Consider the following 144179-nt stretch of genomic DNA (forward strand, 5'->3'; position numbering starts at 1 on the left):
TATTTCTAATATTCCTCTACCTCTCAGGTATAATCCTGTAGGGTTCTTTTTCAAAAACCTTAGGATGCTTCTGCCTTGAAAGTCTCAGTGCCTGATATTTCTCATGGGATAATTAATGATGGTGAAATGTGATGATCATTACTATCCAAAGTACATGTATGAAGACACAAATTAGTGTAAATATACTATGTATTCAACCAGAGATATGAAAAATTGTGCTCTATATGTGTAAAAAGAATTGTGATGCATTCTGCTGTCACCCTCATTGTTATACAAAATTACATATAAGAGGAAGTGAAGGGAAAGGGGAAAAAACAAGAGAGAGAAATGAATTACAGTAGATGAGGTAGAGAGAGAAGATGGGAGGGGAGGGAGGAGAGTAGAGGATAGGAAGGGCAGCAGAATACAACATACACTAGTATGGCAGTATGTAAAAAAGTGGATGTGTAACTGATGTGAATCTGCAATATGTATACCGGGTAAAAATGGGAGTTCATAATCCGCTTGAATCAAATGTATGAAATATGATATGTCAAGAGCTTTGTAATGTTTTGAACAACTAATAATAAAAAATTTTAAAAAATTATATAAACATTTTTAAAAAGAAATAAGAAAAATCCATTTTATGTGTAATAAATAAGGCCATATGAAAATATAAGTATTGCTGAAATTCCCATAAACTGAAGAGGTTAAAAAAGCAAAACAGCTATTGGGATGGGAAGTGGGGGAATAAATAAACAACAAGGATGAAAGGAATGAAAGTCAGGTGTCAATAAAGTGTTATTTTTTAACAACAACAAAAAAAAAAGAAAGAAAGAAAAAAAAAAGAAAACCATACTGTTTCATTCCAGAGGCTGTGATGCCTTTTTGAACAGGTGGAAGCTACCTAGTGTCATTCTCACGGTGTCCTCATAGGGTCTGTTCAGAACACTGGGGATTTGTAGTTCCTCCCCTTTAAGCTTAATCGAAGACCTGTGGGTCACTCCACGAAAGCAGATCCATCACATGGAGTTAATGACAAAGAAAAATGCTTCTGTCTTACCTCTTAACTATATGATAGAAGACTGCATTCATTATGCACCATATTTCAATAACACGGCAGTGAAGCTCTGGGGCACAGATTCTTGAACAGTTTTCAGTCTCTGCCCTTCTGTTAGCTCTGCTCTAATTCCTACATGTTGGGGCGACGGGGGGACCTGGGATAGAAGGTCTCCTGTGAATGTTCTTGATTGGTTTCAGGATTTCCAGGTCTGTACACATAAGCTAACTCTCTTCACTGCCTTCTCCATGGTCTACTTCAGTACCTGATGGCATGATACCAGCTCCATATAGTCCACTGCTGAGAAACCCCATCAGATAAAAATCCTACTGACAGTCCCAATTTCCAAGTCAATTACACATTATCTTCTTTCCCAGTCTAGTTTCTTCCTAATAATTTTTGGTTTTTTTGAACTTTATAGCCTTTCCAGAAAATTCTGAAAGTATGTCTGATAGGAAGATCCAAATCCATAGATGTTAAAATAGCAGCCGTAGGCAAACTCTTCAGCAGTAGAAATAGTGCTTTCTGAAGGTGAGAGGATGGGGAGACTGAGAGCCAGGATGTGAGGCACACAGATCCTGCCAAGCTAACTCTTGAGAGTCTAGATCATCACCCTGATTTATGCCACTTTACATTCCATATCCTCAGAGTGGTTGTGCCAGCTGTTTCTCAAGCAGACCAATAGCTCCAAATGAACCCTTATTTAGCTCTTTGTTTTCATCCTCACTTGAACATGTGACTCAGAGAAAAACTGATTTTACCTTAGCTCTCTCATAAGTGGCTGAGACCCGTCCTCCCCATTCATTGGAAACCACATTTTCCGTGAGCAGTCAATGAGAAACATAAATTCTCCATGAGGCATTGATGCCTCAACTTCTGGGATATTCAGAGAGAAATTCACCATTACACATGAACCACCCATCAAATTATATATATAGAATACATGAAGACACTCTAAGGAAAAAAAAAAAAAACTTGAGTACAGAATCAAGTGTAGTGAACTCAAAGGGAGCTAGAAATCTCAAATCTAAACTCCTGTGTTTGGTCCTTAGGCACTCTTCTTGAAAAAGGCTTGAATTGATTTATAAATATGTAAAAGAGTCAAGTAGAACCTATATGAAAAAGAAGAAAGAGACTAAAGGTCAAAGGCAAAAGCAAGAGTTACAAGTGTCACTGGAGGCTAATTTTCTGGCAGCTCAGCAAATTGGTAAGACACATGACATTAACTTTTTGCAGCCTTTGCTAAGAGAACCACACAAGTTCATCTGAAGACATAAACCGGGGTTGTTACTCAGTGGCAGAGCGCTTGCCTAGCATGTGTGAGGCACTGGGTTCGATTCTCAACACCATCTATCAATAAATTAAAAAATAAATAAAGGTCCACTGACAACTAAAAAAATTTTAAAAATTGTGCTCTATATGTGTAATATGAATTTTTTTATATTTATTTTTTAGTTGGACACAATATCTTTATTTATTTTTATGTGGTGCCGAGGATCGAACCCAGGGCCTCGCTTGTGCTAGGCGAGCGCTCTACCACTAAGCCACAACCCCAGCCCCTGTAATATGAATTATAATGCATTTTGCTGTCATATATAACAAAAAAACTCAAATAAATGCAAATTTTATCACATGGGCTATAGTTTCATCTTTAGTTGCAGTTTTAAAGAATGATGCTCGTGTGCATAATTCTTAAGCTGACAAATTACAAGAGCATTGATAAGCAATATACACCCCAGTTTAATTCCGTATATTAGGGCATAAAGCACTCACCTGTGATTTGCAGAAGAAAGGGAAGCCCTGAATTAATGCTGAACCTTAATAGCCTCATTCAAGCAATGATGTGAGCAAGACCAGGAGAGACCACCATGAGTGGATAAGTTGTTACAGTCATGGATGTGATTTTACTAGAGGAGCAAGCAAAATTGATGCAAGAAATAAAACACTAGTTTTTAGATATAAATGAAATGAACATGGCTGGGTTAAGTCAGCTCTAGTTTTACAGCTCAAAGAGAATACAAAGTTAAATCTCAGTGTCCTGTTTTCACAAAGAAATGACTTCAGGATGATTGTTTTAAATTCTTTAATCACCCTGGCATTCAGCATGAGCACATAATCAGGCTCAGTTTAATCTTTTATCCATTGGATACTCTGATAATCAAGCAGGCTACTTAAAAAGTGGAAAAGTGTGTATTTCCCAGAATATATTTGACAGAACACTCTTTGATAAGTAATGTTTACACAATCCACATCTCTGGATATATAATGTGAGACCGTTTTTGTTTGCTTGTTTGCTTTTTAGGGGTAAGATAGAATCCTTTCCATGCTGACAGACAGCAGTTGGTCTTGCAGAATGCTAATTCAGGAAGTTTTCAATGAGAATGAAAGGAGTTAATAGATCTATACTGTTTAGAACATCTCCACAGACATAGCAAACATCATACGTATATTGTACGCTATGATTCTTTAAGTGTAATTCAAATAATATTCTCCTCTCCTCCACAAGTCTCTCAAGTCTCTATTTCTATCTCTATCAAGTGTCTCTCTCTCTCTCTCTCTCTCTCTCTCTCTCTCTCTCTCTCTCTCTCTCTCTCTGGTAGTGGTGGTGGTAGGAAATTCTAGGATTGAACCTAGAGGCACTTAACTGCTGAGCCATATCCCCAGCACATTTTATTTTTTAGTTTGAGGTGGGGTCTTGCTAAGTTGCTTAGGTCCTCATTAAGGACCTAAGGCTGGCATTGAACTTTTAAGTCTACTGCCTCAGCCTCCCAAAATGCTAGGATTACAGGCATGCACGACGTGTGCATGGCACAAGTCTCACGTTTTTTGATTGTCCTTTTAACCTTTTGCTCCTTTACTTGCTAGGCTCATTTCCTTATCTGAGAGATCAAGATAGTAATACCTACCTCAATATCATTTTAGGACTGAAGTGATAAAAGAAACAGGAAATTCAGTCTAGGATTCGGATTAAACTGTTAATTATAATTTTAAAAAATTCCTAAATTTTTGTACAATTATTTTATTAACATATAAATTCAAAGTTAAAAGGGCATCATGTTCTGAACACACAGTAAGCAAATCCATTCTATATTTTAAATATAATATTATGTTTTGCTTTCCCCTGTACTGGCAAGCTACATGGGATATAACATTAACATTTTTTACTGAGCCAAGCTGTTACTCAATGTTGTCATGTGCTTATTTGTTTGTAGGAGAACAGCAAGTCAACTAGATTAAATATATGACCTAGGGAGCTGCCACTGAGTGTCTTGCTGGAAGGGAAAATACCATGCTTGGCCACGTTTCATACTGAAGTGAAGCTCTTTCAGCATTTCACATTGATGTGTTCAACTACAGCTATAAAGAGGAAATAAAAGTAAGGATATTTGAGGGCAATTCCAAGACAGAGAGTCACTTCCCAGGAAGTAACCACAAAGAGAGAAAGAAAATACCGGGATTCTTCTAGGGTATGCCTATGTCCATAGCTATTCATAGTAGCAGAGTGGAGGCTGTGAACCTTATTGTATTAAATCAGGAGTTCTACATCCCTGTCAAACTTGTGTCCTTCAACCATGGAAACCTGAGTTTGGGACCAGCAAGGGAGCCAGATTGGAACCATCACTCTTTTCTTCCTGGAGCTGAGGTCACAGCTGAGGGCCACAGGCTTCCTCCACCAGTGAGCATGACCAGGAGCAGAAGGGAGAATCAAGGGACAACTCAGCACATTAAATCTGGGTGAGGAGGGAGCACAGTGCACCTCCCTCTGAGTTAACAGGGAAAAATAAGGACCACTTGGAAAGGGTTGGACAAAGTCAAGACCCAACACCCAAGAAATAGGGTCCTGGCAACAACACTCCTCTGATTTACTAGAGCAGAAGTCTTATCATCTGCAAGGAACTGAATGGACTCCAAGGGAAGTTGGAATAAACCCTCTGGATACCATGCTGGGAGCTGATGGTGGCAACCATGCTGAGTGTGTAGAACAGTTCTTTCGAAAGGACAACAGGAATTTGTATATCATGGCACTGTCCCCAAAGCTTGCAAATAGTTATCTTACCAGCACTTTTGGCACCCCCATAACTGTAAGAGAAGTTTCCCATTATGCCACCACTATTATTCAATGAGGACAGGTACTTATCAGAAAGATAGTATCAAGGATTCAAAATGGCTAGGAGCAGGTAGCACATGGCCCCATGTGCTTCCTGGTGCAACTTGTGCACATACCTCAGGGTGAGCTTCACCTTCAACCCAGGCTAGAGGTTCCCTAGATTCTAACAGAAGACATCCCCAGAGTACCTGTCTTCATCCAATATGTAGGCATGGAGATCCAGGACATTGCTTCCTCACAGTTCTTTTGGGCCTAAAGATAATATGATGAGCAATGAAAAAAAGAAACTTAATATGAAGAGACTAGGAGCACAGAAAAAAAGACTGATGGAATGGCAGTACTATGGACTTTGGCATGTTCCCAGCTACAGTTAGAATGCCTCCAATTGATTTTTCCCAAAAACGACTTTAGAAACCAGCAGTTAGAAGCAAGAAACAGCATTCAAAACCAGCATGTTTTGTGAAGGTGCCACTTGTAGCAATTGTAAAGATTGTGCAGAAAGGAAAAAAAAAAAGAAGAGAGGAAATACAGTACTCATCTTTGTACCTCCAATTTGTCCTGTAATTCTGCCACAATATTCTTCCCATCTATCAAGGGATTGAAACTATAGACAGCAGAGACTTCATCCATGGGGAACACAAAGGAGGCCTCCAAAGGCATTTTCTCCTCATTCTCATAGTTTAAGATTGCAGACAGGACAGTCACAAACTCATAGACAAGGTCACAGAGATGCCCTTCAGTGCCATTGGGAATACATCAGTATCAAAAAGTTCAAGAAGCTTTAGTAGAAGGCCTCCTGCAGGCCAAGAATTGGGCTATGTTCTTGGCTCCTTTTGAAGACTGATTAGATCAGAGGGTGGCAATATGCTGACACAACATGGCTGTGGAAAACAGTTGGCCACAGAGGTATGGCATGCTTCTCTCTAGTGGGGGGAGAGAGGGAATCAGAGGGTTAGTGTTGCAGCTAGGATGTAGGTAGGTGGAGAGAAAGGCAGGATGATATGAATACTGAGGCTCCTTCTGAATGCTAACCACAGGTGGGGAGGCTGTAAGATTCACCAGTGCCCACTAAAAGGAAATCCCTGAAATACCCTGATGCTGCTTTAAATAGCAGTGCCCTATATTCAGAAGTGTGTTCCATACTCCACTCCTTAGGAATATAGCATAGGTGTCATAAACTTAACCCTCCTGAACCTTAGTACTCTCTTTCTAAAATGAAAATAATAGAATTTTCATATAACATATGAATTACATGTGACCTTTTTATACTACAGCACTTCAGAAAGGTGTCTTGCAATAGGGTAAAGAGTGGCCACAATGGCTGATCAAGGTCAAAGCCTTGAATGTTAGGCAGCTGGGAAGAGAGAGGGCTTCCTCTGAGCCAGGTAGCTTTGTCCGTGTTGGACACTAGACATGCAAGAGTCTGGCTTAACAGGTCAGAAGCAGGCAGGGAAGGGGAGGAGCAGGGAGGGGCACTGGGAACTTCAGGAGGAGGTAGGTGACCCTGCTGCTGCACTAGGGGAATCACAAACCTAAACCTCAGAACTGACAGCCTCCCATTCTGCTCCTCCCAGGGGAGGAGCCCAGTGGACCACCTGTTGCAGGCAGAAGTGGAGAACCTGGGCTTCAGCCAGGAGGAGATGTGGGCTGCACAGTGGGGCCTGCACAAAAACAGAGTGATTTATCTTTAATTTTTCAGTCCTAAATTTTAAGTGTTCAGACATTTACAAAATAGGCAGCAGCAGTCTCTTTAATTTTTACAAAGATGGTCTTACAGGCTGCAATGATTCAGTTGCATGGAAGCTTAAAGCCACATTTCCAAAACACAAACTTACATGAAATTGAGAAAACATCACTTATCCCAGAGAAAGAGAGAGGGAGGGAAGTCAAAAGTGATGGAGAGAAACAGAGAGGAAGTAAGAAAAGGGAAAGGGAGCCATGGGGGTTATCAGAAGATGGCTAAATGCCCCCTCCAGGCATCCCCCAAGGTTCCCCTAAACAGACAAACCTGCAGAAATCCCTGGGGACACACACCAGGGCTAAGTCCCACACCTCTGGCACTTGGGGCTACAGTAGACACCAACAGATCAGGGGCAGGGGAAAGGAAGGCAGAATGGGAGGCCCTCAGGCCTGAGGTGCAGTGCTGGGAGTCCCCCAGGGCAGGCAGCAGGGTCAGCTACCTCCTCCTGAAGTTCCCAGGGCTCTGAGCTGATACAAAGTGAAAGCAACTGTGGCTAAATTTCCCTGAAGCCCTGCCCCCTTCTAGAGACCAGTTATTAAGTGGGGACCATATCACTAAGGGATCAGTGGGAAATTCTTAAAGGTTTGAACTTCTTTCCTGTGGAACCAGAGGAAAGTCCGAGAATTGAGAATGTTGACTTGCCTCTGCCTGATCTCTCCAAAGGAACTATTAAAAGAAGACAGGCACAGGGCTGGGGATGTGGCTCAAGCGGTAGCGCGCTCAACTGGCATGCGTGCGGCCCGAGTTCGATCCTCAGCACCACATACCAACAAAGATGTTGTGTCCGCCGAGAACTAAAAAATAAATATTAAAAATTCTCTCTCTCTCTCTCTCTCTCTCTCCCCCCCTCACTCTCTCTTTAAAAAAAAAAAAAAAAGAAGAAGACAGGCACAGGGAAAGGGCTTTTTTTTAGGTTAAAATGCTGCAACAGTACATCAGTAATACCAAACAAATAACAAAAACAAGAAAAACAATATATATACATATATATATATAGATATATATATATATTCATATACATATATATATGTAAATATTTATATATATGTAAACATTTATATATACATACCTGTAAACAGACTTTACCAAGGGTTTGGTTATGCTGGCCCTGCTAATGTAACAGAGTTCGGAAATTGGGTTCTATGTCTCATGAATTTGAGGAGTGAAATCCACAAACACAAGGGTGACAGAAAAGTAATAGGATTTATCAGAGTAATAGAAAGAAAGCAGAGTTCCTGAAGGGGAGGGGTCCCAAGAGAAGGATGCTAATGGGTGACTATTGTCTAGGGGTTTTTAAAGGCATATCTGATGGCCCAGCAAAGGTGATTGGCGGGGTAAGGGTTACTAAGAGGGACCAGTCAAACTCTTCAAGCTCTGTGCTTAATATACCACTCAGAAGTGCATAATTTCAATGACTTAGTTACATAATTAAGAAGACAGGTCTCATGTGGTGTTTTTTGACACCTCAATTAAGAAGTGGAAGCAGTTCAGATAGTGGTATGCTTGTGGTCCGTCATTGCTAGGGGTGAGGGCAAGGAGTGCTATGGTTGAAGCTTTGAGGAACAGAAACAGGTGTTTTAATCCAGAAGTCACTGTGGTAAACACAGGGTAGCAAGTCATGGAATGTCTTTCAGAACCAATGTCTTCTTTTGGTTTGATGATGTCTCCCTCCCCAACTGCCCTTCTTCAAGGCCCTTATCTTGGCTGCCTATGGGGGATCTATCTTCCTGTACCACTTCTAGGAATATTAGGGGCTTTTTATCATTGATTACTCATCTTTAATGTGAATTCTCTGTTCCTATATTCTACCTAGAGGTAGGGCCAGCAACATACTTTGTTGAGATAGCATCCATTTTCTAGGGACCCTGCCTTCCAGGTATGGTGACTTGTTTGTCTCATCGGGATGGTAAATCAAGTATTTGATATAATAATTTAAGTAGAATAAGAATATCTTCTTAAGTCAAGAATATCATTGCTCATTTTCTTGGTGTGGGGTGGTCCTAAGATGGCTAGAGTTAGGCTACCTCACTGGTACTTCCAGCCAGCTCTGTTTTGTATGTAGTCAAGGTCATAAGCACCCTGATGCAGCATATGTACTCAAGGTCAAAAATATCTGCTGGTGAGCGTGCACTTATGAAGGTATTTATATAAACTGTTGGCACTGGGCCTCCTTTGTTTGGCCTGAATATAGAAAAGGTCTATGGAAAGATGCATGAGTCTGCTGCCACCTTCAAATAAAGCATGTCCACAATTCCATCACCTCACATCTTCTTGCACCTGCAGGATCCTGAATATGGTCCCCAGGTCTGAGCCCTGCAGGACATCTGGCTAAAGGACAGTACACATGATCAAATTCCCTGTATCCTCTGTATTTCAAAAGAGCCCACTTAATCTGAAACTTAAATAAAGTCATATAAATGTAGAGAATCTGTGTTAAGTATATACCATGTGTGTGGATGGCCAGCTTTGATTTGGGTCTCTGTCATGTATTTGTTGTGGCATTTTCTTTCTCCAAGTATTCATTCTTGCATCTGTGAAATGAAGATAGTGGTGCAGCTAACTCCCTGGGTGGTTTTTACAATCTAATGGATCTTAATGGATAGGAAAGTAAATACACACACATACACACACACACACACATCCATATACATATATAGAAAGCACTATATAAGAACAAATTTTATTTCATAGCTTCTAAATTCTGGTGCAGATATTTATTAGTACTACATATGCCAAATTAATTTGTGAGAAGAGATGATTTACTTATCTGGGTAAAGAGCATAATTTTTCTTTCTCTTAGCTGAAGATTCTGGAAAGCAACAGAGAGAAGCTAGAAAAGTGAGAAGAGTTCATCATCTGATCTTGCTGGGATAAAAGCACAGAACTAAAATTTTACCACAGACCAGACATGACAATCTAGGTGGAAATAACTGAATCAGGAAACACACTTATGAAGCTGGTTATGAGAAAGAAAATATTTTAAAAAGTCCCTACACCTGGCACAATGAACAAGTAAACAGAACTTTAATGAAGTTCTGTTTGCATTATATTTTGTGTTTGTTTATTTACTTTGTGTTTATTCATATTCATTTAAACACACTGGACAATTTTATTTTTTCACATAAAATATTTAATGAGTCCTATGATCAAATTTCTGGAAGAAAAACACATAATTCAATCTTTGAGTCCCATGTTTTTACCGGGCTTCTATACACAAGGCACTGTTCTGCACATTGACATTATGGCCAACAACAGGACAGACAGAAATCTCTCAACTGGAGTTCACACTGTAAAAGGGAGGGGGTAAAATTCAATAAATAAGCAAATAAACAAAGAGGAAAATATCCAGTAATAAAGCACTTAAAACAAAATATCATGTGTGTTTAAACATGAGATATGTTCTGAGAAATGTGTCATTATGAGACCACAGAGTGTACTCACACAGACCTAGATGGTCTCTGTTAATCAGCAGACATGGCCCCTTGATGAAACCATGATATTCATTGAACAGACAAGATATTAGACTAGAGCTAGCATAACACAGAACATTGTTTTATTTAAGGGTCTTTTAAAACAAATAGTGGGAATATCCTCTGAAAAGAAAAAAAATATATAGTATAGTAAATATATAGTCAATCTAATTCATCTGTAGTTACTATCAACTACTGTGTACCCCCCATAATTGTATGTGCTGTACAGTGCATGACTGGCAGTGCATGACTGGCAGTGCATGCAGTAGTAGGCTTGTTTCTACCAGAATCACCCCTCCTGAGTTAGACATTGATACATTGTGCTATGATGCTATGATGGTTTGAACATCTTTTCACTGAGAAATGGGAATTTTCATCTCCATGACTGTGATTTGTCCAGTTGTGGAAGGAAACATCATTATGCAATTATATGAGTTTAGTTCGACCAAAAAAAAAAAAACAGAGGCTACTTTAGTGAAGTATCTACACACAAAAGTCTGATCTTATGCTTTGGTCTTGCTGGATATACTTTAATATTGATGATCAATTTTTTTGTAGATTAGTAACCATACCAAGTGGAGCCAATTCCACAGCTGTTCAGAATAAAGGCATTTCCCAGCAGCCTTAAAGCAGGTGTCACCTTGCAATTGAGTTCTGGCCCATGGGAAATGAGAAACCACAAGAGACAAGGGATAGGGGAAAATAGGAAAAATGGAAGAATAGACAGCCAAATTCCCCCAGGCTTATAGAGAACAAAGCTTCAATGAGACATCTGCCCAAAACAGAGAAATGAGTGGTCAGGTGAGATTCACAAGCTATTGGTTCCTAATTCCTTGGAAGATTATCTTGATTACTGTGTATTAACTTGTAGATCTAGAACTATTTCATCATTCAGCACTTAATTGCTCCCTATGCTCACAGAGCTCTTGCTTGTGGAGTCTTGGGATATGTCACAGCAGAGGCATCAGAGGGACCATGAAACCATTTAAAATCCCTAAGATGTACAAGATAATTTTGTTTCCACTAACTTGGAGGAAATCACTCTTTAACCTAGCACATAGAGAATTCACTTTCTGTTTGCAAATGAAAAGGACCACTTGAGGTCATCACCTAGAAAATTCAAGCTCAATTCCATCATGTCTAGGAAAGAGACACATTCAGAATGGACATCCCCACTGTCCTATCAAAAAAAAAAAAAAGTAAGATAAAAGGAGGGGAAATTTTGTTTCTATTTGTTGAGCCAGTATGACCTTCTTGATAATGTAAGCACTCAGAAATTCTCATGTTTCTCAACCTCATTCTGAATACTTGGGGTGCAGGATTCATGACTCAGCGCATCGGTTTCTGATGTGATGGCCAGGGTCCATTCCCCAATCCCTCTCTCCAGCAAATAGCATGTGGGAATATATTTGTTTATTAGGTTTTTGCTCTCTCCTAATCAATTCAACATCTGTCACATTCCAAGCACCACAAAATTGCTGAGGATTAAGTATTAGTTGAATAAGTTCCCTGATGTGGTGCAAATAGTAACTTAATGAAACAAAGATATTAAAAAACTTTTCCTACATAGTCAGGTAGGGAGGGGGAGCTTGGTTGGAATAGTCAAACTCTAGATAGGGCAGAGGGGTGGGAGAGGAAGGGAGAGGGTGGGGGATTAGAAATGATGGTGGGATATAATGGACATCATTATCAAAAGTACATATGAAAACATGAATTGATGTGAATATACTTTGTATACAACCAGAGATATGAAAAATGTGCTCTATATGTGTAATATGAATAGTAACGTACTCCACTGTCATATATAAAAAAATTAAAATTTTGCTTTTTTATTTTCTGAGGAATGAATACATTTCTTTTTAAATTCCTCCATTTTCATCTTATTTTCCTAAAATGTAGTGTGTTTCCCAAGGTTTGGCCTCCAGCCTTAGTTTGAGCTGGCCTTATCCTGTCTCCTCTAGTGATGTCACTGAGCTTACAACATACTCTCCTCTCAATGTAGATACTTTCCAAATCCATCAGCATGGGACTTCCATAATAAATGTAGTGATATGAACCATTTTATTTCATATCTTATGTATCAAAATGTTTTAAGAACATCTTCATATTTGTACTCCATGGGGAGGTAAATATTATCTTATTTTTTGAAAAACAAACATTTAGCCAGGCACTGTGGCGCACGCCTGTAATCCCAGCAGTTTGGGAGGCTGAGGCAGGAGGATTATTAGTTCAAAGCCAGTTTTAGCAGCTTAGCAAGGTACTTAGCAACTCAGCCAGAACCTGTCTCTAAATAAAATATAGAAAAGGGCTGGCGATGTAGCTCAGTGGTCGAATGTCCCTGGGTTCAACCTCAGTACCAAAAGAAAAAAAAAATAAAAAGGGCTGGGGATGTCGCTTAGTGTTTGTGCACCCCTGAGTTAAAATATTAGTACCAAAAAAAAAAAAAAAAAGAAAAGAAAAACAAACACTTAATGGGTGCCTACTGTGTGCAGAGTACAATTTTAGGAATATCCCACATGCTCAGGGAACAGCATTATAGTGGTGAATGTCAAAATACTGACTTGTAGGACACAAATGAGAAGCCAATAAAGAAAACATATTCAGTGGTTGGCCTGAACTTCCCCATTTTACCCTTATCATTCTGTTTAAGTTATTAATTTTATCTCCTCTTACTCTCAAAATATCCTGGATGGAATGATAAATTTTGACTGAGTAGTTAAGGGTGAGACTACCTGTGCATGGAAAGCTTTCTGCTTCATTACAGGGAGAAGCAGAATCGTAGAGATGATGAACTACTAGTCTAAAGTCACACCATCTAAAAAAGGATTTGAACTTGGGCCTTTAAACCTTTAATTCAAATTCTTTTGGCTATGCCATGTTGTACATCTCATAGAAAAATGATACAGTTTGAGTTCAATCTTCTATGAAAGTGGTCTTTTTATTATAGGTGTCCCGTAAATTACTATTTAAATTAATATACTTGATTCCATGTGTCTCTGAGGCCTATGAAACTCTCTAGTTGTGAGTGCAGAAATAGTAAGATGGAATATTTAGTGATTTAAAAATAATATTTGAAGTTATAAATATAAACATTGTTTTAATTGAAATTTCAGGTTGCAATAGTGTTATTTTCATGAGAAATTTCATGTAGGCTTTCTTTACTCTGAGTCTATAACTTAAAGAAATCATGTGAATTTTGCTTGAGCCTCAACAATATGACTCTTCTCTCCCCTTGTGCATCAGGATATAATTTTCCAACATAATTCATATTTCACTGTTTTAAATGAATTGGAGCAGGACTTGCATGTGGACTGTGGGGGACACAATAGGCACTTAAGCAGTGGTTCCCAGTCTTCTCCACCATATACATATTTTTGAGCCCCAGAAAATTAAGCAATCTCCGTGGGAAGCAAAGTGTATTTTTAAGAATTTCCCCAAATTGTGTTATCAATGCCAGTTTTGCTTATACCCATATTAACCCAGAGCAGCAAGAGTGTCTTTCCCTTGCTCAGAATGAAGGAGTAAATAGCACTCGCTGGGATAGCACTAAATAACACCTGCAAAATGCCAAACATTTTATTAAGTGCCTCACAAAACCTTACTGTGTTTAATACACTGAACAATCGTATTGATCCCTATTTTTGATATAAGCAAAATTAAGGGAAATCAATGTCACAGACTAATAAGAAAAATCTATTCTAGATTTACAACCAAATGTTCCCTCCCACCTTAAAAATCTTCTCTTTTCTAATCACCATTTCCTATTACTCCTCTCCTCCAGACAGCAGTAAAATTCTTTATCATTTCCAAAGTGTATCATGAATATCACCATATTTAATCTTTATAGCAATTCTTGGAGGAAAAATTATCTGGGTTAATCAATAACAAGTATTTATGGGGTTCCCACCATTCATCAAGCACCATTATAGGAACATCCCAGACTTTCAACACTATTTTCCCATTCACTTAATCTATCATAATTTCAGGCACCTGCCTACATCTCTACTTATCCCCTGCATTTTCGCAGCTGAAATATCACATATTATTTTGAAAATTTCTCTCTCTTGTTAAACATTTTTTCATAGGAATACGTTAAAACCTCTGCGTGACAGGTATCCTGTTCCTCCTTTCTATTAATTGAGCCTAACTCAATTGTTCAGAGACCTCCAACTAGGCCTGTGCAGAGATGGCTACTTCAGATCATGGGCGCCACCTAGTGGCCACATTCTCTCTTTGGTTTTGCACAAATGTAAACTGGTTTCAAGTTCAGATGATCCTCCACAGGGAAAAGACAACACTAATCTGGGGCAGATGGGGTGGGGGATTGGGGAGGGGGGTGGGTTTAAAGAATGCCAACTTTTTTCCAACAAGAAACACAAAAAGGTCCTAATACTCAAAGATCCCACCAATACAATACTCGTAGTCTCTAGAGACTCAATGCCATGACAGCAGGAAAGTAAATATGTTGCATTAACGTATTGTGACAATATTCTGTAATTTATTATCTCATGAACCAACATGCATGATCAAATGTATCTTAAACAGGCTATGGTGTGTGAATAGTTTTGTCCTATTTTAGGTATTTTTACATTCATTGCTTTTCATATTTTCTTCTTTGTGTCGCAGAACTTTATTCTTGACTCTCCGATGTTCCCTGTACTTGGGGCAGTTCATTATCTTCCCTTGACCTCTACCTCCATCTATCTTTTACATTTTTTCACTCCAGCAATAGACAATGAATGAGCAGTTGCCATTAATTATGAGGATGGTACTTCTCATTCTACTTATCCTAGATGAGGAATTAGGAAACATTGCACTTTAGTGAAAATCTGAATTCCTTTCATTGTGCATGGAATTTAGACAGAAATGCAGATTCACTGCAATGATTGCATTCTGGAATTATTAGAAAAGGCTGATAATTGTCTTAGGACAAAATATTAATTTTAGAGCATTTGAAAGTTTGATTCCAATAACACGTGATACTAGATATGGTATTCTAGAGATGCAATGATGAACATGTTCTACTATATTTGACAGTACTGTACAGTGTATTTACAAATCTGTTGAAGAAGGTTAATTAATGCTAAATATTCTTACCATAATTATTATTTTTAAATACAAATTTTTACATAAAAATCCCCAAGAGTTGTAGTAATTAAATATTTTAGTTTCATGACTCTAAGTTTTCAAAAAATTACACTATTAACAATGTTTAAATATCTCCTATTTAAATTTAAATTCTAAACAATTTAAGTCCCAAGGAAATATTTGAATATTCTATAGTAGATTATTTTCAGTAAAATAACATGGAATAACAAGTGGACATCTTGTCTTGTTTAATTATATTTAAGGTAAAGTCTTTCAGTAATTTGCCATTATGAGCAATATAGACTGAGGAGATTCATATAGGTGCTTTTTCTTTTTGTGTTACCCTATTAGTTACTTTATTCATTATAAGAACAGTTCTGTGGGAGATTAAGGACTGGGTACTATTAACAACAAATCATAAGGCATAGAACAAAAATATAAATAGTTCTATTTGATAATTATTTAAAATGAATTATTTAAAATACACATTACTGGTATCTCAAAGTCTTTGATGAGACAGATGAAGTACTGGTAGAAAACAAGAGACATGACTGAAAAGGCTTAAAATGTTTCAAAATTCACTATGAAATGGATTGATAATGTCTAATTACCAGAAAAAAAAAATATTCTTTATTTAGAATTCCCAGAAGAAAATGGCAGAAGAAAATCGTTCCACGGTGACTGAGTTCATCCTGGCTGGATTAACGACAAACCAGAGCTCCAGCTGCCCCTCTTCATTCTCTTCCTAGGAGTCTATGTGTTCACAGTGGTGGGGAACCTGGGCATGATCACACTGATTGGGGTCAGCTCTCACCTGCACACCCCCATGTACTATTTCCTCAGCAGTTTCTCCTTCATTGACCTCTGTCAATCCACTGTGATCACGCCCAAAATGCTGGTGAACTTTGTAACAGAGAAAAACACTATCTCCTATGCTGAATGCATGACTCAGCTCTACTTCTTTGCAACTTTTGCAATTGCAGAGTGTCACATGTTGGCTGCAATGGCATATGACCTCTATGTTGCTATCTGTAACCCTTTGCTTTACAAGGTAACCATGTCTATTCAAGTATGTTGTTGGATGGTAGTTGGGGTGTATACTGTGGGCTTGATTGATGCCACAGCTCACATAGTCTGCATGCTAAGAGTGCTTTTCTATGAAGCTATGATAAACCATTATGCCTGTGATCTTTATCCACTATTGGAGCTCTCCTGTTCCAGTACTTTTATAAATGAGATAGTAGGTTTGTGCATCAGTGCATTTAATATCTTTGTTCCAACCATGACAATCCTTAGCTCCTACATCTTCATCATAGCCAGCATCCTGCGCATTCGCTCCACTGAGGGCAGAGCCAAAGCCTTCAGCACCTGCAGCTCCCACATCTCTGCTGTTTGTCTCTTCTTTGGATCTGCTGCATTCATGTATCTTCAGCCATCATCAGTCAGCTCCATGGACCAAGGGAAAGTATCATCTGTGTTTTATACCATTATTGTGCCCATGCTGAATCCTCTGATCTACAGCCTGAGGAATAAAGATGTCAAAGTGGCCCTAAGTAAGCTCCTTGGAAAAATAAATTTTCTATAAAGAAAGAGTATTTTGTTTTAGAAAAAAATTTACAATTTCTGGGTGTTTGGTAATAAAATAGTCCAAAGGGCGTAATGAATATTCACAAGAAATAGAATTACTGATAGTTCTTTATTGTTTGGAAGAGCAGCGCCAAGGTTAAATTAGGTTCCCAGGAGTAGACTCATGCAGCACAATGCCCTTCCTGGAAACTCCAGATTCCATCTACTCCAAATAACCTGTATCACCTCTAAACATTTGTCAAAATTTCTTCAAATTCCTCTGGAGGATTAATAATGGTTGTTTATGTTTGTAACATAGATCTTTTCAGATAATACTCATTTAGCTTCACTCATCGAATATATATATTTGGCATATTCTTTAATATTATCAATAGTTTGTGTATTTTGCTTTTTACCTAAGTATATTGGCAAACATTTCTGAAAGTTTGAACCCTAAAATAAATAATGTATTTTATTTGGAATATAAAAGTATAATCCCTAATTCTGACAAGCATGTAGAAGTGTATTAGGGTATCTGAGTCAAATGATGGGTGATGAGATAATCCTGATCCAGAAGGAGATGGCTATGTCATGGAAGAGATAGCCAATGATAAACAAGACTGAATATAGTGTGTGTGTATACACTTATTTATTTATTTATTTTACAAAATTCCTTGCTGGAGTAGAGATCATGCCTTTTTTCTCCATCTGTGTTTTAGAATTTCTCATTTAGAAGTGTCGTTGTTTTACTATTGCATTCATATGGGGTATTTGTTCATATAAGAAAGTTAAAATTGTACAATTTGCATTCTGACTAATGAAAAGTAGTCTTCCTAACCCCCAAATCAGTACCCATTCTTGAAAAATAAATTGTGTGAGGGAGCCAAAAATGTGACTTAGTGTCAAAAAATTCCTTTATTCTCTCATGCCCAAGTAAGTTCCTACTGGTGCTCTTGAAAATAGCAGACAGAAAACTAGTTCTCCTGAGAGGTAATTGTCCCCATTTGTCAGCCTCGGTAGTCTTAACGGCACCCATCAGCTGCTCAGCATCCCTGCCTTCTCCTGATGGTGGTAGTAGCACAAAGGTGTTTTCTCCTACTCTCTCCCTAAAACAGTCTCAAAGATTCATGGAGACCAGATATATCTGTTTTATGTAAGAGCCGCTTCTAAATGAAATGTCAGGGTTATGTTCTCTCTTATACCGCTAAGCTTCAAAGCCTTGAAAAAATGTTGCATGAAGGAGACAAGCCTGATGCCTCCAAGTAACATCATGAGCCTCTCTCTTGCTCTCTGTTATGCTATGCCCACAGGCAGAGCACTTGCCACTGCTTCTTTACCCAATATGAGCATTTCAAGTCAGTTACGTTTGTTTCATTTTTAGAATCATTTGTCTTATCTAATGGGCATAAAACATTGTTTGCGTGTGTTTCTCTCTCTCTCTCTCTCTCTCTCTCTCTCTCTCTCTCTCTCTCTCTCTCTCTCTCTCTCACACACACACACACACACACACACAGAATGTTGCCTTAAACCAGAAGGTGAATCAGGAGTGGTTCTGTTGCTTATCACAGATATTGTTTCCTTTAAATTGTTGCTCTACTACACTACATGTGGCTTCCCTACAACTGTATCCAGATACTTCCTTCAGCTCCACCACCTGGCCAACAGACACACATCATATGGGAAGGGAAGGGAATGTCCCTGAGTTTAGAACAGTGACTGGAAAAAATGGACCTCCCCTCTACCTATATCGCTTTGATAAGGACTTAATCACACAGACAGACTTGGTAGCTGAAATAGGGCTGAGAAATGCTGTGAGTATCTGGCAACGTGACAAACTAAGACTCAGGGTGTTATTCTTTCAGGAACAAAGAAAGAATGACTATCAGGAATGAACCATTATTCAATGTTTGTATTAAACCAGAGATGACTCAATTTGGTTCTCTCTAGAGTTTTAAATTTTGTATTAGCATTTCATCTACAAGGAATATTAAATACTAACATGAAAATATTCTATTTCACATCTTTTAATATCTACTAGTAAGGTACAAGCCATATCAAACAACAAAGTCCCTATAATGCCTCAAAAACTCTGCTCATTTCTAAGAAGTTGGCTTCATTCTTACAGCTTTCCTACCCTGTCATAGCTTCCTGATTTCATTTTGTCTTTGGATATTTTTACACCTTTCAAACATAAACACAAGTATTTAATTTTCAGGCATTTCTTACCACCCCAGGCAATAAAATGGGCACATCTCTGGTTCATTCACATATTAAATAATGATGTCTCCACTGGTTTGACTTACCATTAATGATTGCTTATTGGTTCTACTCATAAAAATGTCTAATTTTGTGAAAAACTTGTGTACATATAAAAATTAATTTTAAATTAATACGTTTGTATCACAGAAATTAAAGACAAACTGTATTTGAGAATATAACACAAGCTTATCATATTGTGAAAGAATATTCTGTTGTGTTATCTTCAATTATTAAAACTTTTGGTTACATATATATCTTATTTCTGGTCCTAAGGTTTGATCATTATTGATGAACAACATATTTTATTGGACTATAAATTATTTTACTAAAGTTTTGCCCTTAAAAACTTAAATGATAGACTTTAACAATTCCTGAAATACCTTTGAACACCAAATTAAAGGTCCATATCTGGAAAAATATAATGAATTTCAGAGTAAATTTAATTATAAAAATAGTTCAACTTGTTGTTTCAAGATTATGTAACATTTAATGAACATTGGATAAAAATATTAAATAAATTTTACTCCATAATAGTTTACAAGAAAGTAATTTCTATAACCCATTTTAATTATTCCTCAAAATTTCTTTTATTTTTCATGAGGAAACAGTTAGGGCATTTTTTCATTCTAGTCTTGTTAGGCACTTCTTGCAGGTATGTATCAATATACAGAATTTTAGCAGAGAATTAAATGAAAGCTGTTTTTATTTCATGTGTAAGAAATACTGGTTTTTGGATCTATGACATTAATTGAATACAATTAGTACAGATGAATGAAAATAGAAACAGATCTTAGAAAGTTGGCTTATATGCTGTATTTTTATATTTTATTTCAAAGAAATAACTTTAGAGAATTCATTCACTGTTTCAAAATACTCCTGAAATTTTTAATTTTTAAATAACATCATAAAATTCACTAGAACTCCAACAATACCTTTCATATACTTTTTAAAATCCAGAGTCAAATAAGAATATTGAAAATACTAAATGCTTGAGAACCAAAGTGAGAAAAGAAAATCCTTATTGTTGATTATCCTCAGAGTAGGCACTTGTGGGATGAGGGTCCAGTGGGAGGTCATTATCATTGTTTGTTCCTAATCAGACTCTGATTATCTCTACACAGTACATAAAATCATCACATCAGCCAACTTTTGCCAAGTGGCAAGTGGCTTTGGGCAGGAACTTCAGCAGAGATCAGGATTAGTGATGCAAAGGATACCTTTGGTCTGTTACTTCCTCAGATCATCAAAATCCTTTTCCTCCAGAGCAACTGAGAAGAAAAATACACAACACTGGACACTCTGGGAAGAAGGAGGGGTATGTCTGAATCCCAGACCTTGACTATTAGAATCTTCTGTTGCGATTTCTGTCTCAAGTATGGGGACATGGTTGTTTATGTCTCTTCCTATTTTCGTTATAAGACTACATATCTGGTGACACATATTCCCATATTACCTTCCTGTCCTGTGCAGTGTGAAATCACGGCAAACCCTTTTTTGTTTAACTGTTTCAAATCAGGCAGGGTGAGGGCTTTGTTCATTCATTTTGAATCTGTACTAACTCATGTCTTTGCTTCTTACAATAAATTTATTGCTCATCTTTTATTGAGACTTGTGATATGCAAGGCACTGTGCCAGCACTGTAATGCATTTACAATTAAGTACGGAATAAAGGCTGTTAAATAAATCAGTGAATACAGAATTACTACATGCTACAGAGAATCAAAATAACATCTTATGGATACACAGAATTTGATCTTACTAACTGTGGTGTCACTATTAAAGATCTTAACCAAAGGGCCTTAACTATTAAGTAGGATTTCACAGGATAACGTGAAAGAAGAGAAACAGAAGAAATAATGAGTTAAAACTAAGGGCCTACCAAAAGGTCCTTGCATGTAATAGTCACTCCATGGAATACTTGTCGAAACACAGAAGAAGAAAACCATACATTTTCTTTGTTTACTACTTTTGCTGACTCTCATTCTGACCTAGAACCATAATAGCTTTGTCCCGTAGCATCTGCCCATTCAAGGTAGTCACCGCAGTGTCTAGCCAGTCTCTCTGACCTCATCTAGCACCCAACATTCTGAGAGCAGATACTCTTTACTAATCTCTTTATGCTGCACACCCACAACAAACATTTTGTTTATCACTATTTAATTTGCTTTAGTCCCCAAACTAATAGTAATCTTGAATTATTAATTCCATATAATTTTATTATTATTTTCTGTATCTTTTAAATTATTCCCTTTGTGGCATTATCCAAGTTATTGATATTTAAAACTATATTCTCCCTATCTTTCATATGTATGTGTATAGATAGATAGACAGATAGAGATAAATAAATAGATTTCTTCTGATTTTCAAAGCAATCTAAACATAATATTTCTGAATTTCTTTTTTTTTTTTTTGAGGCCAAAAGTTTTTATTTAAATTTAAATAAAATCCTTTCTTTGAAGTTCATAGACACTCTTATAATAATAATAGCGAATGGCAAAGAAATATTTGTTGTTTGATCATCAAAGAATAATGGTGTCTGTAATACATGTTTGTAATGGGAAGTTGTATTTGCTTACTTAATCCATCCAATAGTTTGGTTTATGAAAATTAGTTTTTAACTTAAATGTTAATTTAACAACTTTATATTAATAATAATATTCATGCCATAGAAGTTAAGATATCTCACCTTATGATTATTGTTCCCCAATTTCACCTAACTATGATATGTTGCTCTCTATGTTCATCTACACCACATCCATAATTTGTGTCCATAAGACCACTACAAAGAATTTATAAGAAAGTTTACAAAACTCAGGATAACTCAGGATTATCCCATATTTTCACTCTATTAATACAGTAAATGTCCAAAGAAACAAAATCTGCATATACTTTGTGTTTACAATGGTCAAAGTGAGAGGCAGAAAATAAAATAACAGGAAGCAGGCAGGAGTGGAAGGTAGGATAGGGAATATAGGGAGTATGTTCAATGGGAATAAACTTTTACTTATGCTAGACGAACAAGTTCTAAAGATGTTCTATTGAGTATGCTGCCTATGGTTAACAAGATGATATTGTGCATTTCCACCCTTTAAGAAGACAGATCTCATATTACATATTCTTAACAAATAAAAAACATAATCAAAACCAACAAAAGTTACAAAAGTACATATGGGAACTTTAGAAGGCAGGAGATATATCAATCATTTTGAACGTGATGCTAATATTATGAGATTTAGGTCCAAACTGAGCAAATGGTATCCACTAAATATGTACAGTTACTTGTATATCAATTCTACCTAAAGAAAAGTGTTAGGAAACAAAAAGAATCTTTTTGCCCATACACTGTTTTGGTATTTTGCATTTGGTCAAAGCTCTCCAAGAAAGATCTGACAAATAAAGCCAAAACCACGTATGACGAACAGGTTATTTGGTAATTCCCTCTGGAGTCTAAGACATTCACACACCCAGGTGTTTGTGTGTGCACATGCACACACACACACACACACACACACACACACTTTGGTAGAGCAGAACAGGAAGTGATAGGAATTAAGATCATGCATCAGAGTCACACTGATGCATTGGGGGGATCTCAATCCATGGAATGGGTTAGAACCCAAAACAGCTGTCAAAATTGAAACAGTCAGGCCAGAGATAATGTAGCTTATTTGTTGGGGACCAATATTAGTGGGACAGCCTTTTGAGATGCCAGAACACAGAAAAAGCAGTCGAGCACAAAATGTAGAGAATCAGAAATATGGAGGGGAGATTTCTTAGTCTGTTTTGTGCTGTAATAGTAGCATACCACAGACTGGCCAGGCATGGTGGCATACATCTGTTTTCCCAAAGGCTAGGAAGGCTGAGGCAGGAAGATTGCAATTCAAGATTAGCCTCAGCAACTTAGAGAGGCCCTAAGCAACTTAGTGAGATCCTGTCTCAAAATAAAACAAAAAAAGGCATAGGGATATTGCCCAGTGGTTAAACACCACTGAGTTTCAACCCTAGAACAAAAATCAATAAATAATTACCAAAGATGAGATAAAGTAGAATAGTCAGAAATACATATAGCTCAAGGTTAAGAAGACTGGAAAATCCAAGGTCAAAAGATCACATCTGGCAAGGGTCTCTTGCCACAAAATCACATAGTGGAATATTCAATAACTGGAGAGAGAGAAAGAGAGAGAGAGAGAGAGAGAGAGAGAGAGAGAGAGAGAGAGAGAGAGAGAGAGAGAGAGAGGGAGGTAGCTCATCTTATCCTTAAATTAAGAACCCACAACTATGATAACTAATCCACTCTCAAAACACCATTAATCCACTCATCTCATGACAAAATCTCCTCTTTAAAGTCCTAATTCTCAACACAACTGACATAGGGCATCAAGTTTACAATACATGGAATTTTGAGGGCATTCAAATTACCCTAGTATGGGAGCTCCACTTTGTTATTACAGGTATAATCAGAAAATGTAGTAAAATAAAAAAGTGACTTTTAAGAAAGATAACAAGAAAACTGTCAGCCTTGGGTTAACAAAATTAGCCACATTTTATCTCTATCATGAAATAACAATTTACTATTGTAGACATAATTCAGCTTTTCTGGTGAGGAATAGAATTGGCCCAGAATTAGAGAAAACTGTGATCTGAAGGCGATGACCAAATGGAAAGTCAAAGAGTTGATATCCTGATGAAAATTCATAGTACTTCACTTAAATCTGCTGTGTATTTCTGACAATTTTACAATTCTATTGTGATTCAATCTTGCTTAAGAAAATCTATTTTTAGTTTTTTTGATTTTTCTCTGATAAAGACATAGAAATAATATTTTTAATTAAGTGTGTTTCTACTTTTTGTCTGCAATTTCTTAATAGTCAATAACTAGAAAATGCTACACTTTTCATGTTTTGAGACTTCATAGCATAATGTGTGTGTAACATGAAAGATTTGTACATTGTTTGGAGGGACATAGTTGAAAAAATACAGAGGTGAATATCAAGGTTCACAGAACAGTAAAAAGTGAGTGATGAGTGATTTATAATGAAATACTCTTTGTGTTCAGGTTGATGTCATTATTATTTTGTAATCACTTTAATTTGTATAAAACATTTATTGAAATCAGTTGATGTTTACCTTTTTCAACTGTTCAATTCAGTGATTTTTGTATGTTCATGTAGTTACCCACACATCATTATTTTTTAATTATAGGACACCTTCATCACACCCCAAACAAAAACCTATGCCCATCAGCAGTCCCATTCAGCCCCTCAGTGCCCATAGTCCCTGGAAGACACTAAGCTACTCTCTGTCCCTATGAATTTTTCCATTGTGGATACTTTGCATCAATGGAATCATCATATGCTCATTTCTATATGCATTGTTTCACTTAAAGTGTTTCAGGTGTATTCATGATGTGCCATATCTCAGTGCCTTTTTATTGAAGAATAATGTTCCATTATAAGAATATGCTACATTTTGTTTGTCTATTCATTCCTGAATGAGAATTTGAGTGGCTTTCACTCCTTGGCTCTCATAAGCAGAGCTGTTCTGGACATTCACATATAACTTTTTGTTATGGATATATGTTTTCATTTCTTGAGAGTACTTTACACAGCAGTGAAATTTATGGGACAGAAGGTAACTCTACATTTCAGAATTTGAAGAACTGCCACAACTGTTTTCCTTACAGTTTGTTCCATTTTGCAGTCCCACCAGTAATGGATGAAGTGGATAAAGGTTCACAATTCTTCTCATTCTTGCCAACACCTGTGTTTAATCTCTAGTTTTGATTATTGCTTTCCTGGTGGATGTGTGTTATTTAGATTTAGATACCAGGTAACCTGCAAACCCTTATTTGTGAGACAATGCAAAAAGTTTAGAGGTTAAACATTTAGGTTATAAGTGCCTTAATATAATCAGTGCACTAGTCCCCTTATAGAGATAATTGGGTGGTAACTGTAGGCTGATAGGTTATGACTTGAGGAGGCAGGTCATTGGAAGCATGATATTGGAGTGTAAATTTTGACCCTAGTAAGTGGTTTCTCTCTCTCTCTCTCTCTCTCTCTCTCTCTCTCTCTCTCTCTCTCTCTCTCATTTCATGTCATGAGTCACTTCCCTCTATCATGCCTGTCTGCTCTGATGTTCTGCCTCACCTCAGGCCCAGAGCATTGGAGCTTCCATCTGTAGACTGAGACATCTGGAATCATGTGCCCAAAATAAACTTAACCTCCTCCAAAATAGTTCTTATCAGATCTTTTGGTCACAATAGTGAAAAGCTCATTAAAACAATATGAAATGTTTTATCACTGTGATTTCATTTGAATTTTCTTAACAATTAATGATGATGAACATATTTTAGGTGTTTATTACTCATTCATGTATTTTTCTTAGATTTTATGTCATTAAAATTCTCTGACTTTTAAAAATAGGTTCTTTGACCTTTTCATTATTAAATTGTTAAGTATTCATTATGGATCCTGACCACAAACTCTTCCTTGATATTAGTATTCAGGAAATTAAATATACATTGAAAATATATTCCCAACTTTATACACTGTCATAAAATCTCTTTGTTCATGGTGTTCTTTAAAGGCCTATCTTTAAACTTTATCATGATATTCACTTTATTTTTTCCTATGGTAGTCTCTGGTTTTGGTACTTATCTAAGAAATTACTATCAAGTCCAAAGCCACAATTATTTAGACTATTTTTTCTAAAATTTCTATTATGCCTTACATTTAGTCCTATAACCCATTTTGAGCTCATTTTTGTGGGTGATATGAGAAAGAGTTTCAAATTAATTCTGTTCATGTAGCTATTTTGTCCATAATAGTTGAGAAAAATACATTTTTTCCTGTTGCATCTTCATGAAACCCTTATAACAACTATATTGAAAATTTTTCAATTTTGAGTATGATAACTTTCATTGTTTTTATTTAGTTAATTCTTTAGCATTTTATTCTTCTTTATGGTATTATAAGTAGAGTTGTTTTTGTTAATAGCAAGTGTGTAAAATCAATTGAATTGCTATGCTGACTTTGTACTCTACAACTAGGCTCAAGAATAAGAAATATTTCCAATATTTTTTTATTACTCATAGGTTCATTATGCTTTTCTGTATACAAGATTTTGACATTTAAACATAGAGATAGTGTCACATTTTCTTTTCCAATCAGGATGTTTTGTAATTTTATTGCCTTGCCTTATTTTCCTAACTAGATCTACTAATACAAAGTTGAATAAAAGGGTAAGGAGTGGACATCTTATCTTGTTCAACAATTTGAAATTTTCAATCTTTCTTCATCAATTGTAATATTGGGGTAAGTGCTTTTTATGCTGTTGCTATTTTAACAGTATGAAAAAAATACATTTTCTTGCCCAGAATTTGAGAGGATTATTAAAAAGCCATGGGAAATTTTGGAGCACTCAATGTAAGTCATCAGAAGATTTCTTAGAGTGGTCAGAGACTGGGTATTACTAAAAATTATCATTACAGCATAGAACACAAATACAGATAGTTCTTTGACATTTATTTATAAGTCATATATTATTGGAATCATAAAGTCTTTGACTGGAGAGAGGGGAAAAACTTGCAGAAACCTGGAGATAGATGGTTGAAAAGACTTGAACTCTGTTTCATATCCCATTGTAAGATGGACCAATAATATCTATTACAAAATATTTTCTCTCTTCCTACTTAGAATTTTCAGAAGAAAATGACAGAGAAAAATCATTCCACAGTGACTGAGTTCATCCTGGTTGGATTAACAGACAAACCAGAGCTCCAGCTGCCCCTCTTCCTCCTCTTCCTGGGAATCTATGTGTTCACAGTGGTGGGGAACCTGGGTATGATCATACTGATTGGGCTCAGCTCTCACCTGCACACTCCCATGTACTATCTCCTCAGCAGTCTCTCCTTTATTGACCTCTGTCAATCTACTGTGATCACACCCAAAATGCTGGTGAACTTTGTAATGGAGAAAAACACCATCTCCTATGCTGAATGCATGACTCAGCTCTACTTCTTTGCAACTTTTGCAATTGCAGAGTGTCACATGTTGGCTGCAATGGCATATGACCGCTATGTTGCTATCTGTAACCCCTTGCTTTACAATGTTACCATGTGTAATCAAGTCTGTTTCTGGTTGCTAATTGGGGTTTGTAGCATGGGATTGATGGGTGCCACAGCCCACACAACGTGCATGCTAAGGGTGCTTTTCTGTAAGGATGATAAAATAAACCATTACTTTTGTGATGTTCTTCCACTACTAGAGCTTTCTTGCTCTAGTACTTTTGTCAATGAGGTAGTAGTTCTGTGCTCCAGTGCATTCAATATCTTTGCCCCAGTCCTGTCCATTGTTAGCTCCTACATCTTCGTCATAGCCAGCATCCTGCGCATTCACTCCACTGAGGGCAGGTACAAAGCCTTCAGTACTTGCAGCTCCCACATCTCAGCTGTTGGTCTCTTCTTTGGTTCTGTAACATTCATGTACCTGCAGCCATCGTCAGTCAACTCTATGGACTAAGGGAAAGTATCATCCGTATTTTACACCATCATTGTGCCCATGTTAAACCCTCTGATCTACAGCCTGAGGAATAAAGATGTCAAAGTTGCCCTAAATAATCTTGTCAAAAGAAGAAATTTCCTATGAAAAGTGTATTTTCCTTAGAAAAGTATAGAAAATATAACTCTGTTAAAGAAACAATTGAGAGAGCAATGTTTATCAATTAGTTATGAGATTCTTCTTAGTACTTAATTGATTGGAATAAAGGTGCTAAGAGTGGACTGAAATCACTGGTTCACTCATAGGAAAGGCACTGGGTGTTTCAGAATTCATCTACCTGGAGTAACCAATCTGCCAACTAAATATTTTCAAAAATGCTTTAAAATTCTCAACGTATTTTATTGGGGCAAAAACACATGAAACATGACTCTTTCTAAGCATAACTTATTTATCATAATTTAGAGAATAAATACGTTTGGTCATATCCTTTGATATTATTGTATAAAATATTCCTTGCTATATATATTTTTGGAATTATGCTGCCATCTCTATTTCCTGATAACTTCATACTTACTTTCCCATGTCCAAAAGAAATCATGCCTTTTTCCCCAACACATATATTATTTTTTTTATTTAGTGGTGTCATTTTTCACTCTTGTATTATGATATTTATATATGAGTTGTTTGTCCTCCAACCAAGAAAGATTAGGTCATGAAAGTCATAACTCAATCAGTGCATTAATACCCCAATAGGGAATAACTATACCTTACCCTGATAGGTAAGGTAGGCAGACAGGTGTTTGGAAGTGGTAGATCTTTGGGGATGTGTCTTTAGGGTCTATATTTTGTCTTTGGTGAACAGAGCTCTCAATCTCTTTCTGCTTCCTGGTGCTATGTCTTGAATCACTTTCCTTTGCCACACTTTTCTGCCATGATGTTTTGCCTTACCTTGGGCCCCAAAGAATAGAGTCCATGGAGTAACAACTCTAAGTCTGTGAGCCATAAAATCAATTTGTTAACCTCTGATTGTTTTTCTCCAGTCTTTTGGTTTTAGTAGCAGAAAATTTGACTATAACATGGATTCATTGGGATATTTATATACTTAGGAAAGTTATAATTGCAAAATTATTTTCATAATAATGATGAGTACCTCTCCTACCCCAAAACTCAATATCCGTTTTGAAGGAAAAATGATATCTTTGATGGTGCAAGGATGGTAGCTTGCTACCAAAATAATTCCTCCTTTTCCCTTTGTTCTATTAGTTTCCCAAAGGTACCCTTAAAAATGGCAACCAGAAAGCTTAAGCAAGTACTCCTGAGAGGTAATTCTCCTGACCAATAAGTGCCAGAAGTTCTTTGTGGCACCCACTCACTGATTGCTCAACTCCCCTTCCTTTTATTCTGCTGATAGTTCTACTCAGATGATTTCCCCACTCTCAGTACAAGGGTTTCTCAGAGTTATGGAAACCAGATCAGTTGCCCTTATGTGAAAACCACTTTTATATGACAGGCCATGGTTGTGTTCTGTGTTACGTGTCCAAGCTTTATAGCTTTAAGTAAAGAAACATGGATAACTTCAAGTAATACCATGATCTTCACTGCTCCTGTGTTCTCCTGTTCCCAGAAGCAGAGAATCAGATTTTATTCCTTTTTTCCCCAAATGAGCATGTAGATGTATAAATTTCACTTAAAAAATCATTTGCGTCATTTAACAGGTGTAAAACAGCATTTGCTTTGTCATTATTTTGCCTTCGAAAACATAGTAAACATTCCAATGCAGTGTCTTGTTTTTCTCATGCCATAAAAGCAAAATTGTCATGAGATATAGGAGGCTATACCCCATTGCAAATTAGAAGAAACTTTCTTTCTGATTTTCTGTGTCCTAGCTATTTGTTTACTTATTTATTTTTAACGAACAAGTGAATTTATTGTACAATTAACACAACATGAGAAATGTATTTAATATAGAACTGAATATTACTTAATTACTATTATTAATCCTGACAGAAAACATATTTTAAATAAAGTCCTTAAAAGAATAATCTCATTTAAATTTAAAGCAGCATACTATTCTTATTCTAAATGTCTGCCAGTGCACACTACATCATTAATCAACACACACTGAAGTAACACAGCATGGTGGTCTTCAGCAAGATGCTTTGACTAATGCTAACATTTTTATCTTCTTTTACTAAGCAAATCAAAAGTAGTGCTATAACAATAAACAAATTAAGTTTTAAGAAAAGTGCTACATTAATGCTATAAATAGATCAACAAAAATGAAGTTGACAATAGTATAAATTTTTTTTTATTGGTTGTTCACAACATTACAAAGCTCTTGACATATCATATTTCATACGTTAAATTGAAGTGGGTTATGAACCCCCAATTATACCCCAAATGCAGATTGCAGAATCACGTCGGATACACATCCACAATTTACAACAATTACTAATAGGGCATTATGTAAAATAGTATAAATTTGTTACTTTGTTATAAGGTATATAAAAAGGCAAAGAGACACAAAATTATTGGGCTATAGATTTAAAATAATTAGTGAGTATTTCCATCTATCTAAGCTGGTGACCTATGCTGGGTTCACAAAATCTGTAACTTAAAAAAACGATAAAGAAAACACGCAAAAAAGAAAAGAAAAAAAAAGAGGTACCTTTTCAAAATCCGGGGCCAGCTCTGTGACCTTAGGGGTCTGTGGAAAGAGAGCCACTGGAATTCTTTATTCTTATATAGGGGACACACAAAGGGAGGTTCCATAGAACATTCTATTCCAAAAAGGGAAAAGGGGTAGGATTACAAAGTAATAGGTGGGTCTAAATCAACCCCATGGGATGGCACCCACTCCTCAAGCCACACCTTCTTTATCCAAGCAGAGGTAAAGCCCAATGTATTGTGGGGTGCAATAACTGTTCATTACCCCTTTACTCAGGTCTTTCTTAAAGTGTGCAAATAGCTTCTGTCCAGAAAGGCTCCCAACAAGTGAGGTCTAAATTTCACTGATGACAAAAAAAAAAAAAAAAAATCACTCAACTCTCTATTTCTATCAAAACTGCTGAGAGCCATAGCCAAGTAGGAATGACGCATGGCATTTTGGTTTGAAAGGTGACCCTGCTCAGAGATTAGGGTGGCTCCGGGTTTAGGGTGGATCCTGCTGGGAATAGGACATATCCTGCTGCCTCAGGCACCCGCTCCTTTGGAGTTCCCATTGAGTTCTCACGGGGTTCTGAGAGAATTGGCGTGTGGAGCCTTGTGAAGGCAGTGTGTTCCCAGAAAGTGCGTGTAGAGTGTTGGTGAGAGTTTGGGAATAAAGAGTTGCTGTTTGAATCTACAAGGCTTTGTGGTGGCTCAGTTATTTTGTGCCCAGCCAGTCTGCGGCAAAAACAACACTTTATATAAGAAAGATTCCCTTTTAAATATTTTTTTTACACTGTATTCTTTTTTTATTTAATTGATTTCATTTTTTTAAATACACAACAGCAGTATTCATTACAATTCTTATTACATATATAGAGCACAATTTTTCATATCTTTATATATAAAGTATGTTCACGCTAATTCATGTCTTTATATATGTACTTTGGTATTTTTTGCATTACAATTCTTATTACACATATATAGCACAATTTTTTATATCTCTGTTTGTATATAAAGTATGTTGACACCCAATTCGTGTCTTTGTACATGTACTTTGGATAATGATGACCATCACATTCCACCATCTCTGCTAACCTCCTACCCCCTCCTTGTCCCTCCCACACCTCTTCCCTATCTAGAATTTATCTATTCCTCCCAAGCTCCCCCATCCTACCTCACTATGAGTCAGCCTCCTTATATCAGAGAAAACATTGAGCATTTTTTGGAGGCATATTAGCTAAATTCACTTCACATTATTTTCTTCAATGCCATCCATTTATTGGAAAAATGCCATGATTTTATTCTCTTTTATTGCTTAGTAAAATTCCATTGTGTATATACACCACATTTTTTAATTTATTCAGCCTCTGGAGGGCATCAATGTTGGCTCCACTGCTTAGCTATTATGAATTGTGCTGCTATAAACATTGATGTGGCTGTGTCCCTAAGTATGCTGTTTTTAAGTCCTTTGGGTATAGTCCAAGGAGAGGGATAGCTGGGCCAAATGGTGATTCCATTTGCAGATTTCCAAGGAATCTCCATACTTCTTTCCATATTGGCTGCACCAATTTTCAGTCCCACCAGAAATGTATGAGTGTGCCTTTTTTCCCACATCCTCGCCAACACTTATTATTGTTTGTCTTCATAATAACTGCCATTCTGACTGGAGTGAGATGATATCTTAGAGTAGTTTTGAATTGCGTTTCTCTGATTTCTAGAGATGATGGGCATTTTTTCATATATTTGTTGATTGATTGTATATTCTCTTCTAAGAGTGTCTGTTCAGGTCCTTCGTTAATTTGTTGATTGGGTTATTTGTTTTTTTGGTGCTTAGCTTTTTGAGTTCTTTATATACCCTAGAGATTAGTTTTGCTCTGTCTGATGTGTGAGGGATAAAAATTTGCTCCCAGGAAATTGATTCCATTCTATTTATTGATTCTTGGTTTTAATTCTTCTTTATAGGAGTCTTATTAAGGAAGTTGGGGCCTAGTCTCACATGATGAAGATTAGGGCTTAATTTTTCTTTTATTAGACACAGAATCTCTGATTTAATTCCTAGGTCCTTGATCTATTTTAAATTAAGTTTTGTGCATGGTGAGAGATAGGGGTTTAATTTCATTTTGGTGCAGATGGATTTGAAGTTTTCCCAGCACCATTTGTTGAAGATGCTATCTTTTCTCCTGTGCATGTTTTGACACCTTTGTCTAATATAAGTTAATTGTAATTTTGTGGGTTAATCTCTGTGTCTTCTATTCTGTACCATTGGTGTACATTGGTCTACCAGTCTGTTTTGGTGCCAATATCATACTGGTTTTTTACTATTGCTCTGTGGTATAGTTTAATGTCTGCTCTAGCAATATCACATGCTTCACTCTTCCTGTTAAGGATTGCTTTAGATATTCTGGGTCTCTTATTTTCCAGATGAATTTCATGGTTGCTTTTTCTATTTCTATGAGTATTGCCATTGGGATTTTGATTGGAATTGCATTGAATCTGTATAGTGTTTTTGCTAGTATGCTCATTTTGATAATATTAATTCTGCCTATCCAAGAACAAGGAAGAACTTTCCATCTTCTAAGGTCTTCTTTGATTTCTTTCTTTAGAGTTATGTCATTTTCATTGTATAGATCATTCACTTCTTTTGTTAAGTTGATTCCCAAGTGTCTTATTTTATTTTATGTTTTTAGGTTATTGTGAATGGGGTAGTTTTTCTCATTTCCTTCTTAGAGGCTTTGTCACTTATTTACAGAAATGCCTTTGATTTATGGGTGTTATTCTATATCCTGCTACTTTGCTGAATTCATTTACTTGTTCCAGATGTTTTCTGGTGGAGTTTTTTGGGTCTTCTAGGTATAGAATCATATCACTAACAAATAGTGCTAATTTAAGTTCTTCTTTTCCTATACATATCCCTTTGATTTCTTTCATCTAACAGCTCTGGCCAGTGTTTCAAGAACTATGTTGAATAGAAGTGGTGAAAGAGGGCATCTCTGTCTTATTCCAGAATTTAGAGGGAATTCTTTCAATTTTCTCCATTTAGAATGATGTTGGCCTGAGGTTTAGCATAGATAGCCTTTATGATATTGAGATATGTTCCTGTTATCCCTAGTTTTTCTAGTGTTTTGAACATAAAGGGGTGTTGTATTTTATCAAATGCTTTTTCTGCATCTATTGAGATGATTATATGATTCTTATCTTTAAGTCTATTGATATGATTAATTACATTTATTGATTTCTGTATGTTGAGCCAACCTTGCATCCCTGGGATGAATCCCCCTTGATCAAGGTGCATGATCTTTTTGATATGTTTTTGTATTTGATTTGCCAGAACTTTATTGAGAATGTTTGCATCTGTATTCATTAGAAATATTGGTCTGAAGTTTTCTTTCTTTGATGTGTCTTTGCCTGGTTTGGGGATCAGGGTGATACTGGCCTCATAGAATGAGTTTGGAATTACTGCCTCTTTTTCTATTTCCAGAAATAAATTGAAGAGTATTGATATTAGTTCTTCTTTAACGGTCGGTCTTGTAGAACTTGGCCATGTATCCATCCGGTCCTGGGCTTTTCTTGGTAAGCTTCTTATAGCATCTTCTATTTCCTCACTTGATATTGGTCTGTTTAAATTGTGTATATCTTCCTGACTCAATCTGGGAAAATAGTATGATTTAAGTAATTTGTTGTTGCCTTCAATGTCTTCTATTTTTTGGAGTATAAGATTTCAAATTAATTTCTAATTATCCTCTGTGTTTCAGTAATATCTGTTGTGATATTACCTTTTTCATCACATATGCTGGTAATTTGAGTTCTCTCTCTTCTTCTCTTTGTTAGTGTGGCTAAGGGTCTGTCAATTTTATTTATTTTCCAAAGAACCAAATTTTTGTTTTGTCAATTTTTTTAATCGTTTCTTTTGTTTTGATTTCATGATTTCTGCTCTAATTTTAATTATTTCTTTCCTTCTACTGCTTTTGCTGCTGATTTGTTCTTTTTTTCCTAGGCTTTGAGATGTAGTGTGAGGTCATTTATTTGTTGACTTTTTCCTCTTTTAAGAAGAAATGAACTTTCTTCAGGAAGAAATGCAATGAACTTTCCTCTTAGGACTGCTTTCATAGTGTCCTAGAGATTTCGATATGTTGTGTCAATGTTCTCATTTACCTCTAAGGATTTTTTAATCTCCTCCTTGATGTTATTCAGTAACATATTATTTAGTCTCCAGGTGATGGAGTAATTTCATTCTATTATGATCTGATTAAATGCTTGTTAGTATCTATACTTTTATGTATTTGCTAAGAGTTGCTTTGTGGTATAGTAAATGCTCTATTTTAGAGAAGGATCCATGTGCTGCTGAGAAGTCTTTATCTGCTTGATGCAGGTTGAAATATTCTATACATGTCAGTTAAGTCTAAGTTATTGATTGAGTAACTGAGTTCTATACTTTCATTATTCAACTTTTGTTTGGAAGATATACCCAGAGGTGACAGGGGTGTGTTAAAGTCACCCAAGTTTATTGTGTTGTGGTCAATTTGACTCTTGAATTTGAGAAGAGTTTGTTTGATGAACATAGCCACACCATTGTTTGGGGAATATATATTTATGAGTGTTATGTCTTGTTGGTGTATGGTTCCCTTGAGCAGTAGGTAATGTTCACCTTTATCCCTTTTGATTAACTTTGGCTTGATGTCTACTTTATTTGATATGAGTATGGAAACCCCTGCTTGCTTCCGCAGTCCATGTGAGTGACATGATTTTTTCCAACCTTTCACCTTCAGTCTGTGTATATCTTTTCCTTACAAATGAGTCTCTTGTAGGCAGCATATTGTTGGGTCTTTTTTTAAAATACAATTTGCTAGCCTATGTCTTTTGATTGGTGAGTTTAAGCCATTAACATTTAGGGTTACTATTGAGACATGGATTGTATTCTAGCCATATTTGTTTATTTTTGTTATTTAACTTGATTTGGTTTTCCTGTTTGATTAGTTTTTCCTTTAGGGTACTACCTCCCTCTGCTGATTTTCATTGTTGTTTTTTGTTTTCTCTTCATGGAATATTTTGCCAAGGATGTTCTGTATTTCCAGTTTTCTAGCTATAAATGCTTTTAACTTTTGTTTATCGTGGAAGATTTTTATTTGATCTTCAAATTTGAAGCTTGATTTTGCTGGATACAAGATTCTTGGTTGGCACCCGTTATCTTTCAGAGCTTGATATATGTTGTTCCAGGATCTTCTAACTTTCAGGGTCTATGTTGAAAAACCTGCTATTATCCTAATTGGTTTTCCCCTATATGTAATTTGATTCCTTTCTCTTGTGGCTTTTTGAATTTGGATTTCCAATTCATTTTTCATGTTTGGAAATTTTTCTGATATTATTTCATTGAATAGATTTTTCATTCCTTTGGTTTGGACCTCTGTGCCTTCCTCTATCCCAATGACTATTAAATTTGATCTTTTTATGCTATCCCATATTTCTTGAATATTCTGCTCATGGTTTATTATTGTTTTTGCTGTGTGGTCTGTGTTCTTTTTAAGATGATATATTTTATCTTCATTGTCTGATGTCCTATCTTCTAAGTGGTCTGCTCATTGTGATGTTTTCAGTTGAATTTTTAATTTGGTTTATTATTTCTTTGATTTCAAGGATTTCTGTTATTTTTTAAGAACCTATTATCTCCCTGTTGAGGTTATCTTTTTCTTCTTGGATTATTTATGTAGCTCATTGCAAAGTGATCTTTCCCTGCTTGTATTTGTTCTCTTAGGTCTTCTTTGAGCTCACAGAACATTGTAACCATGTATATCCTGAAATGTTTCTCTGCAATTTTTTCTGCTGTAGCTGCCAATTGTCTTGATTTGTTTGTGGTACTTTCTTCCCTTGTTTTTTCATGTTGCTCGTGTGGCTTCCTTTCTAGCTCTGTGGGACTTGTGTGTTATTGTTTTGACCCTATAGATTTTTAGTGCTTGTGTAGCGTTCCAAGATCCCTCCTTTGTGGGGAAGGACAATTTGAACAGATCCCAGTATCAAAAATGCATCACTTACGGACAAATTGTTGTTATTAAGACATTTACACTTTGATTCAATTAAGCTTTAAATAATAATTGGATTCAATTATTATCCAATTATTATTTAAAGTATGATCAGTAATTTCATAAAAAGATTTACAGTTTCTGGTGGTTGGCAGTGAACTGGGGGTTGAGCATAGGACGATATGCTGAGGGGGAAAGATGTGGGGGTATAGAGTCAATATATCTTAGAAAATGTGAAGGATAAATCTAATGAAGAGGGTTAGTAGCGGGGGAATAGATAGGAAGTAATTTAGGGTAGACAAGTATGTGGGAAGACAGTAGACTTCATAAAAAAACCACACATACATATTTAGAAAAATAGTAAAAATAGTAAAATTTGGAGAGTGAAAAAAGAAGAAAGAGAATAAAAGATAAAGAAAGAGAAAAGAAAGAAGAAAAAGAAGAAAAAGAATAAAAGGGCTTATGCAACTCTTCTGTATTATTCAGGTGACTCAGTCCTCAAAGTCCTATTTCATGCATAGTTCTTGGTTTCACATATGTTGGGGATGTGAGGGCCAGAGGATGGAAAGGTAGAAGAGAAAGAAGAAGAAAAAAAAAACACCCAAAAATTCTCTTAGAGATTCATCTTTCCTGCTTCTCTTATCATCCAATAGGTGGGGTTGACTGTTTTAAGCTTGTGTCTCTGCCCTCAGAATGGTATAGGTAACCAGGGTGAGAATACTGGACCTACTGTGGAGCATCTGGAAGCTGGGAGTGCTGCCCACCAGTCCCAGAAAGGAAATTGTACCTCATGGGTCTCTTTTTGTGACCACTCATCTGACTTGAGCCCCCAATATTGTCTGGACATTTCCCAGATCCTGGTCTCTCTGTTATACTCCAGACTTTATTCCCCTCCCTTCTCATACTTATCAGATCCCAACTGTAGGACCTCTCACACCCAGGCTCACATCAGGTGGGTGGCACCCTGGTTGCACTGCACACCTGCCCAACTTAGAGATGTTTTTATGTTGGGTGGTCATTGTGCCGAGTTATTGCTGCTGGGGAGGGGGGAGAGTTGGAAACCAGGTACCTGCTCAGATGGAGATCTGATCTGATAGCCATGCCCACCAAATATGGTGTGAAATGTTTTCCAAGATGGAGTCAGTCCACTTCCAGTGCCAGGGTGTCTGGTGAGGTGGGAGGAGCTGGGTAATGGCCTTGTACTGTGAATAGGTAGCAGCCGAGTGACCTGTGTGGGAGTGGAGTGCAATCTGGAGTTCTGCAGAGGTGCTGATAGGTGATTCTGCTAAGATGCTTGAAAGCCGTGCATGAGCTAGAACTGCGGGCTTTGGGTCTGGAGTCCTGAGTCCTACTCGAATGCAGAGGCTCTGATTTCTGCATAGTGGTCATAGTACTGGTGATTTCCACAAGAATCTGCTGTATAGGGGTCCTCTCACTCTCTGAGATGTTGCATTCTGACTAGGTGAGACCCGGGTCATGGAGCAACACAGTCGTCCAACAAATTCCTTGGGAAATGAAATCCTTTGGTCTTAATGACACTTAAGCAAATCTCTTAGGCTTATCTCACGAAGTTTTTTTGTTATGAAGGCACATTTTGCCTGGTGAAGAGTGCCATTACTATCAGATGCCCCAGACATATCTGAGCCTCAGTAGGTATCTCTGAGCACATGTCTGATGAGTGCACACAGTGTGTATGTTGGAATTTGGTCTATGAATGAGGACACCAACATGGTCAGCTCGTGGCCACTTAGTGGGAATATCCCCCAAACTCATTTGATGTTAGTTGGGGACCAGATAGAAAGGATTATAAAATATGGAATCATTTCGTGGTTGAGGATCACTGTCTTATCTTGGTGACTAGCCCTCATTGAGTTCAGAGATGGGAAGTCATGGACCTCTTGTGAGAAGCATTGGTATATTGAACCTTGGTTGTTTTCAGCAGTTGGGGAGAGAAAAAGAGGGGTTGAAACTGAAAAAGCTGGAGTAAACACAAGTTGATTTTAAGTTGTGGGGTGAGCTTTCTAGGACTGCTATAACAAATTACCAGGGGTGGGTTGCTTAAACCAAAGAATTTTATTCTCACAGTTCTGGAGGCTGTGAGCCCAAGTCAAGGTGTTTGCAGGCTGGTTTATCCTGGGATACTCTTCCTACTTTGTATGTGGCTGCCTCTTGGTGTCTCCCGAGTAGTCTTTCCTCTTTGCATGTCTGTATCCTAGTCACTGCTGCTTCTTAAAAGGACACCAGTCATACTGGATGCTGGCTCAATTCCCTTAACTTAATGTTTTAGAGATCCCATTTCTAAGTACAGCCACATTCTGAGTTACTAGAAGTTGGGAATCTCAACATGAGTTATAGAGGGACAGATTTCAGCCCGTAACCAGGGACATCAAATAGAGAAGGGGAGAGGGCTCAGGGCTACTTTGGAAGAGGCAAAAGCCTCTAGAGAAAGGCTGATCAAACAAACTGAACCTGAGGACAGTTTCTGCAGGTTTTCTCAGCCAGAGAAATGGGAGTTCAGCAGGCACAATAGTGAGAAGCTAAAGCACTGGAGAAATTGTCAAAGCAGGTTGTATCTACAAAACATATTTCAGACTCCTCTTTCCAGCATTTCAAATCCTGTACATAAAGCCGTTTCCCTCCATGGTCTCTCTTCATCATGACAAAGTTTCCCAAACTCTAAGCAACGTGACCAATACTGTAATATACAATTATCCTCACACACACACACACACACACACACACACACATATGCTATTATCTATGATTTTTATACATACTAATATTATTATATAGCATATATGACATACTAATATTGCATATTAACTAAATATATCATAATATAATTATTGATACATAGTATCATATATATGCAATACCAATACCATTTCTGTCTCCTTTTCTTTACCTCCCTCTGATATTGACCTCTTTTCTTCCTCTAGTCATCATTTCAAATGTGGTCAATGCACTCTCTCTTTCCCATTTCTGTCTTGATTAGCCATTATAAAGAAGCCCAAGAGACAAATCAACAAAGCACAGAGGGAAAGAATGAGACTTAAAACCTTCTACCCTTCTTCCCCTTATTGTAAGAGGCAGAGCAGATGTCATTCGTTATTATTGATAAACAACTTTTTCAATGACTGTTTGTGAATGTTTGTACTTGATGGTGACTTGGTTGATAAATCTTCCCTTGGGAGAGTCTTTCTCTGGATATAATCAAACTTATAACGACTGTCAACGATGTTCCCGTGTTCAAAGAAAAAACAGCTACACTCGCTCCTTACTTGACTTCTTAGAAGAGGAAAATCTTAACATTAAGTGAAAATAGTTTAAGGAGGAAAAGAATGCTTTGAGTTCCAACTATTGCTTTCTTTTAAAATTTTTATTAATGTACCAATTATTTTGTCACCAAATGTAAATGAAAGACTTTGAGTAATAGTTTCATCACCTTGCTCTGGCTCTCTCCAAAAACAAAAAAGAAACCACTCAAATTCTCAGTTTCCATGAACATTTAAAGATGTTTCCATTGGATGCTTTTCACTAAATTACCATCAGACTATCTAATTTTTATTTTGACACATCCATATTCCCTGAGAATATTTTCTGCTAAACCTTGTGTCTGGCACTTGATCATATTTTTTGAAAATGCCTTTTAAATTATCTTATAAAATCTTGGTTAAAAAAATGAGCTGAACTAAAAAAATTGACAATTGTTGGATCATCAATGGAGAATTTGTTTATTATAAATATTTTGATAGTCACTGAAAACATTCTATTTTATTGATGTGACTATTTCAAAATGTAATGTTTCTAAACAGTTACATGTAGGTTGTGTTTTAAAGTGAATACTTAAGTTTTGGGTTGTTCATGAATGAAGAAAATAATGAGTTTCTTATTAAACTGTAAACACATTTACTTGCACTAGCATTATTTTATACACAACCAGAAAAATACAAATAGTGGCATTTTGTAGGGAAATTTCTTTCTACCCCAGTGACATAAGTGTCCTTTTGGTTTATAGTATGTGGGTTTATTTTAATGTTCTTGAAGGGTTAGAGAAGCAAGAGAAAGAGCCCACTAATGCACCTGCCGTAACTGTGTTAAGGCTCAAGGACCCACTGAGATATTCTAATGGTACAAGCATGTCAGATGTGATAAATTAGAACAGTGAGTTCATGTGATGCTTTTAACTCTCTCCTGTTTAGCTTAGCTCTGTTTGCAATTCATTCACTTTTGCTTATGGTGTTCTATGGGCCTGAAATATAACTGGGCTCATTCTTCCCACCTTGCCCCAGTTTTAATCTGTCCAGTTTTCTTCAGTATTTTTTCACATTTCTTAAATCACTTCTTCATCTCTGCTATTCTTCAACACTCAAGTTTTTAGTCCAAAGGTTATTTTTCCTTTTTTTCATATTTTGATTTTAAGTTAATGGTTAAAAAAAAGTTAGTTGATAGATGATGCAAAGGCACATGCCCAGGAACCCTCCTTCTCCAGCCACATCCTACCTGTCTACAGTTACACCCAGTGAATCCCTGTCAGAGGATGAATGTATTGAGTAGGTTAAATTCATTTTTCCCATTCATTTTACCTTTAAACTTTTTTACACTGTCTCACACATAAATTTTGGGGACACCTAATATCTAATCCATACCAGAAATATTACCCTTTGCTGATGCCCAACAAATTGTTTTGATATTTGAGGTTCTTGTCAGATTCTTGGGATTCCTTGTTGTGTTGATGCAAAAAACTTAACTGTAAAACTATAAAAATCTATAGCAGAAATATATCCTTTGGATCAATTAGTTTGAAATAATTACTGAAAGTTCTTCATTGGGCAGTCAAAAATTATGCAGTTCCTACTTGCATAGCTTAGGAAAACATTACAAACAAACTTTAAAATATGAAGTTACAAAATGACTAATACAGATGGCGGTATGTTTTTCTGAGTGGGTATGTGTAAGGGTGGGGGTGTTGCTACAGACTCATCTGTCTTAAATGCAATGTTTATCCTATGTGTATGCCTTAGTATAAGACCTTAGAAACATCAAAAACGTTTCCCCGGGTGAAATCTCTTTTCCCATATGACAGTTCCAGACAAATCCAGAAAAACCATGGAGTCACACTGCAGTTTGACTATTTTTAAAGAGGATCAAAGAGCATATTTTTTGTAAAACATTTCTTTCTTATAAAAAGAAACAAAAAAGGAACCCCAACATTGTAGGAGCCCTTTAAAGACCTCCCACATGGCTGCTCTGATTGACAGGTCTGACATTCCTCAATATTACCACAGCATTCCAGCTAATTAGAAACAGATAAACCCACACAAGGCCAACCAGTAAGTAGGAACACATGTGAAGAGTGATCTCATCCTGGAACTCTCAAGGAGACACCACAGACAGGGAGGAGAGAGAAAGAGAGAAAAAGTAATTTATGTTTTTTTGTTCTCCTTGTTCCTTTTTTGCCCCTCTGTTTTGATCTTCAATATTTTATAGCAAACACACACTTTCTAAGAGACCATTAGTGCATGCTCAGTATATGGGTATTTGATTTTATTAAATCACTAAACTTTATCAGAAACCACAGCATTGTAATTTTAATAGGCGTTAACTTGGAATGACATATTATTGGGAACATGTCTAGATAATTAAAAAATTGTAGGTGATTGGTTAGGAAAATGTTTTTTGGAGTCAGTGGATGTCAAGACTTTCACATATAAATTTTTTAAAAAATTAACTTTTTTTCTCATGTTTTTGTGTCATAAGAAATTCCTTCCTATCTAGATATGTAATTTACCATGTCATGTAAATTCTTGATCTTTGCTTATTCACATTTATGTAGTGAAAATCTAGAATCTCTTTTTGAAAATGGGGTGAGATAGTTTTTTTTTTTCAGTTGCAAAGAATACTGTCTCATCAGCATCACTGCTGTAGTGAATTGTTATGCCACAGTTCTACATCATGAACAATGTCTTCATGTGTATTTGGTTCTGTTTCTGAGCTCCTCGGGTTGTTCTTTATATTCCCAAGACATGCAACTATTTGAGCTCTATCACTTATTCAGTGGTGTGTTCTGCTGAATTAAGATAGTTTTTAGGATTTTATAGTGGAAAAAATCATGTGTAGATTTACGAATTTTGGTCACATACTGGATGCTGCTTGTGAAACTGACAGGGGCTTCAGGTGTACCCTTTGAGTATCCACTAGGACCCTTGCTGATATTAACCCACAGAGACACTGCAAGGTATGTCTGCTATGAGAAGAAAATTTCTCAGGATGCTGATGTCTAGTTTGTACTCAATTACAAATACTCTTGACATCTTTACCAAGCATGTGTTTAGATTTCCCTACTTGTTCCCTGAACATCTTATACCTATAGCTGTTTACATATTACATTTTGCTTATGCATGTATATCTCTGTCTTTTAAAATAGAGAATGGTATTCCTTAGTTTTGAAGGTCCAAATGAATTCACTATGTTCTCACCTGTCACAGTTTACATTTTTAAAGTTGATAGGTCTCATTTAAATGTTGCCATCTGAAAATGGTATAAAATATGTATTTATACCACTGAAAACAAATACACTCTCATTAAAACAAAATTTCTCTCTAATCTACCTATGAGAGAAAAAAGAAAGCCCCCAAATACTCTAAGATTGAAATTTCATTAAAAAAAAATTCTTCAGAGAAGCTGGATATGGTGGCACATTGTAATCCCAGGGACTTGGAGGCCTGAGGTAGGATTGTAAGTTAGAGCACAGCCTGGACTATTTAGGGAAACCCTAACTCAAAATTTAAAAAATCCAAAGGGCTGGGGATGTAGCTCAGGGGTAGAGCAGTTGCTTATCAGTTTAAGGCTCTGGGGTTTCGTACCCCAGAAAGTGTATGCCTGTGTGTTTGTGTGTGTGTGTGTGCACACACGATTTTTCAGAGAGATGAGTATACTGATATTTCTGATCACTTTGCTCATTCAAATTTTATATTTGCACACTTCACACTTCTGTCAAAGTTTGAAAACTAGATAATTTTAAAGATTGTATATATTTTTTTCTTGTTCTACAGTGGAAAAGGATTGAGTGGCCCATTTGCTGATTATATTTGCCAATAGCCACATATGACAAAGCACAGAAAAACCTCAGAAAATAGTAATTTATTCAGTCATAGTTTGTGGTTATTTTTTTGTCTGTTTGCTAAACTTAAATGGTTTTGAAATAATTGGATATCTAGCATTATTTTGGGAATAGTTAATTATTTTCCATGAATGTCAGTTTCCTTGTTTCTACCATAGTGACTTTTCAGAGTCCCTATGATGTTTTAATGATTCATAAAAAATTTGGCAGAATCAGAATGGTCATATAATTGGTGGCTAAAATGAAAGACATAATTAGTGGGTGGTGTTATTATAATATTTTCTCATTTTGCTGAAAAATTAGAATTTGAAACATTTTATGTGTTATATTCTTATACAATTTTGCTATTTATTAATGAGAAATGTTTACAAATATTATGTATATTTCAATTTCTTAAATTACTAAACATTAAAAATTTAGTATTCCTTTAGTTACATGTTCTCTGCATTACATATTATTGTTGTTGCATTACTAATCTTACCTTTTTTTTTTTTGCTTTTGTTTTTGGTACTAAATATTGAACCCAGGGCTACTTTGTCACCCCAAACCCTTTTTATTTTTTATTCTGAGACAGGGTCCTGCTAAGTTGTTTAGGGCCTCACAAGTTGCTGAGGCTGGCCTTGAACTTGCAAGCCTCCTGTCTTGGCATGATAAGTTGGGGGAATTACAGACATGCTCTACTGCACCCACCAGGATATACTGACTTTTAAAGAAGAAGAAATTATTTTGTAAAATGTCTTGCCTTTTTAACGACCGAAATTAAAAGATTTCATATACTAGATTGGAATAGGGTGGGTTGAAAGGGGATGCTTGGAGAAGGAATAAAGTAGTGTTCTGTTGGCCACCTTCTGACTCCATTTCATTGAAAGAATTGAGCAAAATAATAGCCCACAAAATACTATTGGATTAGTTTCTGCAATATCTTAGCAAGGAATTATTCTTACATACCATCAAGAAGATATAGTCATCATTAACCCACACTTATCTTGAGGGCTTTCAGGTCTTTTGATCAATACATTTTTATGATAGATTCATTCAGATTATCAAACTATTAAAGTTTAATAATTTGAAGAAGAACTAGTAGATTTTGTCTGTGCACATAATTTTTCTCAGCTAAGTTATAAAGAGATCTACTTAGCACATCAAAAATTCTAGAGATTAATAAAAGGTAAACTGCTCAGGAATATATCACTTAATAAGCACATCACTTAGCTAGTACTTAATAAAGGAACTATTGCAATAACAAAAATTTTATTTTCTGGCCAGGAATATCAACAGGAATATAATCTAGTCATTTTTACATAAAATGATAACTAGGTAAGAATGACCCATTTAAAAAACATTTTTGTCCAATTCTTTCTCTTTACAAATGAAAAGATTAAATATCAAAGAGAATAAAATATTTACTTAAATTTACAAACTTTTTAACTTTTTGTTTTGCTATTGAGAATTGAACCCAGGGGTATTCTACCACTGAGTTTTATCCCAAGCCCTTTGCCCTTTTTAGTGAGACAGAGTCTCACTAAATTGCTGAGGCTGGCCTGAACTTTTGATTCTCCTACCTCAGCTCCCAAACTGCTGGGATTATATGTGTGTGCCGCCACACCTGGCTACAATGTAATTAGTGGGACCCTAAGATGGAACCTGAACACGAATTTTGCAGTTTTGACACCCTTAACCACTCCTCATCTTTATATCTTTTTCTTTCACTTCAGTAGATTTCTACCCTGGTAGGTCTGAACAGAGACTCTCATACAAATTTATTCTGTTCCTCAGAACCAAATTACCATCCTGAAAACTGAATTTTTATACCCCTACCCTACTGCTTAATCTCTAGTGACTCCCACTGCTCACTGAATATGAGTTACGTATTTTATTTTATATATAATGCCCATGAAGTCTGGTTCTAATTCTCTTTCTCTATGGGGTCCTTCCTCTCTCTCTTTCAATCTCTTTATCTCTCTCTCTCTCTCTCTTTCTCTCTCTTAGAATCTTAGGTAATGCGGGCCCTGAAGCTATGGTATCTCAGTTCTATAACACTAATGAGGTAGCTCAGAGGATTGTAAATAAATGGTATTGAACCATTTGCTCAAAAAATCCTATTTTATCTGAGTGACAAAATTCTAGTGTGATAAGGAAGGTGGAAGGAACCTTGGAAGGAAGTTTTCTGAGGTACTGAGGTACATGTCCTATAATTTCAGAAGTATCAATTCCTTTTGCAAAAGCTCATTAGGGTGGAATGATGGGATTTCCCACAACCATAAATTAGTTCACTAATGAGTTTTGAAGCAATAATTGCCTAGACCACTTGGTTCAAAGAGGTTACAAGAATATATTGTTTTGTTTAATTTGTTACACATAGAATTTTTACTCCATACGATTATAATGGAGCTAAAAAACTCCTACTGCCTGGTGTTTGTACTGTATCTCTTATGTTTAGATAGGTTTAGGTACTGACCATTGAGTTACAGTGGCATACAACATTCAGCACAGTAACATTCTGTACAAGGTTGTAGCCTAGGAGCAAAGGCTACCCTATGTTTTCCCAGCCTCTACCAGCTAGGTTTGCCCAAGTGTCTGCTGTGATGCCCATGCCATGCTTGAATCACCTAATGATGCGTTTCTCAGAATGTGCCTCACTAAATGACTCAGGTCTGTGTAAATGGAGTCACAAGCTGTGGTCTTGTGTAGATTGTTATCTTTTGTTTAGCACAATGTTTTCAAGGTTGATGCATGCCTTAGCTCATATTAGTACTTCATTCCTTTGAATTGACAAATAATATTTCTTTGTGAAGTTATGCATGTTTTGTTCCTCCGTTCATCATTTGATGGGCATTTGAGTTATGTATGACCTTGAGTATCACGAATAATGTCGTGTGTGTACATGCATTTTCACTTCTTGGTACACACCTGGAAGAATTGCTGGTTCACATAGTATCTCCACATTAGACATGAGAAACTGTCGAAAATAACCAAAGTGGTTGTACCCATGAGTTCTTATTTTCCAAGGTTAGTATTAGTCTTTTATGAGTCTTTCTATCATCGGCTGCCCTGTTCTATTTTGCACTGGTGACCTTATATTTTACTTACAACTTTCTCTTTCTTGGCTTTGTGATGCTTATTAACATTATGGACCCTTCCTCCTTTCTCTTTTCTATGACCCTTTCCCCTCTCTGCATACAATTTTTGTTTTTTTCTGCCTCAGCAATTTCATTTACCAGAATACATTTCACTTCTCAGTCTTGTGGAGACTGCTCTCAAATCAGGTTCCACCATGACTGAAAGGTTCTCCTGTGCTGCAGTCCCACAGATCTGATTGTCCTCTCAACTCCTGTATGTAGTGGCCCAGTTGCAAATGTCTGATTTTAAAAAGTACATTCATGAGAGGGCTCATCATCTGCTCTGCAAAGGTGGTCTATTCTTTCTCTCTCTCTCTCTCTCTCTCTCTCTCTCTCTCTCTCTCTCTCTCCTCTGCTCTCCTCTCAACTCAGACTTGAAATTTCAGTCATGTTTTGATTTTTTCCTCTCCCTTGCTGCTTGTGTCCAGTTTTTTAAAATACTATCTGATTTATGTGTCTGTTGTCCTCAACAGTCTTTCTTTTCTCTGCATTACCTTCCACCAGTCTAGATCACACTATTGCTCCTTTTATTTCAATATCTCTTCAGCTGTCCTACATGATCATCATATTTTCCTTTTCATCAAGGGTACATTTTGCACCTACACTTTTCTTAAGGGTTCAAGCACATTCCTGCCACTCCTCTCTTAACAGTCTCCAGAGGTTCCACGACTTCCTATAAATAAGTGGCAGATTCTGTGGCTGTGTATTCAAGTTTCCAGTGTGGTTGCCTAGTCTTGCCTCCTGCTGGGCTCCTAAGCACATGCAGGAGGGATGGCTATTCTCTTTGCTTATCAATCAAGTTTTGCACTTCCTGGCCTTGCCACTGAGTCTACATAAGCCAATCCCTCAGGGACTTAATAGAATGTGTCCTCCAAAATGATGCCCAAGAATGTATCACTCTTTCAACTCTTACCATGTCATTTCGCATTATGTATAAGAGTGACTCAGTGCCCATCTAATCAACCCTCCTCAATCTGTCGTTTCTGAGGGCAGAAGCCATGGTACATTTGTCACAATTAGAGCAGCTACCATTTACTGAATGTCTGCTTTGATTTAGGCATGGAGCCAAGTGTTTTATATACAAAACTATCTTTAATTATCAAAACTTCTGGCATAGGCTTTATTTGTAATTCTTATTTTATAGATGAGGCAGTTAATGCTTAGAGAGGATAAGTAACTTTACCAAGGCTAAAGAGCTCCTAAATGACAAAGGGAGGATTTTAGACTAGACCATCTGGCTCTAAAGCCCATGCAATTAACTAGGACTATGTCACTTTCTCCACAACACCTAACTTAATAAGTGCCAGTTAAATTAATAAAAATGTTTAGTGTGTGCTGCCGAGAGGAAATGGAAGGCTAAGAGCCCGCGTGGTCACCAGATGGAGTTCTGGACAAACATAAGGTCTCTCCAATACCGCCCCCCATCAAACACCTTAGGAGAAAAACGGATGGAACTCGTCTTGGAAAATCCCATCAACCCTTAAAACTCATTAACCGGTGGGCATGGCTACCAGCTGGGTTCTGCATCCAATCAGGTGCCTGGTTTACATCTCAGAGAATAAGAGTAGAGAGGCCACAGGTGGAAGCTCAAGTCCTCTCACACTGACTACCACCACCACCCTGAGCCCAGGGACTCAAGCTAGGAATAGACAATGCCACCAACTGGAAGAAAAGAAAACAGAGTTCTGAGAGACATTTTTTTCTTTCTTTCTCTTCTCTCTCTCTCTCTTCATCCATTCATCCAGTCTCCTCTACCCTTCCCCCTCTGGTCCTCACAACCTCAACATATGTGAAACCAAGAATTGTGCATGAAAATGGTCTTTAACAACTGACTCACCAGAATAATATAATATAGAGGAATTGCATATGCCCTATCTCCCTCCCCCCTTTATTTCTTTTCTTTTTTTCTCTTATTTTCTTTTTCCCGCTCTCATTTTTTCTCTTTCTTTCCTTGTTATTTGTTTTTCTCCTTCTTACTCCCTCTATCCCACTTGCAGCCCCCTAAATTTTACTATTTATAAGTAGGGTAATCTTATAAATACAAATAGGAGTTTGAATCTATACATTCTTCCATAAATTACCCATCTATTGGTTAGAGCTCTCCAAAGTTACTAAGTTAGATTAACCCCATACCCTCACTCCTTTCCCCCTAAACATAACATCCTACACCTGAAATTCAGTTTTCTTCATGAAACCAGAAATGGTATGCCTTTCATGAAACTAATGACTATATTTTTAAATGATAATTGAAACCAACATTTGTAGACATAGAGTCTAGCTATAAATGTAGTGATAAGGAAAACGTGTGTTTAGATGATGTACTATTGATATTGGGAACTGCTAACATTGTCTTTCTCCACAAAAGAAAGACTTTGGAACTATACAAGAGCAATATAAATATATAGGGGGGAAATCAATAACACAACAGTTTCACAAAGCTGGAAAGAAACGTGAGCAGTATGAAAAGAAAAGGAAAGAAAGGACCACAAGTAATGCAGGTCAACTCAACTTTAGAAGAGGTAATATCAGCAGCAGATGGAATGTCAGATAAGAAGTTCAGGATATACATGCTTCAGATGATCTGGAGTCTCAAGGAAGACATCACACAGCAAATTCAGACAATGAAAGATCACTTTAACAATGAATTACATAAACAAATCTAAGAAGCAGAAGATCAACTATACAGCGAGATAGAGGTTATTAAAAACAAACAAACAGAAATCCTGGAAATGCAGGAAGCAATAAACCAAATTAAAAATTCAAATGAGAGTATTACCAGCAGAGTAGAACACTTAGAAGATAGAACATCAGATAATGAAGACAAAGATTTTCAACTAGAAAAGAACATAGACAGCTCAGCAAAACTGTTAAGAAACCATGAACGGAACATCCAAGAAATATGGGAAAACATAAAGAGAGAAACTTAAAATTTATTGGGATACAGGAAGGTATAGAGGTCCAAATCAAAGGAATAAGCAATCTGTTCAATGAAATAATACAAGAAAACTTCCCAGACTTGAAGAATGAATCAGAATTCCAAATCCAAGAAGCCTACAGGACGCCAAATGTTCAAAATCATGAGATCCACACCGAAACACATGATAATGAAGATTCCCAACATACATAATAAGGAGAGAATTTTAAAAGCTACAAGAGAAAGGAAACAGATTACATTTAGGGGTAAACCAATCAGGTTAACGGCTGATCTTTCAACACAGACTCTGAAAGCTAGATCCTGGAACAACATATTTCAAGGGTTCCAACCAAGAATCCTGTATCCAGCGAAATTAAGCTTCAGGATGGAAGATAAAATTAAAACCTTCCATGATAAACAAAAGTTAAAAGAATTTGCAGCTAGAAAACCAGCACTTCAAAACATCCTTGGCAAAACATTACATGAAGAGGAAATGAAAAACAACAATTAAAACCAACAGTGGGAGGTAGTACAGTAAAGGAAAAACTATTCAAAGAGGAAAAACAAATCATATTAAGTAACAAAAATAAACAAATATGGCTGGAAGTACAAACCATATCTCAATAGTAACCCTAAATGTTAATGGCTTAAACTCACCAATCAAGAGACACAGGCTAGTAGAATGGATCAAAAAAAAAAAAAGATACAACAATATGCTGCCTGCAGGAGATGCATCTGATAGGAAAAGACATACATAGACTGAAGGTGAAAGGTTGGGAAAAATCATATCACTCATATGGACCTCGGAAGCAAACAGGAGTGTCCATACTCATATCAAATAAAATAGACTTCAAGACAAAGTTAATCAAAAGAGATAAGTAAGGACACTACATACTGCTCAAGGGAACCATACACCAACAAGACATAACAATCATAAATATATATTCCCCAAACAATGGTGTGGCTATGTTCATCAAACAAACTCTTCTCAAGTTCAAGAATCCAATAGACCACAATACAATAATTATGGAAGACTTCAACACACCTTTCTCACCACTGGACAGATCTCCCAGACAAAAGTTGAATAAAGAAACTATAGAACTCAATAATACAATTAATAACCTAGACTTAATTGACATATATAGAATATACCACCCAGCATCAAGCGGTTACACTTTTTTCTCAGCAGCACATGGATCCTTCTCAAAAATAGACCATATATTATGTCACAGTGCAACTCTTAGAAATTATAAAGGAGTAGAGATAATACCATGCATCTTATCTGATCATAATGGAATGAAACTGGAAATGAACAATAAAAGAAGGAAGGAAAAACCCTAAATCACTTGGAGAATGAACAAGATGTTACTGAATGATCAATGGGTTAAGAAGACATCAAGGAGGAAATTAAAAAATTCTTAGAGATAAATGAAAACACAGACACAACATATCAGAATCTATGGGACACAATGAAAGCAATTCTAAGAGGAAAATTCATTGCTTGGAGTTCATTCCTTAAAAAAAGAAAAACAACAACAACAAATAAATGATCTCACACTTCATCTCAAAACCCTAGAAAAAGAAGAGCAAAACAATAGCAAAAGTAGTAGAAGGCAAGAAATTATTAAAATCAGAGTGGAAATCAATGAAATTGAAACAAAAGAAACAATCAAAAAAATTGACAAAACTAAAAGTTGGTTCTTTGAAAAAATAAATAAGATCAACAGACCCTTAGCCATGCTAACGAAGAGAAGAAGAGCAAGAACTCAAATTACAAGCATACGGGATGAAAAAGCCAATATCACAACAGACACTACAGAAATACAAAAGATAATTAGAAATTATTTTGAATCCTTATACTCCAGTAAAATAGAAGATAGTGAAGTCATTGATAAATTTCTTAATTCATATGATCTGCCCAGATTGAGTCAGGAGGATATACACAACCTAAACAGACCAATATCAAGTGAGAAAATAGAAGAAGCCATCAAAAGACTACCAACCAAGAAAATCCCAGGACCAGATGGGTATACAGCAGAGTTTTACAAAACCTTTAAAGAAGAACTAATATCAATACTTTTCAAGCTATTTCAGGAAATAGAAAAAGAGGGAGAACTTCCAAATTCATTATACGAGTACAACATCACCCTGATTTCTAAACCAGACAAAGACACTTCAAAGAAAGAAAACTTCAGACCAATATCTCTAATGAACATAGATGCAAAAATCCTCAATAAAATTCTGGCAAATCGGATACAAAAACATATCAAAAAATCGTGCATAATGATCAAGTAGGATTCATCCCTGGGATGCAAGGCTGGTTCAATATACCAGAAATCAATCAATGTTATTCACCACATCAATAGACTTAAAGATAAGAACCATATGATCATCTCGATAGATGCAGAAAAAGCATTTGACAAAGTACAGCATCCCTTTATGTTCAAAACACTAGAAAAACTAGGGATAACATACCTCAACATTGTAAAAGCTATCTATGCTAAGCCTCAGGCTAGCATCATTCTGAACGGAGAAAAATTGAAGGTATTCCCTCTAAAATCTGGAACAAGACAGGGATGCCCTCTCTCGCCAATTCTGTTCAACATAGTTCTCGAAACACTGGTCAGAGCAATTAGATGAAAGAAATTAAAGGCATAAAGATAGGAAAAGAAGAAGTTAAATTATCACTATTTCCAGTTGACATGATCCTATACCTAGCAGACCCCAAAGGTTCTACCAAGAAACTTCTAGAGCTAGTAAATGAATTCAGCAAAGTGGCAGGATATAAAATCAACATGTATAAATAAAAGTCATTCCTGTATATCAGTGACAAATTCTCTGAAATGGTAATGAGAACAACCACCCCATTCACAATATCCTCAAAAAAAGTAAAATACTTGGGAATCAGCATAACAAAAGAGGTGGAAAAACTATACAACGAAAACTACAGAACCCTAAAGAGAACAATAGAAGAAGACCTTAGAAGGTGGAAACATATACCTTGTTCATGGTTAGGCAGAATTAATATCATTAAAATGGCAATATTACCAAAAGTACTCTATAGGTTTAATGCAATGCCAATCAAAATCCCAACAGCATTCCTCGCAGAAATAGAAAAAGCAATCATGAAATTCATATGGAAAAATAAAATACCCAGAATAGAAAAAGCAATTCTAAACAGGAAGAGTGAAACTGGCAGTATAGTGATACCAGATTTTAAACTATACTACAGAGCAATAGTAACAAAAACAGCATGGTACTGGTACCAAAACAGGCAAGTAGACCAATGGTACAGAATAAAGGACACAGAGACCAATCCACAAAATTACAACTACCTTATATTAGACAAAGGTGCCAAAAGCATGCAATGGAGAAAGGATAGCATCTTCAACAAATGGTGCTGGGAGAACTGGAAATCCATATGCAACAAAATGAAATTGAATCCCTCTCTCTCACCTTGCACAAAAGTTAACTCAAAATGGATCAAGGAGCTAGGAATCAAACCAGAAACTCTGCGTCTAATAGAAGAAAAAGTTGGCCCTAATCTCCATCTCGTGGGGTTGGGCTCCAAATTCCTTAATAGGACACCCATAGCACAAGAGTTAAAATCAAGAATCAACAAATGGGACGTATGCAAACTAAAAAGTGTTTTTCTCAGCAAGAGAAACAACAAGAGAGGTAAATAGGGACCCTACATCCTGGGAACAAATATTTACCTCTCACACTTCAGATAAAGCTCTAATCTCCAGAGTATACAAAGAACTCAAAAAATCAAAGAACAAGAAAACAAATAATCCAATCAACAAATGGGCCAAGGATCTGAACAGACACTTCTCAGAGGAGGATATACAATCAATCAACAAATACACGAAAAAATGCTCACCATCTCTAGCAATCAGAGAAATGTAAATTAAAACCACTCTAAGATACCATCTCACTCCAGTAAGAATGGCAGCCATTATGAAGTCAAACAATAACAAGTGCTGGTGAGGATGTGGGGAAAAGGTACACTTTTACATTGCTGGTGGGACTGCAAATTGGTTCAGCCAATTTGGAAAGCAGTAGGGAGATTCCTTGGAAAGCTGGGAATGGTACCACCATTTGACCCAGCTATTCCCCTTATTGGACTATACCCAGAAGACCTAAAAAGAGCATACAACAGGGACACAGCTACATCGATGTTCATAGCAGCACAATTCACAATAGCTAGACTGTGGAACCAACCCAGATGCCCTTCAATAGTTGAATGGATAAAAAAAATGTGGCATTTATACACAATGGAATATTACTAAGCAATAAAAAATAACAAAATCATGGCATTTGTAGGGAAATGGATGGCATTAGAGCAGATTATGCTAAGTGAAGCTAGCCAATCCCTAAAAAACAAATGCAGAATGTCTTCTTTGATATAAGGGGGCAACTCAAAACAGAGCAGGGAGGAAGAGCATGAGATGAAGATTACCATTAAATAAGGATGAGAGGTGTGTGGGAATGGGAGAGAGAAGGGGAATTGCACGGAAGATGGTAGGAGACCCTCATGGTTATGCAAAATTACATATAAGATGGTGTGAGGGTAAGAAAAAAGAGAGAGAAACGTGTCACAGTAGATTGGGTAGAAAGAGGTGATGGGAGAGGAGGGGAGGGGGGATAGGTAGGGTAGCACAATACAATAGACACTAGTATGGCCCTATGTATAAACGTGGCTGTATAACCAATATGATCCTGCAGTCTGTACACGTGGAAAAATAAGATTACGTACCCCATTTGAATCAAATGTATGATGTGTCAAGATCATTGTAATGTTTTGAGCAACTAATAAAAAATTTTTAAAAAATAAGTAAATAAATAAAATGAAACATTGCTCATGACAGCATCTACGAGTAGACTCTTGGTAAATATTAGTTGATAATAATAGAAATAAAATTCCATTTTTATCATTCCTCCTTGCAGATAGCAAGATCAATGTCTTGTATCTGTCTGACATCTATCATCTATCTATGTACTTAATTATAATATCATTAAAATTACCAATAACCCTGTCCCTGGGTTTCTAGGAGAGATGTGGGCATCATTTAGTCTTTATCAGGATATTGACCTTGACTGGAATTCAACTCTATTATTGCTATATCCATCAAATGACTTCAAACATTCAAGCAAACTATGGTCCTCTTGCTTCTCATTCTGTTTTTCTATGTCAGTTCTTCTTTATCTTTCTGACCTTGGTGATTCACCATGGCATTTCAAATATTTGCAAACATTGGTGTCCACAAGAAAGTGTCCTGTCTAGTAAGACATTTTATCAAATGAAAATTTTAAAACATTATAGTATGTGGACATTCACACTTTCATTGAATTGTCCTACTCTTTATTGTATTCTTATTTTCATAAAATAAATGTCATTTGACATTCTATAATATCTTATCACTAATCCTGAATCTTAGATTAACTTATCATGTACAGTAGGTGCTATTCTTAATACCTTTTTCTCAATAAAAACAAAGTAAAAAACTTGTTTAGAGACTTGAGTGAAAATAGACAGCTCTTAAGCAGGGGTTGAAGATAAGGGAAAAATTGTGACATGGATAAACAAAAAGTTAATTTTCTGCTTGCTCCAGACCATCCAAATATGAATAAGGTACATTAAGATGCCATAATAAAAGTGGATTTTATCAATATGTTCCCACATCCATGGTTGGGGAATTGTAGATGGAGGATTTTTAATGCAACTCCCATTCTGTTAACATTCAGGAAAAGAGTTGAACATCTATCTTTATAAATCACGCTGGGGGATTAAATTCTTTTGTGCCACCTTGATTTATTTGGGGCTTCATGTATTCTAATGGGAAGTCCAAAATTCAATCTTCTTGTCCTGGAGGGATCTCATAAATTCAGGGTGCAATTTATAAAATTGAATAATTTTTTAAAAGCTTTGTGCTCTAAGTGCCTTAGACAAAATCTATAGTAAACATTCCAATTCCCAATTATGGCTATTTCTATACTGGTAGCTAAAGCATGTAAAAATCAGACCTCATTTAATATAAAATGAAGAAAGTCTTTGCCACCACAGAGGACCCTTTTCTGTTTTTGTGATTGCCTGTAGAAACATGCTTCACTGACCTGGGAGAAGAACTTTCTGTAAGCATGAGCCATGTGAGTTGCTTGCTAGGCCTTCCTTGTCTTTGTGAGGAACCGGTGAAATGTCCTCTGTGCTGATCATGGGGGGAAGGCGTGACAGGGATCACCAGCAGCGCTGCAGTTCCAGGGTCTTTTAACTTGTTAACTTCCTGCAGACCCTCAAAGGAATCGGTCAGCTCCAAGAGCACTCACCAAAATGACATCACCTAGGCAGGGACTCAGGAGAACTCCATGACCCATGACTGAATGTCACTGAAGTCAACCATTGTAAAGTTCCTGTCTCATCCAATGTCTGCTCATGCAGAATAATTTCTCTCCATGTCATGGATTGATAAAATTCTGTGAAAAGTTCATGAATGTGGGAACTTCTTCTAAGGTTTGAGATGAAACAAGTTTCATTTGCATATATTTTTATTTTCCTTTGAAATACCGAAATGAAGACTGATACTGATGTTAGAATGAGAGATGCCATGCAAATAAAATATGGCTTAATAGCAATAACTAGGACCAATCCAGTATTTAGCAGCTGGCTCCACACTTTTATAAGCACTGCTCAGTTGATTTACACTCTTGCCAGGAAGTCAACTGAGCAGCCATTATCCATGTCTTTTTATATTATAAAAGAAAAAAAAAGAAAAAAGGAGAGGTTTATACACATTCATTTATTGGGATCTGAAAGCAAATCTTCTGATCATAGGTCATTTTTCTCTTTTTTTTTAAATACCCTATTCTTCAGCAGGGAGACATATCTTTCATGGACAGACATAGCAGGCTAAAGAAAGAGAATTTCTGCCTTCTGATAGGCAGAATCTTTGCCCAGGAGCACAGCTCCAATGGTTTGTCACCTCTAGGGATACTAGATAGGGCCACAAAGAAAAGTAGAATAAAGAAGCTTCTACAAAAGTAATTTCAAGAAAAACTTGAGTTTCACTAAAAATGACTTTATATTTAGGTTGTTGTGACTCTATTAAACATTTGAATTATTGACTTATTGAGTAAAAGCAATGAACATCTTTTGTTTTCTTTTTCTTTCTTTTCTTTTTTTGGGCAGAGAATTGAACCCAGGGTCTCTTAACTACTGAACCACATCCCTATCCCTTATTTATTTATTTATTTTTATTTTGAGACAGGGTCTTCCTAAGTTGCTTAGAGCCTCCCTAAGTTCTGACGCTGGCTTTGAACTTGGGATCCTCCTGCCTCAGCCTCTAGAGCAGCTGGGATTATAATTGTGTGTCACTGTGCCCAGCTGGACATATCTTCTTTAAAGTGCTATGTATGCTTCTGTTGGTATAGAATTTAGCAGGCTGTGTTAATTATAATTTGTTTGTGGTAATGGGAATTAAGTATATCAGAAATATTTGTTAGCTATATACCTAGTTTTAGATACTTAAGATGCTGAGATGAATGAAATGGTGATTTCCCTTAAGAGGGTCAATCTTAGAGGGACAGAGGTGTGTGATTTATAAGTTATTATGTGATTTAAATGTCACAATAAGGCAGCAATAGTTGGAGGAAGGAGATAGTAACAGTATGTTACTGTGTCACGGATGGATTTCCAAAAGAAATAACATCTCATTGGAATTTAAAGAAAAAAATATGACATTTGCCAGAAGGTCATGGTCTTCCCAGCCAAGAATAATGGAGCATGGGACATGTTGTTATTCTTCCTAGAGCTTTATATTGTAGCTCTTTTAAACTTGGCATGATGTTGAAAGATGGCCAGGCTAGGCATGGTTACATGTGATTTACTCCAAACTGCTCTTGACTTTAAGTCAATGGAAAAATACTTCCATGTGTCTGGGCCTAAGTGTGGACCAGATTAATCTGAAGTTTTCCTCTATATCTAATGCAGTAAACTTTACTTAATAAATCCTGGCATTGACAAACAATAGGCTCTAGAGTTAAGCTGGGTCTGTGTGGGAAACCAGTTTGAGCATTTTCTTGCCACTTTAACTTGGGGAGCTTCCTTAATCTGTCTGAGCTCTGTTACTCATCAATAAAAAGAAGATAATAGTAACTTTGGAGAGTAATCCTGAGGATTATATTAGGTGACGTATGTAAAGAGAAGTGAGAAAGACCCTGATTATTGTTTATTAGAGCCATGAAACTTTCAGCTGTAACATTTAGGGGAGAACTGGATATACTGGGAGCAGTCAATGAACAATTAAATATAGAATATAGGAATAAATTTGTGTTTCATCAGAGAGGTGCTATTCCAAGGCACAGATAGCCTTAGCATACCCATGAGGCTTGTTGGCACCTGTCCCTTGGGCATTCCTGGAAGGTGAGCTCCCTCAACCCATGGAACAGGTAAGGCCAAGGCTGTGTGCTTGACCCCTCCTGGGGTACATAAACTCAAGATGTTATAAGTGTTGGGCCATTGGCTTCTGGGGCTGCTAGCTCTCTGGGTGGTGAAGGTAACTATCAATTCCTATCTGGCAAATTCCAAATACCTCCTTCCTTCAGGTCTTCAGCTGCCCAAGTCAGATCTTCTGGCCACGCTACCTTTTTTGTCAGCGTTTTCACAGTTTGGACTAAAAGACCTAGACAGAATGAGGAGGAAAAGTTTATTTGAGGATCCACAGTTTCAGAGGTCTCAGTCCATTAATAGCTGGCTTTATTCCTCAGGTCTCCAGATAAGACAGAACAACATGGCGGAAGAATGTGGTGAAGTTACCACTCAGTAAATCCCATTGGGGGATTAGTTCACTGATTAGTTTAAGGCTCTGGTAACCCAATCATTTTTTCTCTGCACCTTCATTGTTTCATACACGAGCTTTTGGGGGACACCTCACATCCAAACTATAACACTACCTAAACTTTGACTCCCTTTGCGTGTTCCTTTCTTGCTTTTTGATTTCTTAGCACTTACTACTTTAGGCTCTAAAAGGCTCTCCCATTCTTTCACTCAAATTTTAGCACCATTTTCCCCCATTTCACTTTCTTGCATCAAGACACAAAGGAACCAGTGTCTAGAGTCAAGTGATATATGCCTTAAACTTGCTGCCATCCTTAGTTTCTTCATTCATATAAACTTTGCTTAAAAGACTAAAAATTCCAATTCCTTTATAAATAGATTCCTGCTCTCAGCCCCAATGGCCACTGGCAAGAACTTTTATTTCCCAATGGATGAGAGAGACTCTTTCATCTTCTTGGTCGTAGTTGGGATGAGTTGCATGTGGTCATCCACACACTTGGTCACACAAACTGTTCAGTTGCCGCTTCACCTGAAGCTCTTTATTCCCAGCATCTATTGAATCTTTGGCTTTGTCATTGCAATGCATGGTACACCGGGCCAGGTGGTCCTGGAACTTCTCCAATTCACTGGTTACCAAAGCCTGGGCTTGAGCCAGAAGTGCATGGCAGTGCTCAATGCACTGGTGTACTTGCTGCATGGAAGCCTGGCTGTCCTCACAGCAGCTGTCGTGTGCCGGAACATGAGGCCCTACATCTTCTGATGTTCTCCCTCTCCACACTCTTCACCATGGAGTCCACCGCCTCCTGCACCCGGAGCTGCTGCACCTCAGCCATGGCAACCCCGCCTAACTCTGTGCCGGTCCCCCTGTACTATGTTTATTGATTTCTGTATGCTGGACCAACCCTGCATCTCTGGTATGAACACCACTTGATCATGGTACACTCTTTCTAATATGTTTTGTATGCAATTTCCAGAATTTATTTTTTAATTTGTTTTAATTAATTACACATGACAGTAGAATGCATGTATGAACTTTGATATATCACACATAGATGGGATATAATTTCTCATTTTTCTGTATGTATATGTTGCAGAATCATATTAGTCATGTAGTCACATACATACAGTAATAATGTCTGTTTCATTCTACTATCTTTCCTATCCCCATATACCATCCTCTCCCCTCACATCACTTCCCTCCATCTAATCTAAGGTAATGTTATTCTTCCCTAGGTCCTGGCCCCCACCCCCACCCCCCACCTTATTGTGAATTACCATCTGCATATTAGAAAAAAACATTCAGCCTTGTTTTGGGGGGGGGATTGGCTTATTTCACTTAGCATGATATTTTCCAACTCCAACCATTTACTAACAAATGGCATAATTTCACTCTTCTTTTAAAGTAATATTCCACTGAGTATATACACCACATTTTTTATCCATTTATCTACTGAGGGACACCTGAGTTGGTTCCATAGTCTAGCTATTGTGAATTGAGCTGCTATAAACATTGATGTGCCTGTGTCTGTCACTATAGTATGCTGATTTAAGTCCTTTGGGTATAAACCAAGGAGTGGGATAGCTGGGTCAAATGGTTATTTGGAAAAATAAGAGATCCAGTATATCTAAAGCAATTCTTAGCAAGAAAAGTGAAACAGGAGGCACCACAACACTAGCTCTTAAACTATATTACAAATCAGTAGTAATAAAACCAACATGGTATTGGCACCAAAATAGACATGTATACCAATGGTACACAATAGAGGACATAGAGACAAACCCACATAAATATGGTTATGTCATAGTAGACAAAAGTGCCAGAAATATTCACTGGAGAAAAGATAGTCTATTCGATAAATGGTGCTAGCAAAACTGGAAATCCATATGTAGCAAAATCAAATTAAACCTCTATCTCTCACCCTGCACAAAAAAATCAACTCAAAGTGCATCAAAGATTAGGCACTAGAACAGAGACCCTGTGCCTAATAGAAAAAAAAAAAAAACATAGGCCCAAATCTTCACCATATCGGCCTAGCCTCAGTCTTCCTTAACAGACTCCTAAAGCTCAAGAAGTAACATCAAGAATTAATAAATAGGAAGAATTCAAATTAAAATACTTTTTCTCAGCAAAGAAAACAATTAATAAAGTGAGGAGAAAGCCTACAGATTCAGAGAAAATCTTTACCACATTCACCTCTGATAAAGCATTAATATCGAGGATATATAAAGAACTCAAAAACCTTAACACACACAAATAATAAATAACTCAATTGATAAGTGGGCTAAGGAACTGAACAGACACTTCACAGAAGAAGAAATAAAATTGATCAACAAATATATGAAAAAAAGTGTTCAACATCTCTAACAATTAGAGAAATACAAATCAAAACAACTCTAAGATTTCATCTGACTCCTATCAGAGTGGTAATCATCAAGAATACAAGGCAACAACAAATGTTGGCAAGGATGTGGTGGAAAAGGTACACTCATGCATTGCCAGTGGGACTGCAAATTGGTGCAACCACTATTGAAAGCAGTATGGAGATATACCAGAATTTTATTGAAAATTTTTGCCTCTATGTTTATCAAGGATATTGGTCTGAAATGTTCTTTCCTTGATGTGTCTTTGTCTGGTTTTGGTATCTGGGTGATATTAGCCCCATAGAATGAGTTTAGAAAGTTTTCTTTTTTTCTGTTTCATGGATTCATTTAAGGAGTATTGGTGTTAATTCTTCTTTGAAGGTCTTGTAGAAGTTGACTGAAAATGCCTCTGTTCCTGGGCTTTTCTTGATTGGTAGACTTTTGATGGCATTTGCTATTTCATTACTTGAAATTGATCTGTTTAAATGATGTATGACATCCTCATTCAATTCAGGTAGGTCATATTTTTCTAGAAATTTGTTGATGTCTTTGAGATTTTCTATTTTATTAGAGTATAAATTTTCAAAATAATTTCTAGTTATCTTCTATATTTCAGATATGTTCACTATATTCCCTTTTTATCACAAATTTTAGTAATTTGAGTTTTCTCTCTCCTTCTTTTCATTAGACTCATTGAAGTTTTATCAATTTCATTTAGTTTTTCACATAACCTGCTTTTTTTGTTAATTTTTTCAATTTTTTTTGTTTTAATTTCATTAAATTTAGCTTTAATTTTAATTATTTTCTGTCTTCTACTGCTTTCTGTGTTAATTTGTTCTTTTTCCAGGGATTTGAGATGTAATGTTAGGTCTTTTTATTTGTTGACTTTTTCTTCTTTTAATGAATGAGCTCAATGCAATAAAATTTCCTCCTAGTATTGCATTCATCCTTTCCCAGAGATTTTTATATGTTTTATTGATGTTCTCATCTACCTCTAGTTTTTTAAATTTTCTCCCTGATTTTTAAACTACCTATTCATCACTAAATAGCATATTATTTCATCATCAGGTGTTGAAGTAGCTTCTATTTTTTAAATTTTATCATTGATTTCTAATTTCACTCAATTAGCATCTTATAGAATGCATGCAGGTATTCCATTGATTTTGTTTGTTTGTTTGTTTTCTTTTTCTTTTTTTCTTTTTTGTTTTTCCTTTTGCATTTACTAAGATTTGCTTTGTGGCATAAGATACATTGTATTTCAGAGAAGAACTATGTGCTGCCATGAAGAAAATATATTCGCTCATTGATGGATGAAATATTCTTATATGTTGGTTAAGTCTAAATCATTGAATATATTATTTTGTTCTGTAGTTTTTGTTTAGTTTTTGTTTGGAAGACTCTAACCAGAAGTGAAAGAGGTGTGTTAAAGTCACCCGGTATTATCATGTTGTGGTCTATATGATTCTTGAATTTGAGAAGGGTTTGTTTGATGTTCGAAGATGCTCCATTGTTTAGGGCATAAATATTAACAATTGTTATATCTTGCTGATATATAATTCCATTAAGTAGTATCAAATGTCCTTCTTTGTCCCCTGTGATTAACTTTGGCTCCAAGTCCACCCTATCTGAATTGAGAATGGAAACCCCTGCTTGTTTACACAATCCATATATATTTGCATCCTTTAACTTCAGACTGTGGATGTCTTTACCTATGACATAAGTATTGAAGGCAACATATTGTTGGGTATCACTTTTTTTAATTTTTTCTTTTTTCTTTTTTTTAAATTTGTAGATGAACAAAATACCTTTATTTTATTTATTTATTTTTTTAATTTTTATTATTGGTTGTTCAAAACATTACATAGCTCTTGACATATCATATTTCATACATTTGATTCAAGTGGGTTATACACTCCCATTTTTACCCCTTATACAGATTGCAGAATCACATGGGTTACACATTTATTTATTTTTATGTGGTGCTGAGGATTGAACCCAGTGCCTCACTCATGCCAGGCAGGCACTCTAACACTGAGCCACAACCTCAGCCCAGGGCTTGTTTTTTAATCCTATCTGCCTGTCCATGTCTTTTAATTGTTGAATTTAGGCCATTAACATTCAAGGTTATTATTGAGATACATTTTAAATCCCTGTCATTTTAATTTATTTCTGCTTTTTAATTTGACTTAGTTTCTTCTTTTACTGACTATTCATTGAGTGGTAGTTCCTCCCTTTTCTAGTTTTCACTTTTTTTTCACTTTATCCTCTCAGAATATTTTGTTGGGAATGTTCTGTAGTACGCATTTTCTGGTTGTTATTTCTTTTAATTTTTGTTTATCATCAAAAATTTTTATTTCATCTTCAAATCTGAAACTTAATTTTGCTGGATATAAAATTCCTGGCTAGCATCCATTTTTCTTTTAGAGCTTCAAATATATTATTCCAGGACCTCCTAGCTTTGAGGGTTTGGGTTGAGAAAATAGTTGAGATCTGAATGGCTTGACCCTATATGTAACTTTTTTTTTCTCTCTCTCTCATGGCCCTTAAGATTTTATTCTGATTCTCTATTTTTGTCATTCTCGTTATAACATGTATTGGTGTGGATCTGCTGTAATTTTGTACATTTGGGGGTCCCCTAAGCCTCTTGTATTTGATTTTCCATTTCATTCTTTAGGTTTGGGAAATTTTGTGATATTATATCATTGAAAATATTGTGCATTTCTTTGGTTTGTATCTCTGTTTCTTAATCTATTCCAATAACTGTTAAGTTTTGTTAGAGTCTGTAAACAAGTCTGGATGGCGCCTGGCATTTTGCCAGAGGGAGTGGTTTGTGAAGTAACACCAGCGAGCCATTAAGTGTGGAGATTCCTTATTGGTTGACTGCTGTATCGAGTTTATGTTAATTAAGATAAGTTGTGTGGAATGTATAAATACCTCTGTTGTCCTATAATAAACGGCTCCCACTCCTGCTGTATCAATGTACACAAGTTGTTCGTCACCTCCCGGGTTATTTTGCTGCAGCTGGACTGTGGCAAAGTTTGGTCTTTTATGTTATCCCATAATTCTCAGAAGTTCTGTTTATGGTTTCTTACCATCATCTCTGCATGGTCAACTTATTTTCAAGATTAAATATTTTGTCTTCATTGCCTGAAGTTCTGTCTCCCAAGTGGTCTAGTCTGTTGGTGATGCTGTCCATTGAATTTATAATTTGGATTATTGATTCCTTCATTTCAAGAATTTCTGCTTGGCTTTTTTTTAATCTCTATTCAATGTATCTTTCACTTCCTATATTTTATCTTTGAGTTCACTCTTTATACCACCCTTTACTTCACAGATCAGTTTAACTATGCACAATCTAACCTTATTCTTGGACATTTCTTCTACTGTGTTGTCAGTGATTCTGTTATTAGTGCATCTTGGTTTGTTTGAGGTGCTATTTTCCCTTGTTTTTTTATGTTGTTTGTGTGTTTTCATCTAGCAGTATGGACCAGAAGCAGTATAGATTCTACTCTGTGGACTTAAATTATCCCTAAAGGTATCCAGTACCTTGCCTTTAAGGGTGAGAGCAATATCAACAACATCCAGTGTAAACAATATATAACCTTGATCCTAATATCTTACACTAAGGCATCTACTGCTTTCTCACAATAAACTAAAATGAGTTCAATAACTGATTACAGTATAAACAGAAAATTTGCTAAAATGGTTTACAAATTTCAAATGTATGAGAGAATGGATGCAGCATAGCACACAATATTCATGAGGGAGGAAGAGAGAAGCTAGAAGCAAAAATTCACAGGAAGAGAGAATAATAAGCTGACAGAGATTAACTGTTTGTTGGAGAAAAGGTTGAAAGAAGATCCATTAAAACAGACAAGTTAGAAGAAGATAAAAAGAAAATTTTATATATATATATATATATATATATATATATATATATATATATATATATAAACACAACAAACTGAAAAACATCATTCATATATCACCATCCTCCACATACTGATGCTTAAAAATCACCCTGTTCCCAATATGGTAAGATGTTAGAGAATAAATAAAATAAAATAAATCTCGATGGAAAATCAAACTGTCTTCACCAGCATTCAAAGGTTTCTCAGCCCTATCTCTGATATCTCATGGGACCACCAAGCCATGCAGACCCTGTGACTATCCCAAGGAAATGGGCTTCAGATATCTCAGGCTCACCCACACTGCAGTCCCAAGATCTGAACTCTGCTTCAACTTGCAGAGAGTCCACCAGGGATCTGCTCACACAAAGGAGCATCCCTGAGAAGCAGCAGCAAGATGGGGCCACCAGCAATCACTCCCAGCAGGAAGTCCCTTTTTTGACTTTAAGGGTGAAAGCAATATTAACAACAATATCAGAGCAATATGTCTTTTGAGTTCACTCTTTATACCATCCTTTGAGCACCACCCAGTTCAGCCAAACTTGCAAGAATCCCCATATTGGACCTCCAGTTTCAGGCTGGAGTCCCCAGGCAGGGGTAGCTGTGGAGGCAAACTTACTGGCACCCTAGCTCCCCAGGTCCTGGCCAGTGTCCCAAAATAGATGTGGCCATGTATAAGCAAACCTGGAGTCTTCCTGACAGCAGGCATCTGGGTGGTGTTGGCAGCAGTAGTGACAAGGGTTGGTGGCAGTGAGTGTCTGGTCAGTGGCAGATGTACTGAGACAGAGGCAGTGGCAGCTGCAGCTTCAGGGGTAGTGTCACCCACACAACCTCCTTGGGGAAGTAGCAGTCTCTGCAACAGCAGTGTAGGGGACAGTGGTGTCTGTGGCCTCAGCAGTAGTGTGGCCACGCCTACAGCAAAGACCTCTGAGATCAGCAGAAACATCTAAAGCAGCCCCTTCTGTGTTATTGGTGTCTGCAGCAGTTGCCTCTGCAGCCCAAACTACCATTTTTAAACAAAGCCTGAAGTGCATACAGCATTGTTCTCTATAGCCAAGGTCATACAGAAAACTTATAAGTCAATGTGGTACTGAACATTAATGGAGGAAGCAAGTCATTCTCTTTCTCTACTTGTACCAATTTATACCCAAAAAGTGGTGGATAAGAAAGCCAGGTCCCATGTTATAGGTCCTGCTGTCTCCTCTTCAGACAGCAAGGTAGAGTCCCTGCTTAGACTGAGTTTAAGCCACATTTTTAATTAACTCCTAGACTTCATTACAGGCAATAGTAAGAAATTGCTGATCCTTCTGCCCTCCATTTGCTGGTTCTTCCTGTGTTTTTTTCCTCTGTGATTTAAAACCTAGCATGTGAGCAGATGTCATGTTCCTGAATACCACATCAGTGGTCATTCTATTTGGGAATAAGAGGAATCCCACTAGAGAAAGGAGTAGAATTGTTGGCAAATGGATGAGGTAGGGGATATGAATTCACAATGTCACTAAACACCATGTTTTTTTTTTCTCTATAAAGACTTTCAGGATGAATACAGGAATGGGGCAGTCAATGGATATTATATTCTATATATTTTATGGAAACTAACACTCTATTTATTGTTTGACCACCCAGAAAAGCTTGTGGGTTTGTAATTTTAAAGACATCTTTACTCTCATCTGTTTAACAAATTTAAACGGTACTTTTCTTAAAAGTTTCAGTCATGTGAACAAAAAGGTATTTGGATCCATTCCTTTGTCCTAAATGTTAATTTATGAGCACTCATTTATGTATATGCCCATTTTGGTACTATAAAATAGATATATAGACAAAGACACACATATAGATACACAGGTATACAGAAATATACATTAAAAAAACAAGAAATAATGATTTTTTAGTTTTTCTTTGAGTGATTGATCTCTGAATAAAGACAGAGAACAAAAAACCTCTATAGTTAGATAAAGTAAGACAGATCAAGACAAAATATATTAATTTAGGTGCACTGAATTCAAATGTGAATTGATCCCAAAACCAGGAGCTCAATTTTAAAATACAGAAGTTCTGAAAATAAAATTGACATGTACCTAATTACTCTAAAGAGTATGCAAAACATCTTTGTGTTAGGGTGCATTTTTGGGTCAGATTAGAATCAGGCTAGATATTTAAAGAATGTGAGAGCCCTGAAATTCTCAGAGAAATGTTCTTAAGTAAAAAAAGATCTGTACATATGAGATCATTCCTCTCTCCCTCCCTGTACTGAAGGGTTTAGGGAGAAATTTGTTAGGAGAGCAGAGTCACAGAGTGTAAAACAGATAAGACAACTATTTAGGAACCACAGAGGCTTGGATTTACAAGTGACAATTTTTTTTCTGGTCTTGAATTGCTTTGGGCAATTGCTCATTCAAGTCTAGCTGTAAAATGAAGTTATACTTTATGTTTCTTTCAAGAGTTCTCTCTCCCTATCCTCCCATTAGTATTTGGGCCAAGCTTGTGAACAAAAAACATTAGGCATCTTTCCTCAGGGTTTGAAGGTCAAAGAAATTTCAGTGCAAGAGTACTTGTGCCAGATTGTGTGTTAATACATCTGAAAGACAAGAGAGAAGATAAAGGTGTCCCTTGGCATCCCTCCACTGTCCAAAACAGAACAAGGCATCTCTTTATACCCTGTGGTATCAAGTTGGTGTTCTTCAAACTGTAGTTTTCTGTAACAGTAGTCTCTTTCCAATTTATATATAAATAACAAATTTATGTGTGAAATTATTTATGTCATTTAACATTTTGTAATTGGATAAAAATAACCTGTCATCAATAAGATAAGCAGAACATTTTGTATTAATCTTCATACTGGGATGGGAATTTAAATGTATTTTGGAAGGTAATAGGGAAAGCCTGGTTTATATAAAGGTTAACAATGTGGAACATCAAAACATTTTGTCATTTTCCTCCATCTTGAGTCATCTTCATCACTATCTTCCAGGTACCTAGTTTCTAACTCCCCACTCTCCCCAGCAGTGGCTAACCTGGCACAGTGACACCTGGTTACCTTCACCATCCTGAGGGTGTATATACCAGCTAACAACATTTGCTTTTTTGATTCACGTTTCAAATGTAATGCTACACTATGTTAACTGATATTCATACAAACTCAGGAAACAATATATGAGAACTTTGTAAAATAATATTTAGGAAAAAGGAAAAGGTCCATTTTAGAAATAAAACACTTTACCTAAGATTTGTCAGGAGGCAACCACACCTAAGTTAGGACTCTGCCTCTTATTATTATTCCATGTTAGGATAACCACTTAAGTTCATTTAGACTTCAGTTCAAAACATAGATTTTTGTTATAAAGATTACTGTAATCTAAAACAGGTAATATAATGTATAATTAAGTAAAGGTTTAGGATTATAAGAATTATGTTTCTTGGTTTATAGCTTTAATACAAACTAAATGTTGTTGTTACTGATAATTCCATTTTTCTATTTTCCTTGTAAACTTTATAACTATTGTCTGTTAGTGCTTTGCAGAATAAAACATCTAATATTATAATCTGAGTTAATTTGAGATAATAGACCATCACTGTAGAACACAGAGAATATAAAGTTGACTTCCAGTACTAATACTGAACTCAATTAAAAGGCAATGGTTAGGGGGGTTCCAAGATGGCAGGCCATATGAAGGCAGCATTCTGCATTGCTCTGTGACCTGGGGTTCAAGTTGTGAGAATATGGCTTCTCTGCCAGGATATTCCTTCCCTCAGTGTAGGAAGCACCATGCTCATCCAGGCCTCAGTGTCATAGTAGGTCTCCCAACTGCTTGCAGGACTACTGGGTACCCAAGTGAGACTATTGGTGGCATCTGCTGCAGCAACCTCAAAGAACTTTTGGCCACCTGCTTGTGCAAGAAATCAGAGACAACGCTCCCAAGGAGGACACCAAGTAGCTTTCTGGGAGTAAAAACTCTGACCACCACTCCTGTGTGGACACCCATTTATCAACATGGGGCTCCCCCACTCACTGCCATCTTGGGACTCTGCAGTAGCGGACATAATCCCCTATGCTCAATGGCCTGCCTGCACCCCAGAACTTCACACAGGTTCTGAAGTCAGCTGACACTGCAAGCCACAGAGCTTGCCACTGAACTCATTGTTAAACACCATTGCCCAGCTCCCCTAACCCGACTCAACACCCTACCACTTAAAGCAGGAGCCTCCATCTTGGGTCACCTTCATCACTATCTTCTAGGTACCCAGTTTCTAACTCCCCACTCTCCCCAGCAGTGGCTAACCTGGCACAGTGACACCTGGTTACCTTCACCATCCTGAGGGTGTAGATACCAGCTAACAATAGAAAACCCCACCTATTGGATGAGACAGGAGGCAGGAAAGAGACTAATAGGAAAAAAAAATCCCTGTGTCTTCCTTCCTTCAAGATTTCTCTTCCCTTCCCTCTTCCCCCCTCTCTTTTATCCTGACCTCACATCTTTAACATATGTGAAACAAAGTACTTTGCATGAATTAGGATTTTGAGGTCTGGGATGTCTGAATAGTATATTACATTGTGTTTATTTTATTTTTATTCTTTTTAAATTTTTTTGTTTTTCTCATCAATTTCTGCTATTTTAACAATTTTTAAAAATTTTTCTTCATATATATGTATGGTTGTTTTCTTCGTACTTATTTGTCTACCCAAAGGTACTTCTCTCCTTTCTTCTGATATTAATCTTCCTCTTTTGATTTATTTCTCTTCCATACTTCCTAAGGCATAACAACTACATATTCTCACCTCCTACCTCCTCATCATATCGTCCAACTTCTCACCCCTGGTTCTTTATCTACCATCAGAAACTGTAAACCCTTTTACAAATCTACTAAGTATATCATAGATAATAACTGAATTCACCATTTCTGTACTTTGGGAACAAACTATAAATGTTATATTTGCAAACATTTGTTTTTAGGATGTATATTGTTTGTATTGGGATCTGGTAACACTGTTCTCTATCTCAAAAAAGAGGTATTGGTTTCCTATAGGTGTACAATAAGCCTATAGTTTAAAATTGGCAATGCCTAGGATCCACAATGCTAGAAGGAAAGACACACAAGCAATATAGAAAGACAAGAGAAGAAAATGTCCCAAACTAATCAAGATGCCACATCATTAGGTTCCAATGCCAGCACAGCAGAAGATATAACAGAGAAGGAGTTCAGGATGTACATAATTAAAATGTTCTATTAATTAATGTGTGATATAATAGAGCAAATATAGGTGCAAAGGATCGTTTTGACAAAGAGCAACATAAACACAGGATGCAAAAGATTACTTCAATATGGAGATAGAAATTAAAGAAAAACAGAAATCCTTGAAATGAAAGAAATAATAAACCAAATTAAAAGGTCAGTTGGAAGCATCACCAACAGATAGGCCACTTGGAAGACAGGACCTCAGACAATGAAGACAAAATATATAATCCAGAAAAGAATATAGACCACACAATGAAAATGTTAAGAAACCATGAGCAGAACATACAAGAAATATGAGATAGCATTAAAAGATCAAATTTAAGAGTTACTGGAATATAGAAAGACATAGAGTTCCAGACCAAAGGAATGAGTGATCTATTCAATGAAATAATATCACAAAATTTTACAAACATAAAGAATGAGTTGGAAAACCAAATTCAAGGGGCTCACAGAATGCCAAGTGTATAAAATCACAACAGATCCACACCCAGGAACATTATAATGGAAAAGCCTAAAATACAGAATAAGGAGAGAATATTAAAAGTGACACAAGAAAGGAATCAGATTACATATATGGGAAACTGATTGGAATATGTGCAGATTTTGCAAACCATACCCTGAAAGTTAGAAGGTCTTGGGGTAATATTTATCAAGCTCTGAAAGAAAATGGATACCAACCAAGAATCTTATATCCAACAAAATTAAGCTTTTGATTTGATGATGAGATTAAAACCTTCCATGATAAATAGAAGCAAAAAAATTTTACAACTGAAAACCCTGCACTTCAAAACATCCTCAGCAAAATATTCCATCAAGAGAAGTTGAAAAACAACAATGGAAGCCAGCAAAGGAAGGTATTACACTAAAGGAAAAATGAATCAAAGGACAAACCAAGTCAAGTTAAATACCAAAAATAAACAAAAATGGCTGGAAATACAAATCATGTCTCAATAATAACCCTGAATGTGAATGGCCTAAACTTATCAATCAAAAGACAGAGACTCGCAGATTGGATTTAAAAAACCCAAACACTGAACATTATGCTGCCTGCAAGAGACTCATCTCATAGGAAAAGACACCACAGATTGAAGGTAAAAGTCTGGGAAAAATCACACCACTAACATGGACTGCAGAAGCAAACAGGGGTTTCTATCCTCATATAAAATAAAGTAGACTTCAAGCCAAAGTTAATCAAAAGGTATAAAGAAGGATTTTTTGTACTGCTTAGTGGAACAATTCATCAACAAGACATAACAATAATAACTTTATATGCCCCAAACAATGGAGCATCTATGTTCATCAAACATACTCTTCTTAGGTTCAAGAGTCAAATAGACCACAATACAATAATTCTGGGTGACTATAACACATCTATTTCACCACTGGATAGATCAGCCAAACAAATGCTGAACAAAAAAACTATGGATTTCAATAATATAATGAATAACTGACATATATAGAATATTTTATCCTTCAATGAGAGAATACACTTTCTTCTCAGCAATACATGGATTCTTCTCTAAAATAGGTCATATATTATGCCACAAAAGTACTCTTAGAAAATACAAAAAATTAGAGATACTACCCTGAATTTTATGAGATCATAATATAATAAAATTGGAAATAAATGATAAAATAAAATATAAAAACTAATCAACACCTGGATATTAAATCATATTATGCTACTGAATAAAGAAGGGGTTGTAGAAGACATAAAGAAAAAGATTAAAAAATTTTTAGAGGTGAATGAGAACACAGACACAACTCATTGAATCTCTGGGAAACTAGGAAGGCAGTTCTAAGAGGAAAGTTTATTGAATGGAGTTAATTCATTGAAAAAAATAAAAAGTCAACAAATAAAAACAAATCAATACCAAAAGCAGCAGAAGACAGGATATTATTAAGAAAAGAGCTGAAATCAATGATAATGAAACAAAAGAAACAATTGAAAAAATTGACAAAATGAAAAAAATTGAAGAGAAGGAGAGAGAAAACTGAACTTACTAAAACGCATGATGGAAAAAGAAATATATCACAACAGACACAACGGAAAAACAAACAGAAAATAATTAGAAATTATTTTGAAAACTTGTACTTCAATGAAATAGAAAATATCAAAGGCATTGACAAGTTTCTAGAGTCAGATGATTTGTCCAAATTGAATCAGGATGATATACACAATTTAGACTGATTAATATCAAGTGACAAAATAAAAGACGCCATCAGAAGCCTACTAACCAAGAAAATCCAAGAGGGATACACAGCCGAGTTTTACAAGACCTTTAAAGAAGAACTAATACCAATACTTTTCAAATTGTTTTAGGAAATAGAAAAGGAGGAAGCAATTCCAAACTCAATCTAATGCAATGCCAATCAAAATCCCAATGGCATTTCTTGTAGAAATAGATAAAGCAATCATGAAATTCGTATGGAAAAATAAAAGACCCAGAATAGCAAAAGCAATTCTAAGCAGGAAGACTGAATCAGGCGGTATAGCGTTACCAGACTTCAAACTATACCACAGAGCAATAGTAACAAAAACAGCATGGTACTGGTACCAAAACAGGTGGGTGGACCAATGATACAGAATAGAGGACACAGAGACCAATCCACAAAATTACAAGTATCTTATTTTTGACAAAGGGGCTAAAAACCTGCAATGGAGGAAGGATAGCATCTTCAACAAATGGTGCTGGGAAAACTGGAAATCCATATGCAACAAAATAAATCTCAATCCCTTTCTCTCACCATGCAAAAAAGTTAACTCAAAATGGATCAAGGAGCTTGATATCAAAACAGAGACTCTGTGTCTGATAGAAGAAAAAGTTGGCTCTAATCTACATATTATGGGGTCGGGCTCCAAAATCCTTAGTAGGACACCCATAGCACAAGAGATAAAAACAAGAATCAACAAATGGGACTCATTCAAACTAAAAAAAGTTTTTTCTCAGCAAGAGAAACATTAAGAGAGGTAAATAGGGAGCCTACATCCTGGGAACAAATTTTTACTCCTCACACTTCAGATAGAGCCCTAATATCCAGAGTATACAAATAACTCAAAAAATTAAACAATAAGAAAACAAATAACCCAATCAATAAATGGGCCAAGGACCTGAAGAGAAAGTTCTCAGAGGAGGACATACAATCAATCAACAAGTACATGAAAAAATGCTCACCATCTCTAGCAGTCAGAGAAATGCAAATCAAAACCACCCTAAGATACCATCACAATCCAGTAAGATGGGCAGCCATTATGAAGTCAAACAACAACAAGTGCTGGCAAGGATGTGGGGAAAAGGGTAAACTCGTACATTTCTGGTGGGACTGCAAATTGGTGCAGCCAATTTGGAAAGCAGTATGGAGATTCCTTGGAAATCTGGGAATGAAACCACCATTTGACCCAGCTATTCCCCTTCTCTGACTATTCCCTAAAGACCTTAAAAGAGTGTACTATAGGGACACTGCTACATAGGTGTTCATAGCAGCACAATTCACAATAGCTAGTCTGTGGAAGCAACCTAGATGCCCTTCAATAGATGAATGGATAAAAAAAATGTGGCATTTATACACAATGGAGTATTAGTCAGCACTAAAAAATGACAAAATCATGGCATTTGCAGGGAAATGGATGGCACTAAAGCAGATTATGCTAAATAAAGCTAGCCAATCCCTAAAAAACAAATGCCAAATGTCTTCTTTGATATAAGGACAGCAACTAAGAACAGAGTAGGGAGGAAGAGCATGAGAAGAAGAATAACATTAAGCAGGGACAAGAGGTGGGAGGGAAAGGGAGAGAGAAGGGAAATTGCATGGAAATGGAAGGAGACCCTCATCATTATACAAAATTACATATAAGAGGAAGTGAGGGGAAAGGGAAAAAAATCAAGGGAGAGAAATGAATTACAGTAGGTGGGGTAGAGAAAAAGATGGGAGGGGAAGGGAGGGGAGGGGGGATAGTAGAGGATAGGAAAGGCAGCAGAATACAACAGACACTAGTATGGCAGTATGTAAAAACCTGGATGTGTAACCCATGTGATTCTGCAAACTGTATACAGGGGAAAAATGGGAGTTCATAACCCACTTGAATCAAATGTATGAAATATGATATGTCAAGAGCTTTGTAATGTTTTGAACAACCAATAATTAAAAAAAAGAAAGAAAATGTCCTTGGTTCTTCCAAGGGAAGCCACATGTGGTCAGGAAGACCTTGACCTATCCTGGCATATGGCACTAGAGAACCTAAGAAGCTGCTCCTACCTTACCAAGAGTAACACTTTGATGATTGTCAGCTGATTTTAATAGTTTATAGGAACAAGATCAATTTGAACAACTTGGTCTTAATCAACTGACAGGAGAACTATAACCAAAGCACAACCATATATAGACATTTTAAAAGGAAAGACATTAATTCTTTTAATGTAACTTGAGATGTACGTTTGTGTCAGCCACACAAAAAGTAAATAAAACTGGAGGGTATGAAGAAGGGTTCTTAGACAGGAGTGCCTGGTAACTCTCAAAAGACTATCAGAGTCAGAGAATTTTTGTTGTTGTTGCTTTGTTTGTTTCTTGAGTCAATTTAAGACCTACAAATATTCATAATTTCCTCTGTAGGCAGACTGAATCTGTGTTTGCTAGAATGATTATATAACCCTCAGTGACAGAAATAAAGGGATCCCTGCTCAACACAGAGGAAATGCCAATAGAAAGGTATTTTTTAAAAATCAGATGACATTAGTAGCTTAATTACATCTTATGGGGAAATTTGTGGCATTATAAGAACCAAATATTGTGTATATGTTTCTAACATCTCTGCTAATGTTTCTAAAGCCTTAACTGGCCTCCACTCACAAATCAGTGTCATATGGATCCCACCTGAGCATTAATGAGTTACCATCCTCATGGTTTCCAGAGACCAGCCAATAACACTAACTGTTTCATGCTAATTGTCTCTAAAAAGTATGCTTTGCTGTCTTATTGATTATTTTCTTACCAAACTCCTGCCTTGTGTACCCTTCATTCAGTCACACATGCAATACCACCATGGACACCTGGACTATCCTGATGCTAACTACCCTTAACTCTACATGCCCCTCCAGATGGATAATATAAACTTTGGGTTTCCTTCCTTTAGATGTCACCCCTTTTCAGCATTAAGTAGTCAGAATTAGTCAACATCCAAATACCCTAAAAGAATTTAGGGGCCCAAATTGCTTGATGGGGGATGTAAGGGTACAGATAAGCGAGGATGGTGGGAACAAGTGGTTAAAGAAGCCCAATGTACAGAATTCCTACATGTTTTCTTTTGCCAAAAAGCAGCCCCATCTTGCCTGAGGGGATAAGATACATCATATTCATCAACAAACTGAGGAAGGGGGTGAAGGTCTAGTAGTCAGTGTAGATGAAGAATAATGGGAGTTGAGAGAGGGTGGTGACTCATTATCACTGGTTATCAAACAGAGAAGACAATGGGTGGCAAACAGCTAACCTGTGGGATTACACTTCCCAGTTCTATGGGTTGCTAAAGATTACCCCTGTGCACTTGCTCCCTCCTTCCCTTAGGCTGGGATGCAGATAAAAAAGTGAAGGTGGGCTGGGCGCACGCCTGTAATCCCAGCAGCTCAGCTGGCTTTCTCGGGAGGGTGAGGCAAGAGGATCATGAGTTCAAAGCCAGCCTCAGCAAAAGTGAGGTGGTAAGCAACTCAGTGAGACTCTGACTCTAAATAAAATACAATCTAGAGCTGGGCATGTGGCTCAGTGGTTGAGTGACCTGAGTTCAATCCCTGCTACCAACCATGAAAAAAAGGGAAGGTGGGGGTTCTGATGTCTATTAAGGAGCAAGACATGTCCCCTACCATGGACACCCAGCTTTGGGACCCCTTCTGTTTGGAGAAATCTATTGCTATCTCCTTTCTCAAATAAAACGTGCTTTCTACACTTGTTTTGGCATTTCCCAAGTGTTCAATCTCCAAAACCAGTGGAATCTATTTCTGATATCCAAGACTGCTGTCACTATTATAATTTCCTTAATAGACATAATCTCATTACACTTTATATTACTCAGTACTCCTTAATAGAGTTTTATACACTGTGTAAAAATTAGAGGTCATATTTTGTATATTCCAAATTGTTGAAGCTATTTATTTATTTATTTATATTTATTTGTGGTTGGACACAAAACCTTTTACTTATTTATTTTTATGTGGTGCTGAGGATCAAACCCAGGACTCCACATGTGGAACGCATATACTCTACCTCTGAGCCACAGCCCCAGCCGTAAAGCCACTTACTTTAGATCACAAATTCAGAAATACTTGCCAAGACACTTAATTAAGAAGGACAGGTACATAAAATATTGATAATAACAAAGAATAATGATCATATGTATTTATTTCCTGATTTAATATAAATGAACTGTGCCTAAAAAGACTCATGTTTCAAACACATAAAATATGAGCAATATTTTACATTTGGAGGACTTTGAAGAACTTTTTCAAATATTTAGATGTTCTACAGGTTATTCATGGTAGATGGATTCTGGGGTTTCCCAGTGGAGTGCTGTCTTCAATGGGTCTGATGCTGTGAATCCAGTCCTGTCCTTGGCACCTTTCTTCTACATGATCAAGTTCAAGCAAACAATCTCATGCCTTCTGGACTTCCATTGTTATAGAATTACTTCCTTACTAAATCTGTACAAATTATAAATTTTTGCTAAACAATAATACTTTTTCAGAAACTTTTATTTCCAAGGAGTTTACTTAGGGCCACTTTGACATCCTTATTCCTCAGGCTGTAGATCAGAGGGTTTAACATAGGAACAATAATAGTGTAAAACACAGAGGACACTTTCCCTTGGTCCATGGAGCTGACTGATGATGGTTGTAAGTACATGAATGCTAGAGAACCAAAGAAGAGAGCAACAGCTGAGACGTGGGAGCTGCAGGTGCTGAAGGCTTTGTACCTGCCCTCGGTAGAGCGAATGTGCAGGATGCTTGCTATGATGAAGATGTAGGAGCTAAGGATTGTCATGGTTGGGAAAAAGATATTAAATGCACTTGAGGACAGACCTACCACCTCATTTATAAATGTACTGGAGCAGGAGAGCTCTAGTAGAGGGAAAAGATCACAGAAGTAATGGTTTATAATATCATCCTTACAGAAAAACACTCTTAGCATGCAGGTTGTGTGAACTGTGGCACAAATCAAGCCCATGCTATACACCCCAAGTACCATCCAGGAACAGACTTGATTAGACATGGTAACATTGTAAAGCAAGGGGTTACAGATGGCAACATAGCGGTCATATGCCATTACAGCCAACATGTGACACTCTGCAATTGCAAAAACAATGAAAAAGTAGAGTTGAGTCATGCATTCAGGGTAGGAAATTGTGTTTTTCTCCATCACAAAGTTGACCAGCATTTTGGGGACAATCACAGTGGATTGACAGAGATCAATGAAAGAGAGATTGCTGAGGAAATAGTACATGGGGGTGTGCAGGTGAGAGCTGAGTCCAATCAGTGTGATCATGCCCAGGTTCCCCACCACTGTGAACACATAGATTCCTACAAAGAAGAGAAGGAGGGGCAGCTGGAGCTCTGGTTTTTCTGTTAATCCAGCCAGGATGAACTCAGTTATGATAGAATAATTTCCTTCTGACATTTTCTTTTGAGAATTCTAATAGGAAGAGAAAAAAATAGTTATTATTGTATGGTCACACCTGATATATATAAGACAGAATTAAAGTAATTTTAGCCAGGTTTTTCCTTTTATTTTCATCTCTCATTTATGTCAGTTGTCAATGATGTTGGTATCACAGAAATAACTGACATGTTAATAAATATCACATATAACTATCCTTATGTGAGTTATGGGCTTTTAAATGTGTAATTGGTAGGACCCTGTCTCTGAACACACAAGGAACTGTTTTAGTAACTTTGCGTTTTCTGAGTATTTTCCATTCTTTCTGTAATCTTCTCCAGTCTTCTGAGAGCAAATTCTTAATATTTTTATGTGAAAAAAATAGTAACATTTAAAGAAAAACACACTGAGATCACACGTAATGACGGAAAACTGAAAGCCTTTTCTCCTAACGAAAAAGACAAGATGTTCACTACCTGCAATTTTATTCAACACCATACTACAGGTCAGGCTAGGGCAATCATGAAAAAAAAAATGTATAATAAATTTATATTGTAAAACAAGAAGTAACAGTATCATACTTATAAAATGCATAATTTTATGTATAGAAAATTCCACAAGAAATCTACCAAGATAACTGCCGGAACTGATTCAAAAGTGAAGCAAGGTGGTAGAATAGCCTATCAGACAAAAAACTCAGTTACATTTCTACACACTTGAACCAAGCAATCAAAAATACTTTTGAAATAGCATGAACAATAAAATAAAATAAATAAGAATAAACTAAAAATCAAAAGCAATACATTTCACTTAAAATAAAATAAAAATAATTTTGAATTCAAAAATATCCCCATAAATGGAAAGACATCCAATTTCATTAATCAAGTGACTCAGTCTGTGAAAATATCGGTACTACCCAGATGAATCTGAAAATTCAGTGTCATCCCTCTCCAATCCCCAGCACTGTTTTTTGTGGGCATTGGTAGGCTGTTGTACTCAGCTTTGTTACTACTGTGATTAAAAGACCTGACAAGAACATTTTCAGAGAAGGAAAAGTATCTGGGGGCTCACAGCTTTAGTCCATAGACAGCCAGCTCCGTTCTTCAGGGCTTGAGGTGAGGCTGAACATCATAATGCAAGAATGCGATGGAGAGAAGCAGCTCAAAACATGGAGATCCAGAAGCAGAGATATTCCACTCAAAAATACAAAATATATACACAAAGGCACACCCCCAAAACCCACCTCCTCTAGCCACACCTACCTGCCTTCACTTGCCACTCAGGGGATTAATTCACTTAATGGAGGCTCTCATAACCCAATCATTTCACTTCCAAATGTTATTGCATAATCTCAAACATGAAATTTCAGGGACACCTACTATCTAAACCATAACCAAGGCTGATAATAAAATCCTTACGAAAATGCAAGGATTCAGAATATCAAACAAAAAAAATGTTGAAAGGGAAGAACAAAATTGGAGGGCTCACATTTTGCAATTTGAACACTTATTACCAAGTTAGATGGTGTGATTTTTGTCTCAAGTATAGACATGGAGGTCCAGGGAATAGAATTGACAACCCAGAAATAAACACACATCTCTGATCAATTGAATTGTTATAGGGATTTCATGCCAATTCAGTGGGGAAAATATTCTTTTATATTCTTTTGAACAAATGGTACTAGAATAATAATTATACATAAAAGATATAATCTGGGCTGGGGAATGCAGCTTCTTGTTAAAACACAGGTCTAGCACCATAAAGCCCTGGGTTCAATCATCAGTATTGAACAAAATAAAAAAATAAAATAAAAATTAATTTGGACTATTTAAAAATCACACTATCCACAATAAATTAACTACAAAATGCTCTTAGAACATAAAAATAACTTTTGAAAAAGACTGAATCCTTGTGACCTAAATTTTAATGATGGTTTCTCAGAGAAAATACCCAAACCAGAGACCACCATAGAAAAAAGTTGGACACCATAAAAATGTAAAACAAAAGTATTTCAAAGAACAGTATCCACCTAACTTATACTGCAGGTATGTGTAATATAGCAAAATGTACCCTACTGTCATGTATATCTAAAAGGAGCAAATAAAGAAATTATAGTCCCAAAACATAATTCTAAGAGAAAAGGAGCCATTCATAAATAATGTATTTAATATTTATAAATGAAAAAGAGAGAAATAAACTTCATCTTCATATAAATTTTCAGTTATATGCTTAATGGAAGTCACAAGTTATTTTCCTTTAAAAAAATTTCTATAGTATTTCTATAATAACACACTATAATGGAAAGTAGTTTCAATTAATAGTAGTTTTGCTGGATACTAGTAACAGCAGGGAAGTATTTGTGGTCAGTATACATCTATGTATGATACTTCAAAGTGCATAAATGCATCCTACGGTCATGTATAACTAATTAAAACAAATTTTAATTAATTTTTAAAGAACTTTAACAATTTAACAATGAAAAGGACAAATGGCCCAGTTGGAAATATGTGAGAGGATTCCAATAAACATTCTTCTATTTGAGATATACAAATGATCAATAAGGCCCTGAAAATATCTTAGTCATCATTCATCATTTATTAAGGAAATTAAAATCATAACCATAGTGAGAAAACATTTTACATCTATCAGAAAGTCTATAACCAACAAGGAAGATAAGTATAAGGGTTGACAAGAATGTGACAGCATTGGAACCCTCATCAATTGCTGATGGAACTGTACAATATACAAACTTTTAGGCAAACAGTTTATCGGTTCTTCAAATTATGAAGCATAGGATTACCTCATAGCCCAGCAATTTCATGGCTGGTGGATACCAGAATTCAAAAGACATACACACAAAAGTTTGCATGTGTATGACCAGAGTAACTGTACTTTTAAGAGCCAAAAGATTAGAAGCACCCACATGTGCATCCAGTGAGGAATGAACAAGCAGAATGAGGGATGCCCATATGATAGAGTATTATTCTTCACTAAAATGGAATGAAGAACTGAGATATGTCAAATCATGAATGAACCTGAAACATGCTAAGTGAAAGAAACCAGACACCATACATTGTATTATTCTATTTATAGGATGGGTCCACAACCGAGAAATATATACAGAAAGCAAGCTTAGAGTCTGGTGGAGACTGTGGGAAGGGAGATATTAGGGTGGGACTGTTCATGGGGATAGGGCTTTATTTTGGGTGCTGATGAAAACATTCTACATTAGAACACAGTGATGGTTGTAGACTTCAAAAATATGCTAAAAAAACTGAAATTCATACATAAAAAATAAATTATACAATGTTACTTATATTTTATTATATTTTTATTATATTTTATATTTTAAAATGTTTTATAAAATTAAAACAAGAAAATAATAACACCATTTAGCTAGGTGCTTAGGCCTGTGATCCCAGCAGCTTGGGTAGCTAAGGCAGGGGGATGGCAAATTCAAAGTTTGCCTCAGCAACTTAGCAAGGTCTTAAGCAACTTAGCAAGACACTGTCTCTAAATTTAAAAAAAATAAAAATAAAAATGGGCCGGGGATGTGACTCAATGTTTAAATACCCCAGGGTTCCGTCCCTGGTAACAAATTAACATCATCATATTCACCACCACCATCATGGACACAAAACATTCCATCACAATGTCCTGATGAACATCACCCTATAAGTCTCCTCATCTACTTTAGGTCTGGTATATTCTGTAATTGAGTAAAATATGTTCATTATACTTTTCTCCAAAACAATATGGTAATTTTATTTTGCACATATGAAAAAATGTCCTAGTTGGCCTCAAAAACTATTGTAATCTTCTGCTATCATGGGAAATTTTCTCTCCAATACATCTTCAAGGAAAACTTAGGCATTTCTAATTGCTATTAAAAACTGATAGATATAATAATGCAGACATATACTTAATTTAAAATGTTCTTTCTATGTCTTCATCAGAGAAAAATATCATCAAATGGTAAAATAAATAAAAATAATTATAGGAGACTGAATTACAGCACCTAGAAGGATTGTCAGAAAATCTCCAACAGATTTGAGTAGGGACCTAGCAATTTGCTTCTGGACACCTGCTTTCTTCTGACTCTCCACAGGCCAACGCTTGCAGAGGACAACTATCCCTAATTCTGGACCAATTTTATACTTTACTAGAAAAGCTGAAGCATGTATCCAGTAGAATTGTTAACTCATGATCAAGCCAAAATGTTGCTGATATTGTACATGCAGACCTGGGAGATTCCTACTTACCTCTTATAAAAGCTGTTATTTATTTCAGCACATCTCTCTACGTCTATTCCTGAAGCTGAACTTCCATAGTGCTATGGTTTGAATGTGTCCTCCAGAGTTCATACATTGCAAACTTGATCCCCAGTGCAACAGTATTGAGAACTGGGACCTTAAGAAGAGATTAAGTCATGAGGTGACTGGATTAGTGGTGTTCTGAGAATAGGCTAATCATCAGAGGTGTGGGTTCCTAATATAAGAACTAGTTTGCCCCCTTTCCTCTGTCTCATGTGTGTCCTCTTTTGTCCTTGATTATTCTACCATAGGATGCAGCAAGAAGGCCCTCATCAGATGCATCCTTTGACCTTAAACTTACTATACTTACTAGTATAGTATAGTAAGACAGACAAATTTCTGTTCATTATACATAATACAGTGAGTGGTACTTTGCTACAAAAACACAAAACAAACAAAGAAACATATTCTCCCATAGTTCCCACTCTTTACAATTTTCTAGCTGATGGCTTTTTCTTTGTCCTTGGCCTCTCACGAGGCTGTCCCATGAAACACCAATCTCCATCACAGAAGCTCATTATTATCTATTGCTCAGTCATTGTAACTCTGCCAAAATGCTTGGGACTCTGGCCCATTCCATGTGACCAGCTCCCTCTGAAGTCTGACTCTGACACATGGTCTTCATTACTACTGCTTCCTGTTCTGATTTGCTAACAGTACCTCTGTGCTTCAATGTCTTGGAACTTGGATGATGCCATCAATAAATTATTATGAAATCATAGATAATAGTAATGAAGATTTATATTGGGGATAATGCTCCAAGAAGATACTTTTAAGGGGTAAATGTAGACTTACACTAAAGGAAGATTATCCTGGCACTGTGGAGCACGCCTGTAATCCCAGCAGCTTGGAAAGCTGAGACAGGAGGATCACAAGTTTAAAGCTAGCCTCAGCAACAGTGAGGTATCAGGCAACTCTGTGAGACCCTGTCTGTAAATAAAATACACAATAGGGCTGGGGATGTGACTCAGTGGTTGAGTGCCCTTGAGTTCAATTCCCAGTACCCCCCCAAAAAAATGATTAACATTGATAAGCAAAAAGTTGACTATGGGTGGGTGTTCAAGATAGATGAATAAAGAATATCCCCTGTTCTGAATAATAGAGATTAGAAGGGGACAGGGAGGCTGACTAGCAACTGTGGTAAAAACCTTGATCGGGCAAGTGATACTGGTCACTGCTAACATGGATCTAGACCATGATGGGTGTCTATGAAGGCTTCTGAATTAAACAAACAAAAATTTCCTTCTTCTATTTCCCAATATATGTCACATGACAGGCCTATTACATGAAAGGAACTATGTATGCCCTCAAATGTAATGCATAATTTCTTTTGTTTCTCTTTACTTCTATCACATTATTTTGTGTAATCCTATTTAATAGTTAAGGCCTTTTCTATAATAGTGACATCACAGAAATAAGACCAAATTCTGTGTGTCCATGAGCATGTTATTTTTGCCTTGATGTAGCATGTACTAGTTGGAATTATTTATCAGTAATTTACGAGTTTTTTATCTGCACCTAATTGTAAATTCATGACAAGGCTGGCACAGTGCCTTGTATATAGTGAGTCTCAATATAAATGTGATTTAATAAAATGGTTACAAGAAGCTTAGAGATGAGTTAATACAGGTTCAAAATGAAAGAACAAAGCCCATGTATTGCCTGAGTAGAAATGAGCAAACAAAATAAGTACCTGCCTTAATGTCATACTGCGAAGAACAGGGACATGATTAGGGAACCTGTGCTCACCAGGGAGTGTGGCTCTGAGAGTGAGGACAAGGAGAGACAGATAAATAGACACCTGCATCTCTATTAACACTTAGGGAAAGACTGCAGCAGAATGCTCTAAGATTTTAAAAGTCATGGTCTGGAATTCAGACATACCCCTCCTTCTTTTCAGCAGGCCAATGCTGTATAGTTTTTCTTCTCTGTTGCACTGGAGGAAAATGACTTTGATCATGTGAGGAGGTGACATACCAAAGGTGTCCTGTGAATCACTAACCTTGATCTCTGCTGAAGCTGATGCCCAAAGCCATTTGCCTCTGCAAAGCTGGGCTGATGTGATGATTTTTTATGCTACATATAAGGGTATAAATGGGAACAAACAATGATAATGACGTCCCACTGGAATCTCATCTCACAAGAATGAACTCTGGGGAAAACTGACAATTAGAATTTCTCTTTCCCCATCATATTTTCAAGATATTATCAATGCTCTATTTTATTTTATCTATTTAGATTTTTTTGCTTTTATTGGTATATTATTTATTTTGACATAATCATTCATGCATAGAGTTCAATTTACTCCATTTCAGTTTCTGATGCCCCCTTCTCCTCTCTTTCCTTTGGTTCTCTTTACTTTCTTCCCCTTTCCTCTACCCTCCTCTGATACCTTTCTTTTACTCTACTGGTCTTCATTTTCCTTATTTAATTTATTTATTTATATTGGCGCTTTACGAATATGCATAAGAGTTGAACTCACTGTGGTATGTTTATACATGCACATAACATAGACTTGTCAAATTCATTCCGCATTTCCTCCCCTTTGCCATCTCTCCTTCTTCCCTCTCAATTTTCTTCTTCTACTCCAGAGATATTCCCTTTTCCTTTTTGATATTCAACCCCTAACTTTTTCTATTACTTTTCTTTAGCTTCTGCATATGAGAGAAAATACTTGACCCTTAATTTTCTGAGATGAGCTTATCATGCAGCGTTATGTTCTCCATTTCCATCCAGTTACCAGAAAATGCCATAATTTTATTCTTTATGCTTGAATAATACTCTATTGTGTATATACGACATCTTAATCTATTCCTCTATTTATTGGCACCTGGAAAGATTACATATCTGAGCTATAGCTGCCTTGTTCAAAATATTTGTGTAGTTGTATCACTAGAGTGTGCTGATTTTAGTTCTTTGGGATAAATACAAAGAAATGGGATTGCTGAGCCATGTGGTGGTTTCCATTCCTAGTTAAATCTTCACACTGTTTTCAGAGTGTACTAATTTTTAGTCCCACCAATAATGTATGTATGAGTACACATTTCCCTCATATCATTTCCAGAATTTATTATTATTTATATTCTTGATCCAACTGGAGTGAAATAAAGTCTATGTGTTTTTTTAATTTTCATTGCCTTGATTGCTAGGGATGTTGAATATTCTTTCCATATAGGCGTTGGCCATTTGTTTCTTCTTTGAGAAATGTCTGTTTACCTATTTCTTGATTGGCTTCTTTGTGGATTTTTTTTTGGGGGGTGTTAATCTTGTGTTCTTTATATATTCTTAATATTCATTAAATGTCAGAAGAGTAGCTGGCAAACATTTTCTCCCATTCTGTAGTTCTCTCTTCATGCTCCTTATTATTTGCTGTGTAGCTTTTTAATTTGATGCCATCCTAATTATGTATTTTTCTTTTTTTTTTCTTCTTGAGCTTTGTGTCTTGTTAATGAAGTCAGTGCCTGTGCCAATATGGTGGTATGTTGACCCTATGTTTTCTTTTAGCAATTGTACTATTTCTGGTCACATTCTTAATTCAATTGCACTTTTGTGCAGGTTGAGAAGTACAGATCTAGTTTTCTTCTTCTGCATATAGATATTCAGCAGCATTTTTTAAAAGACAAACTTTTCTTCTACATATATTTTTGGTATGGATTAAAACGAAGGATGAATAAATTTTATTCCAAGACATTTCAAAATTTAAAATTTCAGAAAAATTTCCAGACATACACTGAAGGAATTTTTTAAAGAGATTTCTTGAAAAGAAAAATATATATAAGTAGGGAAGTAACCAATTATTGTAAGAGTTAAAATTTTTAATTTTTTATTGACCTTTTATATCTGTATTTAGTATATCATAATCACAAAACACTAGTTCTTGGAATTTTTTACTTGAGTCTTAATAAAAATTTGTTCTCATTAAATTTGTATGCTAAAGTATGTTTTATATTAACAAAGATCTCACTGAGTGTGGTGGTGCATGCCTGTAATCCTAGCATCTAGGAGGCTGAGGCAGGAGGAAAATGAATTTAAAGCCAGCCTCAACAACAATGAGGCTCTAAGCAATTCAGTGAGACCCTATCTCTAAAAAAAAAAAATACAAAATAGGTCTGGGGTTGTGGCTCAGGGATCAGGTGCCCCTGAGTTCAATCCCTGGTACCCCACACCTGGAAAAAAAAAGACAAAGACCAGTGAGGAATAATAACAAGACTAAAAAGAAGAGATGAGGACATTTTCTTTATAAATAAAAATTAAATTTTTAATAATAATGAAAATATATATTATAGTCACTCTTTTCATGGTAAAGATATTGGGAGTAAAATTACATTTAATGTTATTTATTAAATGTTATATAATTTTAAGACAATGATTGCAATCAATTTTTTTCATTAAAGTTAACTGGAATGCTTCAACTTTTGTTAGATATGGACCTTTAGTTGGATGTTTAAAGGTATTTTGGAAATTGCGATTCTCTACCATTTTTTTAATAGGGCAAAAACTTAATAACATAATTGAAAGTCCCATAAAAATATTGCTCATCAATAATGATCCAGCCTTAGAAATAAAAATAAGATGCAAAACAATATACAAGTTTTATTCTCAAGAATTTGGCTATTTCCAAGGCTGGAGATATGGCTTAGTGGTACAGGGATTATCTAGCAGGCATGAAGCCCTGGGTTTGATCCCCAGAAGTTAAAAAAAAAAAAAGAATTTGGCTATTGGCTATTTCTTTAAGTACAATCCACATGGAATCATTAATAGTAAACATCTTTACAGTAGATGTTTACTACGGATACATCTTTATAGTAGATGTGATGAACCAGAGGTACACCCAGTTATTACTTGGAGGGATGACAAATGCGTGAGAATTAAACTGTTATCTTTGTCATTGAAATGTGCATAAAATTGGACAAACAGATTAGAGTCCGGAAGCCATTCAGGATGGCTGTGAGAATGAATACAAGACAAGAGGAATAAGCACAGCATTGTAGAGATGGTATATAGACTATTCTGCCCAGCATGACATACACCTTTCTTGTAGATTTTAATAGATGTTAAAAATCTGTATTTTATACATGTATTACACATTTCATTTTTTCCATAGTTTTAATTGGTACATTATAATTATACATAATGATGAGATTTGTTGTTACATATTTATACATGCACATGATATAACAATATAATTTAATCAACATTTTTCAGCATTTTTACTTTCCTTAGTCTCCTTCCTCCCTATAGCCCCACTCCTTTATACTTTTGGTATCCTTACTATTTTCATGAGAGGCACTCCCACACTTTTTTTTCCCTCTCTAGCTCCCCCATATGAGAGAAAATATAATTCTTGACTTTCTGAGATTGACTTATTATGAGTATTATTTTCTCAAATTCTATGCATTTTTTCTGCATATCACATAATTTCATTTCTATGATTGAGTTAAGCTCTTTTGTGTACATATACATTATCCTTATCCATTAATCTGTTGATAGACTTTTAATTTGGTTCCATTATTTAACTATTGTGAAATGTGCTGCTATAAACATGATCATACATATATCACTATTGTATAATAACTTTAATACTTTAAGTAAATGTGGAGGTGTGGTCTAGCTGCATCATATAGTGATCACATTACTAGTTGTTTTAGTCAGCTTTTTCACTGCTGTAACCAAAAGACCTGACAAGAACAATTAAAGGAGTAAAAGTTTATTGGGGGCTGACAGTTTCAGAGGTCTCAGTCCATAGACAACAGGCTACATTCATTGGGGCTTGAGGTGAGGCAGAGCATCATGGTGAAAGTGTGTGGTGGGGAAAGCAGCTGGGACATTACCAGGAAGCAGAGAGAGAGAGACTAAGCTCAGCTCACAAAATATACACCTAAAAGGCATGCCCACAATGACCCACCTCCTGTAGCCACAGTTTACCTGGCTACAATCACTGATCATAAGCCCTATTGATGCACTAATTGTTTAAGGTTCTCATACCCTAATCATTTTATCTCTAAACTTTCTTTCATTGTTTTACACATAAACTTTGGGGGGACACCTATTACAAACCATATCCCTAGTATTTGGAGGAAGCCCATACTGATTTCCACAATGGTTGCACTAATTTAAAATCCCACTAACAATGTATAACTGATCCTTTCTCCCCATATTCACCAGCATGTTTTATTTTTATTTATTTAATTTTTGATTGATGATTGCCATTTTAACTGGAGTGATATGAAATCTCAGGGTAGTTTTGAATTGCAATTCCATAATAGTTAAAGATGTTAAAATTCTTTCATGCATTTATTAGCTATTTGTATTTCTTTGTAGAAATTTCTGCTTAGTTCAGTTGTCCACTTATTTATTGGTTTATTTGTTTTTTCCAGTGTTAAGTTTCTTGAGTTTTTAATATATTCTGGATATTAATCCTCTGGAAGAGAATAGCTAGCAAAGAGTTTCTCCCATTCTGTATATTGTCTTTTAATATTCATGATTGATTCCTTTTCCATGCAGAAGTTTTTGAATTTCATAGCATCACATTTATTAATTCTTGGCACCATTTCCTGATCTTTAGAGGTCCTATTAAGAAATTCATTGCCGGCACCTGTACTTTGGAGTGCTGACCCCATATTTTCTTCTAATAGTTACAAAGTTTCTGTTCTAATTTCTAGGTATTTTTGTTTGTTTGTCTGTTTGTTTGTTTACCATTTTGAGTTGATTTTTGTGTAGGGTGAAAGATGGATATTTAGTTTCTTCCTTCTACATATGAATATCCAATTTTTTCAACACTCATTATTAAAAATACTGTCTTTTCTCCATGGGCATGTGTTTTGCCCCTTTATCCAGGATTGATGCTTACATCTGTGAGGGTCTGTCTCTGTGTCTTCTGTTCTGTTCCATTTATCTATGTGTCTGTTCTTAGGTCAGTGCCATGCCGCTTCTCTTGCTCTAGTGCTGCAGTACAATTTGAAGTCATTTATTCTGATACCTTCAACAGTTTTTGTTTTTGCTTAGAATTGCTTTCACTATTTGGGATCTTTTATTCTTCTGAATAAATTTCAGTATTGTTGTTTCTAGTTCTATTTTTACAAAAGTGTCATTGGTATTTTGATGAAGATTGCATTGAATCTATATGTAGTTTTTGGTAGTATGGTCATCTTAACAATATTAATTCTGCTTATTCATGAACATTGAAGGAAAGTCTTTCATTTTCTGAGGTTTTATTCAATTTCTTTCTTCAGTGCTCTATCATTTTCCTTGTAGAATTCTTTTACTCCTTTGTACATTGCATTTGAATCACAAGTAATACCATTATTCCTGTTAGATGCAATGCTATATCCAAATGTTAAACCCTTGAAAGAACAAAAGTGAGTCATTTATGTCTTGATACAAGTATTGGATAACACAGATGACATAGTTATTTCTGGTGTTCATTCTTCTTTTTTTCCTTAATAATAAACATCCCGAGTTTTAAGTTTGACACACTGCAATCTACATATTCATGATGTTTTTGTCACTATATTTATCTATGTCAGTTCATTTCAAAGAGATTCAGATTGAGGAATCTGTCAGTGCTCTACAGATCAGGAGACATTCCCTTCTCTGTCCATATGTTTCTGTCTGATGGTCAGTTGGTGAATATGAAGGATGGATCTGGAGGCATTGAGAACACAGATGGATACTACAAGAAATGGTATAGAACAATATTTTCAAATAAGCTTACATCTATGATGAGTCATGGAACTAACCCTGAATCATTTACTGGCTTAAAGCAACCGTGTGTGTGTGTGTGTGTGTGTGTGTGTGTGTGTGTGTGCATGTTTGTATAATGCACAACCAAAGGTAATCCAAACTAATACAGAAGTTAATGCATGATTTTACCTAACATTTGTTTCTGTGACATCCCAAATAACTCTGAAAAAACTCATTGTGAGAAGAATTCTTTTGTTTTGGAAATAATGTGTGTTTGTGTCAGAGCAATGAAAGACAAACTACTTTTTGTATGTGTGGCAGATCTTCCATGGAATCTATCAGATAGTAATGTTACTATTTTAAATGCATGATATTCAGCAAAATTACTATAGTAATTTCAGTTATTTTTATTCTTTTAAACATGTTTAACAGTATAAGTGCATACATAAATGATGGGAAAGGTAAAATTTAATAAAGTTAAATTTATCAGTTACTCAACAGTATGTAAAATATACTATTTGTTGATTGTTTAATATCTACATCAATAGAATCAAAATTACATACACATAAACCTTGTAAAACATAGCTAAACAAGATATATGCAATATACACATAAATACATGCAGTACACAATAGCATATACACAATAGAAACCACATATATATACACTTATGTATAGATATATGTGCATACATAAGGATATGTTGGTAGGAAAATAACAGGGCATGAAGTACATGGAAACTGATTAGTACATGGAAAATGCAGGATTTTCTCCTAGTTTTCAATAAGTGCATAACCTCCTCTCTCATTGTACTTTTGGCTTTATAGGGTGACTTAAATTGAAATGACATTGAAGTGTTTATGTCACACCTGTGAAGGAAAAATATGCAGTGTTTTTATAAGTTAGATGAGACAAATAATCAGAAATTATATAATAATAGTGGAATAAAACATGATATGGGGGATTACTAAAAACAAGTATGGAATTATCATGAAAAAGAAGAGGTAGCACAGTCCTGATACTGTGCAGTAAAGAAAGCTGCATAAATATATGTCAAAATAACCATGATATTTCCAATCTTGTATATTTTTGGCAATATCTTGCCCTGTGATATCTTTTTCTAGGTCGAAATTATTTTATTACCAATTATATGCCTCCATATTCCTTAATGTAGTTCTACAAACTTCATAAGTATTAGGAATTATATTTTTAATAATTCAAATATTAGAATGATTTATTTTAAAGATCAAAATTTCAAAAATATTTACTAATAGTTTAAAAGGCCAGGTACACAAATCAATGGAAATACCAAAGGTTAATGATGAAATATATTTATTCTCTGAATTAAGAAAGTGAATATTGCCCATAAAGACTCATCTTCCAAACATGTAAAATATAATCAACCATCTGGATGATGTTGAAGAACTTCAAAAGTATTTAGATATAATCCAGGTCATGCTAGGTAAATAGACTCTGGGCATCCTAGCATGGTGCTGCACTTCATGTTCAAATCTTGTGAATCCAGTCTTACCATTGGTACCTTTCTTACAAATAATCATCTACTAGAAGCAATCTGATGACTTGTGGATATTTATTGTTCCCAATGCACTATTTCCTTACCAAACTTCCTTATTTCCTAAGCAAAATCCTGTCTTTATGGGAAATTTCTTTTTCCAAAGAGCTTATATAGAGCATTTTTGACATCTTTATTCCTTAGGCTATATATAAGAGGGTTCAGCATGGGCACAATAATAGTGTAAAACACGGAGGACACTTTCCCTTGGTCCATGGAGTTGACTGATGATGGTTGTAAGTACATGAATGCTAGAGAACCAAAGAAGAGAGCAACAGCTGAGACGTGGGAGCTGCAGGTGCTGAAGGCTTTGTACCTGCCCTCAGTAGAGTGAATGTGCAGGATGCTTGCTATGATGAAGATGTGGGAGCTAAGGATTGTCAGGGTTGGAACAAAGATATTAAATGCACTTAAGCACAGACCTATTACTTCATTTATAAATGTACTGGAGCAGGAGAGCTCCAGTAGTGGAAAAAGATCACAGAAATAATGGTTTATTATATTATCCTTACAGAAAAGCACCCTTAGCATGCAAACAGTGTGAGCTGAGGCACCAATCAAGCCCATGCTATACACCCCAACTACCATCCAGGAACAGATTTGATTAGACATGGTAACATTGTAAAGCAAGGGGTTACAGATAGCAACATAGCGGTCATATGCCATTACAGACAACATGTGACACTCTGCAATTGCAAAAATAGTGAAGAAGTAGAGCTGAGTCATGCATTCAGCATAGGAGATGGTGTTTTTCTCTATCACAAAGTTCACCAGCATTTTAGGGGTAATGACAGTGGATTGGCAGAGGTCAATGAAGGAGAGACTGCTAAGGAGATAGTACATGGGGGTGTGCAGGTGAGAGCTGAGCCCAATCAGTGTGATCATGCCCAGGTTCCCCACCACTGTGAACACATAGACTCCTAGGAAAAGGAGGAAGAGGGGCAGCTGGAGCTCTGGTTTGTCTGTTAATCCAACCAGGATGAACTCAGTCACTGTAGAATGATTTCCCTCTGCCATTTTCTCCTGAGAATCCTAAGTATGAAGAGAAGAAAAATTATGAACAAGGCATCTGTTATACAATCACTTTGTGAGAAACAAAGTTCAAGTCTTTGCAGACAGTTGTCTCCATTTCTTTCCTGATCCTGCACTTTTAGCAGTCAAGGACAGTAGGATCACAGGAATATGTGACATGTAAATTAATATCAGAACTGTCCCTATTTGTAGTCCTTGCTTTAAGATTTGATATTAGTATTACCCAGTCCCTGAACTCCCACAAAACTACTCTGATAAATAACAAAATAAAATAATAAGGTATACGAAGCATTCACAAGAAACGCATAGTCATGTTGGTGTAAGACAAAAAGTCTTTGCCTCTAAGATAATGAACAAGACAAGATGTCCACTCTGCACTGCTAGAATTTCTTGCCAGAGAAATTAGGGAAAAAATAAAATAAAATTAAAGGACACCCAGATTGTAAAACAAGAAGTATTACTCTCTCCATTTGCACATTTGTAAGTGGCATAATATTCAAGGTGAAAAATTGCATAGATTTTGCATAAAGGACCTTTAAAATAATGAAAATTCTAACATGGTGGTAGCATATAAGACCAATATAAAAAGTCAATTGTATTTCTACAAACTTTCATTGAACAATAAAATATGGATTTGTAATAACATAAAAAATAAAATATATATATTTTATGGAAGACATTGCACACAAAATTACTATGTAATGTCAAATGGAATTGAAGCCATTCATAAAAGGAAAAATTCCATGTTCATGAATCAAAAGACACAAACTAGCTAGTATTTGTGGCATATGCCTGTAATCCCAGGGACTCAGGAGACTGAGGCAGGAGGATCACAAGTTCAAAGCCAGCTCCAGCAACTTAGTGAGGCCCTAAGCAACTTAACAAGACCTTATCTCACAATAAAAAGTAAAAAGGTCTGGGATGTAGTTCAGTGGTTAAGTGCCCTTGGATTCAATCCCACGGTACAAAAGCAAAACAAAACAAAAACCCTCATCCTAGGGTAAATGGTAAAAATACCCAAATTTATCTACAAATGTAGTACAATTCTTATCAAATTCCAGGATTGTTTTTCTCAGATGTAGACAGGCTGATTAAAAAAATCTTTATGTAAATGCAAGGAATGAGATAATCAAAGCAGTTAAGGTTGGAGTTGGAGAATATCATGCTAAATGAAATAAGCCAATCCCACAAAACCAAAGTCTGAATGTTTTTTATAATATAGAGATGCTAATTCACAATAATGTTGGGTCCACTAGGGAAGAATAGCATTACATTAGATTAGGTAGAGAAAAGTGATGTGAGGCAAGGGGAGGGCATGTGGGGATACAAAAGATAGTAGAATAAAACAGACATTATTACTGTATGTACATATGTGACTTCATGACCAATATGATTTGACAACATGTACACTCAAAAATATGAGAAATTATATTCCATGTATGTATATCAAAATCCATAAATGCATTCTACTGTCATGTATAACTAATTAAAACAAATTAAATTTTAAAAAAATAAAAATAAAAGAGAGTGAGTTATCACAGTTGTGAGTTTCTACATTCAGCTTCTTCTCTCTCTTTCCTGTGTGTGTTCCTTTGTCCTTGATCATTCCACCATAAGAGAATACAACATAAAAACACTCACCAATGTGATCCCTCAATCTTGGACTTACCAGACCTTTGATCATTATCCATTTCTCAGTCCCTTGTATTCTGCTACAGTAGCATGAAATGAAGAAAGATATATCTTTCTATAATCCAACTTTTTTCTGTGTTCCTGTTTTCTCACAAAGCATCCCACTGTATGCTAACCACCAACACAGCAAGCAGTTCCATTACCTGTTTCCCAATCATTATAATTTTGACTGCAGGTTTTGGTCTCTGGTTCCAGGGCAACAGTTTGCCCCTGATGTCTGACTTGGACACATGCTCTTTATTCCTACTGCTTCCTGTCCTGCTCTGCTAATACCTTGGGTGGTTTAAAGCCTTGGACCTTTGTGGGACATTCCCAGGTAAACTGTGTTGCATGAGTAGTCTTAGCCTCCATTTGCCTGAACCATCTTAGAAATGAATGAACCAAAAGCAAAAAAAACAAAACAGCTTAAGGGAGAAAAGATTTCTCTGTTTCTTAACAGTTAATTGAGGTAGAATTGATACGAAAGTAACTGTCTATATTTAATGAATGTAATTTGATCTGTATGGACATAGCCATGTACTAATACCACTATCACCATAATCATGGTAATGATCATATCTATCACCTTGCCAAATATCCTGTGTCACTTTGTATTTTTTTGTTGGTTTGTTCTTGTTTTTTTTTTTTGTTGTTGTTGTTGTTGCTGTTATTGTTGTTGTTTGTGGTAAAAATACTTATGAGGTTTAACATCCTTTAATTTGGAAATACAAAATACCATAATTTTAGCTATAGATACCATACTCTGTTGAACATCTTTAGGTCTTGCTCATCTAACATAACTGATGATTATTAATTATTGAATAACTAGTCCCCGTTTCACCCACCTCTGAGTCTCTGGTTACCATTATTATACCTCTGCTTCCATAAGTTTTACTGTTATGAATACCTGATATAAGTGAAATCACTCAATATTTGTTCTTTTGTAACTGACATTTCATTTGGCATAGCATCCACTAGGTTCATACATGTTGTATCAATTGGACAGAATCCTTTGGGAAAAAAATGGCTTTGAATTCTAATAAAAGAAAGCGGTGATGATTCAGAACCACCAAAAAACTGCTCAAGTATACCCAAAATTTGTGATTCATTAGGTTTTTACTAAGTTGATATTGTAACATAATGACACTTCTCAATATCCTGATTTTTTTAAACTGATAAATCTTATTAATTTTATGGACATGACACAGTTATGTAGGTGAAATTATATCCCATCTATGTATGATATATCAAAGTCCATAAATGCATTCAACTGCCATGTATAACTAATTGAAACAAATTTAATGATATTCTCCAAATCTAACCATTTACTGGCAAATACCATAATTTCACTCTTCTTTAAAGCCGAGTAATATATGAGACCAATGTATCATACTTAGGGGAACTCAGAGGATATATGAATACTACACTTAAAGTGAGAAATCTTTGGTTACTATTCCATAGGACTTTTAATATACTCTTGAGAAAAGGATTTTATCAATTAACTTGCATGGCACTACACAAAAACACTGTGAAGTTTAAAATAAATAGTAATCAAAATTCATATGGTATTAATGATTTCAGAAGATACTGTTGGGATTTTTACTTTTAGTAAAGCAAATTTAGCTTTTGTGAGAAGCAAAAGTTTCATTGTGACATTCAGACTGAAGAACCATGTAATGTACAATGTCTGTCCTTCAGAATGTTGCATTCAAAAGAGGGCAGGGTGGCTGCAGACTAGACACATAGATGACTATGAGAGTTGGGCTTGTCACACAGGGACACAGATATTGCAGTGCTAGCCCAGAATAGCATCAAGGAAGTCTTTTTAAGCATCATCTGAATGTGGAAATGTATTGTGAATCTGAACAATAATTAAAGTTGAGAAGCCTAACAGTTTTTCATTTTCAAAACATCCAGAAAAAAGCCCCTAAAAATACCGATCATTCCAAAGGGTTTATTAAAAAGTAACAGAGTACCCAAAACAAGGGTAGTGATAGATATAAGATAATTGCATCTGGTGAACTGTGCTTAATTTGGAAGTAACAGAGTACCCAAAACAAGGGTAGTGATAGATATAAGATAATTGCATCTGGTGAACTGTGCTTAATTTGGGGTACTCTATTTTACGATGGTGTTTAATAAATTATAATTACCAAGAAATACTCAAGATTAAAATCAAGATAATTACACCTAGGATCCATATGATTAGTAACAAAAATTAGGATCAGACTATAACAAATAAATGGGAGGAAGAGCTACAATCAATGAGATACACTTTGTCTTAACATCCAAATCCCTCCAGCCACTGAACATACCTGGAAGCAGTATGAGATGGATTGTGTAAATGATAATTCTCTGCTTTCTGATATGACACAGAAAAGATGAATAATCTGTAAGAAACCACTGGAATATAGTGAGGAATCTCAACTTCGTGAAGGAGCTTCAACCTGAGATGGAGAGTTTCTAGGACACTTGGAATTGAAGTACTCACTGTTTCTCTGTTTGGAAATGTGGGTCTGAGTCTCATGTCAGTTTAAGACCAAGTGCCTCTGAGGGCAATAGCTCTTGGTGATATTGATGGAAGTAGTTCAAAACTGACTCCTTGTGCTCATTCACTTAGGGGATCATGATGCAGATCTGTTCCTGAGTAGTTGATTGCTTATTGTAAATCAAATCCTATGATTTTCTCTTGTAGTTTCTTCATAATACTACCTAAGACACTCACCAAAATGATGTCATTTTTATCTAGAGATTTGAGACACATGAGGTATCATAACAATATATAGGTGGAAGCTCCCTCAAGATTTACTTTCACCAGGGATGAGCTGTTGGGATGTAAGAGCAATTACAATTTCCTTTTTTGTTATTTTGTATGAAACTCTCACTAACTCCCTTGTGTGTAATAGTCTCTCTGGGTTGAAGAAATAGCAATGATTGCATTAAGCTCAATAAATTAAAGCCTCCTAGATATGGCTCTAGGAGATCTTGAAAACAAATTCTTATGTGAACACAATATCTGAAATATTTAAAATTATGATATCAATCCTCTTCCGCTTACTTGAGGCTTGGAGAAATAGCTAATTAGTTGTAATTATTAATGAATGTTGTTCTTTATAGGTCTGTGTTGTTCTTTATGGGTCTTATTAATTTTATGGGCACGACACAGTTATGTAGGTGAAAATAGAGACCAATGTGTCATACTTAGGTGAACTCAAGAGAACATATGAAGACTACATTTAAAGTGAGAAATCTTTGGCACTTTATGGAATATCTCAATGAAGGGGTTAAAAATGAAAGGTACTGACCTAAGCAATTTAGGAAATAAGTAGAAATAACAAGATTAGAGACAAGTGAATTTCATAATTACTGCGCTATAGTTGACAATAAAGTTTATTTTAGCCATCAATAAAGGTTGTTATATGTTAGATTCCCCAAAAATTTTATGTGGGGGATGATGCAGAAATGTCAGATGTGGAATGTCTAGACTATGAGGAGCTGTACCCAATTCACTGGATGAGTTCATTTGATGGATTAATAATTTGAAAGGACTAATGCACAGGGCAGTGATGATAGGCAGGTGGAATGTGGTGGAGGAAGTATATCACTGGAGGCATGACTGTTCCTGGCTGCCATGAACCTGTTAGGTAGGAGTTCAGGGACACCATGATGTGATGGCCAAAGGAAGTGTGCAAGAAAAATGCCAGCTAGAGTGCAAGGCAGAGACATGAATCATGTCCCTATTTACTGTAAGTCCCGTTAACATGGCATCTCCCAACCCCGAGGACTTCTTGCTCATGGCAACTTCTGTCATAAGTTCAGTATTCGAATGTAACCATGGGGGTAATGTGAGCAATATTCTAGTCAGGTATCATAAGGTAACCAAAGGGAGCAAATGGGGCAAGGTCTTCAATCAGGTCCAACAGGGAGAAGAACACCTCACAGCTCAGGATATAGGACAAGAATTCCCAGACATCTGGGCTCTGAGCCTCTTTCCTCGCTCAGCCCACTCTGTTCTACCTTACAGAGTGCTATTTTCACCTTTATCTTCAATAAATTTGTGCTTTGCCTGTTACTTTTACTCGTCTCTCTCTATTTTGAACCCCAACTGAACACTGCATGGATAACCAACTTAACAGGTTTCCTCCACTAAGTCCTTATACCGTAATGTTTTTGCCTCACCTTGGGCCCAGAGCTACGGAGTCTGATGATGAAAGGCTAAATTTCTAAAACCTTTTCCTCCACTAGGTGTTCTCTCTGGGTATTTTGTTTTTGGTCACAGTGACAAAGCTGAGTAATGCAAAGGGGTTTCCCATAAAGGTATGATTTGACATTTCCGAAAGAAGTATAAGACTATACTAGGAATGTACAAATAAATCATTCAGGTGATAATGGTAAGCAGGTTACATGAAATGGAAGGTTACTGTTGAGCATTGGGGAATTTGTATGAACATGTTTCCTAAAGTTTGAAATTTAAGTTATTCTTTCATTCTATTTTATTTCATACTTTTCCACTTACAAAAATCATATAATTACTCAGTAAAATACTTTGTAACAAACAACTAAAATGAGACTTGAGTTGAAGTGATATAGGACATTGTAAATCATGGCCCATGCCTTTAGGGAGGTCACAGAGAAATAGCTCAGGAAAGAGTGAATGTTGAAAGTCACTGTGCAAATGAGCCAGAATGTAAATGATAGTCCATGTGAGCATTCAACATGTACTTTAGAAATCAGAGAAGGGAATGAGGAGGAGACTAATATCAACTACAAATAGAAATGGAACTTCTACACGAGTGGAGAAGAAGGATTGACTGAGACAGGGAAAGGAGTCATGAGTATACTTAGGATAGTGAGACAATTCTAAAGAGAATGAAATATTTTCCTTGAGTAAGAGATTACATTAGGCAGTAGGCCTTTGATGTGGATGAAATTATATCATACTTTGAAATTCATATGGATTGGTTTAGACATGAAATTTATTGTCTTTTCTTCTTTCCACCTTTATTGAATGTAATCAGCTTACAAAAAGAAAAAAAAGAAATAAAACCCCAAATATTTGCTGTGTATATGCAATTTTATAAAGTTTGGATACATTCATGCAGAGATGTTTCCATCACAACTCTCAAGGTAATAAACATATCCATCTCCTCCAAAAGAGTCCTTGAATCCCTTTACTTGTTTTGCTGCATGTGTGTGTACTCACAGGTGTACATGAGGTGTGTGGTAAGATCACTTAACTTGAGGTCTTCCCCCACATTGTGAAGGGCTCCATGCTGTGTTCTTAACAGCAGGCAGATATCTAGAACTTATTCATCTTGTATAACTATAATTTTGCACTCATTGAATAATTCCCATTTCCCTTCTGCTTCTGGGAATGACTGTTCGACTCTCTGTTTCTATAAGACTGACTACTTTAGATACTTCTTTTTGAATGGAATGATTCATTTTTTTTTTCTTTTTGTGACAGACTTATTTCCATTAGCATAGTGCCTTCCCGGTTTACTCATGTTGTTGTAAATGGTAGTAGAATTTCCTTTTTTAAAGCTGAATACTATTCTAATATATGTATGTACCAAAGATTTTTTATCCACTCAATTATTGGATGGCTTCCCTATCTTGGCTGTGGAGAATAATGCAGCAATGAACACAGGACTGCAGGTCTCCCTTTGAGATGCTGATTTCAATTCCTCTGGATATGTGTGTAGCAGTGATATTGCTGCAGCATATGGTTACTTACATTCATTATCAGAAAAAACAGTAAATTCTCAGTGTGTGTCACACAGAGAGCGAGGAGTTGTGAGAGCAGCAAACATGGGTTAGATGTAAGTCTGTTCATCAAGGTCATTCTCTCCAAGAGGAAGAAGAAGGTCTGTGGTTTCCCTAGGAGTTTCCAGACCTGTCTCTACTGTTTCCTGTTTGGTGCTTTAGTTTATTTTCTACTAACACTTACCTCTATTTTTGGATGATTTAATTAATCAGTATTGAGTCTCTAAAGTCAATGTCTTCATAGAACCATGGCAAGAATGTATGCATATAACTAAATATTTATACTTTGTATTTTCAATATATCAATATCAACAATTGGTGCTGGAAAGCAGGGATGAATTGAGTTAGACAGAAACATGTTTTTAAATGACTAAATCTGTGTGGGGACTTGTTGACGTGTATACTAAGCTACTATTGCAGGTTTTAGATTCAAAGACCCACTTCTTCCAATGGTATTTCACTTTGAGTGAGAAGACACATGAAGCAGTAGCTCTTTAAGTGATTTCAGGTAAATCTATGGTCTGTGTTGCTACATTTAAAAAACAACAAACAACAACATAAAGACGTAGTAATCTCTATTGTTTTCAATATTCCCCCCCACCCCCCACCCCTGTTGTGTTTAAGATTTTAGAAAATTTGTTGCTGAAAGTTCAGTCTTTGTCCCAGATGTCAATCCAATATTGAGGACATGGTTTTGAGAAAAAAGGAAAAAAAAAAAAAAGATCTTGCTTTGCTAGCAAAGGAGAAACACAGGGGACTCCACTCCCAAAGGCTGTGATTCTGCCCATCAGGAGGAGCAGGGGGGATTGTAAAGAAACTCTATAAGGGTTGCATTCCAGGTGTGCTCTGGTAAGAGGTTCCAGGGAGCCCTGATGGCCTCTAAAGATTCACTTGTTAATTTGGGAGATTTTCACTTCCCAGATCCTCAGCAGGCATCTCCTTCCCAGAGTGGGTATATCAAGGACAATTAACAAGGGGAAGAAAACACTGTCTCCCTATTCTTGTTAGGGAGGGGGAAGGGGAGAAGAGAGAGAAAAAATGTTCTTTTCACAATAAGCCTGAGAGCAAAGAGGGCTATATTCAGAAGATAAAGCCGACTGCTGTAACATATTGGAAGAATAAGAAATTGAATTATATATTAAGGACAGTAATAAACAGGCCTAGTGACTAACAATATAAAGCCACTTTTTGGAAAGCTTGAAAAGTTTATAGGGGTGATTTAGTTTCATCTTTGTCTAGAGATGTAATGCCAGATTTGTGGGACCCCCATAGACCTCCAGGAGCCCAATCCGATGCAATCACACAAGAGTCTATTGCAAGCTCGAGCCTGGACTCACAACTGTTTCCAAAGCAGTGACTCCAGAGGAGTGAGTCCTGGCCCTTAGTTCAGTGAGGATTTATAGGTTTTTTGGAGATACTCTATGTGTCACAACATCACACATCCCACATACTGTGGAAAAATCAAACAACAACTCTTAACATTGATTTGTACATTCACTGGCGGGAACAAGTTGGGTAAGGGTGATTGGTTAGTTCAAGTGGTGGATACATTTGAATTGATTGGTTTAGGCTGCTAGGGGTTGCAAGAGTATATAAGCTAAACTGCAGGGTTGCCTAATCATGTTACCAATCATGAAACTACTGGGAGGGTCACCTGGCATTTCAGATATTTTTTTCTGTCTCTTGCTGATTGGTGGTTGCTAGGGGGTTGCTATGGGTCCTCACCTAGTGTAACTGAGTCAGGGACCCTTGGCGATGCAGATCTCTCCTGTTAAACAACTCAGCAGGGTGGCTATGTGCCTGGGAGCCCCTCTGTGGGTTTTTCCAAGGACAAGGGTCACACCCCCTCCCTGTGGACAGTCCTTGAGGTAGAAGCTGGTTTCTCAAAAATGGAGTCACATCAGTTTTTCAGAGACAGCAGGCTGGCTGGTGGCATCTTGTTTTGGGGCTTCTAAGGCTTTTCCTTACATTATTTAAATGGGGAGCTTTATATCAACCCATCTCCAAGATTGTAGCCACATCTAGTCTCAGCTCTATTATTTCCTTGGGATCAAAATGCTCTATTTCATGAGATTCCCCAACTCATCTTGAAGGCCTATTGCTAGAAGCAAACTGTAATACTAAGTCCTGAACTCTCAGGTGAGCAGGAACTGTGAAATTGATTATTATGTTGTGTTGTCTCTCTTGGATTCTTAGAGAATGCTGAGTGACTTCATCATTAATAAAAAATAATTTTGAGTTTTTACTAATAACAAACCCCTTAAAATTTAATTATCTCAGGGCATATGTTCAAGCCAGGAACAGAGTATTTACTTTAATTCTAAATTAGTCTCTGCATCTATAATTATTTACTTTAATTCTAAATTACTCTCTGCATCTATGTAGTAATGTTGTCTTTATTTTCACTCCTTTTCTGTTCTTGGGCTAAAAGCAAGTTCATTTGTAATCATCTGATTTCTACAATCAGAATATAAACCCAGCACATCCATTGAGTGATACCAGATTCACTCTCTGTAGCTCTTGACCATTTGCTTCCTTGCTGTGGATGGAAAGGGAGACTCAGTCACTCTCTGTCATTCCCTGTTTTTTGTTTGTTTGTTTGTTTTGTTTTGTTTTTAATTATACATGAACAGAGTATCTTTATTTTGCATATTTATTATTATGTGGTGCTGAGGATGGAACCCAGGGTCTCACAACAAGGTCTCACACGTGCGAGGTGAGTACTCTACTGCAGAGCCACTACCCCAGGCCTGTTCCCTGTTTTAATTGGGTGGTCACTAGCTGGAGTAGACAAGAGTTTGTCTTCCATATCAACTTTAGACCACAGGCTGCCCTCTACCTACTGAGGAAGCGTGTAAAAAAATAGGCCCATTTTTAAAAGGAAAAAGTTCTATTATGAGACAATATACATAGTCATGCACCACATAGTAACATTTTAGCCAACAATGGACCACATGCTACTATGCTGGGTTCCATAAGATTATGACATCTGGTGATGTCATAGCCATCTCAGTTTGTCCAATACATTCTATGATGCTCACACAAAGAGGCTATCAACTAATGCCCCTTCTCATAAAGTACCCATCATTAAGCAATGCAGGACTGTGCCTTCAGACTCTTTGGTTCTGCTTCTACCAAAGGCTGTGCTCAAGTATAGGCTGTTCAGTTATCTATTTCCTCCCATTTATAAGGAGCTTTTGCATTTAAGTAAACACTTTTTCAAGTACTATAGGATTTCAGTGAATTCCTGTGAGGATATTGTGTGATGTATGATTTCTGTTTCATAAATTAAGAAGATAAATGAAGTTCAGTGAAATTTGTTTTCTCTACAACTGGGCTTGGATTTATAATCTGTGGCAAGTATTTTATTAAAAACTCTACTTTTAAAAATAAATATAGGTCTATTCACCCTGCCTATTTTTTCTTGAATAAATTTTCATTATTTATGAAAATTGATCTTCTTTTGTAAACATTATCACAAGTCTAGGCCTGCCTTCTGTGAGGTTGTAACAGTGGTCCCTTCACCTTCTGAATGCAGCCTCATTGCTCTAAGGCTTATTTATTTATTTATTTGTTTGTTTGTTTATTTATTTATTTATAATGTTTTTGGTTTTTTGCTGGCTTCTTCCCTCTCGTTCCTAACAAGATTAAGAAGACAATGGTAACAGTTCTTCTCCTTGTTATTTGCTCTTGAACACAGGCACTCCAGGAAGGAGATGTCTGCTGAAGATTTGGGAAGTAAAAATCTCACAAATTAACAAGTGAATCCTTAGAGGCCACCAGGGCTCCCTGGGACCTTCTACCAGAGCACACCTGGAATGCAACCTTTGAAGAGTTTTTTTACAATCCCCTTGTTTATCCGGATGGGTAGAATCACAGCCTTTGGGACAGGAGTCCCCTGTGTTTCTCCTTTGCTAGCAAAGCAATAAACCTTCATTTTCCTTTTTCTCAAAACCATGTCCTTGTTATTAAATTGGCATTGATTGGCATTAGGACAGGGATCAAGCTTTCGATTACAGGGTAATACTCCTTAAGATCAAATTAGTTTTGGAAGCAACTGCACAGATTTTTGGATTGGTCCTGTGTGTGGACCAACTTGTGCATTGGGAACTTGGAAAGTTGACCCCCCCCCCTAGTTCTGTTATGTAAATATTTCCTACACTGCTTATGAATAAGTCCATGCATATGCAGCATGGATGCAAGCCCAGAGGCTCATATAGAAATGTTATGAGGCTGATTCTTTAGACTCTGTAAATTACTAGGCAACTACACTTTTATTTATTAGTCATAATTTAATGAAACTCAAGGGAAGGGAAAAAGAAAAGAATCACTCCAGATATAAAAACACTGCATGATGTCACTTCTGTGTCAATTCTAAAAAAATGTCAAATACATAGAAACAGGGTAGAGAGGAACTTATCAGAATGGGGAAATGGAGAGATGTAGATCAAAGCTACAAAGTTGTAGTTACCTAGGGTGACTGAAAGTAAAGATCTATTGTGCAGCAATATGACCATGGTTAGTAATATTGTATTATACACAGGAAACTTGCAAAGAGAACAATTTCAGGTCCTTTCATCTTACACACAAATGCAAAGTAAGTTCAAACACACACATACACACACACATATGGTGTGTATTGTATGTTAATTTGCTTGACTTTAACAGTCATTTTCATGTTGTATACTTCAAATATATACAATTAAAAATTCATGGTGTAGATAATAAAATATTTTTAAACAAAAAGGATAAAGATTTTCTGAAAATTCACCATAACCAATACAGTGTGGAATGAACATAATATCAAAGAAATAAAAGAGAAAGTCCAATATAAACTATTTATAATTTTTAATATTTTAGAATATAGACATTATGTCTTCATCTTCTTGTTTAAGGTGTGTGTAATTTATCTTCACTCAATTATGGTGTCCCTTTAGTATATGTGGAGTTACATGTATAAAAATCAGAAACACAGCCTCTGCTGACAAGTAGCTTGAGTCCAATACAATTTAATTCATAATGTTATGGCATTTTACTATATAAAATTAGAATACAAAAGAAGCATAGTCTGCGTCTTCATATGAGAACCAGATCTGCCATTTCTTTGGGGAATTCTAACAGGTAAAAGAGAAACTAATTGCATTCTAGACTGGGGACAATATACACAAAGACACTGAAGTTTGATAGTTTTTTTTGCAAAATGACAAGTAACTTGGTGATTTTGAAGTATAATGACCGGTGGGGAAAATAAATTAGGAGATAAAATTGGGAGTGCAAATATAGCAAATTGTAAAAATTATTGTATTTTATTTAAAAGTTTATATATTACTCTAGATACAGAAGATTTTAAAGCATTGATGTAACATCATCAGATAATTTTATGTAACAGATAAAACTGGCTTTTTGAAATATTTAATTTTATCCTATAGCCTTGTTATATAATGAAAATATTTTTATCAGATTACAATAATCAACCTTATTCATTGTAATTAAAAATATGTTGGAAAAATGCTTACAACCAAACTAATTGGCTATAATTTTGCAACATTATTATGCAATATTTTAGTTGTTTTCATTTTTTTCAAATCTTTTAAAGAATATAATGGGGAATATCTTTGTGCATAAATTTTTATGAAGACATTGTCATTTCTTCCAAATTACCATGAAGTTTGTAAAATAAATGTTCTTCCCTATTCTGGCCCCTCCAAATACAAACAGGGCAATGATGCCTAAAGTCAGGGAGAATTGTGCATTTCATATGTTAAGATTGGAGAACTTTCTCTATCCTCCTAGGAGAAGAGGAGCACAGTTTGCAAAATACAGATGCTGTGCAGATTCCCAAGTGAAGCACTCTATTGTTGAGATGACTGAATTAAATAGAATCACAGATATATTATTTATATATAATAATAAAACCAGAATGAATTTATAGCAGAATAGCTGATGTTCAATTTCAAGAAGTTGCACAAAGGTTTCTTACAGAGAAAAGATTTCAGAGGAGAAAATCAATTCTTAGCTTGGAGCATCAGGGAAGGATTTTTAAAAGAAATGGTATTCAGATTATGTTCCAAAAGTAGTATTATTTGGATTTATAGATGTGAATGAAATGGATATGAAGAGCAGTAGGAGCAAGAAGACCAACACTCACAATCACCATAGGCAGGACATATATGTGAGAGAGCCATCAAATTCAGGACCTGTGAATCAGCATAATTTGTGCAATATGGCCAAACATGGCAGTATTGTAGTTCCTGTTAAATATTCTATAGATATCTGTGATGTGCATTTGATTGATAGCATTGTTTGAACCAAAGGTGTTCTTTTAATTCTATTTATGAATGTTGTCTCTTGTTGAGAGCGTTGTGTTGAAATCATCAGTTTTTACCATATTTGGGTCTGAATGGGACTTAAAGAAGTGCTTGTTTTATGTAATTAGTACACTGATATTTGTGGCGTAAGTATTTACTATCATTGTATCTTCTTGTTGAGTTTTTCCTTTAACAAATTGTAGTGGTGTTCTTTGTCTCTTCTGATTAATCTTTGCTTGAAATCTACTTTTCAGATAAAAGAATAAGCTACTTCTCTTTGTTTTCCAGCTCCATATGTGTGGAATATTTTTTTCCCATTCTTTTACCTTCAGTCAGTGGATATCTTTGTCTTCAAGATGAGTATCTTGCAAACCACACATGGTTAGAATGTTGCTTCTTAATACATTCTGCCAGTCTTTGATTTAGAGAGTTGAGACTGTTTTTATTCACAGTTTTTATGAAGAGATATTTATGATTTCCAGTCAGTTTGGTTTGTTTCATAGATTTAACTTCTTATTTTTCATTTGCTTCATTGCCTTTTGGGGAACTTCATCTGTTAGAGAGCTCTGGAGTATAGAGTTCTTGTTCATATAGTATATCTTTGTATAGTGTATCTTTACCTGTAATGCAGGTTAGCTGTCATGGATTCTTTTATCTTAGAGGTAAAAAAGTTTTACTTCTTCTTTGATGCTGAATGAAAACTTTGCTGAATATAGTAACCTTGGCTGGCAATTATTTTATTCTGGAGCTTGGCTTATCTCATTTCAAGCCCTCCTGACTTTGAGTTTGAAATAACAAGTTGTAATTGAGTATAAATTGATCTTGTGATCTTATATATTTCTCATGTAGCTTCTAATACTCTAGCCACATTCTCCATGTTAGTAATTTTGGTTATGATATACTATGCACTGAAAATTTTTTCCCACCTTTTCTATTTGGTGTTCTCTGTGCTTTCTTGCATGTGGCTATCTAACTCATATCTACCATTTGGAAAATTATCAGCTATTATTTCACTGAAAGGCTTCTCAATGCCATTAGGATGTATTTCTATGTCCTCTTTTATCACGATGACTCTGAAGTCAAACTTAATGTTGTCTTGAGTTCTTGTATATTCTGATCATAATCTTTTTCTTTTTTCTCTTTACTGTCTGCTGAATATTCCAGCTACAATACCCTAGGCCTGTTTTTCTTTTCCACATAATCTAGTCTATTGGTGATCATTTCAATTGAATTCTTTATTCGATTTATGTCTTTCATTTCCAGATGTTCTGATTGGTTTATTTTCAGAGTTTCTGTCTTTATTGAGTAGTTTTTCCATCTCCTTTATTTGTCTTAATTTCTGAATTATTTTTTATTTTAGGTCTTTAATCATTTTTTCAGAGAGAGAGAACGAGAGAGAGAGAGAATTTTTTAATATTTATATTTCAGTTTTAGGTGAACACAACATCTTTATTTTATGTGGTGCTGAGGGTCGAACCTAGCGCCCCATGCATGCCAGGCAAGTGTGTTACAGCGTGAGCCACATCCCCAACCCTCTTTAATCATTTTAATTATCAATTTCTTAAAGTTTTTCTCTGAAATTTCTTCTATTTCCACATCTTTGTTTTCCTTTGTTGAGGACTGTAACTTTGGGGAGGAGTCTTGCTGCCTGATATCTCTAATGCCTCTCAGTTTTTCACTGAAGAACTGCTAATTTAATTCACTCTTGTAGAGTTGCTGTAACACTGGCTGTTCTTGAGCCATTATTTTGCAATCTTTCTCTGATACTGTTGTAGGAGTAGATGTCCAAGTGTATGAACGGATGTCCTCTAGGCACTTCTACTTGGGGCCTAGTCATTGGTTTGGAATTTTTGCCTAACATATTCTCCGTGCTAAAGAATTGTTGAAGCTTGAGTGTGGTTAGTTTGTGTGTGGAAGTAGGTTCTCTGTCACTTTGTTGAATTGTGTGTATAGCTCAGCCACATAGTATCTACTCTGTAGATTTGTAGAACACAATTGCTTCCCAAACACTCTCAGGAGAAAAGGAAACATACATCAGCAACAATAATAGTAATCAACATATAGTTTTAGAATACATGTCTGCTACGAACTATGGCCTGTACACAATTAGTTACCACAGAAAGAGAAATAGTGATGTTGGTTGACCCAAGAATTTGGGGGTAATTTTCTGGGTTTTTTTAACTGTTCATATTTTTATTTGTGTTTATTTTTAAAGAATCTTGAATTATTTATAAATTTTTCAAATTTCTTTTCATTAACTTCTTAATGAAATCACATAATATCATTAGATTTGGGAATTTGAACCCATGGCCTCATGCATGCCAGGCAAGCACTTTACCACTGAGCACATCCTCAGCCCCTAGATATTTTTGAATATTTAGAGATTTTATATTTTTAGTCTTGATGTTGTCTTCTCTATTTTTTTCCGTGACCTAGAAATTAATCAATTTTAATCATCATTAAAAAATCCTTTTGGGGGTTTATCATCCTCTGTTATATACTTTTTTATTTTGTTAGTATCTCTCCTATCTTTACCATCTTTTTTCTTTAAAGTTTTTAAAGTATTTATTAGTTGTCCTTTTTCTACCCAAATGAGATGGATGCTTAGTTTGCTGAATTTTAGTCTAAGTTTTGTTCCTTACATGTTTTTTAGAGCCATAAATTTAAGCATATCTATTCCTGATTTCTAAATTTGGACTAAGAACTTTTAATTGGCATGCATCTATCTACCTAACAATATTTATTATGATTATTTTCTTCTTTAGGCTTGTGCTGTTCACAAGTGCATTTATTGCATAATGTTTTGGTATTTTTTTTCTTTAGTTTTCAATAATATTATATGAAAAGTTACAGATGTTCCTGGGGTCCTCTTAATGATGTCCTCCCTCTGAGAGGTTTTACTCTGCTTATGATGGGTCACTAAACTAGGACCAGACATTCTTGATCCAATTAAGATCTAATAAACTTCAAACATGGTAATCTTCCTCTACCTCTCAGTGTAGTCCACCAGGGATCTACCCAAAGCCTCAGATGCACTTGACAGCCTCATTTGCTGTTTTTCCTTTTACTTCTGTGAAGGAGCCCAGGTTTCATTCTTTCTTTGTGTACCTGACACTTCAAAGGGTAAATGGACACAAGATGTCAAGCTCAATGTTTCTGGATTCTCTCTTCTGTCTGGTCTTTTCACAGCATCTTGGTGTCTTTAGAGAGAGTTGATTCAATTGCCTCACAGTTTTTTTTTAATATTTAAAAAATTGTGTATAGCTTCCATGGTTCTCTATTAGATTGAAACAATTCACTCTAGCATTTCTGTGAGCAGAACTCATATAAGGTGTTTTATTTGAAGTCATATATTTAAGTTCTATATAGTAACAATATACTAAAGTTATAAATTCAATGCTAGTTCCTCTCCTTGGAGATGTTTGGAACAAGTAAAGTTTCCTTACCTGAAAATGGGGTCACTAATGTTTTTTTCTGTGTAGGTTTTTTGAGTTAAAAGAATGAATTTAAGCAAAGCACCAGAAATTATATTTAACACAACATAAGTACTACATAAAGTTTTGCTATTATTGTAATTATTATTTTATAATCATCTTCATGAAACTCTTTAGTGAGTTCTAGGCAGATACTTAGCCATTAATAAAAGCATTTAATTTGGGGTTTATACATGTACCCTTATAAAAATATTCACATACACATATTATTGCATAGGCTGAACTTTAAGATCATGTTGGAAATTTAAAAGTGGTGGTATCAGATGCTGGAAGTCTGTGGTCTTTAGGGAGAATGACCACAATTAGGCTGTTGGTCTTTATTCTCCCGAGTTAAAAGCATGAATAATGATATTGATGTCACTAGTCTTAAGGATGATAACTTATACTAACCCAAATCTAATGAGCTTGATACACTAAATTACATTGTATTAATTTACAGTGAAAATCATTTCTTAACTGTCTTCTAAAATTGCTTATACTAATATTACAAGGTATTCTGTGCTTAGAGTCAGTTCTATTTTGGAAAGCAAATTGTGGTTAAGAATCTATTTGGTACACAAGGAATAGGTTGAGATGACGACTTCCCAGTTAGAAGAACAGGAGGCACACTTCCATGCCCTAAGAATGGGCTTGCCATTTAACAAGTATCAACTGATATAGACATAATGATAAAATAAAATGAAATATTACATTATGTAGATAACTAGATGTCATTATCATCATTATCATCATCATCACCCAGAGTTGGTGTTGGTTCTACCTCATTCATGCTAGGCAAGCACTTTATCAATGATCTACATCCCTAGACCAGGACCTTATTATTACAATGAAGAAAAGAGAACCCACAACAAACTGACAAGCTCCAAATAGGAATGGCCAAGAGGCACTCAGTTCCCACTCATGGACATTGACTCCTACAGGGGAAAAAAAAAAAAAAAGAATAAGCACAAAGTCTGTGAACACCACACCTATGAGGACTCGCAATCTTAATCACTCTAAAACACTTTGGAAAGAAAGAACTGTGCCCTAAAAGACTTACACATAAGAGCCGGAAAAAATATTTCCCAGCATATGCATAAAACACAACACAGAAGTAAAATAAAAATTAAAAAAAATTTTAACATGATGATATCTCCCAAATTTCATAATTTACTAGCAACTGGCTCCAAAATATTAAGAGGATGAAATACTAGAGAGAATTAAAAAGAGGTCTGGGGTGGTTCCTCAGGGGTAGAGTGCTTGCCTAGCATGTTGAGGCACTGTGTTTGATTTTCAGCACTACATATAAATAAATAAAATAAAATCCCATTGACAACTAAAAATATATTTTAAAAAATAATTTAAAAGAATGATATAAAAAATTATTAGTAAATTCTGAGAGAAAACACACACACAAAAAAAAAACAAAACAAAACAAAACCTGAGTGAATTAAGGAAGAAAGTACAGGATACAAAGGAGAAATTCAATGAATTAATAGAGACATTAAAACGAAGTAAACAGAAATCTTGGAAATGGAAAACACAAATAAAATGATCATTTGAAAATCTTGCTAACAGAGTATACCATAATGAATACAGGATCTCAGAGCTGAAAGACAGAGTGGCTGGTCTTGAACATTCAGACAGAATTAAAAAAAACAATAAGTAACAATGACCAGAATGTGAATGAATTAGAGGACCCAGGGACTTCATTTATTCCTTCTAAAAAATTATCAGCAGCAGCCCACATGTGCCAAACAACAATGTTCTAGAGAAGAGGAGTTAACCATGATGTTTTCCTCAAAAGAGAATGTGGGGTAGTAGGTGGAGCAAGGCATTAATCAAATCATCGCACATAAACTCTAATTACTTAGTGTGGTCAGTTCTAGGAAGAAAGGTCTGTAGATGGAGAAACTGTAGCAGAAGGGCCCTGTGTCCTAGCTCACTGGTCTCCTTCTCCTGTCAGCAATGGTGCATACACACAGCATCTGCATGGCTAGGTTTTCTCAGAGAACCCTTTGTCCTAGCTGAGATCTGAAGAGGACATTAGCCTGCAGGGAGGGGAAGAATACTCTAAGGGGGTGGGTGGGGGGGCAGTGGCCTGCACAAAGACTGTGCAGGAAAGCATGGGTTTATTTGAAGAATTTGAGGAAAGACTTCTGGGTAAGGTTAAATTTGAGAGACAAAAAGCAAAGATTTCTCAGGGCCTCCTTGGACACTTTAAAGTTATATCTCTGCAGGAAGAGTTGCAGAAAAATCTGGTATTTTTAAAGCAGCATTGTGTTTCAGATTATCCAAGGAGAATATTTAGCTACAGTGTAGAGAATGGTTTGGAGAAGCAATAGCATACCATAGACACAAATGAACTACAGAATTTTGAGATTCTGAGTAGGTCTGAGAAATACTACTGGCATCGTGAATGGATTAAGGCTTTGCTTTACACTAATCAGAATAAACCTTCAAATTTGCTTTTTAAGTTTCTATGTCTGAAAGGACCCTGAAAACCAGGTTTCAATTCTCATTATCTGTCTGAGCCCCTTGCATCCCCTCTGGGTATACCTAGAGGGTGATAATCAACAAAGGATAACAACAAGTGACAATGAGAACAACAGAACACCACTCTGTGGAATTAGAACAGTGCAAATCCATTGCAAATGAATTTAGATAAAATGTAGAAACAATAAAATAAGTACTTCACCATTAAGGTTACCAATGCCTCTCTGTTTCTTTCCACTGAGAAATTACTGTGAAATTTTTTCCACTTCAACTTCTTAGCTCAGTTAATCAGCCTCACTTGATCCCAGCCTGAATTATTCTTGCTTATCTTTTAAAAATAGCTTTAAAATAAAAGTCACAAACTCATTGCCAAATGCTCAGAGCAACAGAGAAAACATAATGCAAGTTATGAAGGTCCTCACAAATAGGATTATACATTTTAACATTTAGGTGGACATTGTCTCCATCATTCACTTATACACAGGCAATTTATATGGAGATTAAAATAATTGCAAGTATTCACAACACTTTTACAGCTTCCACTCACTATAAATATTTATGGCCTTTGCCTATTTTTCTATCAAGTAATTTGTTTTTGTCATTGGTATTGGTGTTGGCGAGAATGTCATGTAGTGATGTGCGTATGTGTGCCTGAGTGGTTTTTTTTTTAATTTTTAAAATATTTATTAATGCATTATAGTTATAAATAATACTGGTGTTTGCTTTTGCACATTCATAAATGCATCTAACACATTTTGCTTCATTTAAATCCCCCATACTTTCTCTTCCCCTGTGATCCCCACACCCCCTGCTCACTTTCTTCTGCTCTATTGGTCCTCTTTCTATTTTTTTTAGATTGGTGAACTATAGTTTTATATATAAAATTCTAATGCATTGTGATATATTCATATATGCACATACATGACATAATTTGGTCAACTTCAATTCCCAGTTCTTCCTCTTTCCCTCTTTCCCTCCTCCCTCGCTCTTGGTTCCTTGCTTCTCCTCTAATGATTTCTCTTGCCTGAGTGTTTTAAATACAATCCTGGGTTAGATGCTTTTATCACAGGAAAGCAGGGAGCTGAACTCCAAACCTTGATTCTTGTGTTCCTATGAAAGAAAATTTAAAGTCAAGACACCAAAAGCCATGCCAGAAAACTTCATTATAAATGAAAGTAAAAGGAAAGTGAGGATTAAGAAAAAAGCACTGTCGAGAGAGAGAGAGAGAGAGAGAGAGAGAGAGAGAGAGAGAGAGAGGGCCATCTCTGAGCAGAGAATGGCAAAAGAGACAGTGCTGTCTCCAAGTTTAATACTGTTTCATGTTTTCCAAGAGAACTGGGGGCCTCCTTCAAGCAATCTTCACAAATCAGGTGTTCAACTCCTCCTTCACATTGGGGTTTTCAACCTTAGTTGGTCCTGTACAGAAATGGCATGGTGGCTATCCTATTCAGAGGGCTTCATCTACTCGTCAATTCCATGTTAATATGGGCACTGGGGTCAGAAGTTACCTTAGTGTGCCTGCTTTACTAAATGAATCTTCCTTCCCTGACAAGAGAAGACACCTATAGCTATAATTCCTAGCTTTACACCAACATTAGTGAACTCTGTCAAGAGTTAGTCCCATTAATCCTTTGCTTTTGATGTGTTTTCTAATTAGCTCCTTAGATTCTGTTTATTTTCTAAAAATTAAATGCCACCCTTTGCTTTCTCATCCACTTTGAAAGTAGTTTTAAAAGACCCTAAATTAGTTTAAAGAATGCTTGTGATCTTGCCATGCATTTCACTGTTCATTGCTAGCTCCCACCTAACACTTTTAGATATAGGAAAGATTTGAAGTATTCTAAACAAATTGATTCTCTCAATGAATGTTAATGCAGCATTGATTTAGAAGGTGTTAAAAAAAAGTGGTCTTTCAGTTTGACTTTCATTTTTCTTCAATCTTATGTAAATGTGGATATATGACAGAATTGGCTAATGCTGGTAATTCTGTACCCTAGTAGTTTAACTGATATTGCTATCTTATTGACAATAAATAACCTTTTCTATCATTATTTGAAGATTTAAGTGTTACCCATTCACACATTCTTTCAAGAAATCTGCATTGGAAGCTCATTAAATCATTGAACTATGTCTTTTGAATACAATACTGAAAACAAACAAACAAACATAAGCTTCATTCTTATGAACATTTCCATTGTCTGGAAAAGAAATCTGTTAAACAAGTAAACATGCTTATGGTCTGAACCTGTCCATCAACACTATCTAGACTTTACCAGGTGTCAAGGCTAGTGGATTCTTGCACCAATATTCACCATTAGTAGAACAGTAAACTGATACTGGAATAGTTTGAATCCAGCACTTCCTCTAGGACAGACATCTCTAAAGTGTAGAAAAAGGTCTCACTGTGATCTTGGATTTTTGCCAGTTGGGAGGGGCCATGAAAACCTCATACTGCCTCTCATATTATTTATTTGTCCTTGAAAGGGCAGTTTTTGTCCTCTTTTCCTCATTCATGCTTTTGCTAAGGGAAACTGCAGTTTTAATTTGAGATTTGCAGAGTATTTGTGTTTAATAGTTTAAAGAAGGTTGGAGACTTTGTGATTAAATGTGGAATATAAAAACTACAAATGACTGCAATGTCATGAAAATAAAGAGCTAGAATATTAGTGCAATCCTCAGAAAATAGTTTTCTTCTTTCTCCTTGCAATCTGAGAAAATTAATATAGAATTCTCAAGTTCAATCTGGATGGGAAGGCCTTCCCACACCTTTTCACTAAAAAGTAATGAGAACACTGGCAGCATGGTGCAGATGCTGAGCCATGACTTGCAAAGAATTAAGAGATCTTGACTGAAGCCTGACTTTTATAGAAAATGTAAAGTCTATGTTTTGGGGGTAATGTGAAAATCAAATAAGATGACAGATGGGAAAGTTTCATCACACAGCCTAGGACACAAGTCAGATTCTATAAATGTTAATGATACTTTGTAAAATAGAAATAATGAAATGATTGAAGGTAAAAATAAAACAAATTAATTTCAAGTAGAACAAGAGTATAACTGGATGTGAATTGGCACAGACAGGGTTTTGGGAGATAATTTCTGAGACAGCCCTATTGAATCAGGCAAAATTGACTGCCCATTATAGGGACAGGAAATATGTCTCCAGCTACTTACTATTCTCTTTGGACTTCTTACCCAGGATAAAGGAATGGAGAATAATATAAGAGTTAAATACGAGGTCTCAGCAACTACAGATACATACCAAGATAGAAAATCATTTTTAGGCAAACGAAATATATGCCTTCCAGACAAAGTTTCTTATTATGTAGATATTTATTTAAGAGAAGGGCATTAGAGATTGGTGTTCAGGGACATTAAAATTTTTAAAGCCAATACAACCTCCATAATTCATTCCTGAACAATAAACATATTTCGGGAACACTCTTTTCAGGGACCTTTTCACTTCTTTGTTCCTTAAGGAGTAGATCAACAAGTTCAGCATGGGGGAGACAATGTTGTTTAGTATCTGCATCACGGCCCCAAGCAGAGGGTTGGGTGTGCGCTGCAGGTAGATGATGATGACAGGTCCATAGGCGCAGAGGATGGCAGTGAGGTGGGCACTGCAGGTGGAGAAAGCCTTCTGTCTGCCCTCTGCTGAACGAATCCTCAGAATGGCCATCCCAATGTGAGTGTAGGAGACACAAATGCTGAATAAGAGCGTTAAAGCCAGGAGGCCAACATTAATGGAGCCCACTCTCTGGGCCAGACATAGAGCTGTCAGTACAAGCCAAGGGTAAAACTGCAGGGATGTCACAGAAGAAGTGGTCCACATGATTGGGGCCACAGTAGGTTAACTGAAAGGTAAAGGAGGTCAGTGTGGTGGCCTGGAGACACCCCACCAACAAGGCTACCGTGACCAAGCTGACACAGACTGCAGGTTTCCTGATGAGCATGTATCTTAGTGGGTGACAGATGGCAACATAGCGATCATAAGCCATCACAGAATAGAGGCATCCTTCCGTAGAGCCCCGCAGGTGATAGAAGAAGAGCTGTGCAGCACAGCCCTTGTAAGAGATGGCTCGGCTCAGACCAGAGAGATAAAAGAGCATCTTGGGACAGGTTACAGAAGGGAACAACATGTCAAAAACAGACAGAAGTCCCAAGAAGAAATACATGGGAGTGTGAAGAGTGGAGGATGAAATGATTGTTGTAAAGATGAGTAAATTCCCAAGCAGGGTGAAGAGGTAGATGGAAGAGAAGATGGCCAAGAGCACAGTCTCCAGTCCCTCTGTCTGAGGGATTCCCAGGAGGATGAACTCATTCAGCAAACTATGATTTCCCATCTTGCTGGAAGGCTGTTCTGGGTTTTCACAAAGAACATGAAGACATGAGGGTGGGGGCTGGTTATGACAGACACAATGCTACTGCACACATTGTCAACAAATTTTATTTTACCATAAAGTTAATGATGAAAATAAATTTCAGAATTTTATTCTAAAGACATTTGGATGCTAGCAAAGTCCACCTACCACTTCACAACTGAAGGCATGCTCCTTCACACGTATGAATACAAAGCAAAACTGAAACACTAACAAGGTCAAATAAAGGGTGGGTTAAGAGAACAAAAAATATCAATATAAAGCAGAAGAGCACAATTTAACTAACAATTTAACTAACACACAATATAATATGAATTCCTTATAATTATCTGACCTGGAAGCTTGATTTTCTGTATTCCTTTTAGTGTTTTGTAGTTATTCAAAGATGTCTCCTGATAGACTAAGTATTCAGGAAAGGTTAACTTGGGTACCCCCATATCTGACTAGAAAAATGGATAATCATACATGACGAGGAGCAATAGGATGTGGGTTGTCTGAATAATATTCTAATTAGATAATTTGATATGTTCCTTAGTTTAAACTTTTTTTCCCCTTGGTACCAGGGAATGAACTTAGGAGCATGCAACCACTGAGCCACATTCGCAGACCTTTTTATTTTTTATTTTGATACAGGTTCTTACTAAGTTGCTTAGGGCCTCACTAAGTTGCTGAGGCTGGCTTTGAACTTGTAATCCTCCTGCCTCAGCCTCCTGAGCCACTGGGATTGCAGGCACGTGCCACTGCTCCCAGGTAGTTTGTACATTTTCTTATATGAAAATGGTTATTTTACTGAAAATAACTTACCAGTAGAATATACCTGGGGAAGTAAATTGTTTATATATCAAATGCAAATGTGAGATAGTTGAACATTGTTAATAGTGTAATTTTTTGAAAACTTAGAGTCATAAAACTAAAATATTTAATTACTACAACTTTGGGGGATTTTTTATGTAAAAATTTGTATTTAAAAATAATAATTATGGGAAGAATATTTAGAATTAATTAACTTTCTTCACAGATTTATAAATATACTGTACAGTACTGTCAAATACAGCAGAGCATGTTCATCACTGTATCTCTGGAATACAATATCTACTATCATTTATTATTGGAATCAAATTTTCAAGTGCTCTAAAATGAATATTTTGTCCTAAGACAATTATCAGCCTTTTATAATAATTCCAGAATGCAATCATTGCAGTGAATCTGCATTTCAGTCTACATTCCATGCACAATGAAAGGAATTCATATTTTCACTTAAGTGCAGTGTTTTCTAATTCCTCATCTAGGATAAATGGGATGAGAATTGACCATCTTCATAATTACTGGCAATCACTCATTCATTGTCTATTGCTGGAGTGAAAAAATGTAAAAGATAGATGGAGGTTGAGAGTCAAGGGAACATAATGAACTTCCCCAAGTACAGGGAACATTGGAGAGAAAAGAATAAAGTTTTGCGACACATAGAAGAGAATATGAAAAGCAATGAATGTAAAGTACCTAAAATAGGACAAAACTATTCACACACATAGCCTGTTTAAGATACATTTGATCATGCATGTTGGTTCATGAGATAATAAATTACAGAATATTGTCACAATATGTTTATGCGACGTATTTACTTTCCTTCTGTCATGGCATTGAGTCTCTAGAGACTACGAGTATTGTGTTGGTGGGCTCTTTGAGTCTTAGGACCTTTTGGGTTTCATGTTGGAAAAAAAGATGACATTCTTTACATTTTTCCCCCTATACTAGTGTTGTCTTTTCCCTGTGGAGGATCATCTAAACTTGAAACCAGTTTGTATTTGTACAGAACCTAAGAGAGAGTGTGGCTGCTAGGTGGCGCCCATGCTCTGAAGTATCGACCTCTACACAGGCCTAGTTGGAGGTCTCTGAACAATTGAATCAGGCTCAATTAACAGAGAGGGAGAACAGGGTAACTGCCATGTAGGTATTTTAACACACTCCTATGAAAAGATGTTTAACAAGAGAGAGAAATTTTCAAAATAATATGTGATATTTCAGCTGTGAAAATGCCAAGGATAAGTAGAGATGTAGACAGGTGCCTGAAATTATGATAGATTAAGTGAATGGGAAAATAGTGTTGAAACTCTGGGACATTGCTATAATGGTGCTTGATGTATGATTGATACTCAATAAACACTTGTTATTGATTAATCCATAAAATTTTCCCTCCAATAATTGCTATAAAGATTAAATATGATGATATTCATGATACATTTTGGAAATGATAAAGAATTTTACTGCTGTCTGGAAGACAGGAGATAATAGGGAATGGTGATTAGAAAAGACAAGATTTTTTAGATGGGAACATTTAGTTGTGAATCTAGATTAGTTTTTGCTATTAGTTTTGATTCTGATTTCCCTTCATTTTACTTATGTCAAAAATAGGGATCATATTATATTTTAAGGGTTTTTCAGTAGATTAAACACAGTAAGGTTTTGTGAGGCACCTAATAAAATGTTTGACATTTTGCAGATGCTATTTAGTGATATTCAAGCGACTGCTATTTACTATGTCATTCTGGCCAAAGAAAAGACACTCTTTTGCTGCTCTGGGTTAATATGAGAGTGAGCAAAGCTGGCATTGATAGCACAGTTTGGGGAAGTTTCAAAGAATACCCTTTGGTCTCTGAGGAGATTTTGACGGGGCTCAAAAATATGTATATAGGGGAGAAGAATGGGGACCACTGCTTAAGTGCCTACTGTATCCCTCACATGCAAGCCCCACTCAAATTCATTCAAAACAGTGAATTATGAATTATGCTGGAACATGATATCATGATGCACAAGGGGAGAGAAGACTCATGTTTTTGAGGCTTAAGCAAAAATCCCATGACTTCTTTAAGATACAAATTCAAAGTACAGAAAGCCTATAAGAAATTTCTCATGAAAACTATACTATGGCAGATTGAAATTTTAGTTAAAACAATAAAAACAATATTTATAACTTCAAATGTTATTTTTAAATCACTAAATATTCCATCTTATTATTTCTAGACTCACAACCAGAGAGTTTCATAAGCCTCTGAGACACCTGGAACCAAGTATGATAATTTAAATAGTAATTTACAGGACACCCATAATAAAAATTAAGACAGCTTTTGTAGAAGATTGAAGTCAAGGTCTAACATTTTTCTTTTTCTTTTTTTTTAAAGAGAGAGAGAGAGAATTTTAATATTTATTTTTTAGTTTTCGGCAGACACAACATTTGTTTGTATGTGGTGCTAAGGATCGAACCCGGGTCGCACGCATGCCAGGCGAGCGCGCTACCACTTGAGCCACATCCCCAGCCCAAGGTCTAACATTTTTCCATGAAATATACAACATGAAATAGCTAGAAAATTTTGAATTTAAGGTTTAAAAGCCCAGATTCCAAAATCCTTTTTTTGGTGGTATGACTTTGGACTAGTAGTTTATCATCTCTACAGCTCTGCTTCTCCCTGTACAAAGCAGAAAGCTTTCCCCTGCATGGGTAATCTCACCCTTAAGTACTCAGTCAAAACTCATTATTCCACGAAGGACACTTTGAGAGTAAGAAGAGATAAAATTAATAACTTAAACATAATGATAAGGGTAAAATGGGGAAGTTCAGGCCAACGACTGAATATGCTTTCTTTATTGGCTCCTCATTTTTTTCCCACAAGTCAGTACTTTAACATGCAGCACTACAATGGTGTTCCCTAGCATGTGGGATGTTCTTAAAATTGTACTTTGAACACAGTGGGCACCCAATAAATGTTTGCTTTTCAAAAAATAAGATAGTATCTACATCACCATGAAGATCAAATATAAAGATGTTCCTAAAACGTTTTGATACATTAGATATGAAATAAAATGATCATACACTTATTACATCATACATTTATTATGGAAGTCCCATGCTGATGGACTTGGAAGGTACCTACATTCAGAAGAGAGTTGTGTCCCAAGCTCAGTGACATCACTAAAGGAGACAGGATAAGGCCATCACAAACTAAGGTTGGAGGTCAAACCTTGGGAAACAATACATTTCAGGAAAAGGAGATAGAAATGGAAGAATTTAAGAAGAAATGTATTCATTTCTCAGAAAATAAGAAAGAAATTGGGAAAAATTTTTAATAAATTTGTTTCATTGTTATTTTGAACTTATCTACCTAATATTTAATTCTCAGCAATTTTGTAGTGGTTGGAACATGATAAATGTTGAATTGATTAGGAGAGAGCAAAAAAACTAATAAAGGAATATATTCGTGCATGCTGAGTGCTAGAGAGAGGAAACGGGGAATGGACCCTGACCATTACATCAGAAACTGATGCCTGAGTCATGCATTCTACACCACAAGTATTCAGAATGAGGTTGAAAGGCAAAACTTGAGAAACATGGGGAGAATTTCTAAGTACTTACATGATCAAGAAGGTCATACTGGCTCAACAAAGAAAAATAAAATTTTCCCTCTTTTTATCTTACTTTTTTTTGATAGGGCAGTGGAACTTTCTATACCAAATGTGTCTCTTCCCTAGATGCCATGGAATTGAGCTTGGATTCTCTAGGTGATGACCTCAAGTGGTCTTTTTCATTTGCAAACAGAAAGTGAATTCTCTACATGCTAGGTGACAGAGTGATTTCCTCCAAGTTAGTGGAAACAAAATTATCTTTTACATCTCTGGGACTTTAAATGGCTTCAAGTTCCCTCTAGAGAAGCTTTCTCTGTGACATATCCCAAGACTCCACAAGCAAGAGCTCTGTGAGCATAGGGAGAAATTAAATGCTGAATGATGAAATAGTTCTAGATCTACAAGTTAATACACAGTAATCAAGATAATCTTCCAAGGAATTAGGAATCAAAGAGCATGTGAATCTCACCTGACCATCCACTTCTCTGTTTGGGGCAGATATCTCATTGAACTTTTGTTCTCTATAAGCCTGGGGGAATTTGGCTGCCTATTTTTCAATTTCTCCAATTTTCCCCTATTCCTTGTCTCTTGTGGTTTCTCATTTCCCATGGGCCAGAACTCAATTGCAAGGTGACACCTGCTTTGAGGCTGCTGGGAAATGCCTTTATTCTGAACAGCTGTGGAATTGGCTCCACTTGGCTTGGTTACTAATCTACAAAAAATTGATTATCAATATTGAAGAATATTCAGAAAGGCCAAAGCATCAGGACAGACTTGTGTGGAGATACCTCACTGAAGTAGTCTCTGTTTGTTTTGTGTTGCACTACCTACACTCATGAAATTGCCAGTCCCTCCCAGCTGGCCAAATCACATCTATGATGGTGTCACCTAAAATTGTCATGGAGATGAAAATTCCTATTTCCCAGTGAAACGATGTTCTAACCATCATAGCATCATAGCACAATGTATCAATGTATCACTCAGGAGGGGTGATTCTGGTAGAAACAAGCCTACTGCACTGCCAGTCATGTACATGTACTATATACAGCACATACAATTATGGAGGGTACACAGTACTTGACGGTAACTATAGATGAATAAGCATTGGCTATATATTTACTAAATTATATTCTTTTTTGTTCTTTTCAGAGAATATTCCTACTATTTGTTTAAAAATACCTTTAAATAAAACAATGTTCTGTGTTATGCTAGCTATAGCCTAATACCTTGTCTGTTCAGTGAATATCTTGGTTGTATCAAGGGGCCATGTCTGGTAATTAACTTAGACCATCTAGGTCTGTGTGAGTGCACTCTGTGGTCTCAAAATGAAGAAATCGCCTCTCAGAACATATCTCATGTTTAAACACACATGATATTTTGTTTTAAGTGCTTTATTACTGGATATTTTCTCCTTTGTTTATTTGCTTATTTATTGAATTTTCTCCCTCCCCTTTACAGTGTGAACTCAAGTTGAGTGAGGATTTCTATCTGTCCTTGTTGGTCATAATGTCAATGTGCAGAACAGTGCCTTGTGTATAGAAGCCCGGTAAAAACATGGGACTCAAAGATTGAATTATGTGTTTCTCTTTCATAAATTTGATCATTGGACTCATTAACTATTTTATCTGAAAAGAATGAAATTGTACATCGTGTTTAAATAAATATGAATAAATACAAAGTAAATAAATACACACAAAATAGAATACCAACAGAACTTTATTAAAGTCCTGCCTGTTTACTGGTTCATTGTGCCAGGTGTAGGGACTTTTCAAATATTTTCTTTCTCATAACCGGCAACATAAGTGTGTTTCCTGATTCAGTTATTTCCAACCAGATTGTCATGTCTGGTCTGTGGTAAAATTTTAGTTCTGTGCTTTTATCCCAGCAAGATCAGATGATAAACTCTTCTCACTTTTCTAGCTTCTCTCTGTTGCTTTCCAGAATCTTCAGCTAAGAGAAAGAAAAATTATACTCTTTACCCAGATGAGTAAATCATCTCTTCTCACAAATTAATTTGGCATATGTAGTACTAATAAATATCTGCACCAGAATTTAGAAGCTATGAAATAAAATTTGTTCTCATATAGTGCTTTCTATATGTATATGGATGTGTGTGTGTGTGTGTGTGTGTGTGTGTGTGTGTGTGTATTTACTTTCCCACCCATTAAGATCCATTAGATTGTAAAAACAACCCAGGGATTTAGCTGCACCACTATCTTCATTTCTCAGATGCAAGAATGAATACTTGGAGAAAAAAAAATGCCTCAACAAATACATGACAGAGACCCAAATCAAAGCTGGCCATCCACACACAAGGGTATATACTTAACACAGATTCTCTACATTTATATGACTTTATTTAAGTTTCAGATTAAGTGGGCTCTTTTGAAATACAGAGGATACAAGGAATTTGATCATGTGTACTGTCCTTCAGCCAGGTGTCCTGCAGGGCTCAGACCTGGGGACCATATTCAGGATCCTGCAGGTGAGAGAAGATGTGAGCTGCAGTTGGATTTATAGATGTGCTTTATTTGAAAGTGGCAGCAGACTCCTGAGACTTTCCATAAACCTTTTTTATGTTCAGGCCAAACAAAGAAGGCCCAGTATCAAAAGGTTACATAAATACCTTCATAAGTGCACACTCACCAGCAGATATTTTGGCCTTGAGTACATATGCTGCATCAGTGTGCTTATGACCTTGACTACAAAACAGAGCTGGCTGGAAGTACCAGTGAGGTAGCCTAACTCTAGCCATCTTAGGACCACCCCACACCAAGAAATTGAACACTGATATTTTTGACTTAAGAAGATATTCTTAGTCTTCTTAAACTATTATATCAAACACTTTATTTACCTCCTGATGAGACAAACAAGTCACCATACCTGGAAGGCAGGGTCCCTAGAAAATGGATGCTACCTCAACAAAGTATGTTGTTGGCCCTACCTCTAGGTAGAATGTAAGAACAGAGAATTCAAATTAAAGATGAGGAATCAATGATACAATGCCCGTAATGTTCCTAGAAGTGATGCAAGAAGATAGATACCCCATAGGAAGCCAAGATAAGGGCCTTGGAGAAGGACAGTGGGGAGGGGGACATCATCAAACCAAAAGAAGACATTGGATCTGAAAGACATTCCGTGAGTTGCTACCCTGTGTTTACCACAGTGACTTCTGGATTAAAACACCTGTTTCTGTTCCTCAAAGCTTCAACCACAGCACTCTTTGCCCTCACCCCTAGCAATGACGGACCACAAACATACCCCTATCTGAACTGCTTCCACTTCTTAATTGAGGTGTCAAAAAGCACCATATGAGACCTGTCCTTTTAATTATGTAAATCAGGCATTGAAATTATGTATTTCTAATTGGTTTATTAAGCTTAGAGCTTGAAGAGTTTGACTGGTCCCTGCCAGCAACACTTATCCCACCAAACACCTTCACTGGACCATCAAATATGCCTTTAAAAGCCCCTGGACAACAGTCACCCATTAACATCCCTCTCTTGGGGCCCCTCCCCTTCAGGAACTCTGCTTTCTTTCTATTACTCTGACAAATTCTATTACTTTGCTCTCATCCTTGTGTTCGTGGATTTCATTCCTCAAATTCATGAGAACCCAACTTCCTAACTCGGTATTACATTAGCAGGGCCAGCACACACCAAGCCTTTGGTAAAATCTGTTACAGATATATATATATATATATATATATATATATATATATATATATATATATATATATATATGTAGTTATATGTTATATATATATAAATATATAGCTATATATATTTTTACACATATATAGTTTTTTTATGTTATTACTGATGTTACTGTTGCACCATTTTCACCTAAAAAACAAGCCCCTTCCCTGTCCTTTTTTTTTTTAGAGGAGAGAGAGAGAGAGAGAGAGAGAGGGAGAGAGTGAAAGAGGGGAGAGAGAGAGAGAGAGAGAGAGAGAGAGAGAGAGAGAGAGAGAGAGAGAGAGAATTTTTTTTAAATATTTATTATTTTTTAGTTCTCGGCGGACACAACATCCCCGTTGGTATGTGGTGCTGAGGATCGAACCGGGGCCGCACGCATGCCAGGCGAGCGCGCTACCGCTTGAGCCACATCCCCAGCCCCCTGTGCCTGTCCTCTTAACAGTTCCTTTGGAGAGATCAGGCAGAGGTAAGTGAACATTCTCAATTCTCAGACCTTTCTCTGGATCCACAGGAAAGAAGTTCAAACCTTTAAGAATTTCCCACTGATCCCTTAGTGATATGGTCCCCACTTGATAACTGGTCCCTAGAAGGGGGCAGGGCTTCCAGGGAAATTTAGCCACAGTTGCTTTCACTTTGCATCAGCTCAGAGCCCTGGGAACTTCAGGAGGAGGTAGCTGACCCTGCTGCCTGCCCTGGGGGACTCCCAGCCCTGCACCTCAGGCCTGAGGGCCTCCCATTCTGCCTTCCTTTCCCCTGCCCCTGATCTGTTGGTGTCTACTGTAGCCCCAAGTGCCAGAGGTGTGGGACTTAGCCCTGGTGTGTGTCCCCAGGGATTTCTGCAGGTTTGGCTGTTTAGGGGAACCTTGGGGGGATGCCTGGAGGGGGCATGTAGCCACTTTCTGATAATCCCCATGGCTCTCTTTCCTTTTCCTTTACTTCCTCTCTGTTTCTCTCCATTGCTTTTTATTTCCCTCCCTCTCTCTTTCTCTGAGATAAGTGATGTTTTCTCAATTTTATGTAAGTTTGTGTTTTGGAAATGGGGCTTTAAGCCTCCATGCAACTGAATCATTGCAGCCTCTAAGCCCATCTATGTAGAAATTGAAGAGACTGCTGCTGCCCATTTTGTTAATATCTGAGAACTAAAAATCTAAGACTAAAAATTTAAAGATAAATCACTCTCTGTTTCTGTGCAGGCCCCACTCTGCAGCCCACATCTCCTCCTGGCTGCAGCTCAGGCTCTCTACTTCTGCCTGCAACAGGTGGTCCACTGGGCTCACTTGCTCCTCCCCTTCCCTGCCTGCTTTTGACTTGTTTTACACCAGAGTCTTGCATATCCAGTGTCCAACACAGACAAAGCTACCTGGCACAGAGAGAAGTCCTCTGTCCTCCCAGCTGCCTAACACTCAAGGCTTTGGCCTTGGTCAGCTGTTGTGGCCAGTCTTTACCCTAGGTATTGCTAAACACATTTCTGAAGTGCATTAGTATAGGAAGTTCACACATAATTCATATGTGATATGCAGGTTTTATTGTACTTATTTTAGAAAAAGAGTACTAAGGTTCAGGAGGGTTAAGGTTATGACACCCATGCTATATTCTAAGGAGTATTGTGGGAGCCTCCCCTGAGCTATTTGAGGTTCTTCACTGGGCCTTGGAGCCAAGGAGATTTTGGTTTGGCATTGCAAGCTATTTTGTCACTCCTCCTACTTCATGGGTTGCACAATGCTCATGACCTCTGTCTTTGCTTGGCTAAGAAGACTGATCTTTAGCTCTGGAGTTGGGCGTAACCCACAGCCCACCTCCTACCTTAATTGGCTAAGAACATTCTCTAAAATGCTTTTGAATTTCCACCATACAAATGTGTGGAAGCCAGACCCCCAGCCCTCGCTCTTTAAAACTATTTTCTGTGTTGTGTGATTTTTCACCATATTTCTCAGCCAGCCCATTCCATGTAGGGGAACCCAGCTTCTGTCACCTGCAGGGGCTGCGGTGAGAGAGTATTGAACACACTTCTGAATACATGGCACTGCTGTTTAAAGCAGCCACAAGGTGTTGTAGAGATTTCCTCTTTAGTGGGCACTTGGTGAATCTTACCGCCTGCCCACCTGTGGTTGGCATTCAGAAGGAGGCTTAGTATCCATATCTTCTTGCCTTTCTCTCTACCTACCTACTTCCTAGCTCCAACATTAACCCTCTGAATGTATTTTTTTTTTTTTTGCCAGAGAGAAGCATGCCATACCCCTGTGACCAGCTGTTTTCCACAGCCAAGTTGTATCAGCATACTGCCATCTTGTGACCTAATCAGTCTCCAAAAGGAGCCAGGTAAACCCAAATAGTGATTCTTACTAACCAGTATATCCTTGGAACATAGCCCAGTTCCTGGCCTGCAGGAAGCCTTCTACTCCAGCTTCTTGAACTCTTTAATACTGAACAGTGAAGAGCATCTCTGTGACCTTGTCCCTCCTCAAGTTTGTGGTTGGTGTGTCTGCAACCTAAAACTATGAGAATGCAGAGAAAATCCCTTTGAATCCCTCCTTTGTGTTCCCCATGAATGAGGACTCTGCTGTCTACAGCTTTAAGGCCATGGAGGATGGGAAGAAAATTGTGGCAGAATTGCAAGACAAATTGGAGGTACAAGGATGAGTACTGTATTTTCTCTTTTTTTTCATTCTGCACAGTCTTTATAATTGCTACAAAAAAAACACCTTCACAGAAAACGCTGGTTTTGAATGCTGTTTCTTGCACTTTTTTCTAACTGCTAATGTTTGAAAATCATTTTGGGGAAAATCAATTTGAGGCATTCAAACTGTAGCTGGGAACATGTCAAAATCCATAGACTGCCACTCCAACAGTCTTTGTTTTCTGTGCTCCTAGTCTCTTCATATTATGTTTCTTTTTTTCATCCCTCATCATATTATTTTTAGGCCCAAAAGACCTGAGAAGAAACAATGTCCTGGATCTCCATGCCTACATATTGGATGAAGACAGGTACTCTGGGGATGACTTCTGTTGGAATGTGGGGAACATCCAGCCTGGGTTGAAAGTGGAACTCACCCTGAAGTATACACAGGAGTTGCCCCAGGAAGCACATGGGGCCATGTGCTACCTGCTCCTAGCCATTCTGAATCCTAGATACTATCTTTCTGGTAAGTATTTGTCCTCTTTAAAGAATAGTGGTGGCATAACTGGAAAATTTCCCTTATATTTATAGGGATGCTAAAAGTAATCGCGAGAGAAACAGTACTAAGATAATTATTTGTAGGATAGCTTGGGGACATGCCTTGATATGAAAACTCCTGTAGATCCCTTGAAGGAACTGCCCTACATACTCAGCATGGTTGCCACCATCAGCTCCCAGCATGGCATCCAGAGAGTTCACTCCAACTATCCCTTAAATCCTGTTGAGTTCCTTGCAGATGATAAGACTTCTACTCAGGTAATCAATAAGAGAGCACTGGTGTTTCCAGAACCCTATTCCTTGGGTCTTAACTTTGTCCAACCTTTCCCAGGTGGTCCATTCTTTTCCCTGTTAACCCAGATGGAGCTGCACTGTGCTTCCTTCTCACCCAGGTTCAGTGTGCTGAGTCTTCTCTTAATTCTCCCCTCTGTTCCTGCTAGTGCTCGCTGGTGGAGGAAATCTGTCTCTGACCTCAATTCCAAGCAGTAAAGAGTGCCTAACCTAGTTCCCTTGCCGGTCCTCAACTCAGATTTCCATGGGTTGAAGGACACAGTTTGACAGGGATGTAGAACTTCTGATTTATTACAGTAAGGTGCACAGCCCTCCCTTGCCCCAGTAGCTGTGGAGATAGGGATGCCTAAGAAGCCAGTTATTTTCTTTCTTCCTTTTTGGTCGCCTTCTGGGAGGTAACTCTCTATCTTGGAATCATCTTCAAATATTCTCACTTCCATTCCCTCTGTGTATCAGCAGGAGAACATATCAATGTGAAATACTGAAAGAGCTTCACTTCAGCATGCAAAATGTCCAGGCCTGAGATTATCCTGTGCTATTGTCTTCAGGCAGATTTATATAGAGTAGTAAGTAATTGGGTACAGGATGTGAATAATTCACAACAGAAAACACAGTATTTATATGCATGACTCATCATTGTCATGCATGATGAGTCATGTCAGAAATGCAAATAAAAATAATAGTGTGACACTTTTACCTTTGAAACCATCTTAGATTTCCAACTGTGGTGATGCCTAATGCTTCAAAAGGTGTGATGACTTTCACATTTCACCGATTGCTTTACACAAAATAATTTGATAAGAAAGTTTTCAGAATTTTGTCTATGTATGTCAAAATAAATGATTATTTTGGTAATTCTAATTTGGAGCTTTTACCTAAGGAAAAAATCATAATAAAAGTACAAATATACACTGCATGTTTCCTGCCATCTAATTATTAGTAAACAATGAAAATGACAGTGCCTAACTATATGTACTATGCCATATGCAACTCAATGAGTTATTGTGCAGTACTTACTGTAAATAGATAGATGGGAATAATTTGGATAAAGGCCTCTAAAGGATAAAAAAATAAGATAAAAGGAAGTTATAAAGACAAATTTTCACTACAAAATAATTTTACAGCCAAGCACAGTGGTGCAAGCCTGTAATTCCAGTAAGTTGGGAGGCTGAGGCAGGAGGATCATGAGTTCAAAACCTGTCTCAGTAACTTAGTGAGGCCCTTAAGCAACTAAGTAAGACCCTCTCTGAAATTAAAAAAGAAAAAAGGGTGGAGGGGTGTGTGGCTCAGCAGTTAGGTGCCCCTGGGTTCAATTCCTGGAACCAAAAATAATAACAATAACAACAGATTTACATAAGGAAAAAAACATTTGGAAAAAAACGTAGTTTACAAATAGTAATTCTGATTAGATTAGCACTGAATTTAGTTTGAATTTAGTTTCTTAATTTCCTTTTTAACTTAATAAGTATTTTTGAAAGACTCATCAGATCTGCATGTAGTTTTTATAGTGATAGAATATGCCAAAACATATTTACATGTTAGCCACGTTTTTGCACACACATCAGCGGCCTAAGTACCTTCATCTTGTTATATCACCTCACCATCATTCCTCTCAGAACTCTTTCTTCTTGCCTTAGATTCTTGATTTTTAAGGCTCAGCTTAACTTCTAAATTTGTTTGGACTCAGTTTTTTTAATGTCTCTTATTTCCTAAATCTTCCTCAATACATATGGAGTTTTCCTTAGAATTAAAGTAGAATAACCCCTGTCAGTGTGTTGCTCTCCTGGGCTTTCCTGCCTGCACTGGGTGGTGGGACCATAAATCAGGACAGGAGAAATACTGCCACTCGGCAGCATTTTCCACATGGATGGAATGGAGGCATCCTTGGGGACAGTCATGTTCACAGTGACATTACCAGGATGAGCTTCTTTCTCCATCCTAAGCTACATCCTCATAAAACAGCTATAAGGACAGTTCCCTGAAGTTGGTTCCACAGGCCATTCCAGGCTCATTACTGATGTGTGGCCAAGGTGGCTTCAGTTATGATCTCAGAATTTGGCACTCTTTGGGTGGCCTCATGTATTCAAAGATTAATCCTTAGGGCCAACTGCCTATGCTAAGGTCACTGAGGGTCTCCTGGGTCAATCACATTTGCTGTAACCAGCTCCTCTCCTATGAAGCTCCATGCTTGTCTGGTACTTTGGTCACACAAGTGCAAAAATCTAACTAAAACAATGTTGAATCTCAAAAGTTATGCATTGAGATCTGAGTGTTGCCTTCTAAAATGTTCACTTTCCCCCATTCAGATGTTCTCATCTTCCTTGTGACCAGTTCTGCAAGCCATAGTGGGGCATCAAGGGCAGCACTTCCTCATCTTGCAAATCCCTTTCAGCAGAGACACTCAGTGGTTGGTCCCTACTGGTTCCTAGTGGTTAATCTAGTTGACTTGCTATTCCCCTACAAACAAAGAAACAAATGACAACCTTGAGTGGCAGCTTGGCTCAGTAAAAAAATTTAATGTTGTGCCCTATGTAGCATGCCAGTACAGGGGAAAGCAAAATATATATTTAGAATAAATTTGCTTACTGTATATCCAGAACATAATGCCTTTTTAACTTTAAATTTATGTTTTAATGAAATAATGTATAAAAAATTAGAAATATTTTTTTTAATTATAACTAACAATTTAACCTGAGTCTTAGACTGAATTTCCTAAGTTTATTGTATCACTTCAGTCCTAAAATGATATTGAGGTAGGTATTACGGTCTTGATTTCTCAGATAAGGAAATGAGACTAGCAAGTGAAGGAGCAAAAGTTTGAAATGCTTAGTTAAAAAAAAAAAAAAAAAGGTTAAGATTTGTGCCATGCACAAGTACTGCAAATTTGTAATCCTAGCATTTTGGGAGGCTGATGCAGTAAACTCACAAGTTCAAAGCCAGCTTCAGCAACTTAGTGAGGACCAAAGCAGCATAGCAAGACCCCACCTCAAATTAAAAAAACAAAAAGGTCTGGGGATGGGGCTCAGTGGTTAAGTGCCTCGGGGTTCAATCCTAGAATTCATCCCCTCCAGCACCAAAAATAGAGAGAGAGAGAGAGAGAGAGAGAGAGAGAGAGAGAGAGAGAGAGAGAGACAGACTTGAGAGACTTTGTGGAGAGAAGGGAAATATTATTTGAATCAGACTTAAAGAGTCATAGTATACAACACACATATGATGCTCACTATGTATCTGGTGATGTTCTAAACAGTTTAGATCCATTAACTCCTTTCATTCTTATTGCAACCTTCCCGACTGCTGTCTTTCAGCATGGAAAGGATTCTATCCCTTAAGAAACAAACAAGCAAACAAACACTAGTCTTACATTATATATCTAGAAATGTGGATTGTGTAAACATTACTTATCAATGAGTATTCTGTCAAATATGTTTGGGAAACACACCCTTTACACTTTTTTTAATAGCCTGCTTCGTTATTGAAGTATCCAATGGATAAAAGATTAAACTGAGCATGGTTATGTGCTCATGCTGAATGCCAGGGTGATTGAGAATTTAAATCAGTCATCTTGAAGCCATTTCTTTGTGAAAACAAGACACTGAGATTTAACTTTGTATCCTCTCTGAGCTATAAAACTAGAGCTGATATAACCCTGCCATAGTCATTTCATTTACATCTGAAAACTAGTGTTTTATTTCTTGCATCAACTTGTGCTTGATCCTCTAGTAAAATCATATCCATGACTGTAACAACTTATCCACTCATGGTGGTCTCCCCTGGTCTTGCTCACATCATTGCTTGAGAGAGGCTATTAAGGTTCAGCATGAATTCAGGGCTTCCTTTTCTTCTGCAAATCATGGGTGAGTGCTTCATGCCCTAATATATGGAATTAAACTAGTGTGTATATTGCTTATCAATGCTCTTGTAATTTGTCAGCTTAAGAATTATGCACATGAGTATCATTCTTTAAAGCTGCAACTAAAGATGAAACTATAACCCATGTAATAAAATTTCTATTTATTTGAATTAAAGAGAAAGTTTATGTCTGCAGATGACCTTGTGTGATTCTCTTGGAAAAGGATGAAAAATGTTAGCCTTGTGTGTCTTACTTTTTTGCTGAGCTGCCAGAAAATTAGCCTCCAGTGACACTTGAAACTATTGCTTTTTCCTTCCACATTCTTCTTTTCCATATCTGTTCTACTTCTGACTCTTTTATATATTTATAAATCAATTCAAGCCTTTTTATAGAAGAGTGCCTAAGGACCAAACACAGGAGTTTAGATTTGAGATTTCTAGCTCCCTATTGAGTTCACTACACTTGATTCTGTACTTAAGTTCTTTTTTTTCTTACAGTGTCTTCATGTTTTCTGTATAGAAAATTTGATGGGTGGTTCATGTGTAATGGTGAATTTCTTTCTGAATATCCCAGAAGTTGAGGCATCAATGCCTCATGGAGAATTTATGCTTCTCATTGACTGCTCACAGAAAATGTGGTTTCCAATGAATGGGGAGGACGGGTCTCAGCCACACATGAGAAAGCTAGGGTAAAATCAGTTTTTCTCTGAGTCACATGTTCAAGTGAGGATGAAAACAAAGAGCTAAATAAGGGTTCATTTGGAGCTGTAGGTCTGCTTGAGAAACAGCTGGCACAACCACTCTGAGGATATGGAATGTAAAGTGGCATAAATCAGGGTGATGTTCTAGACTCTCAAGAGTTAGCTTGGCAGGGTCTGTGTGCCTCCACATCCTGGCACTCAGTCTCCCCATTCTCTCATCTTCAGAAAGCACTATTTCTGCTCTGAAGAGTTTGCCTACGGCTGCTATTTTAACATCTATGGATTTGGATCTTCCTTTCAGACATACTTTTGGTAATTTTCTGGAAAGGCTATAAAGTTCAAAAAAACAAAAATTATTAGGAAGAAACTAGACTGAGAAAGAAGATAATGTGTAATTGAGTTGGACATTGGGGCTGTCGGTAGGATTTTTATAGGATGGGGTTTCTCAGCTGGAGCTGGCATCATGCCACCAGGTACTGAAGTACAATCAGTTGACCATGGAAAAGGCAATAGAAAGTGTTAGTTTATTAAGAGTTAGTTTATGGAAATCCTGAAACCAATCAACATTCACAGGAGACCTTCCATCCTAGATCACCCCTGCCACCACAGGTAGAAATTGGAGCAGAAGTCATGGAAGGGCAGAGACTGAAAACTGTTCAAGAATCTCTGCCCCTGACCTTCACTACAGTATTGTTGAAATACAGTGCGTAATGCAGTTTTCTATCACATAGTAAAGAGGTAAAATATCAGGAGGCATTTTTCTCCTTCATTAGCCTCATGCAATGGATCTGCTTTCGAGGAGTGACCCACAAGTCTTCCATTAAGCTTAAACGGGAGGAACTACAAATCTCCAGTGTTCTGAGCAGACCCTGTGAGGACACCTTGAGAGTGACAGTGGAACACTAGGTAGCTTGGGCCTGTTCAAAAAGGCATCACAGCCTCTGGAATGAAACAGTGTGGTTAGAGAATTCTGGCATGTTAAAATGAGTTTGACCAAGGCTTGATGGAAGTTTTCTTTCTCTTTACACCTTTTTATCTTCACACTTGAAGAAGTTACTGATATCTTGAGGGTAATTAAAGAAGCTCAGGGTAACAACAAGGAACACAGGTATGAAAGGAATGTGATTTGTGTTGTGGTTACAGGACCCACGCAGTGCCATGTGAATTGCGGTGCCCCCTGAGACCACTGCAGACACTGCTTGCAGAGAACAGCCTGACTCAAGAATTCTACTTACCAACTCACAAAATTTTTTTCCTCTACAAAATTGGAAAGCAATTTTGTATAAAACATCAATAAAACGCAAACCTAGTATTTATTTTTCTAAAGCATTGTGAAAAGAAAAATTAAATAGTAAATTATTAATTTATAAATATTTTAAACAATTCACATTTAGAGGATGACACAAAACTTAGAGAGCTATAGTCATTGTGATGGCCAGTCTATTCCTAATATTCCTCTACCTCTCAGGTATAATTCTGTAGGGTTCTTTTCAAAAACCTGAAGTTAGGATGCTTCTGCTTTGAAAGTCTCAGTCCCTGATGTTTCTCTCACTTCTGTGAAGCAGCTCAGGTTTCAGCCATCCATTTGTCACTTGCCACTTGCCTCAAAGTGTAGATGGACACCAAAGGCAGGCTCATTGCACTGGGTTTCCCTCTCTTCCCAGTCTTGTTAGTTTCTCATTGTATTTGGAGATAGTTGATTCAATTGTCTCACTGTATTTGATAGTTTCAAACAAATTATTAAATATGTTGGTTATGGCTTTCCTATTTCTCTATTGGATTGAAATATCACACTCTAGCATTGCTGCGACCAAAAGTCACACAGGACAATTTATTTTAGTCATATTTGACTGCTATAAAATCATAATGTGTTAAGAAACCATATATGTAATTTGTACTTTTTCTACTTGCTGCAACTAACTTTGAAAAAATCTACTAACTTCTATAAGACGTTTCTTTTCCTGAAAATGGTGATACTAATATTACTTATATGTTTATTATGAGAGTTAAATGAATAAAACTATGCAAAGCATTAGGAAATATCCTTCACACAAATATTTCAGTGTTTAAATTTTTCTGTTATTCTGTTATTTTTATTATCATCCACATGAAAAACTATTGTGAGTTATAGGAAGACAGCTTTCAATAAAAACTCTTCAATTTTGGTTTATATGTTTAAAAAAAACATTTAAAACTATACCCAGAAGCATTCTCTAACCCAGGCTTCAGTTCAAAGATCATGTTGTTGATGTGAAAATAACATGATTAAGGTACTGGCAAGCTTTAAACTGTCATGAGAAGGGCCCCAGTTACATCACTACAATTAGAAGCCTGGTCCTGACAAGTTAAGAGCATTATTCCTAAGTGTAAGCTCACTCTATTTGGGGATGATGACTCATTAACCCCAAACAAAAGATATTGATACAGAAGCCATATTTACAGCATATTAATATACAGTGAAAAATATTTCTTTCATGTGTTCTAAAAATACTTGTATTAGTGTTACCATTGTATTCTCTGTTTATTGACAGTTCTGTGTTAGAAACAAAATTGTGGACTAGGACAGGATGAGAATTTTCTAATAAGGGGAACAGGAAGCAAACTTCCATGTCCCAGGAATGGCCATGTCAGACAGACAGAGAGACTTAGGCTGGAAATAGTGATGGTTTCTATCTATTTCTTGATCTGCCATGGGAATCTTGTGGTCAGTCCAGAACTCCAATGCCACCCTTCTATTTAATAAGGGTGTGGTCTTAGACAGATTTATTAAATAAGCTGGGGCCCATTGCCTTATCCATGAAAAGAAACAGAAGTTAGCCTGTAAGAAGAATAATGATGATTAAATTGTACCATTAATTTAAAACATTTAATGTGGTCTCCAGATTATAGAATATGCTCAAGCAATGGTAACTTTTGGTCAAAAAAGAAGACTGTCTCATTGTGTGTTTTTGAGCATCTGTGCTAATTTTATAAGTGGATTCTTGAGTACCTATGTCTAACCTCCATTCATTTATAATTGTAGATGTTTCTCATTTGGCACCTGGAGAAGGTGACTTCACCAGCTTAATAAAAAGCATTGCCATAGCCAAGTGTGATGGTGCACGCCTGTAATCCCAGCAGCTTGGGAGGCTGAGGCAGGAGGATCACAAGTTCAAAGTCAGCTTCAGCAAAAGCAAGGCACTAAGCAACTCAGTGAGACCCTGTCTCTAAATAAAATAAAAAATAGGGCTGGGGATGTGGCTCAGTGGTTAAGTGCCTCTGAGTTCAATCCCTGGTACCAAAAAGTAGCATTGCTAGGGCGACAGAGAGCACTTCTGAGTTCATCACAGGCAAGAAAAGGATACAGTTCAAGGTGAGGGATAAGCCATGTGTCCAGAGGTGGGCAATCCAGACCAAGTATGCAAAATGGTGGGGGACACTACTATCAGGACAGGAGCCCAGCTTGCCTCCAGCATAAATTTTTCCAAATTCCCAAAGCTTAGGTTATGTTCTTAGTGTGGCTGCTTTGGGCCATTTAGCAAATTTATCCACTATGGTTTTTGGAGGATATCACTTAGCCCTACTAACTAGAAGCCCAGGGATGAGAGCCTGAAAGTGGGTGAAGCTTTTTTCTTTTAATATTTATTTTTTAGTTGTAGCTGGACACAATACCTTTATTTTATTTATTTGTTTTAATGTTGTGCTGAGGATCGAACCCAAGGCCTTCCAAATGCTAGGCGAGCATCTTACCACTGAACCACAACCCCACCCCTGAGTGTGAAGCTTTTGTATTGACAGCAGACAGAGAAAACGAAGAGCTTTGGCTCTTATATTTGAGACCCCATGTCTGTGTTCCAGGACCTCTTTTAGTACTATAGCCTATCTTTCACATGAAGGATACAGACCAGAGGAGAAAGAACAAATGTAATATGTGTAATGGATAGTGGAACAGTGACAAATTGATATTCTGTTATCAACATGCAAAGGAGAAGATGTCTCTTGCTCTATTTCTAAGTCCCTCTATCCCAGTTGGTGCCATCACTTTTCAAATTCCCTTCTTCAAGGGTCTCATTTCTCTAAAATTTCCTTCATTCACATTTATATTGTGAAACCTCTTAGTTTTAGATTCCTCATGTGTAAAGAAAGAAATAATTTCCATATTCTAGAATAGGATTAAAGTTTAGGCATCACATGTGTTATGTCACATACCACCTGATGCATAATTAACATTCAGTTAATTGTAGCTATCCTTTTCATCCTTGTTATCTTTCCTTTCTTCTATCAGGCTCTTAGGTCCCTGAAGCACTTGCTACAGTCTGCAGTATACAAGGCCTTTAGGAGCTGCAATTTTCATCCTGGTGCACCTGCTAACATGCTTTCTCAAGAACTGACTGTCATCTCTAGGGGTCAGCAGTTCAATGTTTATGTCCAACCGATTGGGATGATATGGGTAAGTCCTTGATCTTTGTCCTCTGGTCAGAGTAGCTACTGCCCTGACAGTTTCACTAAAGCTGGTTGATATATTAGGGTTTCAGCAAGAGATTGCACTTGCCAGGTAGAGCCTGCCCACCATCTTCCCAATATATTTGATGTTTGCTATGAGATGGGCTTTATGTTAGATGATTTTTTAAAAAGTAGGCTTCTGTGAGTGTTCTGAGCACATTTGTGGCAGGCGAGGCAAAGCTATGATGTTCAATGAGGTAGGTGTGTTAAGTGTCATTAGTCATCTTTGTGTTGCTGTGATCAAAGAGGAAAAGCTTATTTTGACTCACAGTCTCAGAGGTTTCCATCCATGCTTACCTGGCTCTATTATTCTGGGCCTGACATAAGGCAGCACATTATGAGGCTGGCAGAGGTAAGCTGCTTGTGGGGAGTCACAATGAATGACCGCTCTTCCAGTCCTGATGCCTCAGATTCTGACCAACTACTGCACTCACTCTGGTTAGGGTGGGGTCTATCACCGATAGTAAGAAGGTCTTCTTTGTGGGATGTGCCCCCAGGCTTGAGCCACACTCACCTGTCTCTTGTAGCCCTGCCCCTTCTGGAATTTTTTGGATAGAACTTTCTAAAGAACAAGTGTCCCCAAACGTCAGCGCTCTCTCTCTCTCTCTCTCTCTCTCTCTCTCTCTCTCTCTCTCTCTCTCTCTCTCTCATCAGCCTCTCGTGACTTTCTCTTGCTCTCCTTCTTGGGGAGCCTGAGGCCAAGAGTGAAAAAGCCATCCTGAAGCTTATGTAAAGATACATTGTGTTTGTTTTTTATTTGGTGTCCCTACAAATTCAAAGGAGCAATCTTAAGTTCAGCTGCCAGCACAGGTCGGGGTAGCAGCTGCTCAGTTCATGGCAGCTAGAAATGAAAGAGAGACAGAGACAGAGAGGGAGGGAGAGAGGAAGGACCTGAAGGAAGATAAGCCCTTTCAGGGCACACCAGTGGTGTGTTTCCTACAACTGAGTTCCACCTCCCATTCAGCCATCAATGAATTAATCCACTGATGTGGTCAGAGGCCTCATGATGTAATTATTGCCTAAAAGACCCACCTCTATACACATGAGACTTTGGGAGACACTCTACAAAGAAACCAAAACAAGTGCATTTTTAAAATATTTCCAACTTAACCTGGGTCTATTGGGACAGATCCCCATTATAAGTTGAGGAGCATGTATAATTGATTTAGGCAAAACTCACACATGAATGATAAAACTAACAGGCAAGATTTTTGAGTGGTGACTGGATCCCTACATAATTGAAAAATATTCCTACTTTCTGGAAAACATATGATCTTTTAAATGAAAATTACCCAAAGAGAAATGATTTTACACAATATGTGATTCTGACCTTTATTGTTTGTTCGTTTTGACTTAAAAGACATTACTGAAATCAGTAAAATCGAAAGCATGTCTATAGATTAGACAGACATATATTAGAAAAGGAGCACATGTTTATAAATCATCTCTACAACTTACCTTGGTTCATAAACAAATACCTATACAAACATGTTCACATATACAAAAGAAAAAAAAAGAAGAAGGAAATAAAGCTAATTTATTTCAAGATGGCATTTAGTGAATCTGAGGAAAGGGTGCATATGGATTCTTTGTATTACTTTTAGCATTTTTCCATAAGTCTGAAATTGTCTAAATTTTTGCAAGTCAATCTAATTAAGTTTCTACAGGTATTTCATCAAAATAGAAATGCTAAAAATTTGTTATTTTGTATTAGACTTTTTATGTTTGGAAAGGTTTAATTTGCTTGAGGTTAGAAAAAATAAATATCTAAATCAGCAGAGATGCTCCCTTACAACAAAATGAAGAATATTTTTTATTTAGTATTTTTATGGTTGTGATAGCTTGTCCTGAGGTTAATCAAAATCATGTAGCACTAAGATAATCCATAAGTCTTTCTGTTGGTATTATAAACTTGTGAAGCAAGAGAACTGGATTATACATTGGAAGATCTGGATTCTAGAGTTTGTTATGTTATTACCTAAAATTTCAAAATTTAGGCTCTTTACTGGAATTTATTATTTCTAAGATTTCCATCTATTACTTTATAGTGATAAGTGGTAAACAGTTTTTAAAAAATATTTGTGTGTGTGTTTCTGTATTTAAAAAACAGAAAAGGGGAGCTTGTAAAAAATTGTCTACTTCAACATTCTTTGTGGGGACAAGTGCATGGAGTACCACATACATGGCATAAGTTAAGGGCATCTGAGTGGTAAACCACTCCCTTTGTGGTAGGCTTATGAGCAGCAGACCGCTTACCCTGAAGGCACAGCCCTCGGTGTGAGGCCATGTGTTGCAGTCCCTGCGCTTACTCCATGGCCCGCTCCTCAATTGGACCCTGCAAAGATGGTTAGCAAGACATTGTCTTGGTGGCTGCCTATAATCTGTTTAGCTACTGCCTGAGTATATATATGTGGTAACTGTGCAATAAAAGCAGACCTGCTTCCTGCTTGGTCTCTGGAGGTCTTGATTAGTGACTTGGCAGCCACACTCTCCTCTACCCTGTTCTGTGGACCTCCTCACTGGACACAAGAGAGCCCACATAGCTCGTGCCCAAACAGGGACCTGAGATAAGCCTATAGGACAGGGTGTGGCCCCTCACAGAGCAGTGAGGAAGGGGAAATGGGGAACCTACCAAGTTCTACCAAAGACTTGCAGCTGCAAGTGCTGCACACTCTCTTAGATACTAGAGGCTTAACCCTGAATAAGAGAGAAGCCCAGAAATTCTGGGATGTAGTAATAAACACTAGCCTGTAGCTCAATGCTGCTAATGTTTTTGATCCTACGATATGGGAGAAGATAATGGCAAATGCATGGCAAGCTGAAGTGAGGCAAGGGCATACTTTACCACTACATTATTTTTTCCTATTGTGACAGGCATTGGGCAAAGTTTAGGGTGCCCTGCAGCAGACCCTTGTCATATAATGATGGCCCCTGAGGGAAGATGAGGCTGTGAGAGACAGACAAGTGGAAAAAGCAGGGGTGAAAATATACCGCAAAGCAAGGAACCACAGCAGTCACAGGAAAGCAGGGGCGAGAATCTACTTCAAACAAGCAATCACAACAGGTGCAGAAGTGCGAGAGGCGGGAAATGGTACTGCTAGCCTTCATGGTGCAGGAAGAGGTGACCACAAATGTTGCAAGCGTGCCTTCTACTTACAGGCAAAGATTAATTCCTTCCATGAGTCAATGGCAACTGCCTCCTTATGAGGCAATGCCAAGCCAGCAAGGGACTATGACAGCTTAGAAATGACCAGGCCACCAGACAGGCGCAAGGCATGGTCTCCCAGAAACCCATTCCAAGAGGCCAGAGATCCTTTCGAAGATCTATGTAAGATAGAAAATGAAAAGTGGGGTAAGGGAATACAGGCCTTCCCAGTCAACAAGGCCCTCACACCACAGCGCCCTGCCACTTGGTATCCACACACATTGGGTACCCTGAAGGAGTTAAAGAAGTCAGTAAAAGAGGATGGGTCTTGGGTGCTATTTGCAGAGCAAATGTTCAAATCACTCAGTTTTGAACTTAATTCCCCTCAAGACTGGAAACACCTACCCAGAACCTCTCAAGCCAGCATCATTTTTGAAGTGGGAGGCATTCTTCTATGATGGCTGTGAACAGCAGGGGGATCATGATCACACCACGAATGTCAGCCTCCCAGCTGAACGTTTGCAGGGAGAAAGAATCCACAGTTCCCCTGCAGGACAAGCCACAGGCCCACCAAACTATTTCCATCAGGTGGGGCTCTGTGCTCTGAGAGCTTGGAGGAAGTTACCAGCTGGGGGAGGGACAGTTTCTAAACAGGGCTTAAGGCAGAAAGTCACCGAAGACTTGCCACAATTTATTGACAGAGTAAACAAGGTGGTAGAAGGAAAGGTGTCTCATGAAGAAGCTAGGGCAGCCTTAGCCAAGGAGTTGATCTGGAAGTAATTAAATAAGGAACATAGTACAGCAGTGGTACCAGTACACAATGGCACACTAGATGACTGGATTTTTGCCATTCAAGATATAGGGTCACAAGCAGCTCAAGCCTCTCTGCTGCCCTCAGCCATGACAGTTGCATAAAGGCAAGATTAAGGAGGTTTGCAAACAGCTAGTCAGAGACAGTAAGAAAAAAAAGTGCACCCATTTTTCCAATTGGTCCTTTACAACCTGCTGGAGTGAATCCCCGAGAGTTAAAAATCTAATGCTTTATGGCAAATGGATGTCACTCTTTATGCTCCTTTTGGAAATTTAAAATATATTCATATAGTTATTGATATCTATTCAGGCTGTGTAATGGCCACAGCCTCCACTGGAGAAACCACAAAAGTGGTCATCTCCCACCTCTTAAATGTTTTGGTTATGAATGTTCCCATATCTATTAAAACTGACAATGGGCCAGCCTATACTAGCAAGACATTTCAAGCAATTAGTAATGATTGGCATATACAGCACTTAACTGGGATCCCCTATAACCTTTAGACTCAAGGCATCATACACACACACACACACACACACACACACACACACACACGGAATTAAATACGCTTTGGGGGCTTTTGTTTTAAGGCCGCAGCATCCTTCCGACTGCAGGCCTGAGCACAGAGCTCCCCCTAAGCCCTCATCCAAATGGAACCACGTGTAGCCTGCTGCTGGGAGCAGGCAGGGGCGACTCCCGGGACACTGAGTGAGGTCAAAGAGGGCCCCTGGCCCACCCCACGCAGTTTCCCCATCAGCTTCGCTCTCCTGAAAAGCCTGCCTTACAAGGAGCTGCTGACTCATCCAGGGTTAGGGGCTTTTTTTTTTCCTTCCTCTCCCTGTCTCAGAATCGCCACAAAGCCCAGAGAGTTTGAGGTTGGCTTAATGAGCAGCTCCATCCTTATACCGATTCCTCTTCCTTTCATCCTCCCACCTTTACCCCAGTCTCCCAGTGACTCAGTCCTGCTGGGAAAGAGAGATGGCCACCCCGTCCGTCCTGTCCTCTGCCCTGCTGCTAACGTTGAGTTCCTCTCCTGCAGGTCACCACACACTGGCTGCTCTCGGAGCTGAGCTGGAAGGAGGTTCCCAGGATGTAAGCCACACGAGATGGTGAGTGACGTGTCTGTCGGTGGTCACAGGTTGGGTCTCAAGGGAGAGGAGAGGGATGGGAGGAAGGGACAGGCAGCTGGCTGCTGGCAGCCCTGACAGTTTCCGCCCACGTGCACTGGGAGCAGCACTGTGCTGGGGCCAGTCCCTTGGAACTTGCTAGGTTCCTGCCAGTCCTTCCCCAGGAGCGAACTGAGCCTGCAAGTGTCTGAGCTGTCCTTTCTCTGCTCTGATGACAGCAGCTCAGACTTACCATCCAGAAGGCGTGTGCTTGGAATTGTATTCAGAGAAGCTTTAGCCAAGGCTCAGAACAGAGAGGGAGATAGCTGGCTCGACTGGAGCCTGCCCTCAGGCAGGAGGAAGGCTGCTGAATGACACACCCCCTCTCTGTGCTGCCTCTCTGTGGCAGGTTCTGCTGCAGAAGCCACTGGATGAGATGACCATTGAGTCTCTCCAGTGACCTCACACCTGTTGGCCAGCTGTACCTGAGCTAACACCTTATGTCCATGATGGGTGGGCAACTTGCAAAGCATGGTGGGAGTTTTGCTGAGGCTCAGGGTGCTCCCTCCCATTCCAGAGCCACAGAGTTACCAGCCAGCTGCACCATTGAGAATTGGGCCCAAGATCCAGGCCACACAGACCAGAAGGAAAGGCCAGGGAAGGTGTGGCAAGACCACCCACCACCCACTCCTCAGGAGGCAAAGCGGGGAGACCCAGACAGGCGGCTGGACCACAAGCATGATGTCACTGAGGGCAGTGGGGGCCCCCTCTAGCAGGGGCATAACTTGTGCCCAAAACCTGGCCCACTGGGCGTGAGAAAAAATTGTACTCTGGATCCAAATGGGACACCCATGGCACAGGGGAGGGTGTGAATAATGAGACATGGCTGTCCTTTGTGCTGTGCGTCTGGGTCTCCTGCCCCCGTCAGCTGCAGCAATACTTCCCAAAGCCCCCGAGGGCAGGGCGCTGTGGGAGGCCAGAGATGGTGTTCTTCTCTCAGAAGCTGGCAGCCTGGATGAGAATCGAGTTTGACAGTTGTTGCGCATGGGCTGTGAGTGCAGCTGAACCCTGAAGGGTATCGGGGAAGGGGCGGGGAAGAGGAGGAGGAGGAAGGCTCAACAGGGAATCTGAGTCTCTTCTTGGCTGGTCCTTGCAAGTCTTGAGGCAGGAGTTGAGCTTCGAGGACAGAGCTGTGTCCTTGCACTCACTGGACCCCAAGTAGGTGCTCAGTAAATCATGGTGATAAAGTATCCAAGAGGCAGTTCCGGGAGGCGGGGTCAGTGCTTAGTGGCAGTGACCCTGGATTCAAGTCCTGGCTGTTCCACTGGCTGTGGGGCCTCAGGCAAGTTGCCAGCTTCTCTGTGCGTTGCTTTTCTCATCTGTATAATGGGGATGGGGTAGTAACCATCTCCCAGAGTGGTTGTGAGGATTCAAGAAGGTCATTCATATAAAGCTGCTTGGCCCTGTCTCCGACCTGGTGAGCACTCAGTGGCTGTTAGCCCTTCTTCTAGTTGTGGGTGAGACTCAGGGTTGGGTCTGAGATGAAGCAAGGGGCCCACTCTGAGCCCATTCTCTACAGCAGAGACACTGTGGCTGGGGACACCATTTCTCCTGCAGTCTCCCTCTGATGGTCCCTCCTGGTTCTGACACTGGTCCAAAGCCAGAGGCAGCTCTGCCATCTATTGCTAGCTGCGCGACTTCTCTAATGTCCCCTTCCCCCAGTGAACGAGGACACCATATGCCAACATCCTTCCCTCTCAGAAGTGGTCTTGAAAACTGGAAGACACTAGCACACAAAAACAGGCTCCATCGCCACACACAGAAACCGTGGAAGACTTGAGTTTGAGCAGTGTGGTCTCGGTCCCCACTCCACATCAGTCCCCGCCCCTTCCCCAGGGAGGTCTGGCTGTCCCCAAGGCTAGAAGATGAACAGCTTGTCACTGGCTTCCCAGAGCAATGCTTCCCTTGTCAGAAGGCAGCAGCAGCCACCACCCCAGGATTTTTACTGTATTTCAGATAAATTATATCTGCGTGGAACACTCTCAAGGTCACACTTCTTACTTTAGTACAAGGCCTGGGGCTATAGAATTAGCTTGCTCAGGGGCCTCCCTTGTGGCTCCTCTGCCCCATCTCACCATGACCCTAGCTGAGCATAAGATCGTGGTGCTGGCCAAATTGTTCATGACATAAGCCCAGCCCCACGCCCAGGAGTCTAAAAACACACCAGGTTCTTTTTCCTGGTATCTGCCAAGCAGCTACCACCTC

The 144179-nt window shown here is 37.1% G+C and overlaps 1 protein-coding gene and 5 pseudogenes across 6 annotated transcripts; 2 read left to right on the forward strand and 4 right to left on the reverse strand.

Annotated features, from left to right (window-relative positions):
- Positions 1-1454: 1454 nt before the first annotated feature.
- LOC308641653 lies at positions 1455-15032 on the reverse strand (annotated as a pseudogene). Its single transcript has 3 exons — positions 14948-15032; positions 5694-5881; positions 1455-1564 (listed from the first exon to the last, which is right to left on the reverse strand). The product of its transcript is annotated as an uncharacterized misc_RNA (transcript).
- A 1067-nt stretch (positions 15033-16099) lies between these two features.
- LOC308639834 (olfactory receptor 8G50-like) lies at positions 16100-17031 on the forward strand (annotated as a pseudogene). The gene has a single exon. The product of its transcript is annotated as an olfactory receptor 8G50-like (transcript).
- Positions 17032-26977: 9946 nt separating this feature from the next.
- On the forward strand, positions 26978-27916 carry LOC308639865 (olfactory receptor 8G50-like; annotated as a pseudogene). The gene has a single exon. The product of its transcript is annotated as an olfactory receptor 8G50-like (transcript).
- Positions 27917-58838: 30922 nt separating this feature from the next.
- Positions 58839-59254, reverse strand: LOC308639855 (protein FAM136A-like; annotated as a pseudogene). The gene has a single exon. The product of its transcript is annotated as a protein FAM136A-like (transcript).
- A 17397-nt stretch (positions 59255-76651) lies between these two features.
- On the reverse strand, positions 76652-92150 carry LOC308641654 (olfactory receptor 8G18-like; the record flags this gene model as incomplete). Its single annotated transcript, XM_081280294.1, has 2 exons — positions 76652-77587; positions 91227-92150. The coding sequence occupies 2 exons, from the start codon at positions 92148-92150 to the stop codon at positions 76652-76654; spliced, it is 1860 nt and encodes a 619-aa protein (XP_081136420.1).
- A 23066-nt stretch (positions 92151-115216) lies between these two features.
- Positions 115217-116222, reverse strand: LOC308641655 (olfactory receptor 10N1-like; annotated as a pseudogene). Its single transcript has one exon. The product of its transcript is annotated as an olfactory receptor 10N1-like (transcript).
- Positions 116223-144179: the final 27957 nt, after the last annotated feature.

The sequence above is a fragment of the Spermophilus citellus genome (genome assembly GCF_964194105.1).
Source record: "Spermophilus citellus genome assembly, chromosome: 2".
Lineage (NCBI taxonomy): Eukaryota > Metazoa > Chordata > Mammalia > Rodentia > Sciuridae > Spermophilus > Spermophilus citellus.